Source organism: Pleurodeles waltl, chromosome 4_1 (assembly GCF_031143425.1).
Source record: "Pleurodeles waltl isolate 20211129_DDA chromosome 4_1, aPleWal1.hap1.20221129, whole genome shotgun sequence".
Lineage (NCBI taxonomy): Eukaryota > Metazoa > Chordata > Amphibia > Caudata > Salamandridae > Pleurodeles > Pleurodeles waltl.
In genome coordinates this window covers 933,213,788-933,357,966 of record NC_090442.1, presented here as the reverse complement: position 1 = coordinate 933,357,966, position 144,179 = coordinate 933,213,788, and positions in this window count along the sequence as shown.

Sequence of the window (144,179 nt, the reverse complement as noted above, 5' to 3'; positions counted from 1 at the left end):
CACCATTACACGCGTGCACTACATATAGGTCAAGACCTATATGTAGCTTCAAATGGTAACTCCGAAAATGGCCTTGTAACATGTCTAAGATCATGGAATTGTCCCCCCATGTCAAATTTGGTATTGGGGTGCCAATCCCATGCATCCCCGGGACTCCAGCATGGACCCCGGGTACTGCTAAACAAGCTCTCTGGGGTTTTCTCTGCAGCTACCGCTGCTGCCAACCCTCAGGCAGGGTTCTGCCCTCCTGGAGTCTGGGTAGCCCAGTCCCAGGAAGGCAGAACAAAGGATTTCCTCTGAGAGAGGGTGTTACACCCTCTTCCTTTGGAATTAGGTGTTTAGGGCTCCTCTCTCAGCCTCTGGAAATGCTTTGAAGGGCACAGATGGTGCCCTCCGTGCATAAACCAGTCTACACCAGTTCAGGGAACCCCCAGCCCCTGCTCTGGTGCGAAACTGGACAAAGGAAAGGGGAGTGGCCACTCCCCTGTCCATCACCACCCCAGGGGTGGTGCCCAGAGCTCCTCCAGTGTGTCCTAGATCTCTGCCATCTTGAATCCAGAGTTGTGAGGGCACAATGGAGGCCTCTGAGTGGCCAGTGACAGCAGGTGACGTCAGAGACCCCTCCTGATAGGTGCTTATCACACTAGGTGGCCAATCCTCCTCTGAGGACAAGGAATCCTTTGTGCACAGCCTAGCCCAGGTCCCTAGCACTTCGTCCTGCATTGCTCAACTTACTGAGTTGACCACCGGCTTCGTGGGACCTTCCTTTGTAGTGTTGAGATGACTGCCGTGCTCAGTTTTCTTGAACCCATGTTCAAGTATTTCTGCGGGTGCTGTCTTCTTGTGCATGGGCTCTCTGTATTGCTAAGGGCCTTCTCTGTTTCCTCTTCCAAGTGGCGACCTCCTGGTCCTTCCTGGGCCCAGGAAGCACCCTTTTTCTGCCACCATGATCTTTGCAGCTAGCAAGGCTTGTTTGCGGTCTTTCTCCAAAAAAACAACTCTGCATCCTCTAGCACTCCGTGAGACATCTTCTGTGCAAAGGGGAAGTTCCTGACACCTTCCGTTGTTGCAGAATCTTCAGCTTCTTCCACCCAGAGGCAGCCAGTTTGCACCTTAATCCGGGGTTTAGTGGGCTCCTACCCCCCCGGACACTTTCGTGACTCTTGGACTTGGTCCCCTTCCTTTACAGGTCCCCAGGTCCAGGAATCCATCTTCAGTGCTTTGCAGTCTGTTGTGGTCTTTGCAGAATCTCCTATCATGACTTTAGTGTGTTTCTGGGAAAGTATGGTCACTTTACTCCTACTTTTCAGGGTCTTGGGTGGGGTATCTTAGACACCCTTAGGCCCGTATTTATACTTTTTTTAGCGCCGCATTTGCGCCGCTTTTTGACGCAAAACGGCGCAAACCTACAAAATACAATGGCATTTTGCAAGTTTGCGCCGTTTTTGCGTCAAAAAACGACGCAAATGCGGCGCAAAAAAAGTATAAATACGGGCCCTAGTGTTTTCTTACACTCCCATCAATCCTCTACACGCTACACTAGGCCTGGGGTCCCTAAGTGGTTTGCATTCCACTTTCTTAGTATATGGATTGTGTTGCCCCTTGGCCTATTGCATCCTATTGTATTCTACAGTGTTTGCAATACTTTTCTAACTGTTTACTTACCTGAATTTGGTTTGTGTGTATATTTTGTGTATTTTACTTACCTCCTAAGGGAGTATATCCTCTGAGATTTTTTTGGCACATTGTCACTAAAATAAAGTACCTTTATTTTTTATTAACTCTGAGTATTGTGATTCTTATGATATAGTGCTATGTGACATAAGTGGTATGGTAGGAGCTTTGCATGCTTCCTAGTTCAGCCTAAACTGCTCTGCTATAGCTACCTCTATCAGCCTAAGCTGCTAGAACACTACTAATCTTCTAATAAGGGATAACTGGACCTGGCACAAGGTGTAAGTACCATCAGGTACCCCCTATAAGCCAGGCCAGCCTCCTACACCGCCATGGTGCGCCATATGTTAAATAAAATGCACACATGGTGGTGTTAGGGGGGGATTAGGGGCGCAAGAAAAGTGGCCCTCCCCTTGGTGCAGCACCACTTTTCTTAAATATGCCCCATAATGCTTATAGAAGGATTTTGTTGCTTTCTCGTGCATCAGCTAAACTGAACTGTCTGATACTCAGCTATGTGCAATCACACGTTTATTGCCATAGCTTAAAAAGAAACAGAACATGCCACAGTTTGTAACTACCTGGACATAGGAGCTGTGGGGCAAGTGAATTCACGGACGTTAACACAAGTAGGTGGAGAGGCAGATAACAATTGAAGTATTAATAATGTTTCGAAGATATGGCCTCTGCAAGCTAAGGATGAGGAGTGAGCCATAATTCATTGTTAGTCTTCCATTCAGAGCGTGTTTTGATGCTGGTATAGCTGTTAGAATGCATAAGCAATCTAAATGTGTTGCCCTTTTCAAAACAAAGGTCTTCTCTTTGTTTTGTATAATTGTTGGCTATTGTAAGCTAAAATTGGAGATTTAGGAGACAAAATAAACATATTTTAGTGTGTGAAAAGGCAACCTTGTAAAGTAATGTGACTACCATTATCATAACAAGAGCACAGTGACGAGAGAGCCCCTACTTCAGGAGTTGGCTTGACTTGTTTGTTGAAATAACGCAAAGGCATCTTGCCATACATTAATGATTAGAGACATTTAAAGCCAAATCTTCCTGCTTATAAACAGCAACATATGCCTGTGAAGGGGGTTAATTTAACCAGGAGCCTTTTAGAAATAGAATGGGCATTTTGTTTTAGTATGCCCAAAGATTTACAACATCTTTATAAGTTAATGTGACGACTGAGGCCACTATAGATAGGTGAACACTGAATAACCAAAAGAACCCCAGTTTTTTAACTGGTGTTTGCTGCAAGTATGAGCATCCGATGAAGCAAAGCTTCCCCATCATGATAATGCCCAATAATTTAAATTACTTTATGTTAAGCTGACTAACAGAGGAAGGTTTAGGCAAAGACTTTGATAAGTACAAGATGATAAATGATGTTCACATCTGCTTGTTTTTTATAGTGATGTAACACCACAAGAAATGTGACTCTGTAAATAACATAAGAAGTAGGTGTTTATCTGAATAAGCTAGGTGAAATGAAAGAGAATTGTGTGTGTTGAATGAATAAAGGAGGCCATCTTTGAATTAGAGGGGACTGCCTTTCATACAAAGAGGAATTTTCTCTTTTTATTTTAATTTTTTTTTTTTTGACTATGTAAGTTTTGAATATGTTATATGTGTTATTTGCTCTAGGGTTATACACAAATTAAGGAATGAGTTAACACCTTCAAATTTAAGAAAAGATGTGAAGGTAGTGATAGCAAATAAATTATATTAATTATAAAATGACTTCTAAATATATGTCTTCACTTGAGGAGCATTTGGGCACAACAAGTATGGAGCTTTTGAACTGATCACAGTAGATTGAGAAGTCCTGGAAGGTAAAATCCATATCTGGGCACTTTGGGATCTGTAGGTTCTTTGGTCCTGAAGAAAGCTCATGACCCTTTTGGACAAGATTGGGCTGAAACATGTCGACCTGATGTGATATATGTGAAGGCACGTAATTCGTTCCTATCACATTATATTTGTTTTTAAGCATACCCTGTCCCAGCCATGGTAAAGTTGGATTGTAGCCAAGCAATGGAGGTATTTTTAAAATGACTTTTTGACCTGCACTGCACTTTTTTAGAATTTTGGTTCATAGATCGCCAAGAGTTTCCTGGACTTGTGTGGAAACTATCCCCTTGGTTAGGGTGAGGAGGAGACCCCATGATGATGCTATTATCTATAAGTACAGCAGAGAAATAATATACTTGTGGTAGAAAATAGCTGGTGAGGGTCTCCCAAAAGAAACTAGAGGGTCTCCTTGATGAATTCTGGGATAATTGGTAACACTTCTGTTGATAATAAAGGTTTGCTAGTTGTGAAGCCAGTGGTAACCTGATTCTTCCACCTCTGCTTTTGATGTTGGTGATTTTAAAAGGAAACCTTTAGAAGCTTCTCCCCCACTTGAAAGGCACAACTAGATTTAAATATTGGATCTCAGATATCATCACTTCAGTACACTTCTGAACCTCTGAATATTCTGCCAGTAATAAGGACTGCTGTACTGCTACAAGGACTGTCACTCTGGTGGACTGCTTCTCTGAAGGAACTGCTGCCCCGCGTGCTGACCTGCCATCTCCTGCCCTCCTGCCTGGGTGAGAAAGACTGGACCTACATCGCTTGAAATGAAAACTCAGAATGACTCAGAGGCTAGTCGGACGGCCTCCTGATCTGAAGTCCCAGGAACATTCCAACAACCTTGTCTCTGCACCTGGACTTTGCCATCAGTGGGTCCACCCTGCCAAGTGGTGCCACCCCAATCTGGGACACTTGGAAGTGGACTTAAAGTGCTGTCCCAGCTCTGTGGATCCAGCAGAACTGATGCCTTTCCTCTGCTGCATGACGCAACCCAGAGCAGAACTAATGCATCTCCCCTGCTGTATGGATTGGACCCATCACAAAGGCTTGCATTTCCCCCACAGCCTGCATTGCATTCAAAACAGCCGTTGCACTATGCATCCTTGGCACAGGCCCTCGCATCGCTCATTGATGGCGGCCTCAACAATGACAGTGAACTCTGCTTTGCAGCCTCGCAGCTCCTCGAACTGACATATCGACCCAACTGCGCGATGTGCATCCCGACTCCGGAGTTCACATCGCATGCCCTCATCAACATGGTCTTTGCCGACGATGCAATAGGACCTTGAACTGCAGCCTTGCAGCATCTTAGATCTGATGCATTGCTTCAGCTGCATGATGCATCTTCAACACTGATCCTTAGCAATGCTGTGCAAACCCAGATGGAAGGTACTTTGTTCAGTGGACGCAACTGGGTCCCTGTTGCAAGCCCATTCGCCATTGTGGTCAGCCTGAACTTGTTTCCTTGTCCCAGTCCAACACAACCATATATCCACAGTTGGCCCTTTATTCCTTTTGCCGTTATGTTTACTAAATCCTTTAAAATGTAATATCTCCGGTTCTACTGATTGGACATTTTTTGGGGTTTTATTTTATTTCTTAAAACCTACTCTACTTTTCTCTCTCTATTTTGTACTCCTTTTGTGGTGTTTCCTTTGTGTTATTCTATGACCTGTTGCACAAATACTTTACACATTATCTCTGAATTCAGCCTGACTGCGGTGTGCCAAGCTACCCGGGGGCCGAGTGGAGGTTAATTTAGGGTTTGCTTGTGACTTCACCCTGAGAACAATTGTGGGTGCTGCTTGAGATGTGTCTCACCCCCCCTCAACCTATTTTCTTACAATCACCATTTAAGCAAATTAGAAAAAAAGGGCACACATTATCAATGAAATTTGGGTTGGTTGCATGCATGTTCAGGGGACATGTAGCAACCTGAATTTCACATATGTCATTGAAATGTGTACAACAGTATACTAACCCAGGAAGCTTAACTCTTCCCAATCATCCAATCTACAATTGTTCGAATACTACTACAATCTAGATCAGGACATAACAATAAAAATACCATTCTAAGCAAATTAAGAAAACAGTCTAGACTAAACTTCTATAATGTCACATCGCCACCCACCACAGGCAACTCCATTGGCTCCATGTACGGAAGAGATGCCAGTTCAAGCTGCTGACCCACGCACACAAGGCTCTGCACAACCAAGGACCCGCATACATTAACCACCACCTAAACTTCCACCAACCGCTGAGAAGCCTCCTTTTCAATTGCCCATACTTCCCGCATCAAATGTAGCAGAAGTGGAGGACTCTTCTTCTCTCATATTGCAGCAAAAACCTGGAACAGCCTTTCCACACATCTCTGGGCCATCACCTCACTTCTGGAATTTCAAATGACCCTCAAGACCTGGCTGTTGGTATAAGCCTCAGGGACCTGCAAGCACCAGGATACCCTATTGGGTGATTAAACGTGCTTTATAAAACCTGATTGATTGTCTGATAAATTCTAATTGATTGATTAATATATTCTTTATCATTTTGAGCTAAAACATCTATTAAAACAGGACTCTGAATTAAAAAGCAGAATCTTCAAATTTTTGATAAGCTTGTGCAATGCAAATGTAAGCACATAGGCCCACTTTATGACAATGGCAGTATAAGCCGCCTACCGCTGCGGTGATGGCCGCCAAAATACCATCGCCGGGGCTACCATCCGTCCGCCAGATTATGACCACAGCCGGAACTCCCGGCACAAGAAGGGTGGAAATCTGGCTGTGGCCATACTGGCGGATGGTGGTAAGGTGGCGCTGCTACCACCAGTACTACCACGCATGTAGACCTCCACCAACTGTATCATGACACATGATATGGCCTGGTGGTGTTCTGCTGGTGGGTGCTGCCGGCGGTAGCAGTGCCCTGTCCTGTTCCCAGCCGGAAGACCTCCTGTATGCAGGTAAGTTGGGCTTCCGACAGGGGACGGGGGTCGGGGGGTGTTGTGGGTGTGTGTGGGGTTGTGGGCATGAATAAGTGAGTGTGTGTGTGTGTGTGTGTGTGTGTGCGTATGCGACTGTGCATGTAGTGTTGTTTGCATGGGTGTATGCATGTGTGAGAATACGTGTACAAATGGAAATGTGAATGCATGTGTGCATGTCAGTGTAAATGTGTGTACGGATGTGTGCGAGAATGAATGGATGCATGCATGAATGAATGCGTGTATGCCAGTGTGAGTGAGTGGGTGTATGCCTGGTGCGTGTCTGTGAGTGTGTGCATGTATGGTGGGGTGGGGGATCAGAAGGGGGAGTGTGGATTGAGGGGGGTAGGAGGCATCTGGGGAGTGTTTGGGGGGTGAGCCTCCTATCAGTGACAGGGAAGGAATTCCCTGTCACTGGTAGGGCCTACCGTCATGGTTTTTGTGCATTGTGAACACCACAAAAACCATGGCGGTAGGCAGGCTCAAAATGACGCCAACGGAACAATAGCGTACGCCGGGCCGTAGATTGTTATCTCTGGCCTGGCGGCTGCTACTGCCATAGTGGTAGGAATGGTAAATTTGCTGGTTGACTGTAGCAAACCTGCCAATGTCATAATGTGGTGGCATGTACCTCCCGCGTGTTGGCGGTACTACTGCCACATTATCACCTACCACCGGGGTCATAATGACCCCCATAATATTTTGTAATCTTACCACACATGAATTAATAATCATAATTCCAGCAATTTAAATTCACCCGCATTACTAAAAAACACGACATACAAGCTATATATCTCAGTTGTTACAAGAACTATACTATAGCAACATAGAAAAAAATGCACATTTAAATGATTACCTAAAAAGTATAAAGCTATCTCACCCAAACATGTAATAATATAATTAAAAGGTGCTTACAGTTTAGTAGAAGCCGTCAAAGCAGCAATGTTATGCCGCAGAAGGGAAAGGAAATTAAACCCCCCCCCCAAATTTAAATTCATACAAATTCCCCCAAAGCCAGAAAAATCCATTTAAAAAATAAATGATCCAAGAAAATCAAAATAATAAAAAAAAATGATTGCAAAATTTGAAATCAAAGACACAAACCATTTTCTTCTAACTTAAAAAATTTAACTCAGTACCTGACATTTCATGTAAACAAAAATGTACATTGCCACCCACAAAAAAACATGATCCAAAAAGCAAATCAAAACATAAATACATATCTACATAACATAAATAAAATGCTCTAAATACAGAATTTAAAAAAAGGAAACACAAGGCCCTAATGTTGATAAACATAGCGTAGCAATTTTCTTAAACCACTAACCAAATCACTATATTTACAAAACGAATATACAGCCAACCCCTTCCCATTAGAGTTATATAAAATTGGTAAAAGAAATACCTTTACCTAAAATGCAAAGCTGAATTCCCAGCAATCATCACTGTCAGCCAGTGCAAACTGAAAGAGAAGAAAGACAAGTAAATAGAGTTATTGATAAAAGGAATGATGGCAAAATTGAATGAAAAAAATCTTTGCGCTGAAATTGATTTAACATATATATAAATAATTATTTATTAAAGTAAACATATTTTATACTTTATGCATATTGTTTATAACCATAATTAAACATGTTGAAAATGTAACAAAATGCCATGCAAATATATTAATAAATACTACATATGAAATTAATAAAGATTTATCACAGTATTTATTAATATAAATATATGCATACATATTTTTGAAGACTCATTTTGACAAAGTGACATATTTGTAAAATGAGGAATTGTATTTCTTTTGAGATAGACAAATGTTTGTGATTCAAATAAAATAACAACTATGTTAAAATTATGTTCTAAATTGTTTTACTCAATAAAATGTGTATGAAAAGTAACTTAATGTGACATATATTTTGGTGTATTATGTTTAATTAACATATACCTTTCTAATGGTATTTTATATATATAGACACTTTCACATTTGACTCTCAAGGCAGCGTGGAAATGTCGGTAGAAGAGACTCAAACCTCAGAGTCAAGCAACATGCATAGTAGTTACCAGTCCAGCCTGGTTCTTGTCTTTGAAAAAAGGAAGTGATTTGAATGTCACAGGCAAAGAATATTCTACTTTACCTGTAGATTCTGCACAAGCTTGCCCAAGGATCATCTATATTGTCCAGTCAAAACTTCTCAGGATACAACAGTATCTGGCAAATGTGTATGCCCTAATGGTAGGCTTATCTAACACACAATCTGTCAATCTTTTATCTCAGATCCTCTTTTACCATGGGATCAGTGATGTGGCTTGGTAAGGCATTGTTAGTTATGAACATCTTGCTGTGATGGGTGAGTACCACCATTTACATCTCAAATTTTAGTGGTCATTGTGATAAATTAGTAGATGGCACTGGAGTGTGGTCAGAGTCCAGTGTTGTACACCTATGCACAATAAATGGTGGACCCATGTACACTTTTTCTCCCGAATGAAAACATCTTTCTATGGCGTGCCGAGAAAAAGAAGATTCATTATTGTGCCCTAAATTAAGCAAGTGAAAGTGCATTGCGCATTGAGAACCCAGCCCTGTTTTTCGTTTGTTTGACTGATTAGTGTTGTAGGGAAGTCCAAAGATGTGAGCTTTCCATGGGAGTGTATTAACTATGCAATGAGACTACATCAGACTCTGTCTAGAGAAGCCTCTTACTATGTACACATTTTTAAACCTTATGAAACACTTCAATAAGTTAGAGGTCAAAGGTAAAAAAACTTTACTCATCCAACAATTTAACCAAGTAGAAAGCAAGTACTTGTAATGGTGTTTCCAGTGATGCTTCACTTGCAATAAATGATCTAATAGTAATGGATTAATGATCTTGAAAACACTTTAAAAAAGTGATATTAGAGGTCAAAGGTCAAATGTCACATTGCATTACTCATTCACCAAGTTAACAAAGGAAAATGTGAGTACTAATCATGATGATTCAAATGGTGCAACAGTCAAATTGCATGACCTGCTTCACTAAGTTAACCAAGGAAAATGTAAGTATTAATCATGATGATTCAAATGAGGCAACACTTGTAACAAATGATCTAACAGTCATGGAACAATCAAGTTGAAACAGCTAGAAAAAGACTATTTAGAGGTCAAAGGACAAATCTTTAGACCAATTTGAACTGGGAAAAAGAAAGTGATTCCCATGTCCAATCCAATAATGCTACACCTTCAGAAATTGATCCAAGGAAACAAAATAAAATATTGAAAATACTTTTTAAAAATGTGCATTGAGAGGACAAACAATTTCTGACCTCTCACTCAGTCTGACTAGTTGACTTATGAGTACACACAATGGCCTATCCAATGATACCTCACTTTGCAACAAAAAAATTGGGGGTCATTAAGAGCTTGGAAGTCTTTTGGGAAGACTGCTGTGGTGGCAGCTGTTAAAAGACCGCCATGTTGGCAGGAATCCGATTGCTGTATTAGGAGTCACACTGTGAAGTCTGCCAAAAAACAGACTAATTTCCAAAACCACCGGGACACTGGAGAACAGAAAAGAGATGCTCCTACCACCACCACCGCCATGCTGACAAAATTCCACCCATCAGATTACGATCCACAAATCACAATAGCGTTTCTTCCATGGTGGAAAACCATTTGCAGTACAAACCATAGCAATCTCAACTCACATCACATTGAACACAACACCGCATTTGATAGTACGAATTCCACACACCTAACACACATCCACACACCTCACACACCTACACACTGCACTATATAACACACTCCTTCAAAACCCACAATCTTTTGCAAACAGAACGCCACACACAGACAAGCTAAATTTTTCTCAGATACAGAAAAACCAACACCAGGCATCCATGTACCTTTCACCATGCATACATCACACACCTTTATAACATACAACACATTACTACCACACACAATCCACAACAACCATGCCCCACTCACATCACAGCACCTACACCTCACCATTTACCTTTTCCTGCAGCCTTTTTGTTTGAACTCCACCACACCGCAATCACCTTCTCTACCATGTCCCCACAAAAACACCCACGTTTCATGGATGATGAGTTCAGGGTCATGGTGGACAAAATTGTCAGGGTAGAGTCACACCTGTTCGGAGCACAGGTCCAGCAAACATCAATAGACAGGAAAATGGATCTGTGGCAAGGAATAGTTGACAGGGTCAGTTCTGTAGACAGCTATCCATGCACAAGGGAGGACATCAGGAAGAGGTGGAAAGACCTCAGGGGGGAAGGTACAGTCCAAGGCATCCAAGCACCTGATGCGGTAATGAAGACTGGCAATGGGCCCCTACCTACTCCCCTTACTTTCACATCTTAGGAGTGGAAGGTCTTGGAGATACTGAATCCTGAAGGCTTGACAGGAATACCTGGTGGAGTGAAGTCGGGTAAGTCCCCACAAAATCCATTTCACCCAATTGTTGTGTCCTGCAGGCACCCTCATGACCTTAACCCACCCCAGTTAACATTCCACCCACTATGCTTCTGCCGAAATGTCCTAATACCCGTCTCTGGCACGCCTCATGCCCACTAGACTCAAGTGGCTCCACAAGCCCTTGGAAACTGCATGTGAAGTACTAGCTACTCATAGCACTACTACTCCTAGAATGCAATATCCCACCATTGTGAAAATCTGAACAGTGCACCAAATGTAAGATGTCATGCATGTGAAACTAAGTACCAATCTAACCTGTCTTGAATGTCCAACTGTGAAACAGTTAGTGCCAATTACAGCAATGCAATGGCCCACTCCCACTATCACAAGCAAAACACAGCTATAGCTGAGTGCCCAATCCTAATGCCATTAGAATAAAGATCCCTAACAATGAAATGTACTCACTTGGGGTGGAAATCTAGATGCTAACGTGGATGCACATTCAGTGCATCCAGTTACAGGTCAATGCATATTGCTTACTCTCATACTGTGTCCCTACTCTTACACTATTGTGCATGGTTCAGCTCTTTTGTGTGCCACGTATCATGTTATACACTTAAAAAGCAACAAAGATGAACACCCATGTCAATAATCAGACAACATAAGATGGTATCAGCAGTCCAAACTACCAAAATAGTTTAACAGCTTTAAGCATGGTGTATGGTATTGAAATTTCAGAGTCTCGTGTTGTACTAAGTAAGATTGTGCAGCAGCTGTCATTGTAATTTCTGGGGATCATATTAAGGCACTGTCTGCATCTCACACAACATCAATAATACCCTAAATGTGACAGCAACTCTGTTCCACTTCTCCCACAGGTAGCCTTGCCATTGGCACCATAAACAGGATACCAGAGATTGTCACTACCCCTCTGGGTGAAGGCCCCAGTGAGGACAACACCCCTGGATGTGTGGACACTGAGGACAAAGCTGGACCATCAGGGACACCTGGTCAGTCAACAACTGCCAGCCTCACCATGCGCACATTGACCTCCCTCAGCCCTGTATCAGAGGCAATCATTCGCCCACAAACCTGAGTCCCAAGGACTGTCACATCCATTGTGTGCCCCACAGTACAGGTACCTGAGTCTCCTCTTGTCACCCCTGACAATAATTGTCCTGCCACCACTGCGAGTGGGCACATTGTTCCAGGGGCACAAGCATGTGGGGGTAGGGTACGTGGGAGGGATGCTGTGGGCCAGAGGATGGGGGCTCGAAGGGACAATACTGACCAGGAAACCATCTCCCAAGACTTGGGAGCCTCCCAACATTCCCAAGGCCTGATGGGCCAGGTAATCACCATGATGGGGGAGATCTAAAAGCTGCAGCGGGACAACCTCCAAGAAGTCATGTAGCAGTGGCAGGCACAAAATGCCATCCTGGCTTCCATTTCTGGGGTGCTGAGGGACATCAACACTATCCTGAGTAGGTCTGCCACACAACATCAGGCCTCCTCCACTAGTAATGAGTCATCAGGCCCTTCAACATCTGCAGCTGCTAGCGGAATTGAGGCCCAGCCTGGGGAAGGAAATGCCTCAGACACCCCACCCTCTGTAGCAGAGGAACCCCCCGCAAATGTGGATGTCCACTCAGACATCCAGGATGAACAGATGCCAAGACCAAACCCACTGCCAGGAAGGGAACCTCTACTGACTGGTTCCCCTAGTGTGTCACAGCTACACCCTGTTAACTGTTTTGAAACCTATCTCCATTTTCCTATCATACAATGATACTAGACTTGTGTTTCCGAATGGTGTAGCAGCTGCCCTGATGATTTCAGCAACAATGACTAAACCCTGCACTGTTTACGTTGCATTTTAGTTACTAATAACACATATTGTTTTATTGTCCACAATAAATTACACTTGAACACAGGTCCCGTGTAAGTGTCATTTATCAACCATGTACAACGGTTATGCATGCCAACACTAGTATCAATATGTCCATCTGTATTGTACAACCTTTGTTATAGTTATCACGCATAGACTCTATCAGCAGGAGACTCATTACATTGGGATTCTAATATGGACAGATTCCAAAACAGGTGCACACTACCTATACACACATTTATTGCTAGATATGAAAACAGCTCATACAGTATAAATGAAAGTGACATCAGGATGTTTGCTAAGGTCTCATAGACTACAAAACCAAAGGATACAGAAGTTAGGGACAAGTCTGTATTCTTACAAGCCAGGAGGAATACAGATTAGTCCTTTGTATCACCTAGTAAAGCCTCATCACATCCTCATACATTAGCTTCCTAATTATCATACCCCATGTTATAGACAAGATCAGTACTGATGTCCCAAGTCCAGGGATCTTTCACTTACATTGGTCACATCCCTGTAGGCTTGCCACTCACCTATGTCAGTCCACATAGACATGCACATTGACCTGCAAAGCAGGAACACACTAACAGCTATGTAGAAGGTAGATTACATACAACAGAAATCATTGTGATGGTAGAGGCTATGGTTCTACATTTTTACATGGGTTACATATAGACACACAAATTACATCATTCGACCACCTCCAGTACTCTAAAGGTCATCTTGATGGGAAAACACAATTCTAACCCAATGTCCTGTCAGTCTGGCCATGCCAGTTACAGTCCACATACTCATGGCAATTAGTACTTGGTTTCAGCCATGTTTACTTCTCATGTCTGCATGCAATTCCCATCTGCTTCTCACACTGTCTGTGACTTGCCAAGGATGAAGAGCCAAAATGAAACTCTGCATAACTGTGATTGACAGAGATAAGGGATAGGATATAACAGAAAACATTCATCTATTCAGATAAGTCATGTTCAGAAGTGTAAATTTGCATGTGCATTAACAAATAGTGACACTGTAGACCACTGTGTTCTGCATACAATACCAAATTAAAATTTGCATGCTCAACTCACTCTTTGGCATTGGAGTTATCTAAAACCTCATAGATGATGGTAAAAGAGGAGATGACATGCTACCCATCAATTTGAGGTTACAAAAGGAAATCTCAGCTTTACGAAGATATCACAAACCTTTAGTCAGTTGAAGTACTGATTGATGAGATCTGCCCGGAAGTCTCCAGCTTCATCTGGCTCATCATCACTTGATAAATCTGCATTTCCACCCACAGGTTCTGCTGCTTCCCCCTTATCTGGTATGAATGGTATCTGATATCCCAGGGCAAGGTTGTGGAGCATGCAGCAGGCACAATTATTTGACATTTCTTGTTCGGTGAGTAGAGGAGGGCTCCTCCTGACATGTCCAGGCAGCATAATCTTGCTTTCAGGAGTCCAAAAGTCTGCTCCACGACATGCATTATCCTTCCATGGGCCTCATTGTAGAGGACTTCCCCTGGCGTGGTTGGGTACCTCACTAGTGTTAACAACCAAGGACAGTTTGGATAGCCAGAGTCCCCTGTAAGGACATAGGTAGAACAACACAAACATATATCGAGGACATGCACAATTGTGATAGCAGGAGATAAACTTTGCAAACACACATGTCACATTTGACTTACCAACTAGCCAGGCCCTCTCTGTGTTGAGTCGTGTCATCAGTAGTGGGTTATTGCTGTTTGTCGTGATGGAGGAATCATGGACTGATCCTGGATACTTTTCACTGACTTGTGAAATGTACTGGTCTGCCAAGCAAGCCACTTGAATGTTGATGGAATGGTAGTTTTTCTGTTCTTATATGCCTGTTCATTGGCACTGGGGGAAACCAGGGCTACATGGGTGCCATCTATGGCTCGAACCACATGTGGAATGTGTCCCATAGCATAAAACTCCACCTTCACATAGGCCAAATATGCACATTTAGGAAACCTGATGTAGCTGTCCAGGTGTTTTAACAAGGCACACAGAACATCCTTCAAAATCAGGCTGAACAGGGCTGAGATATCCCTGCAGTTAGGGCCACTGTATACTGAAAGGAGCCAGTGGCCAGGAAGTGTAGCACTGACAAGATTTGGACAACTGGAGGAATGCTAAAGGGATTGCGAATGGAAGGCATCAGATCTATCTCCAACTGATCACAATGATCCATGTTAGTATAACTAAGTATATACACCTCCATGGTGTGCAAGTCTACTAGCGGCCGGTACGCTGGAGGTTGTCTTCCTCACCTCATGCCAGGGTAACTATGTGGAAACATAAAGATTTTGTATGTGACATGAACAATGCACACATATTGAATATGTCCATATACAAGTCACACAAATCTGCAGTCGAGGTCTGTTACAACATTTACAGTGCAGCATATTGCCATGCGTCCTATAAAACACCCCTTGGTACACATTCCCTGAATGATCTAGTGTATTATACATGCATATTTAACTGTGACTGTCATTGTTTGATAACCAACGAGTTTACATGTGGAACAGATTATGTAGCACCAATTTGACATTACTGACGCACATAGGATGTTGAGAATATGTGTATATTTCTATCAATCAATCAACAGATTTGTAAAGCGCAACTAGTTACCCACTAGGGTCCCGTGGTGCTGGGGTGGGCAGCAGGGGAACGGTCATCGATGATTATTTGGGAATCAGTCGAAGAGGCAGGTTTTGAGGTCCTTTCTTAATTGCAATAGGGTGAGAGATCTTCTGAGGTGGATGGGGAGGGAGTTCCTGTTCTTGGCGGTGAGGTGTGAGAAGGATGTTCCTCCAGCTGTGGTCTCCCGGATGCGGGAGATGGTGCAAGGGCAAGGTCGGCAGAGCGGAGCTGTCTGGTGGGCTTGTAGAAATGGAGTCTGCAGTTGAGATGGTCCGACGTTGTGAAGGGCTTTGGAGGTGTGTGTGAGAAGCTTGAATGTTATTCTCTTGTCTATTGGGAGCCCATGCATGACTCTCAACAGGGCGGAGTTGTGGCTTTGTCTGGGGGTGTTCTTGATCAAACGGGCGGAGGTTGTCTGGATGCGTTGCAGTCTTTTCCGTGCCTTGGCGGTGGTTCTGCTGCCTGACCTACTGTACTGGACATGTGGAAGTGACCTAACTATGGGGGTCATTCTAACCCTGGCGGTCGGTGATAAAGCGGCGGCCAACCCGCCAACAGGCAGGCGGTCCAAAAAATGGAATTCTGACCCTGGCGGGAACCGCCAACACAGCCCGCCACATTAACACTCCGACCGTCACGGCGGGACCGACAAACAGCGCGGCGGTCACCGCCAACAGGCAGGCGGCAGACAATGTACCACCCACCCTATCACAACTCACCAATCCGCCACCTTTTCCGGGGCGGGAGCCCCGCCGATAAAAACACGGCGGAAACAGACTACGAACGGGAAAACGCTCACCTATACACACTCCACGAGGAAGGAGGACAGCATGGAGCCCGAATTACACATCCTACCGGCTATTGTCTACCTGCTCATCTACCAGGAGTACGAACGCCGGCGCAGACGACAACGGTGAGTACTGCACCTACGACACAGGGGAGGAGGAAAGCTTACGGGCACACACATACGCGATACACCCACCCCCCCAACCCACCCCCCCAATACCTACACACCAATGCAGAGCAACAAGTCAGAGTGACACCCCGCAAACCCCCCGGAAGAATGCAAAGACATAATTCAAATGAAGTTTAAAATTTATGTATAAAATAGGTTCATTTAAGTCATGGTAAATATGCCATATGAAATATACAAAAGAAATAATGAACATAGTGCAAAGTATGAACATAGTCAATAAGTCCTGCACAGTCCGTTCAATATCCATAGTCCGTGAGCCAATGTGTACAAACACATGGGCAAAGCCCACACAGGAGACCGGATTCCATTGGAGAGAACACTGCAGGGGCATCAGATGATAAAACAACAGGCACCTCAGGGGGAAGGGAAAGGGGGGCACCTCAGCCACATGAGTCCACGACGCCAGATCCACGAGGGGCCTCCATGCCCACTGTACCATCCTGGGGAGTGCAAAGCCACAGTCCATCAGATGGATAACCGACTCCACTGGTATTGGAGGAGGCATGGTGCCCAGAGTGCTTCGTGAACACCTGCTCGACATAGAACCGGCACTGTCAATGGACCAGCGGTGCTTGAGACGGCGGTGCACAGCGGAGCGGTGCATGAGACGGCGGTGCCCAGCGGAGCGGTGCTTGAGAGGAAGGCCCCAGCGGAGCGGTGCTTGAGACGGCGGTGCCCAGCGGAGCGGTGCTTGAGATGAAGGGCCCAGCGGAGCGGTGCTTGAGATGAAGGGCCCAGCGGAGCGATGCTGGACAGGAAGGGCCCAGCGGAGCGGTGCTTGAGATGAAGGGCCCAGCGGAGGGGTGCTTGAGATGAAGGGCCCAGCGGAGCGGTGCTTGACAGGAAGGGCCCAGCGGAGCGGTGCTTGAGATGAAGGGCCTAGCGGAGCGGTGCTTGAGATGAAGGGCCCAGCGGAGCGGTGCTTGAGATGAAGGGCCCAGCCGAGCGGTGCTTGACAGGAAGGGCCCAGAGGAGCGGTGCTTGAGATGAAGGGCCCAGTGGAGCGGTGCTTGAGATGAAGGGCCCAGCGGAGCGGTGCTTGACAGGAAGGCCCCAGCGGAGCGGTGCTTGAGATGAAGGGCCCAGCGGAGCGGTGCTTGACAGGAAGGCCCCAGCGGAGCAGTGCTTGACAGGAAGGCTCCAGCGGAGCGGTGCTTGAGATGAAGGGCCCAGCGGAGCGGTGCTTGAGATGAAGGGCCCAGCGGAGCGGTGCTTGACAGGAAGGGCCCAGCGGAGCGGTGCTTGAGATGAAGGGCCCAGCGGAGCGGTGCTTGAGATGAAGGGCCCAGCGGAGCGGTGCTTGAGATGAAGGGCCCAGCGGAGCGGTGCTTGAAAGGAAGGGCCCAGCGGAGCGGTGCTTGAGATGAAGAGCCCAGCGGAGCTGTGCTTGAGATGAAGGGCCCAGCGGAGCGGTGCTTGAGACGGCGGGGCCCTGTTCAGCGGTGTCTGTCTTGGCGGGGCCCTCTTGAGCGGTGCTCCTCACGGCGGGGCCCTGTTCAGCGGTGCCTGTCTTGGCGGGGCCCTCTTCAGCGGTGCCTGTCTTGGTGGGGCTCTCTTCAGCTGTGCTCTTCACGGCGGGGCCCTGTTCAGCGGTGCCTGTCTTGGCAGGGCCCTGTTCAGCGGTGCCTGTCTTGGCGGGGCCCTCTTCAGCGGTGCTCCTCACGGCGGGGCCCTGTTCAGCGGTGCCTGTCTTGGCGGGGCTCTCTTCAGCGATGCTCTTCACGGCGGGGCCATGTTCAGCGGTGCCTGTCTTGGCGGGGCCCTCTTCAGCGGTGCTCCACACGGCAGGGCCCTGTTCAGGGGTGCCTGTCTTGGCGGGGCCCTCTTCAGGGGTGCTCCTCACGGCGGGGCCCTGTTCAGCGGTGCCTGTCTTGGCGGGGCCCTCTTCAGCGGTGCTCTTCACGGCGGGGCCCTGTTCAGCGGTGCCTGTCTTGGCGGGGCCCTCTTCAGCGGTGCCTGTCTTGGCGGGGCCCTCTTCAGCGGTGCTCCTCACGGCGGGGCCCTGTTCAGCGGTGCCTGTCTTGGCGGGGTACTCTTCAGCGGTGCTCTTCACGGCGGGGCCCTGTTCAGCGGTGCCTGTCTTGGCGGGGCCCTCTTCAGCGGTGCTCCTCACGGCGGGGCCCTGTTCAGCGGTGCTCTTCACGGCGGGGCCCTCTTCAGCGGTGCCCGTCTTGGCGGGGCCCTCTTCAGCGGTGCTCTTCACGGCGGGGCCCTGTTCAGCGGTGCCTGTCTTGGCGGGGCCCTGTTCAGCGGTGCCTGTCTTGGCGGGGCCCTCTTCAGCGGTGCTCCTCACGGCGGGGCCCTGTTCAGCGGTGCCTGTCTTGGCGGGGCCCTCTTCAGCAGTGCTCTTCACGGCGGGGCCCTGTTCAGCGGTGCCTGTCTTGGCGGGGCCCTCTTCAGCGGTGCTCTTCACGGCGGGGCCCTGTTCAGCGGTGCCTGTCTTGGCGGGGCCCTGTTCAGCGGTGCCTGTCTTGGCGGGGCCCTCTTCAGCGGTGCTCCTCACGGCGGTGCCCTGTTCAGCGGTGCCTGTCTTGGCGGGGCCCTCTTCAGCGGTGCTCTTCACGGCGGGGCCCTGTTCAGCGGTGCCTGTCTTGGCGGGGCCCTCTTCAGCGGTGCTCCTCACGGCGGGGCCCTGTTCAGCGGTGCCTGTCTTGGCGGGGCCCTCTTCAGCGGTGCTCCTCACGGCGGGGCCCTGTTCAGCGGTGCCTGTCTTGGCGGGGCTCTCTTCAGCGATGCTCTTGACGGCGGGGCCATGTTCAGCGGTGCCTGTCTTGGCGGGGCCCTCTTCAGCGGTGCTCCACACGGCAGGGCCCTGTTCAGGGGTGCCTGTCTTGGCGGGGCCCTCTTCAGGGGTGCTCCTCACGGCGGGGCCCTGTTCAGCGGTGCCTGTCTTGGCGGGGCCCTCTTCAGCGGTGCTCTTCACGGCGGGGCCCTGTTCAGCGGTGCCTGTCTTGGCGGGGCCCTCTTCAGCGGTGCCTGTCTTGGCGGGGCCCTCTTCAGCGGTGCTCCTCACGGCGGGGCCCTGTTCAGCGGTGCCTGTCTTGGCGGGGTACTCTTCAGCGGTGCTCTTCACGGCAGGGCCCTGTTCAGCGGTGCCTGTCTTGGCGGGGCCCTCTTCAGCGGTGCTCTTCACGGCGGGGCCCTGTTCAGCGGTGCCTGTCTTGGCGGGGCCCTCTTCAGCGGTGCTCCTCACGGCGGGGCCCTGTTCAGCGGTGCCTGTCTTGGCGGGGCCCTCTTCAGCGGTGCTCCTCACGGCGGGGCCCTGTTCAGCGGTGCCTGTCTTGGCGGGGCCCTCTTCAGCGGTGCTCTTCACGGCGGGGCCCTGTTCAGCGGTGCCTGTCTTGGCGGGGCCCTCTTCAGCGGTGCTCCTCATGGCGGGGCCCTGTTCAGCAGTGCTCTTCACGGCGGGCCCTGTTCAGCGGTGCCTGTCTTGGCGGGGCCTTCTTCAGCAGTGCTTGTCCTGTCTTTCAAGGGAGCCAGACCTGGCCAAGACTCCCCGCTTAGTCGCCCTCCGACCTTGCGGTAGCGGGGCCCTCCTGTGATGGAGTCTTGTGCCCGGGGGTGTCGTCCGTCACACCCGGTATGGGGCTGGTGGGGCCCTCCTGGTGCGCTCGGCTGCTGCATGTCTTCTCCGCCCTGCTGCCCTTGCCCTCCTTTGCTGCAGCTCTCTGGCCCTTGCCTCCCTTAGATGATGTGGCAGGTGACGTGGCAAGGCCACTCTCCTTGGTGGCAGCCGTCGCAGGCTTTTCGCGCCGGCCCTTAATTTTTCTTGTCCTCTTCCCAGGGGGTGGGCTGGCTGTCCCCTTGCTGCTGGCCGATGTTCCTTCCATAGGAGCTGGTGGACTCCAAAAGCCCTGCACTATGGTGATACTAGATGCAGGGCTGGTGGTGGCTGAGGTGCTCTTTGGACTCTTACCAGATGGAGGGGGTGGGTCAGGTGATGCAAAGAGGTTAATTTTGGAGAGGAAAAGTTTTTTAGGAGCAATGGGAAGGGTAGGTGCAGTGGGTATGGGAGTGGAGGAAGAGGATGTGGTTGTAGGAGAGTCAAGTGTGCTGTCTTTGGGTGCAGGTGCTTGGGCTGGAGGCTGTTGGGAGGTGGATAGCTGTTGGGTGGGTGGCTGCCTGCGTTTGTGTGGTTTGGAAGAGGGGGTGACAGACACAGTGGGAGAGGACACAGGGGATGTGTAAATGGCAGTGGGGGTGGTGACTGCACGTGTGCTGACTGTAATGGAGGGTGTGCTGGTGATGGAAGTACTGGCTGATGGTGGTGTGCATGCAGGTGTGAGTGGAGACGTCACAGGGAGGGAGGAGGGAGACGAGGAGGAGGGGGACACTGAGGTGGTAGTGACTGTTGGCATGTCTGCATCTGGATGTTGTTTGGGTGAATGCTTGTGGGATCTGTGGTGCTTATGTCTGGATGAGCTGCCCTTGGGTGTTGAGGTGTGTGCAGGCTGGTCTGATGGTGTGGATGGGATAGGCTGAGGAACAGGAGACTGGGACTGGGTGGAGGGAGTTAGAAGAGGGAGGCTGGAGACAGGGACAATGGCTGCCGTCAGTGCTGAGGCCAGAGCGTTGAACGATCGCTGATGGGCAGCCTGACCCGAATGAATGCCCTCCAGGTATGCATTGCTCCAATGCACCTCCCTTTCCACCCCCTGGATGGCTTTCAAAAGGGTAGACTGCCCAACAATGAGCGTCCGGAGGAGGTCAATGACCTCCTCACTGAGGGCAGCAGGGGTAACTGGGGAAGGGCCTGAGGTGCCTGGGGCGAAGGAGATGCCCGCCTTGGTGTGCGAGCAGGCACAGGGCGAACGCTGAGGGGCTGCTTGGAGGGCGGAGCTGGTGCGCTGGGTGGCGGCTGTACCTGTAGTTGCGGTGGGCACGGATGTTGCCGCCACCGCAAGGGAGCTCCCTTCCGAGGACGTGTCGGTGTCGCTGACGTCTCCACGGGTCCCCGTTGTGGAGCTCCCCTCGCCCTCCGTCTCACTGCTGAACTCGGAGTCGGTTGCATGGCCCTCCCTCGTGCAGCTCCCTCGTGCGCCGATGCCACTTCTCCTCCGCCTGATGATGCTAATGCACACATGCACAGGAAGAAAAAGAAAATGGGTGGGGGGAGAAATGAAGACAGGTTGAGTGCATGCATTGGCAACACCGTTGGCGGAGAGGACAGACACAGAAGCCCCCTGCACTACGCTGCGCAATCGGGGTACACTAGTCAGTTCTTGTGACTAGGCCTACAGGTCTATGGACGACAAATGCACACATGGGTGATGCAGGACCATGGATAGCTGTACTTGGCACCCTACAGAGGTGGGGGGCGGAGGCACAGGGCCATGGCTAACAGAGGGGACTAGCCTACAGAAAGCGCCCTGGCCTTGAGTTACCCGCAGCCCTCCTCCCCAACCCAGACACCTCCACTGCGCGCAAAGATAGCAGAATGTGCTGATACTCACCCCCTTGTGTCTGCTGTGATGTCCTCACACGCCCATCCAAATCGGGGTAGGCCACCGCCAGGATCCGGGACATCAGGGGGGTCAATTGGCGGCTGGCACCCCTCCTACGTTGGGAGGCCATCCCCAGCAGAGAATCGGCGGTCTTTCTGGTCCCGCGGCGGATGTCCTCCCACCTCTTTCGGCAGTGGGTGCCCCGTCTGTTGTGAACCCCCAGGGCCTGGACGTCCTTGGCGATGGCACGCCAAATGTCGATCTTCTGATGGGCACTGACCTATTTGACATGTACAGGGTGTGAAAGGAAATATCATCACTTTTCAGCATGGTAGATGTGAGTGGCCCCCCCTCCACAACCTTGCCATGTGGCACATGCTCTCATCTGTCGTGCGTTGCACTCCTCATTCGTTCCCCTCCCCACCATCTTACATCCACCCCACTCAACACAGGCATAGCCCATACTACGTGCACCCTGTGTACTAACCTGTTGGTCTGGAGGACCGTAGAGTAGCGCATACTGGGGGAGGACCCCATCAACAAGTTTCTCCAATTCTTCGGAAGTGAAGGCAGGGGCCCTTTCCCCAGTCGCAGCAGCCATTGTATCTCCCAGACCGAGGTCACAGCAGCACTTGCAGTATAGGTCCTCTCCTGTGGATGATCAGGTCTCGAGTGATTAATTAGATAGAAAATGGCGGTCACGCCCGCGGCGGTGCGTACCGTGGCAGTGCGTACCGCGACCGCCGGCGCACATCGTCATTGGCTCCTGGGACCCATAGGGTTCAATGTTAACCAATGCTGCTTTGCGCCGCGGTCTTAGACCGCCTACCGCCACGGTGTGCCACGCCAGCGCAGTGACCTCACATCCCACTGTCACACTTCACAGGTCAGGCAGCCGCCATTTCAAGGGCCCACATGGCATGATTTCTACTGCGTCACACAGGCCTAGGCCTTGCATTGCCACTCATACAAGCCGTTCCATGCATAGCGATTCGTGTACTGTGCAAGCTGTGTGAACGAACCTGTGGGTTGCTTGACTCTGTGCTCCATGTTGTCCTTCCTAGGCACCGTCCGCTGGGACTTGCGAGGAGAAGGATGAATCCTCCCGTGTACCGACCGCTGGTGGACCTGTCGACAATGGAAGAACGACATATCATACTTACATACCGGCTTGACAGAGCAACTATACATGAACTATGTGCCCAGCTGGAGCCAGACCTGATGTCCCCCATCCGCCAACCCACAGGGATTCCCCCTCTGGGGCAGGTTCTGTCAGTACTCCATTTTTTGGCAAATGGGTCGTTTCAGACAACAGTGGCCATATCATCTGGGATGTCTCAGCCTATGTTTTCTAAGGTTTTGTCCAGAGTGTTGTCTGCCCTGATGAAATACATGCGGAGCTACATTATTTTCCCTGAGGTGGGCGAATTGGCTACAGTGAAGGGTGATTTCTATGTCCTTGGACATATCCCCAACATCATTGGGGCCATTGATGGGACCCATGTGGCTTTGGTTCCCCCCAAAGACAGTGAGCAGGTGTACCAAAACAGAAAAAGTTATCATTCAATGAATGTCCAGGTGGTCTGTTTGTCTGACCAGTACATCTCCCATGTAAATGCCAAGTTCCCTGGGTCAGTGCATGACGCGTATGTCATGCGAAATAGCAGCATCCCTTATGTGATGGAACAGCTACAGAGACACCGTGTGTGGCTAATTGGTGACTCTGGTTACCCCAACCTGTCGTGGCTACTGACCCCAGTGAGGAATCCCAGGACAAGGGCAGAGGAACGCTACAATGAGGCCCATGGATGAACTAGGAGGATCATAGAAAGGACCTTCGGGGTCCTGAAGGCCAGGTTTAGGTGCCTGCATATGACAGGGGGATCCCTCATGTACTCACCAAAGAAGGTGTGCCAGATCATCGTGGCCTGCTGTATGCCTCACAATCTTGCATTGCGACGCCAGGTGCCTTTTCTGCAGGAGGATGGTCCAGATGGTGGTGTTGTTGCAGCTGTGAAGCCTGTGGAGAGTGAAGAAGAGGAAGACGACGGGGACGACACGGACAACAGGGATACAGTCATACAACAATACTTTCAGTAGCACACAGGTAAGAAACAGCCACCCCAATATACATATACTTAAGGCCTCATTGGTCTCCACTGTCTGTGTTTCCCCCCAGTTCCTGTTAACTGATTTGTGACTTTCCCTTCCCTTTTCAGAGCTGTATGACCCACTGCCTGACTTTAGCTTTGTTTGCCCATGGACTAAAGCTTATTGAAATTGGTATGTTGTCATCACAAAGTAACTGGACATTATTGAACAGTTATGTGTAATACATTTGTTAAGAATACAAGCAGACTCCTGTTTATTTAAGTGGAATAAGTGATTTATTTAAAGTGCTAGATATAGGTAAATGATTGGAAAGCAGGGATGGGTGGGGGTGGAGTAATGTCCATGGCAGAGTCCAGTTCTCAGTCGCACAGGTGCATTGTCCATATGCCTGTGGAAGGATGGAGCAGGGGCAGTTCAAGGTTGGACAGGGTGACAATGTGGGACAGTGGGTTGACATCAGGGGGTATCTTAGGCTGGCGGGGGTCTTGCAATCCTACTCTGTCTTCTTGTGAGATCTCAGGTTCCGCTTGCGGGGTGGTTCTTCTTCTGCAGGAGGTGGGGTTCTGGTGGCCTGTCGTTGTGTTGGGGCCTCCTGTCCACTGGCGCCGGCGGAGGTGGTAGGCTGTTCCTGGCCTGGGCTAGTGACAGGGGCCCTTTGGGGTGCCACATGGTCCCGCAATGTGGTGACGATCTGGGTAAGGGCCAGGACGTTCCTCAGTTCTTACCTGAACCTCATGTACTGTTCCTCCTGCAGTTCCTGGATCTCCTGGAACCGGGCCAGTACCGTCGCCATCGTCTCCTGGGAGCAGTGGTGTGCTCCAATGATGGTGGAGAGGGCCTCTTGGAGAGTCGGTTCCCTGGGCCTGTCCCCCCCTGTCGCACAGCAGCCCTCCCAGTTCCCCTGTGTTCCTGGGCCTCTGTCCCCTGGCCGGTGTGCCCACTACCACTGCCCCCAGGTCCCTGTTGTTGTTGGGGTGGTGGGTCAACCTGGGTGCCCTGTAGTGGTGGACACACCGCTGATTTACGTGCCCTGGAGACAGAGGCATGGGCCCGCTGGGTGGGAGCTGTGCTGGTGTTCCCAGAGGGGGTTGGGTCTGGTGTAGCCTGTGGCTGTCTGTGGGGATCCGACTGTCCAGCGGTCCCCGATGGGCCGGGCTGGTCGTCTGGCTCCAGGGAGACAGAGCTGCTGTCATCGCTGGGGCCCTCTTCTGGGGGTGGGATGGACATCTCTGGACCCTCCGTGCCGGTGTGGTGGCGTTCGGGTCCTGCAGGGGTATAAAGGTATGGTTATTGCTTCTGTGTGTGGGATTTCGTGTGATGGGTGGGTGTCCGTGTACCCAGGTGCTGGCATTTCCTCGTGGGGGCTTTTGTGAGGGTGGCTTGTGGGGGTGATGTGTGTGTGCAGTGGGCATGCTTTGGTGATGGGTGTCCATGCTTTGGGGTCGCATGCAGGGCTTGGTGTTGGGATGGGTGGGTTGTGATGGTGAGGCTTTTGCTAGGGGTTGGTGTGATGGGGGAGGTGGTGAGGGTGGGGGAATGATTTGGCATTCAGGTGGGGTGGGGGTGGGAAGCAGTAGTGAAGATTTGCCTTACCAGAGTCCATTCCTCCGCCTACTCCAGCGAGGCCCTCAGAATGCAGGATGTGCAAGACTTCCTCCTCCCACGCGGTAAATTCTGGGGGAGTAGGTGGAGGTCCGCCGCCAGTCTTCTAAACCGCTATGTTGTGCCTTGATACCATGGAACGCACCTTCCCCCGTAGGTCGTTCCATCTCTTCCTGATGTCCTCCCGATTGCGTGGATGCTGTCCCACCGCGTTGACCCTGTCCACTATCCTTTGCCATAGCTCCATCTTCCTGGCAATTGTGGTGTGCTGCACCTGTGCCCCGAAGAGCTGGGGCTCTACACGGACTATTTCCTCCACCATGACCCTGAGTTCGGCGTCACTGAACCTGGGGTGTCTTTGGGGTGCCATGGGGTGGTGTGGTTGAGGTGTGGGGTGGCGTTTGTGGTGATGAGTGTGGTGCGTGTGGTGGTGTGTGGTGTTTGGTGCGTGGATTCTGTGTGGGTGATGGTGTTGTGTGCCTCTGTGTTGTGGGAGTCTCTATTCTGTGCTCTGTCTCTAGCCTTCGTCAATGATTTCTGGTCGTAGGGGCTTGTGGGTGATGTGGGTGTGTGTTTTATATTGTGTTGGGTGTGTGGGAGTGGTGTTAGTATGTGTATCAGGTGTGTGTATTTCGAACTGACCAATGTGGCTGAGTTTTCTATGTGTGTGTGTATTTTGACCGCGGCGGTGTGTACCGCCAATGGAATACCGCGTTTGAAAGACCGACGCATGGATTTGTGGGTCGGAATGGTATGTGCGTATTTCTGTTTTTCGGCGGTTTGGCAGTTGCGGGTCAGAATGACCGTGGCGGTTTACCACGGCCGCGGCGGTGTTATGGCGGTCTTCTGACCGGCGGTAAGCGCCTTTTACCGCCGAGGTCAGAATGACCCCCTATATCTGCCTGCAGATGCTAAATTGTGCAAGAGTGTGAATTGAGAAGATGGGAATGTTTGCCTACTCGCTGCAACTGAAGTTTTCTGTCCACTTGTGTTGGTATGGTGCATGTGGAGATAACTTTTTCCTTTAGTCGGTGTCATCCATGCAGGTCAATGCCTATTTAAAAAAAGGGAATCTGGCATACCATCGCCAAGCAAGTGCGGACCCTGGGGATCCACAGCCAATGGACCACCCACTGTAGGAAGTGGTGGGAGGGCCTGAGAAATTAGGCCTGTAAGACCACAGAGGTCCAGCTGGGGATTACCTCCCACTGAGGGAGGGGTGCCTGTCGGACCTTGACCCCCTAACGGCCCGCATTTTGGCGATGGCCTATGCTGAGATGAATGGGCATTTGAGGGAAGCACAGCAGCCACAAAGGGGTAAGTACTGACTAAACACATGTACATGCCTCTGCCAGTTAAGTGTATGATGTCTAAGTATCTCAGTGACAATATGGTAAGTGCTACAAGTAAAGGGTCTCATAGGAAGACATAGTACTACAGTTGCCAACATTGATACACAGATGTGGATGTTGTATTGTATATAGGGTCATATTACTTTCTTATGTTAACCAAAGTGTATAACAGCATGTGATGATGCATATGTGCCTATGTCATTTGTGTACTCCTACACTGCTATACATATGTGTAACCTGCTGGGTCATCCTTCCCACCTACTTATTCACAGTCCATATACCCAATTGGTGAGTTGTTGAGCTATTTGGTCTCTGACCATTCCTATTTCACTAAATCCAGCTCTATGTGCAATATATGGTCTGACAGATGAGTAACAGGGCCAAATATTCCTGTGTTCTGAAATAGATGGTAGCTTCATGTGAAGGTGTAATCCCAATCAGGAATTTGACATGACATACTTGCTACTCTCCCTCTGAGGTGTGAGGATGTGTCCCCATTAGTATGTCTACACTATACATTGACAAATGTGATGTTTGATCAAGGTGGACATATTACATGATGGAAAGCTTGGTGGTAATGATACATTAACAGTACAGGACACATCATTGACATGTGTGTTCAGGCAATTTGTACAATGTACATGGTATTGAGATGGTGAATGGCTGGCCTGCTGATCCCTTAGGCCATGTATTTTGCCAATGCTACATAGGGCAGGACCATACCTACGTGGGTGCATTATACACTGTTTTCTGCCTACATTATGTGTCAATTGATACTTTGTGGCTTTTTTATGTTGAGGGCTATACTTTTGTTAGCGCGTCAGTCCTTAATAAGTAAACTTACAATGTGACACGTATAGGTTGATGAACCTTTTGATTAGTTTAATGTGTTCTTACCATAGTTCCAGTACAGAAACAATATTCAACACATAATAATCAATAATCATTAGTCAAATCAATAATCAATGGAGTCAGTCATTTTCACACACAATGGCCCTCATTACAATCCGGCTGTTTTGGAGTTTGTACCGCCAACAGGCTGGCGGTACAAACTCGGGCATTACGACCGCGGCAGAAGCCACTTTTGTCCCGGCGGTTTCCCGCCACTTTTGTCCCAGCGGTTGTAATCCCCCAGGGCAGCACTGCTTGCAGTACTGCCCAGGGGATTACGTGTCCCCCTCCCACCAACCTTTTCATGGCAGTATGAACCGCCATGAAAATGCTGGCAGAAAGGGGAGTCGCGGGCCCCTGGGGGCCCCTGCATTGCTCATGCACTGGCAGGGGCAGTACAGGGGCCATCTGCCACGGCCCCATTGAGCTTTTCACTGTCTGCATAGCAGACAGTGAAAAGCACGAAGGGTGCAACTGCACCCGTCGCACCGCTGGCTCCATTTGGAGCCGGCTCCCGTGTTGCGCCGAGATCCCCGCTGGGCCGGCGGGGATCTCCAAATAGACCCTGCGGGAGTGCGGCCGCAGTGGCAGCAGCCCGGCGGTTTTGATGTGATGAGGGCCAATGACTTTACAGCCATGAATAACCACACCTTTAGTAAAAGTTTGTAAGTTTATTTCCCTCATATTAACAATACTAAATGTAACTTAGTCACCAAATCAAATCAGACCAAATGAGTAATGCTTGTTAATCAACAAGACGCAAGAAACAGGATCTAATCAAAGCTTGAATAAAAAAAAAAATCCAAAGCATCAGCACAAATCATTAGTAAAACCAATTTCAGCAAAGTTACAATATCCATAAAGTTCAGTAAAATAATCCATCAACCATTTGTCTCTGCAATTCGTCAGTCGTCATGTGAATAACCACAATTAACCCAGATTAGCATCAGCATGTGCGGCTTCATGCAAAACAATTTAGAACACAAAGTTGGAAAACATCTACCTAAAGAAAGTATTAACAAAGAAAAGGCATAGAAATGCAATTCAGACATTGTTATATCTACCTATCCCTAGTATGGGTCAGCAAGCAGAATCAGTCTTCGTCCTAAGGTCATCCATTGATCAGCAAAACATTAGGCTCTAATTCAGAGAGTTTGAGCCCAATGTCAGAATCTCAAATCTATTCTTCTCCCACCATCACTCTAGATCTCTATTCTCGCAATCTGTCTAAGTTCCCTCTGTCACGTTGTAACATCAAAGTCACCCAAACTATCCCCTAATTTCCGATTGGTCAATTAATCGTACATTATTACTCTGTCCAATAGTGTCCATATACCAAATCTATGAAGTCTAATATTTCACACTCCACATGTTGTTGAGTGGTCCGCTTTACGATGTTCTCATCATCTGGCTCGTCAGGTATCGAATTTGTTGCATCTTCCTCTCCAGTCAGTGTCTTCATTGTTCACGTCCTGGGGAAGAACCCTTTGCACATTTTACACACGATTTGTTACTTCGCGAGAGACCTCATCTCCTGTCCGTTGGTTCCCACAGAAAGCTTCTGCTAAGCATTTTATTAAAACAATGAGCATTTCACAGTTAGTTCATTCTGTCAGCACTTTTCATTAAACCCAAAAAAATACAGCATCTGCATGAGGCTTGGTAAACTGGGCCAAGACACTCGCTAAGTTAAGGCCTACAATTAATAAGCAATGAGCAAATTTCATAACACTTAATATGACATATTAATAATTAATCTAATACATTTTCAATATTTCATACATATTAATAATTATTTAGTACAATTCGTGAACACTGGTGGCCATTCTCCGAGGTCACAATTCCAAACAAGCACAATATTTTTCTACGTTATTCAGTTTTCTACATAAGCAATTATTCAAACTACGTAAACATTCATTAATAATTTCTAATTAAGACACCTGCTTCAGCACTTTGCTATACTTACCTTTGCTAATCTGAGGTTGTTTCGACACATTTTGTAATGGATCAGCTCATTTCAGCCTAGGTTAATACTGTAGCAGGAATGGAACATTTTGTCAGTCAATTTGCTGAACCCCAGATGTATGTATCCAACATGGTTACATTAGAAGTGGCTTATGTCAGTGTTGCTTTAGTCCTAAAATGTTAAGTTACACATGTCTTGACAGTTGGTAGTGATGTAGGTATTCTGATGTTGTAATGTTGAGTTTTCTACTCACCATGAATTGTGGAATAGTATGTGGCCTGTAGGCACATGATTAGTGTTCATTGTTTTGAAGGAGTTGGTATGCTAACTGTGGTTGTATTTGGGTATATCCTGTGAACTAAGTAGTCTTCTATTTCTGGACATAACTTTGCTGTCCATGTGTCAATGAATAAGATAAATGGGTCCTGAAATCCTGTCTAAACCTTTACTTTACTTCACCTTTACTAAACACTTTTGATAGATGGTTTGCTGACATGGTATGTATTTTTATGAGCCTCACAATTTGGATATGCCATATGTTGTGATTTCATCTGAGGTATTTGGCATTGTGAATGTTATGGGCAGTCACATGTTGGGTATGTGATTGCAAAGCAACAAGCTGTGTTGTTATTGAAGTGAAATGAGTTTACTTTCATGAACATAACCACTAGTGATGGACTGGGCAAGTGTGGATTAGGGGTAGGCGGAATAATATTATGATGTCAGTTGACAGCATTTGCTAAGGATGATTTGTTGATAAACAGTGATGATCTTTGTAGGGAGAGACTTTTGATGTTGCCAAATCATCTTGTGCATGAATAGTTTGTGTTACAGCTGAATTGATGGGATGGAGATGTATCCGACAGATGATTGGCTTATATTGTTGTTGGGACTGTTTTTATATAGGATTGCCTGAAGCATGTAGTTGTGACATGATGTAGGCTCTTAATGGTTTCTACCTGGGGTTTTCTTAAACATAGATTGGATGTTACTGTTTTTTATAGTTTATTGTATGTGTTTGTTAAAAATGTAATGACTCAACCTCTCTCTCTGTTTCTCTGCATTGGCAGGTGCAGGAAATGGGGCACAGCTGAATGGGGAAGCTGCTGGCCATGGGACCCAGTGTGCTGATACCAGCGACACCTAGGAACCCAGTGGCCTGGAGGGTGAGGGGAGTGCCATCTAGGAAACAGGATCCACGTCTTCATCTTCCGAATTCTCCTCCAGTGGACATTCCCTGGTGGTGGTGGATACATCTGGGACCACCCCAACATGCTCTTTGACTGCCACCCCCCTTTCTATCACCACCCTCCCTGTTGCTCCCCATCCAGAGGGTAGGCATCTCCTTTGCCGCAGACATCTCTGCTTCTGCCCCTGTTAGCCCTGCTGCCCCAGTGAGGAGGCTATTGACCTTCTGAGGTTCATCTATGTTGGTCAGTCAACCATCGTCAATGCCATCCAGGGACTTGCAACTAAGATCCAACAGAGTAATGTGTTCCTGGAGGGCATTCACGGTGCACTTGCTGGCCTACAGAGATCCTTTCGAGCTCTTGGCTCCACATTGATGACAGCCAGTCATCCTTTGTCTCTCGTCGAACCTTCTACCTTTCTTTTCCCAATCCAAAACTCCTCTTCCCCAACCTGGATGTTGAGGTGGATGCATGCTTGTCTGTCTGTGTGCTTTGGCTGGCACACAGACAGACAAGCATGCATCCACCTCAACATCCAAGGGTAGCTCAGGCAAACATTAGCACCACAAGACACACCACCGGCATGCACACAAGGAACATACACCAGATCCAGCCACTATACCTATCCTATCCAAAGACCACACCTCAGCAGACCCTTAGACATCCACCTCAGTCACCACATCTGCAGACCCCACAATCACAGACACACCTACATGCAGCACATCCACTATACCAGCAGTCACCACCACAACAGAAACTCACCCACCCACCAGAGCATCCCCAGCACCTCCATCCCCTTCCATAAAACATAAACACCCTCACTCACCCACCCAACAGACACCCACCACTTCCAAGCATACCTTGCACAAAGATGCACCCAAGACATCCACACCAACATCTCAACCCCTGTCTCTACCTCCACATCTAAACCCTTTTTCAATGACCATCCCTGTGTTTCTAAAAAAGCTTTCCTTTTGCAGTTTGACCTTTTCCCTGCTCCGCTCCCACCCCATGATACCCCTGAATGGCCTGTGTCCCTCCCCAACTCCCACCCTTCCTCAACCAAGACCTCCCTGCCCCCCCTGTAAGTACCCATACCTCTCCCCCTCCCCCTACCAACAAGTCAACCCCTCCACCAAAAAGCCATCCCTTCAGTAAACCTAAGACCAAGCCCAACCCCCCCAACCCAGATCACAGAGGCTCCCCTCCAAAACCTAAACCCAAACACCCCCTCCAACCTCCCCACACCAGATAAGCCCTAAGGGGCTTGCCTGCCCCATAGATGTCCCTAGATGTGGAGGTTACATGGCAGTCAGGAGTCAAGTTCGGGGCACACATCTGTGCACTGTGATTCAATGGACTTTTCATTTATGGACTGGCCTATGGTGTTTGTTGTTGATTATAATTTTTCAGGAAATAATAATTTCAATCAACATATAGTTGGTTTCCTGGATAAATCTTTGTCATGCATTTCTTTCCCTAGTATGGAGGTATTCCTGGCTGACATTAGGTGTGTGTCTCAATGAGTGTGTGTGTTCTGCTTGGGCTGCATGTGTTGTTTAGGCAGTATGTAAGGTTGTGTGCAGTGTTTTTGTTTGAAAGTGGTAAGGTGTATGTTGTGTGATGGGCATTTGTATGTTCAAGAGTTTTTGTTGTGCTGGTATTGTTTGTTGTTTGTGTTGAGATGCGTTTGTTGGTGCATTGTGTGGCTTTGTGTGCTTTGACTGTTTGCATACTAAGTGCATTAAATGTTAGATACGATGTTCTGTGTAAGTCGATTGGTAAGTAGTATGATTGTGTAGTTGTATGAATTATTTTCCTGTTGGTCTTATGTTGTGATGAATGTGTGATGTGTACCTGGGTAGTGTCCCCTATGGGTCCCTGCCAAGAGATTGGAGGTGGTGTGGTTGTGTCGTGGTTGTGACGTGTTGTGGTATTGTGTGGTACTGTATGAGTGTGGGCCTGTGCAGTGTTTCCGGGCATACCTGTGTGTGTTTGTGATGTGTGTATATGTGTGTGTTATCCTTGCCTTGTTTGTTGTGTATATGCAAGTGTGTGTGTGGCTGTACATGAGTGTGTGTGCATGTACGTGTGCTATTACATTTGAGTTTCACACTTGTACCCCCTTCCCAAATGTATGTTGTGTGAGTGTACAAAATTTGACATTATACAACAGTACCAGGTAAGAGTGTGTACTTACAGTTGCTGTCCCCGTTGCAGAAACCAAAGTCTTTGGGTGAGCAGGTGCTTTGGGAGCATCTAGTTCTGGTTCCATGGTTGCTCCAGACAAGTATGGCTTCATGAAGGTGAGTGTCTCCTTTTCTGAAGTTGGTTTTCGCCTTGGTTTCTGTGGTGGTACAACCACAGAGGAAATCTTGGCGGTGTGCACCTCATAATCTGTCTAGTGGCTACCGTCGTCCATGGTGGCCAGACCGCTCCGGCGGTGCCGGAGGTGATTTGGCTGTATTCTGATGGGAATACCGCCCTGGTCATAATTTGGCAGTCTTCTTTGCCACCCTGTTGGCTGTACGACCATACCACCAAAATGGCGGTCCTGAGACTGCCAAAGTCGTAATGAGACCCTTTGTCTATTACAAAGATACATCCTTTGCACAATTAAAGGAGCTACTATTTAGGGTCAAAGGTGAAAAACTATGACCTTGACAAGACAACTCATGAAATCATACCACACCTATACACAAAATATGCACTACTATTGCATGAGATGAGCATGTGAAAGACAACAGAAAAAATAGCAGGCCAGCCAGTTTGTAAAATATAAAGGGGTATCAAAAGCCACAGCAATGTGTATTTTCTGTTTTAAATAACAGTACTCTTTAAAACATTTATTTTGCTGTTGTGAAAGAATTCTATCGGACATATCATTTTAGATTTTTGAATCACATGGAAAAGTATATACCTTATATGTATGTCATGCTATGACAACTAGCCATAACACAAAATAAGCAAAAAGAAAATCACAATCTGTTAACTGCAAAGCAAACAAAATAATACATATTTCAGTGCATCTACTTTCAGAAAACACTATTAATTTTGTTACCTTAGCTGTACGATCATTTACACTTACTGTTTTCACAGCCACCTGATGGCCATCTTAAATTGTGTCATGTGACTTTGGGTTGTTTTATAAATATATGTTTCATACAATATGATAGTACAAGAAGTACTAAAACCCACAATATATAGTTTACCAACATTATAATCACAATTATATAAACTACAGCACGTAAAAACAAAGCACACCAAAAAATCAATAAATGGATTGTCTCCAAATGAATTTTAATAGCCACTAAACCACAAAACATAATACTGTTATCTAAATTACTTTAGACACATACAAAACTAAATGTATACGTTTATATCTTTAAAATACATAGTTAATATTATAAATATGCCACTCTAACATCAAAAGGCATACCTATTAACAGTAATATAGATGTACATTTTATTCCCAACTTATTACATAAATTATTTAATTTTTCCATACACATGTAATATTCAATTCAGATTTACTATTCTTACTCTAGCACAACTATGATTGGGAAAAGTGTTTCAAGTTGCAGAGTTCAGATTTAATATTCTTATTCCAAATGCCAAGCCATTAGATAAAGTATTTGATTTTGGGAACCTCAGAATTACTATTCCAACTCCAATCCCCACAGGGAAAGTGTTTAATCTGGGGAGTTAACATTCAGTACTCTAACTCCAAACACACCTGCAGCCAGGGAAAGTGGTTCATTTTCAGGAGTGAACATTTACTACATTAACTCAACTACCATTGAGGAAAGAGTTATTTTTTGGGGAGTGCGGATTTACTGGTCTAACTCTAATCACTGAACCATTAGAGATAGCTTTAACTCTTGTAATTCAGATCAACCTACCATTGAGGAAAGTTTTTACATTTTGGGAGTTCTCTTCTATTGTTGAATTACAAACCCAGAGCCATTGTGGAAAGTGTATGACTTTTAGGAGTTCACATTTACTGTTCTAACCACAACTCTACTACCAAATATTCAAAATTACATTTGACATTTAAAAAAAAGTAATTAAAAGATATACATGATTTTAAAGAAAAACCCTGTAAACTTCTCTCCACTTTAAAAAAATGTACATCTTCATATTATAAATATAAATTAATTATTAAACTACTTCAATGCAAAAATAAGCCACTATATCATCCCTAATGGAGATTATTATAGGAAAAATGCGAATTAGTTATTCCAAAATGTTAAGGGCCTGATTACGATCTTGGCAGATGGGATACTCTGTCACAAACGTGACTGATATCCCATCCGCTGTGTTACAAGCTCTATAGTATATAATGCAACTGGTAACTCAGTGGATTGGATAACCATCATGTTTGAGACGGAGTATCACATCCACCAAGATGATAATCAGGCCCTAAATCAATTTAGAAATTAGTCTACATTATTCATATGTATCATTAAATAATAACTTAGAAACAGCGCTTTCCCTGTTCCACAAAAAAACAAAAGCATCCATATCAAATCAATAAAAAATAATGCATCACATAATTAATTTATAAAATACACCAACCATTGAATTAATTTTAAGATAATAATAACAAATTTATATCAATAATGATTTATATGTTTTGCACCTTATTTCTCAACAAACCCATCAGCCCATTACAAATCAATAAAATGTAAAACCAAAATATGTACTATGTCTGATTATTAAAATAGTTAATTAACTCATATATCATTGATAGAATAAACATGTAACAAATTTATATTTCAAAACACATCCCATCCTATATTACTATAAACTCCCCAAACCATGAAATATAAATTACATATCAATCAATACAATAAAAATTATTACTCAATAAATAGATTTATTTTACCATAAATAATTACAATTTATGATTAAAACCTTAACACCTTAACAAAACGATATAATACTTAAAATATATAAAAATAATAAAATAAACTACGTATGTATAATAAACTTAAAAAAGACAGTAATTATTTTGATACTTGAGTAAACATTATTAGATAAGTTAATATTTTAAAAAAAAGTTAAATAATGATATTCTCAGCTTCAATAGTACACCCTATGATAAACTCATATTGTAGAGAATGTATTATTGTCCAAAGATACTCTTGAGTTGATATATGAGCAGTGTTTAGACTTCTGATTTAAACTGAGTTTGCTACACCTGGTAATTTCTAGGCGCAGTACTGTTCTCACCCTGATTACATTTAAGCAGGTAAACCTTGCTGGAATTTAACAGGGGAAACGTGTGTGCAATTTACCTTGAAATGAGGATTTTGGTGCTGCATATACCAAAATCTGCATGCTATTCCAAAAAAACTCAGAAAGGTAGACCTTATTACACCGACAAATTTTCAGCTATGGGGAGTTGGATTTTATTGGATCTGATGAATAGTAGGCCGGGGCAGAATTTTCAATTCCGCTTTTGGAATTGGAGGAATTTGGTGACTCTGTGTTACTCTTTTAATGTGGAGTTCTGACGAATTTTGCCAATTGCTGTAAGGCAGGAAAGTTTTCCTTTACAAGCAATGTGATGACAAAAGGAACAACACAAGGGTCCAGCAAGCCAGCTGGTGAGCTTGAGTGAGATTGCACATCCTCTAGTGCAATATCCAGTTGCTGGTTGTTACGAAGCTTTCTGGTATGATTTTCTAAGAAAGGGCTGCTTCTCAAATAGATTTTCTACTTCAGCAGCATCAAAATCAGCTTGCATGGCGGCACAATCCTGTGCACCGTATGTTGCTGTTTGCACTGTTTTTTCAGTGTGGAACGTGCTGCTGCAGCTAAATCGCAATGTGAGCAGCACAACATGCATTTTTTCACTCGTTGATGAAACTCCGTGAAACTTCAAGAAGTTTTTGTGTAATTTGGTGGAATTCCTCAGAGTGAAATTATGTGAGTTCTGCCTACCCCTAATAAATACCATCTAATGCTTCAGGGTACTCATAATCAGAGCCTTAGAAGGAGTGCTGCATTTTAGATAAATGGAGAAAATAAATGTGACTAGCTGGAAGCTTTTTGGCCAGTGAAGATGTTTCATATCATTTTAATACAAAACATTTATTGTGCTTTGCCTTTTTCAGGCAAAATACAATTATAGTTCTATTTTGGGCCACACGTTCAAGTGGAGCACACTTACCACACCAGAAAGGTAATCAAACAGATGTGGCGCAGCAGTAAAGATGGACAATAACTCAGTGGACCTTAACTAAAGTGAAAAATGTTATTGTAGCAAACGGTTTTAAAATGGTTCAATCAATCAATCACTCATATTTATAGAATGCAACTACTCACCCATAAGTGTCTCAAGGTCCTGAAGGTGTCGGTGCTCTGTGCTTCAGTTGAAGAGCCAGGTCTTAACGTTCTTCTTGAATTGAGGCAATGATGGTGACTCCTGAGGTGAAGAGGCAAGGTGTTCCATCTCTTTCCCCCGAGGTAGGCGAACAATCTTCCTCCAGCTGAGGTCTTCCATATGCAGGGTACAGTGGCTAGTGCCTGTTGAGTGGAGTCAAGAGGTCTGGCGGGGGAGTAAAAGGTGATGCAGTGGTTGAGGTAGGTGGGACCTAGGTTGTGGAGTGCCTTGTATGTGTGGTTGAGGAGTTTGAAGGTGATGCTCTTCTCAATGGTTCATCTTTCATCTGGTAATTAGCATAATTAGGCCTCAAATTGGGTGATACTTGAGCTTGAATAGTAAAAGCACTGTATTAAAAGGCAAAATAGTGAAAATATAGCACCAAAATATGCCCTGTACTGCTGCAGAATTGAACTTTTCTTGCCTCAAAAATATAATTAACCCTGCTGCAAAATCCGGTGCTCAATTGCCACATAATTCCAGTAGCTCTGATCATAAATCAGAATAATTGTTTATCTTGGTGGCGGAAACAAAGAATTTTTAGACAAGAATTTGTTTGTCTTACAGTTCTAGGAAGATGGTGTTTGTTTACCATGAGGAGTGGTGTCACGTATGGTGTGCAATGTTTGTGCTATGCAAGAGTATGTGGTGAAAGAAAAAATGACACATATTAGCTGTTCGTATTGAATGTAGCTCATCCGATTTCCTTGGCATTTGCATGTGGGACAAAAATTCCTTTCCATATTGTGCTCCAGAAGAAACCTGGGTGGGACACCATGGAGGAGAAATGGAGCAATGAAGGCTACTGTGCTGTGCTCCCCTGCAATCACTAGTAGAGGGAAGCTACAGAAGTTGAGATAAGGTGGCTGGGATGGGCTTATGGCTTTACTGCACCCTGAGTTATTGGGTGCGCTGAAAGTGTAGGGTCCATTGGAAATACCATGTGGGTTTTGTGCTGGTTAGGTGACCATGAACTTCAGGTACCATAATTTCTGTCTGGCAGTACCAGAATTCCAACAAACCATCGGGTGGGCAGATGCCAAGCCACCTCAGCTTCTCCCCAAGGTGCCTTTAATGGTCCAAGCTTTTCAAAGTAGGTAGGTATATAGCTTAGTGCGTAGCTGTTGGACATGCTCATGATCAGTGTTCTCTTTTCAGTTTTGAATACTCCCACGGGAAGCGCCTGATGTTAAGAGGCCTTCTGTATTTCTAAGATTTCTGATTTTTGCATTTGTCGTGGGAGACTGCAGTTTTTGCTATGATGGAAAGGTTATGCTGTTAGCGATCAATATTGGGAATCAGCTGCCTCTGTTCATGTCCCTTGGCTGCCAAGAAGATTCCTTCAATTACATCCTCATAAGTGTGGAGCACTGGGAGGGGGTGTAATGTTGGACATGTCCAATGCCTCCAGCCTCTTTTCAGTTGTAGGATGAACCTGTCAATGAGAGGCCTTCCTTCTTATTGCATTGAGGGTGCTCTTACAGGATGCACTAGCAAATAACTTACCTACAGCATCCATCCTGGTTGGTGTGGGTCTCAGCCAGTCCCTATGGTAGTTTGAGAATCAGGGGGAGACCAGTGACAGAAATGATGGGGCCATAGTGGGGCGTGTCCCCCAAGTCATTGACTCAGTTTATTACGATCACTGTCTCAATTGATTCTTGTGGAATATTCCCTAACCAATATGGAAGAAGTGCTTCCTTTGGGTCTATTTCTATTTCCTGGTCATGTTTTACTATATAATCCTGCAAGAGTCTTTGTGTTGTGCATCACAACACTCTTGGATTCTGACCTGGTTATTATTTGAGCAGAATTAAAAACAAAGTGAATAGGATGCATCACAGGAGAATACATTTAATATACATTAAACAATCAATCCCTCTTGCTGCATTATACAATTTAATCAACATTGAATTAAAGTTCCTTCAACACAAATAATTCACAATAAAAGATAAGCACAACATTGAAGTGCAAAGAAAAGCAAAGTGTAAATTGATGCAAATTGAAATGCATTTGGCATTACAAATAACAGTCTTTAACATTTGACAAAGCTGAAAGACACATTGAACTGTGGTAATCCTAGCCAGTAAAGTGCCATAAAATACTGTTAAGTACAAATTTACAAAAAAGTGTGAATTAAGAACTTAATAAAGTGCATTACCAGTTCAAGCAACCATGTTCAACCATGAGAACATTTAGGGCCTAATTATGAGTTTGGTGGTCCTGAAAATTTGCAGTAGCAGTCGAACCACCGCAATCCTGGTGATCTGACCACCAGGTTATGACCATGCCATTCGGACTGCCAGGAGACTACCGCTTGCACTGGGATCAGGGATCCCAATGGACTGGCAGCGGTCAAAGTTGTGGTCAGCTACAGTGGTGCAGAATTCGGCATTACCATGCTGATCATGACTTTGGTGTCTGCCAGTCTTTTCATGGAAGATCCTCTTCATGAAAAGGCTGGTGGAAAGGCAGTGCTGCCCTGCACTGCCAACAACCATGTAATGGGCAGTGCAGCTTGCAATAATGGAATGCCTCAGGCTCACGTAGATTAATGAATAGGCCCATTTAAAGATGTTCATTAATGGGACGTTAACCTGGAAAAACACACCCAAATAGCCTTAAATCTCTGGAGAGCCAATATTCATTAAAGTAAACCTCTTGAAAACTTGTGTATGTGCCATTTGGTCATGCCATTCTTGATACAATGGAACCATCCCCATGTTTCAGCACTGTGGGATCAGTGAACGCGCCTCCTCAATAGCTCTTGATATAAAATATTGCTGGCAGACCTCGCATGACGAACTAAATAGGACTAGCATTGGTGACGGGGAAATCATAGCTTGAACAGAGTGGCTGATTGCATGAAAAACCTCATGCCAAAATTGCTGTGGCTGGGACAATCGAAAAGGTATGTACCCAGCCATCCATGCCACTGACCTTGCATCTAAAGCAAAGGTCTGGGGAAGAGGGCAACATATTATGTAACCTATATGGCGTTTAGTAACATAGCCATCTTCATAAAAATGCCATTGCTTTGACATTGAGGCTCTTAATGATCTACGACCTAATTCACGAACAAACTGCCATTCATTGGCATTGAATCCACAACCAGTTTCCTGAAAAATGATTTGGAGCAATTCTGGTAAAAATTCCTGATTAGAATGTTGATGAAACAAGTAATACCACTTACCCACTCCTGATAGCTTGGTGTCAATAATACAACAAACTAAGCCACGGGTGTCCTCTTCCATTAAAAAGTAGCTATTCTTAAGAAAGCTAGCAATCTGACTAAGCTAACCCTAACTGCCAAACTCTGAGAACCAAACTGTTAGCTTATAGAGCCCCATGAGATTAAAATAGCACCACTAGAGAAATCACCCATTTTCTAGAATTCAAGGATTTTCCACAACTGTAAAGTTCCTTTAGATATTGTCAAACCCTAGATTTTGCAGGTTTGTAATAGGGTATAAGTGAGGCACCCTGGGACACTCCGAGTTGAGAAAAACACCTCGATGCGTGCTGCCAAGATAAGTACCGTGTTTTTGTAGAATGTTTAGCAGTACGCAGGAAAACTTGTACTGCAATTCAACATACTGTGTCATCATATGAACCAGTAAAAAAATATCATAAACTGGGGATGCTACTGATGATGAAACCACAATGTGAAATAATGTGGCCTGATAATATGTCTGCCAATGTGGTACTGCTAATCCCCCCTGAGCTATCTCAAGCTGTAAAATGGACACCTTCACTCTGTGCTGTTTATTAGTCCAAACTAAACTTCTAATAGTTGTATCTAACTCCTTTCAAAACACACTAGGGGCCTAATTTACAAGAAACTGATGCAACGCCATCAATGCATCAGATTTCTTGCACTTGCCACACATCCCCTAACGACACCATGGATGCACTGTATTTACACTGCAGCGCTCCATGGTACACATTTTCACAGATACGTCAGAAAATCTGATGTATTTGTTGGTGCTAAAGTGACACATTGCTGGAGTTGCATAGTTAAACTGAAGCAACTCCAGTAATGCTAGCAAAGTCCCATTGGAAAAAGCCCTATGTCAATTTTACGCCTGGTCTGAACAGACAGTAAAACTTTGATACAGTGAAGTCATATAGTGACAGAGTGAAAAGTTGTAAGTTTCACTGTGTCAGTTCTACATGGCTTTTTTCATGGGAACGCCTACTCTGCCTACATTATACCTGGTGCAGGTATAATGTGACGCAGGGCTTTACAAGCTGAGGAATTGGGCCCAATGTGTCAGCTTGTAAATATGAAGCATTGTAATGCACTGCTAAGGCCGCCGCTGAGACAAAAACAAATGAAGCAGTGGTGCTCAAGGCGCTTAGAAATTAGGCCCAGAATGTGCAGCGGGAGAATTACAAAAATAAATAAAAATAGGGAAAGAATGAACATTTTGATTAGGGCAACCTGGCCAATTAAAGGCGGCAGCAAATGGTCCATCGCTCAAGCTGCTTTTTTACCTTACTGAGCATAGCCTCATAATCTGAAATAATTTGGACAATTGTTTGTGACCTAATTTACCAAATATCTGATAGGACGTTGTGGGACATCCAGCAAACAAGTCATGAGTTCAGCATAAGCAGTGTTGAACAAAAGAAGCTCAGTTTTGGTATGGTTGACTTTATAGCCCAAAACCATGTGAAGCCATCGATTTCGTCAATGGAATTTGGATGTTTAAACTCTCAGGCCACTGCCAGCCAAAGGCGTCCACCAAACTCTTTAGGTCAGAAAATCCCCACTCCATTTTTCCAACTGCCGGCCCTATTATGAGTTTTCCACTGGTCCAGTGGGCGGTAACAGCAATGGGCAGCGAAAAGCGTGACAGGGCTGTCCATGGGGGGCACTGCACTGCCCATGCCATGTGCATGGGCAGTGCAGGGGCCCCCATGGGGCTCCCCATCTCCGCCAGCCTTTTCATGGCGGTGGGACTGCCATGCAAAAGCCTGCAGAGAGGGGGCTCGTTATCCCCAGGGCAGCACTGCTTGAAGTGCTGCCCTGGCAGATTAAGACCGCTGGCACCGCCAGGCTGTCGAATGGCAGCAACCTGGTGGTTCCGGCAGTCGGACCGTGGCGGCTCCACCAGAGTCTTAGGGGGTCATTCCGACGGGCCGGGGTTGGAGGATGCACCGCCAACAGGCTGGCGGTGCATCAAGGGCAATTCTGACCGCGGCGGTAAAGCCGCGGTCAGAAAAGGGAAACCAGTGGTTTCCCGCCGGTTTTCCCCTGCCCCTGTGAATCCTCCATGGCGGCGCTGCTTGACCCCCTCCCCGCCAGCCTGGTTCTGGCGGTTTTCACCGCCAGAACCAGGCTGGCGGGAACGGGTGTCGAGGGGCCTCTGGGGGCCCCTGCAGTGCCCATGCCAATGGCATGGGCACTGCAGGGGCCCCCTAACAGGGCCCCACATTGATTTTCAGTGTCTGCCTAGCAGACACTGAAAATCGCGACGGGTGCAACTGCACCCGTCTCACACAAGCAACTCCGCCGGCTCCAGTCGGAGCCGGCTTCCTCGTTGCTGGTGCTTTCCCGCTGGGCGGGCGGGCGGCCTTTTGGCGGTCGCCCGCCAGCCCAGCGGGAAAGTCAGAATGACCGCCGCGGTCTTTTGACCGCGGTACGGTCTTCTGACGGATCCCGCCAGGCGGGCGGCTTCCGCTGCCAGCGGGGGTCAGAATGACCCCCTGTGAGAAAACAGGGCTGATTGCAGAGGCCCCATAACTTTTTGCCCCCATTTTCCTCTTTTTGCTGGTGTTTTCCTGACTTTGATGGTGCCCTGGGTACTGCTAACCAGTCCCAGGGCCTGTGCTCTGAGTAAAATGGATATGCAAATTAGGCTAATTATAATTGGCTAAGTTAACCTACCTATAAGTCCCTAGTATATGGTAGGGCATGTAGGTTTAGGGACCACAGCATAGGTGGTGCACACCTAGGTGCACTGCTGAGGAGCCCAGTGTCATTTTAAAAGCAAGCCTGCCTTGCTGGCTGCTTTTAAATTAAAGTTATATGCAAATTCGACTTTGGAATTAAAGGTACTTCCAAAGTCTTAAACTACCTTATTTTTACATATAAGTCACCCCTAAGGTGTGCCCTATGTGCCCCTATGGCTGGGTGCCATGTAACTATAAGCAGGGACTTTATAAAAATAGATTTATAAGCCCTGGTGAGGTAAAAACAGCCAAATTTGTTTTTCCCTCATTGAAGTAAATGGCCTTCATAGGCTAGAATGGGCAGACTTTATTTTAAATTTTAAAGTCTCCTTAAATGTTACATACCAAGAATTTGGTATCAAATTGATTGTTGTAATAAATCCCACAACTTCCAGTTGTTGGATTTAATATAACTAGTTCAGGTAAAAAGTTTAGACTTTACCTAAAAAGTTGCCAATTTCAGCTCTGCATTGTTTTTGCTGCTGCTGATTGGCCAGCCTGCAGCAGCTTCTGCCAGGCTACCTTGATGAGGTGTGAAGTGGCCTGACTTCACACAAAGGAATGTGCTTGGGGGAGAGAATCTCCCCTCAGCATATGGTGAGGCAGGAAGGGGGAGGGCTGCCAAACTGGTCTTCAAAGGCAGAGAAGGACATTTGCAGCACCCAGCAACACCCCCACATGCTGCAACCCCAGACAATTAGGTGCCCCCTTGATTAGATTAGGAGAGGGCAGGAGAGGGGTGTGTTTATGATTTTTAGCCACACCAGTGGGTGGGCTCAGCCAGATGTAACCTCCAAAAATCAGATTCATCCATGTTGGATTTTTAGAGACTGTTGCTTTCTGGGATGGATTTTTGCCACACTTCCCAGGAAGTGGTCATCACAGGGGGACGACCCTGTCCCTGATTGGAGAACCAGGGCCCCCTTGCTTTTCACCCAGGAGCAAGGATAAAACTGGCAGACCTGCACCCACGCCTCAGATCCCTACCAGATTTCAACAAGAAAAGAACGTAAGGAGAAGAAGGACTGCCCTGCTGGACCCCTGGCCTGCACCTGGAACCTGCACTCAGAAGGACTGCACCAGCTGCACACTTGGGCTTCACCACAAGAAGGACTTTGCCTGGCTTCAACTGGTTCAAGGAGGGACTCCCTGTTTGCTACAGGTGAAAAATTGCTAAACCAGAGTCCCCTGCACCAACTCCTGAAGACAGCGACCAGCTGACCACTGCCCAGTGGCCAAAAAGGAGTTTGCGCCAGGTGCATTCTGGGAGTTGAAGTCCGCACCCCCCAAGGACCATCACAGAACTTCTGGACCCTTGGGGTGAGCTGTGGCCCCCAAAAGAACCTTAAAAGAACATCTGGGTGAAGCCCCAGAAGTTTGGAAAAGATTTGAGAATTTTTGGAAAAAAGCTCCAGAGAGGGACCGACCCGCCGCGGAAATTCTAGCCGGCTTGCCTCAACCGCGACCCGGCCTGACTTCGTGGTTCGTCCCGGTAAAGAAAAACATCTGAAAAAGAGACTAAGTCCGAACGTAAAAAGTTGACCGGGACCTCCCAGCCATCGTATCCGAGAAGGGCTCCATGGACGTCGGATCAAGATCCAGGTTTACCCCGGTCGAAGGGTTTTCATCTCGAAAAAACAACTAAGTCCGAAGGTAAAAGTCTCCACCGAGGAAACCCACATCGCGTATCTGGACAAGGGCTCCAGGAGGTTGGATTCAACTGGCAGGTTCGTCCCGGTGAAGAAAAACTTCAAAATAAAGACCAAGTCAGAAGGTAACTTTTTAACCGAGGCCTCCCGCGACCTGTAGCCGAGCAGGGCTCCATCGCGGTCGGCCTGAAAGTTTGACTTTGCCCCTGTCGAGGTGCAACCAGATGACCCGATTGGCGCTTTTTGTTTCTAAGCGCTAGAAAAGTAATAATTCTTTAAAAATTCATATCTCCGGTTCCCCTGAACCGATTTTAATCGTTTTTGTGTCATTTTAAAGATAAAAATATAAACTATTTTTATAAATTGGTTTTGGATTTTTAAACTGTTTCCTGTGTTTTATTTAATTACTGTTTTGTGATATTTGAATGCTTTACACTTTGTCTCCTAAGTTAAGCCTTGACGCTCGTTGCCAAGCTACCAAGGGTTGAGCTGGGATTAATTTACTGAGACCTAACTGTACCTATGTGGAGGTTAGTGGCTTGTTGCTAGGTGTAGGTACCTACCTGCCCTACCAATAACCCATTTTCCAACACCCCCTTAATGTGGAGGCCGGATTGCTGCCATGTGGGTGGTCTGACCTCCACCACATGTCTGGAGGTCCCAGGACCACCAGACTCAAAATGAGGTGCTCAGTCTGTAAATATAAAATCACATCAGCCGCAAACAATTGAATTTTCGCCATCACCACTATAGGTGGCTGAATTGATGGATTAGAGCAAATCCTAACCACTAAGGGTTTAATGAAGAGGATAAACAGAAGTGGGGACAACGGACAACCCTGACAGGTGACACACTTTATCCTTATTACCCACACCTCCTTGGTGTTCACAATGATCTTAGCTTCTGCCCTGTTATAAAGCTCATTGAGCATATTTATGGTTGAAGATGGGAACTCAAACTTCGCAGGATAAAAAACATCACATTCCATTTAATCAAGTCAAAGGTCATTTCAGAATCAATCGTTAATACTGCACCCTTCTCCTCATTAACTGGAAAAAGTTGATGGCTTGATTCAAAAAATAGGTGTTGACTGGTATCGATCTTTTAGGCAAAATCCCATTCTGATCATGATGGATCATCTGTTTAGCACATGGTGCAATCTGACCCACCCATACTTTCATGAATAACTTATAATCAAGAAGGTTTTGGGGTCTGAATGGTCTTTGTCTTTTTTGACAAAGCTGACCATCATGGATTGTTTTAACTTTTTTGAGACTGGAATCCCATCCTTAAATTGATTACATGGATTTGCTAAAAAAGGGAGCAATTCTGCCTCCAAAGCCTTGTAGATTTCGGGGGGATGCCATTGCTTCCACTGACTTTGACATTAGCCATATTCCTGAGGATGTCGGCCACTTCAGAGGGCTCAATCTTTTTGATCACAGTATATTTTTGTGTAAGATAAAGATTAAGTAGCTGTACTTGGAGCAAAGTGCTACTTGAGCTCAAATGTCAATACCATCTGGGTCTCCTCATAGACCTGTTTATAATGGCAAAACAACACCTTGGCTATGCTCTCACTATTATCTTCTATCACTTCGGTAGTAGGATCCCGCACTTGAGTAATGAACTGTCTACTCTTTTGATTTTTAGTTGACCATGCCAAATATTTCCCCACGTGTTGGCTCTCCTCATAGAGTTTCTGCTGAAATGCTTTACTGCCTATGATCTTTGTATTTGTGACAAAGCTATAGAAGGGTCTCGTGGTAATCTTATGAGTTCACTCAGGGCATCATCTAGAGCCGCTTGGAGGTTCTGAATTTTATATGAACAGGTCTTAGCTAGTTTAGTTTTGTAAGATATCACTTGCCCTGTCAATGTGGCCTTGAACGCTTCCCAAACCATAAAAATTGAGGCAGTATTAAAATTTAGCTAAAGAAAATCCTAAATGAATCCCCTCATATTGCTTAACCATATTTGGTCTACAAGCAAGGATTTATCAAATTGCCATCTTGGTCTCTTACTCTGCGTTGTGTCAAGATTTACCTCCATGCAAATAATAGAGTGGTCTGAGAAGGGGTTAGCCATCATCCCCACCCTCTCCCCCTCTTTTCAAGAGTTTTATTCCCAAAAGTAAATTTAAATGTAACGCTGACCCAGATCTAGGGGAAAAGCAAGTAAATTGTGTGAAAGCAGAATACTAATGGTGCCAGGGATCCACCAGATCCTGTTTAATTACATTGAACAGTTTGGCAGTTTTAGGCCCTTGCTGCCTCTTGGCCTGATTTGATGTTTCCAGAGCAAGATTTTACATAAAATTACCCACCATACATATACAACTAGAGGCCCCACCAACAGAATTGCATGACTGTAGACTTGTTCCAAAGCCTCAACTTCGCATGGAAGAGGGCCATAATAATTCAGATGATTTATGAGATTGCAGGCCATCTTGGCCTTTCACCAGATCCATCTACCCTTGTTATCTTGTAGTACTTCTTGAATCTTCCAATCCAACCTATTCAGGAATAAGATGGCCACCCTCACCAAGCAGCTCGTGCTGAGGCAAAATACGTCTGTGAATACCTTGCTGGCATACTTATTTTGGATGTGTTGGACTTAAGATGAGTTTCCTGGAGGAACTTCACCTCCGTGTCAAATGAGGTTAGCCATTTCAGGAAGGTGCCACACTTTTTATCATTCCTCAGGCCGTTTACTTTACAAGTAATACATTTAAAATATTAAAGCATTGTCTACCCACTAGAGTAAACTTCTTTTACTGTCAGGCTGACATTGCCTCCCAGCAGTAACTTGTCGCCAGTATCAAAAGACGCTTCTCCTTGATCCATTAAGCTCTTTGCACTTCTTTTCCTTTGAACACCAATTTTTAACAGACATAGGCCCTCATTACAACCCTGGTGGTCGGTGTTAAAGCGGCATTAATACCGCCAACAGGCCGGCAGTAAAAAAAAATGGGATTTTGTCCCTGGCGGTAACTGCCATCATAGACCGTCAGGGTGGTAACGGCCACTGGGCTGGAGACTTCGGTCTTATAACCTGGCCTACCACCATGCTTTTCGTGCTAATCTTACCACCATGAAAACCATGGCGGTAGGCACTATCAGTCCCTTCCCTAGCACTGATAGGAGTCTCCCCCTCCCCAGAGTTCTTCCCCAACCTCCCCCTTCCTCTCCTGCCCCCGAACATATACACACCCACACATGCACCCATTTACACACAATCACACATGCATACCCACCACCCACGCATGCACACATACATACCCACACACCGCAACACACAGCAACATACCTTGTCACAAAGATGCATTCCCAACACAGAACACTCACAATCACTCATTCACGCACACATTCAACGTGACTCATACACGCATGCACGCATTCCAAAACATACACACCCCCCATACACACAACACCCCCCACATGCCTCTCCTGTCGGAGAACCCGACTTACCTGCTTGCAGGGGTTCCTCTGTCTGGAGACTGTCCACGGCGCTGCTGTCAGCAGCAACGTACACCAGCAAAACACCACCAGGTCATATCATTGCTCATGATACGGTCGGTGGTGTTTTGCTGGCATGGCGGTGCTGCTGTCAGCAGCACCGCCTTACCACCGTCCGCCGCTAAGACCATCGGCGTTGTTCCACCAGCATTCTGGCGGTATACTGTCGGTGGTCATGATACGTGTAGATGGTTGGTAGCCACGGAGGCGGTATGTTGGTGGCCGTCACCGTGGCGGTAGGCGGTAGTTACCACCAATGTTGTAATGAGGGCCATAGACCTTTCTCTCAACCTGCTCTTTTTTACTGCAACCACCTTCTCGTTGTGCCCCTCCAGACCCACCCGGGGTCCTACCCCAAACCTGAGATGAGGGATTGCCTATTTTCACACTCAGCACAACCCCTGAAGGTTGCAGTGGTTTAGCACCTGGTGTCCTATGCATGACTAAGCCCCCTCCTGACACATACCTAAATACTGCCCAAAAAAAAAGAACTGAAATGCGGGTCTTAATAGAAGCTGTTTCCCCCACAACGACCAAGTTATGGAACCCAGGGCCCTCTCTTTATGCTTTTGTCATCCTTGACAGCACTCCTTCTACTGCTGAAAAAAGGTGGAATTTACAATCTACGATTGCTGCTCCAAAGAGGCCTACCCCTGAGGAGTTTAAACTCTCTTATCAACTTTTGAAAGTCCTTTGTTGATGTGCTGTTGCATCAGATAGGCCTGAAAACACTCTATCATGTACATTGTGTGCAATCACAATAGATGTTTTACCAATTGCTGCAGCTAAGACCTGTTTCTTGAAACGGAAGTCAGAGAAGTTCACCAAAATCGTCGCAGGTATTTTGCTTCCGGAGGCCTATGGGCTGGAACTCTATGAACCCTCATAATAGTGAAGTAGGGGATGAACCTGGTAGGATAAACGTCTTAATTAATGAATACATTAGTTGTGAGACGCTCTGTATATCGCCTTGATACTCACTGCCCTCTGGAATGCCAATAAATCAAGGGTAAAGTGTCTTCAGTGGTGTTCCATTTCCTCCACCTTATTCTTGAGCTGACAAATCTTTTTTTGTGACATCGACATGTCATTATGGTATAGCTCCAAATCAACTATTCTTTACTCGGCCACCTGGATTCTTTTAGGTAGGTGATTGAAGCTCTTCTCAATTTTCGCCAGTCGTTGATGAAGCAATTCAATTTCTATAAATTGTTTTGCCTTTATATCTCGAATCTCAGCCAGGATGGTCTCCAGAAGCGGTTTTAGTGCCTCTGATTGCTGAGTGGCAGACTGATAGGCAATAAGGATGTCATTACTAATTTGAAAGTCCTGAGTGCCACAGGTGTCTTATTGAAAGGTCCCCCAGCCAAATGCATAACCCCTGGTCTCCACTCTGAGCTTGAGTGGACGCAGGGGCTTGCCTATGCCGCTTGAAAATGCCAGCTCTGAATTAGTACTATGCAACCTCTGATATTCTCCAGGAAGTAGTGAATGTCATTTAGTTAGCCCCTGCTCATCCCCCCCAGGGCCTATATTAGCATCCTCATTGGAGTTCTGTGCCTGTTTCCCTTTGGAGAGCAACTTGGGAAATCAAGGATAGTACTTAGGTCTGGTAGCTGTTATCGCTGGGCTTGATGCCAACTCAGCTGGTTCAACCTCTGCCTGCTGTTGTACCCAAGTTTGTATGCTTCCTGGCTGGGGTTGTTCTTGAGCTGAAAAGCATTAAAGTGGGCTCCCCCCTGAATGGACTATGGGATTGAAAGGGCACACTCTTGCATGGATGACTTGGCGAGTCTTTCATGCTGATACTACTTTCTCTCCAGGGGCCGCACGGGTTTGGAAAGCCTTTCACCTTGGTTTCGCTGTGGAAGTACTTAGTACTGATAGTTTAGCACAATGCTGCTGCATAGTACTGGGAGAAGCAGGTGACCCTCCAGGTCCCTCGAGCAGAGCTCTCTCTGTGATTATTTGTGGTTGGTACCAACTACCTCAGAACTTTGTCAGGTTGCTCACTCCCCCAGTTCCCATATTCTATGGTCTCCAGCATGCTTCCCCAGTTCTTTGGATTACAGTGTTTCTTCCTGCTTCTCCAAGCCTGGTCTGGACCACCAGACTGCAATACGAGGTTCTACAAGTTATCAGACTTCAATGCGGGAATCACAGCCTAAATTGTAAAAATTGCCCCTCGGATCACCTGAGGAGCAGGAGCCAGAGAAGTGACCCTCTGTTGAGCCATGGATTGGTTGCATCTGACATAGTCGCAGGGTGGAGTAACATCAGGTGAGCACTAACTACAAGCCAAGAACTTACAGGCTAAAAGGACTCCTTGAGTGCTCAGCTATTGAAAGATTGTGATGCCAATGCTTCTTGTCAGCAGTGGATTCTTCTTAACTGTAGTATGACTGTAGTATCAATTTATTTTTCAGTTAATTAAAACCTTTACAAAAAAGTACAGTTGATAATATGTTCATTAAAATTTGGTCTCATTAAATAACATTAAGAATAATGAGAAAAAAACTGTTAAGAAGGAGTTAGTGTTTGTCTCCATTTTCAGCAAGAGGCGCTTAGATTTCCATTGGCCCTATGCGCACAATTCTTTCCACCCCCACTGAGTGGGCTAGCAGCCGCCTGAGAATTGTCACGTATTTTGCACATCTAGCCAAGGTCCAAGTGGCCAAGTGTGAAAAGCAGAGATCGGATGTCTCCATGCAAGTCCGTGCCCCCCAGAGCCAAAGCTACAGGAATTATTAACTGTCTCCTATCTGCTGCTAATATGGGACAGCAGCTCAGAAGGTGTAGCCAACTTTTGATAGAGCAGAGCCGGCAGGCTCTTATGTCCCTATGCAGGCCAGGAAGGATTAAAGTCCTTGAATGGCAGGACTAATGTTCCCATATACAAAATCTGGTGTTGAATTCCTGCGTTTATTGCTTCTGGGAGGCATGGTTGTGGGGCGTCGATCAAATAAGAATCGTTTAACGCTGGCACTGTTGATGGAGATTTGGCTGACAGTAAATCATGCTCCCTTGAGATTTCTTTGCTCTTCTGTTGATTGATTTTTTCCAAGCACTGAATGTCACAGTATCTGCCAGCTGAATGGAGTCACCCATTTCAAAGGTCTTCAGTGCTTTATTTAGCTGCCTGAACCACAGGTTGCCAGGAGCTTCAAAAATAGTTCTCAAGTGATGTTTTAATGTGAGCGTATTGGCCTTCCTGAGCCTGATGTAATATTTCTGGATGACAGCTTGACAATCTATCTGCTGTGTAACTAGGCCCATTTCCAACCTGAGCCTGGAGCGAAGGGTGTACTTCTGTTGTTGGAAGATTTTTAAGTATGCTCTACAGTGAACTTGATCTGCGGTGGGTTCTAATGACCCAGGAAATGCCAGGTAACCTTATTGCAGAACAGAAAGTAGGGTCGCCTTTGTTACCCTCAGTATTGGGGCTGCCGAAGTGCTTCTTAGTTGGTTACTCAGTTGGGAGATTCCATATGAGATGGCTGCAGCTTTTTGTCTGATCGCGCATTTCTGTTTCCCTGCCACGTTATTTTCTGTGAGGCACACCCAAGCTAATTATATTCCTGGGCTGTGCTAATGGTCTGGCTTCCCAGCTGCCAGGTTATGATCTTTTTGTTCTTATACCTTCCAAATATAAGGACTTTTGTTTTTTCCTGGTTTACTTGAAGCTGATTAGCCATGTTGTTCAGGGCATTTTAGAGCTTGCTGTAGGCCAGATTTTGTAGAGTCCATTATCGCAATGTCATCAGCGTATTGGATGATTTGGAGTTTTGTGGGGCCAGTCTTTGGTAGAACTAGGCTGCTGGCCTTCAGGTGTTTATCTAAATCTGCGGTATGCAAATTAAACAGTAGTGGGGCCAAAACTCAGCCCTGCTTTAGGCCTCTATTACTTTCTATTTTCTGTGATAATGTACCTGGACCTGTTCAAACACTGACCCACGTGTGGATGAACAGTGAGATGATGGCTCTAGGAGTTGTGTTGGAATGCCCCATGCTGACAGCTTCCTCCATACGTCTACTCTGTCAAAGGCTGCACTGTAGTCAACGAAGCAGCAGAATAGCAGCCGGTTATTGGTGTTAGCTGCTTGATGCTGCAGGTATGAAAACGCCACAATGTTGTCCAGTGTTAATGCCCCAGGTCTGAAGCCAGATTGGAAAAATGGCTGGATTTGACAGTCCTGGGCCCAGGCTTCCAGTTGGCCCAACAACAGTCAAGCATACATTTTTGCCTCCACATCCAGGAGAGCTATTAGTGGATAGTTTGAAGCTACTGAGCGGTTCCCCTTTTTGTAGTATGGACCCTCTCCAGGTGTCCGGGATGGTGGCAAGGTGATATGCGCTGCTAAAGAGCTCAGACAATCTCTCTGCCCAGTCCGACGGAGAGCATTTGAACAGAGAAGCTGGTAGGCCATTTGGCACTTGGGTGCCGTCTTGCCTAGTACTCTTTATAGCGTTCTCTATCATACTAATGGAGAAATGTTTCAGCTCGCTAGCTGTTCTTCAACCGTTGAGCGGGGCCTTACACTGTGAGGGGGGGATGGTTGCTGAGTCTTGTCAAGCCTATTACTGGTCGAGTGCGGGTCTAGTTCAGAGGTCGTGTACATAAGTGTAACGTGAGAGACCCATGCAGTCTCTGCTACACCATTCTCCCTTGACTTATGGCTGTTCCTTAGCTTGTATGCATGGTCCCAGAAACGGGCGTGATTTGGGTCCTTTAGCAGCTGGAATATGGTTTCCCATTCATCCCGTCTTTTGCCACCTTGTGTTCCAATATTGGTTTCTTGAGGGATTTTCTGATTTTTATAATCCGAACCGCTGTGTCCTGTGTGGGCTGTTGTTTATTCTTGCATAGGACTCTACAAAGTTCCCTCCTTGCCTTGAGAACATTTTTGTCCTGTTGAAATATTGTATTTCCCCGGGTGGGGCGAGATGACTAAGCATCTGTTGGCCTGCCATGCAGAGAAGTGATTAGGTCATCCACCGACTTCACCCACCATTCGAGATTCAGGTTAGGATTCCAAGGCTGAGTTTTAACCATGAGGCTATTTTAGATGAATGCTCTGGCCTCCATTTAATTCCTTTTGCCAGGTGTACCTTCTCTGTGACTGTTAAGGCCCCTAACAAGGTGTATTGCTCTGCTGCCTGAGCTTGTAGGACAATGATGCATTTCTGAGGATTATGATTGCTCTCCACCCTCTCCATGACTTAAAAGTGGCTTAAGTCTCTGCGTGAGTTTTTCTGAGAGGTACACGTAATCAATAGTTGAGCCTCCCTTGAAGGATGGGGGAGAGGGGAAGCCTTTCAGATTGTTCATGTGCTCCTGGCGGGTTAAAGATAATCTGAAAGTTGTAAGAAAATGTTTTAGTAGTTGGTGGCCTCTGTCCTAGGGGGCGTCCTCTAGTTGTGTATCTAGCCCGCTTACATTGAAGTCTCCCAGCATAATTATTTAATGACAGGGATGATTCAAGATGAAAGTTTCCTGGTTGTCCAGGAGTTCAAGGATTGTTACTACTTTTAATTTCCTTGGGGTATTTATGTAGCAGTTGATCAGTATCAGATCTACCTTTTTTCGATCAATGTTCACACCGCTAATGGTGATTACCTGGGCTATTTTGCTGTTGATGGTCAGCTCAGTGGCTGCCAAACAGACTGCGTGCTTGATGAAGGTAGATAAGCCACCAGAGGGCCTTCCAAAAATACTTGGGTGAAGTGCTGGCTGGAAGATCTCATGAAAGTCTGGAAAGTGAGATGGAGCGCAATCCCAAGTTTCTTGCATACAAATTATGTCGTTAGTGTTTAAATACAACATTGCCTCGTTAGATCTGGTGATACTCCTGAGGCCTGCCATATTCCATGACAAGATTAACAGGGATTTTGGTGCGCACAAGGGGTTGTGCTCTATGCTCCACTTAGTGCTAGGACCTATACCTTAGTTCTACGCAGTCACTCTGCTTGCTTTGTGGGAGTGAATGTGTGACCATGTGGACCTCTCATGTTTTGTGCGCAGACTATGGTTATCATCTGGGGGGCCTCTGTTGTAAGGTCCAGTGATTCCTTCACCCACTTGAAGCTCTTAAAACAGTTTTGGGCCTATCTCTAGGGACAGTGTTTAAAAGGATAAATGGGTATTTGTCAGGCTGAGGGATGTAGAGTTCAATGCTCCAGTCTGCAAAGTTCTCTCTTGTGTCCCGAACTGCAGCCCTCTGCACTGCATTTTTCCAGGTTGTTTTTTTAACTTCTCTGCTTGCCTTCGGGAAGGGTGGCTCAAACCTGACCCAATGTCTTCCGAGGTGATGGCACCTGAGAGAATAGCTGCAGTAGGTTCCTTCTGTTTAAAATGTCCATAGGTCCTTTTGAGGTGTAGTGAGGGATGAAAATGAATTCCATAGAGTCCTGCTCTACTGGTTCTGGTGAGTCGTATCCAACAGGCTCAATGAGAGGTATCCATGTCAGAAGGGGCGTGATGAGTTATGTTTGCCACTAAGTAGTGGGCCAGCTCTCTGCTGCTCGTGTACCTGGTTGTGCTGGCTGACTCTATGAGCTCTGGTTGTTGTGCACTCCTTGTGCTATTTTGCAGATCAGGATTTTTTTCCTGTTTGATGTGTGGGCTTGAGTACTCCCTTGTGCCCTCCTTGCCGGAGCAGGCTGTTGTCATCCTTACTGGGATTGTTTTTGGACAAGTCCTTAGATCTTGGATTCTGTGATACAGAGAGGCTTTCTGAGCCCCTGGACTCCCTGGTATATCTGCAGGACCTCTTTTTCCTTTTTGTGGTGATATACTAGGCCCAGAGGCTTTTGCTGCGTCCTGCTCCCTGGGGGAAATCTTTGTCGCTGCTATATGATCTTGTAGTTGAGCCTGTTGTGATGACGTAAGTGTGCCAAAAACTGACGTTTGTGCTTTGAATGTGGCTTCCCCTTCCCTCCAGAAGGGGGTTGGCAGCAATTCTGCCACTTGTTCTTGTTGCTGGCCTTTTTGTGTTGTGCAGGTCTGAGAAATTGGGAACAGCTTTGCTGTGCCACTGGCTTCCAGTACTTCGGGGGTGATATTTGTTTTGTGCCTTTTGTCCAATCTCATTTGGTTCTTTGTTTCCAGGCTTGCATTTGTAGTTTCTTCTTTGCTCTCCTTGTAAGACAAATGGTTAAAACTTGAGTGGGCTTTGAGGGGGAGTTGCTTGATTGTGTTGTGTTCCGCTTTTTCATACTTACTGGGCTTTATGTCCCTATTTGGGGAGGGGCGGGTATCTAAAATTGAGAACTTTGCCCCAAGAGAAATTTGGGAAAGGCTGCCTGGAGTTGCCGATGATTCCGCTGTATCTGGACCTTTTCCTTGGACTGGTTGTCACATTTGGGGGGAGATGCTTGTTGATAATTGGGGAGCAGGAACACTGAGCTCCCTTCTTTGTGACTCTCCATGTATGTTACCTTTGCTCGGATTTTGAGTCGGTGTGTAGCCAGGGACTGAATCAAGTCAAGGTGCAGCTCCATCTTGTTTGACTGCCAGAGAATTGCCCTTGCCATGGTGTCCTGCGAGGCCCTGATCGCCGCCAGCTCTTGTGTATCTGTGATGCACCCAGGAGTTCATCCGCCCCCACCCTCTCTCAAGTGCATCATTGCTGTTGTAGTGCAGCTGAATGTTTTGTCAATCTGTTCCTCAATGTTGTTGAGGAACTATTCGGACAGTGCCCCGAGCTCCTGGTCTGTGAGACTCGTCCTCTGGTGGGCAAGGTTTTTGTTTCTTCCTTAAGTATGTAAGATGTCTCTAAGGAGTTAGATGCTGCCACTGACTACTCTTGAAGCAGAGACCAATCAAGTTTGCAGACTACTTGGGCGATGGTCGTCATCCTGTGCATTTGATATCCAACCCACAAATGGGGGGAGCAGGCCACGGGAGGGTTTAATCGCTGGGCAGCTTTGTCTTCAATTGTAGTGAACTCTCTGTTCAGAGGTGGTGATGGTGCAGTCCCTGCTTTAGAAGGGGAAACATGAAAGGTGTGGGGCTTGTGATGACTAACTGTTAACAAGGGGCATGAGAGTGATCTTTGCAATTTACAACCCTCTATGAGTGTCTCCGCTGAGGCAGAGCAGGATGCTGGACTTAGCCCCAAGTTGTTGGGTTGAATGACTGATGCCTCTGTTACGTATGGCCCTGTGAGAGCTTGCCCCCACTCTGGACCCTCTGCTGCTGATGTGCAGGTGAATCAGACTATGGAGTCCTTTCGGACCTGCATTACTAAATGGTCTAGGGTGTCTGCTACTTCTATCAAGCACCTTGGCAGCCCGTAGTAAGTGCTTTCCCCCATGCATTTCGGTTGTGGGGTTGAGCTGTCTCCCTTCCCTTGCCAGCATGTGTTATGTTTCCTTTCCTGCGAGGGCCAGCGAGGGAGCTTGGTGCCTCTCACACTTTGAGCATCTAGGTGTGACGATATCCCACTGCATCTGTTGCTCCTGTTGTTCTTGTCTGGTCTGTAGTTTGTGATCTGGACGTTGGGCTTTAGGCTCTCTCTCCTGCCAGTTCAAAGTGCTGCCACACCTCCAGGCCAGCCGATCTACAGCTTTCGCTGATAGAATGGTGGAGGGGCATGAGCACGTGGCCTATCAAGGGCTGCAGCATGGATGGTTTTCTTTGTTGAAATTCTGGGCGTCCAGAGGTCTGGCAGGCTAGAGGTGTAAAAAAGTCCTTAGGAGTGTGTAAGTATTGAGGACTGGTTTGTGGACTCAAGTGCCTCTTGCATATGCACGTGTTCTTGCTGAGGCTGCACTGCTTTACCTGCCCCTGATGTCCCCTGGGCCAGGAGGGGCACGCAACTTGCATGCAACTTGTGCTGAGTTCTGATGGGGCTGTGCCACCTCATCTCCCTAGATGTCCCCTTGTGGTGAGGAAGGGCACAAGCATGCATTTTGTGCTGAGTTCAGCTGAGTTCTGATGGGAGTACACCGCCTCACCTCCTTTGATGACCCCTGTTTGCCAGGTAAGGCCTGAGCACTCAGTTTGTGCTGAGTTCTAATGGATGATGTGAGGTCAATGGGTGGTCGGTGGATGGCAGCCTGGGAGCCTGCAATTTCAGGGTTTTGGGATTAATGTGGCTTATCTGCGTTTGGGTGAGATCTTGGGAGGGTCTTGGTCATTTGGTCAACTTAGTGCAGCAGAGGATGGAGGGTGTGTGAGAGGAGCAAGTGAAGGGCCTCAGACCACTGACTGCAGACCACAGACTGGGGTGGTCAGTGTGACTACTTTGCTCTCCGGTCCACCCCCTCCTTCTTCCCTGCTGCACCCTTTTCTTCCAATGCTCTGTGAGCCATTGTGTGTAACCGCTTGCCCCTGGTGGCCCGAGATCACCCTTTCAGTCTCTCTCCTGCAACCCCCCCTGCAACCTCCTCTGCCCACCTGCCCCACTCACCACTCACCACTCACTGGGCCACTCACTGGGTCTATGTCTGTGGCTCCCATCTCCTGGTGCCTCTGTTGGCTCAGTGGAGCGGAGCGGCGCAGAGCAGCTGGGATAGCATCCCCTAACGTCCAGTGGCTCAGCAACTGTCACAGCTTTCTTGCGGAGGCTGCTCCAGAGGCTGTGTGGAGCACGTGGCAAGGGCAGCAGCGGAATGTTGGGCAGGGGGAGAGGGATAGAGGGAATCGCCAGAGTGGGATGTTAAATAGAGTCTGGGGGGGCACGAAACAGTGCCTGTGGCCCGTTTTCTGACACGTAGCTCAGCCAGGGTGGACGGGCCGAGTTGAGTCCCAGCTTCTCCAAAGCTCCGGAGCTCATTCAGCGTCCTCAGCATTCAGTCGTCCTCAGCGTGTACCCCAGCGTGCCATTCGGCATTCGTGTTCAGCGTTCGACGTATCATTCTACTTACACTAACGGGATATTATGCACCAGCAAGCTGTTGAATTGAATTCTCTTTCAGTTTAAAATACAATCTTGTGTCATGCCTTGTCAGCCAGGGTGCCCTCTGAGTTACCGCCAGTTCCTGCTGGGGCCCAATGTTTTGATAAGAACCACAGTAAGCTAAATAAGTTGTTGGATTCTTTAACGGTCCATTTCATCTTATGACATACTCAATTTTACAAGGACTGTATTTAGGTGGGCTATCTTATTAGCTCATAACTGGAGCCGCCGTGGCATGGGCTACACCTTTTTTTCATGGCTCACCCTAGCCCAAAGGTTGTTTTGCCTTCCTATTAGTTTTCCGTCAAATGTTGGACAGGCCAGATTTGGAGAGTTCTTCACAAGAAGTGCTGTGTGAGGTTTATCCCTTAGATCCTTAAGTGAACCTGTGAATGCTCATCTATTTTTGTTACTTACCTCCGTTGGAACTGGGTCATCCTGTGCATCATTCTTGGCTTTATTGTACTTTGGGCAACAGGCATGTTTAGGAACAACAACTGGGCCTTGAAGAATAATCTTCCAATTCAAGCAAAGGCTAAAGTGGATATTGTGCAGACTGTAGGCAGTACTCCATTAGTATCAGGGCCAGTTGCTCAGTACACTGAACCCCTTTACGTTAAAAATCGTTATCATTTAATCATCGTTAAAATGTGAAATTTGATTTAATAACCACCAAATCAGAGTATTGTCATTTAGCTCTAGTTTTTGTGCTCAACATTGTCTATGTTCAAAGCAAAAAAAAGTTCAGGAAACCTTGTTCTTTCCTGATAAGCCAGAATTTCTAATTGCTACTTTGCCCCTCATTCCGAACAATAACATGACTTTAGTGATATATATCTGAAAAATCCAAGACTAAGATGCTGCCTCTGCATCTAAGTTGTGACTGTGGAGCCAGGATCCCAACTGCCTACTGGAATGTACCTACTCTCTGAGTCAGAAAAGAAGGTGCTATGAGAATATCTCAATGAAAATTTGGAGAACAGACTTACTGCTCCATCAGCATCTCCTGCAGGGACTCCTTTTTTCCTTGTATCCAAGAAATCAAGGCCCATATTTAAGAAAAAGTGATGCATCAGAGCTGATGAGCTACTTTTTCTGCACCCCCTACCGGCACTTAACAACACCATGGTTGCAGACATCTATGAAATGGTTCACCATGGTGGTCATTAGCACAATAGTGCCAACATATTTGATGCTATTGTGATGCTTTGCTACACTAGCATCCAAAATGTTGATGCTAGTGTATCAAAGTGCAAGGAAGCCCATAGGTTTCTATGGGAACGTAATATTAAGACCTGCTCTGAGCAGGTGCTAAAAATGAGGCCAAAAATGGCACAGTGAAATCTGTTAAATTTCACTGCAACATTTGTGCTGGTGTTCTCATGCTGGAATGCCTCCCTTGCATACATTATGCCTGGGGCAGGTATAATGTGGTGCAAGGGTGTACAAAGTGGTGCAATGCATGCATTGCTCCACTTTGTAAATATAGCGCATGGAAAAAGACACTTTACCACCGCCTTAGCATAAACAAAAATGATGCGATGGCAGCACTAAGGTAGCGCTAGGGGCTCTTAAACACGCCCCAAATGTGTTAGGGCATTGTATTAATTATGGAGACATGAATAGGATTACAGTAAAGGTTTATTATGCTCTGCCATTAATTAAAGATATCTTGCAATCTATAGGAGGTGCTTCGATCTATTCAAACCTCAACCTTAGAGGACTCTACCTTTTGTTAAGGATACAAGCAGGAAGTGAATGAAAAACAGCTTTTTGAACACCATTTTGACATTTTGAATACAGTGCAATGCCTTTCAGCTTACATAATGCTTTCTTTATTTTCCAGTGGTTCTTGTATAATAATTTTTCTGATCTTCTGAATCAAAATGTAATAATTTATCTGGATGATTTTTTTTTCCCATGTCACTTGAAGTACATTGTCAACATGCCTGGGAAAGTCTTCAACAATTATAGTATTATTCCTAAAAGTGTAAATATGTGTTTGAGCAGACAAGGATAGGGTTATTTTAGGTTTATAATTCCTACCAGTGGTCTGTAGGTGGTTTCACGTAAGATACAGGTTGTATTAAATTGGCCATTTCCTTCTTCAACCACATAATCCCAAAATTGTTTAGGGTTTACCAGCTCATCCATACTTTCTCTGGTAGTCAGGTAACATTTCTTGATTATTAAAGAAGGAAAGCTTTAACTCTGTGGGCCACATTTACAATGTTTTCATGGAACGCAATGCAGCAAGATGACTTGCTTTGCTGCATGAAAGGGAGAGGGCAGGAATGCACCATCTGTATCAAGATATGGTTCATTCCTGTCATCTTCCTGTGGTGGGTCACAATCTGCAGCCTAGCACCAATACAGGCACCATTGCATCATGGAGCAAGGAGGTCTGCTTTCGAGAAACAATGTTTTGTGTAGGAAGGGGCACATTCCTGCAGGAAAACAGTAATTAGAGTCATTTTTCTCTTTCTAAGAGTACCACAAAATGCAGCACACTTAGAAAGAAGGAAAAAGAGAAGAAATAAAGATATTTCTCTTTGTTGCACTTCTGGCGGGAATGTGTACAATTCTGACCATTCCCAGGTGTACGAGTGTTGGTAAACCTGGAAATGCTTCAGAACACATGGATAGATACGGGGAACACCTGCACTCTACCCATGGAACTCCCCCACCAAACTGACTAATGCCAGGCAGCGACTTGCAATGCCTTGCGTTATTCCAGATTTACCTCACTATGGAGGGCCACACAAGCTGACTATGGGGGTCATTCTGATCTCGGCGGTAAAAGGAGCTTACCGCCGGTCAGAAGACCGCCATAACACCGCCGCGGTAAACCGCCACGGTCATTCTGACCCGCAACTGGCAAACCGCAAAAAACCCGACATCAACAAAAGTCCGCCACTCCAAAGGTCAGCCGGAAACTGGCGATGACCAAACCTCCACCGTCACGCCAACAGAAATACGCCCATACCATTCCGACCCACAAATCCCCGCAGCGGTCTTTCAACCGCGGTATTCCATTGGCGGTACACACCACTGCGGTCAAAATACACACACCTTTACAAAACACATCCACATTGGATAATTCAAAATACACACACCTGAGACACATACACACACCACTCCCACACACCCAATTAAATATAAAACACACACCCACATCACCCACAAACCCCTACGACCACAATTGCGACTGAAGGACAGAGAGAGACAGCACAGAATAGAGTACACCATCACACAGAGGCAAATCACAACATCACCTACACAATATCCATGCACAAAACACCACACACCACCGCACTCACCACACTCTACAACACATACACCACCCCTCACCTCATCCACACCACCCCATGGCACCCCAAAGACACCCCAGGTTCTCTGACGCAGAACTCAGGGTCATGGTGGAGGAAATAGTTCGGGTAGAGCCCCAGCTCTTCGGGACACAGGTGCAGCACACCACCATTGCCAGGAAGATGGAGCTATGGCAAAGAATAGTGGACAGGGTCAACGCTGTGGGACAGCATCCACGAAATCGGGACAACATCAGGAAGCGGTGGAACGACCTACGGGGGAAGGTGCGTTCCATGGTATCAAGGCACAACATCGCGGTGCAGAAGACTGGCGGCGGACCCCCACCTACTCCCCCAGAATTCACAGCATGGGAAGAGGAAGTCTTGCACATCCTGCATCCTGAGGGCCTCGCAGGAGTAGGCGGAAGAATGGACTCTGGTAAGTCAAATCTTCACTACTTCATTCCCCCCACCTGCATGCCAAATCATACCCCCACCCTCACCCCCACCCCCATCACACCAACTCCTTGCTAATGGCTCACCATCACAACCCACCCATCCCAAAACCTAGCCCTGCATGCGTCCCCAAAGCATGGACACCCATCACCAAAGCATGCCCACTGCACACACCTATCACCCCCACAAGCCACCGTCACAAAAGCCCCCACAAGGGAATGTCAGCACTGGGGGACACGGCCACCCACCCATTACACAAAATGGCACACACAGAAGCAATAACCATACTCTTATACCCCTGCAGGACCCGAACGCCACCACACCGCCACGGAGGGTCCAGAGATGTCCATCCCACCCCCAGACAGCAGCTCTGTCTCCCTGGACCCAGATGACCAGCCCGGCCCATCGGGGACCTCAGGACACTCGGTTCCCCACAGACAGCCAAAGGCTACAGCAGACCTAACCCCCTCTGGGAACACCAGCACAGCTCCCACCCAGCGGGCCCATGCCTCTGTCCCCAGGACACGTCAATCAGCGGTGTGTCCACCACTACAGGGCACCCAGGTTGACCCACCACCCCAACAACAACAGGGACCTGGGGGCAGTGGTAGTGGGCACACGGTCCAGGGGACAGAGGCCCAGGGAAACAGGGGAACTGGGAGGGCTGCTGTGCGACAGGGGGGGGACAGGCCCAGGGAACCCACTCTCCAAGAGGCCCTCTCCTCCATCATGGGAGCATACCTCCGCTCCCAGGAGACGATGGCTACGGTACTGGCCAGGTTCCAGGAGATCCAGGTACTGCAGGAGGAACAGTGCATGGGGTTCAGAGAGGAACTGAGAAACATTAGTTCCGCGATGGGGACCATCGTCGTGGCCCTTAAACAGATAGTCACCACATTGCGGGACCATGTGGCACCACAAAGGGCCCCTGTCACTAGCATGGACCAGGAACAGCCTACCACCTCCGCCGGCGCTAGTGGACAGGAGGCCCCCACACAACGACAGGCCACCAGAACCCCACCTCCTGCAGAAGAAGAACCACCCCGCAAGCGGTACCTGAGATCTCAGAAGAAGACAGAGTAGGAGACCCCCGCCAGCAAAGGATACCCCCTGATGTCATCCCACTGTCCCGCATTGTCACCCTGTCCAAACTTAAACTGCCTCTGCTCCATCCTTCCACAGGCATATGGACAATGCACCTGTGAGACTGAAAACTGGACTCTGCCATGGACATTACTCCACCATCACCCATCACCATTTTACAATCATGTTCCTAAATTTAGCACTTTAATAAAATCACTTATTGCACTTAAAAAATCTGGAGTCTGCCTGTATTTTGAACAAATGTATTAGACATAACGGTGCCAAAATGTTCAGTTACATTGTGATGACAACATACCACTGTCACACAGCTGTAGTCCATGGGCAAACAAAGCAGAGGTCACGCAGTGGGGCCCACAGCTCTGAAAACGGAAGGGAAAGTCACAACTCAGTTAACAGGAACTGGGGGGAAACACAGACAGTAGAGAGGCAGGAGACTTTAAGTAAATGTAAAATGGCGGGGTTGATTCGTACCTGTGTGCTACTGAAAATACTGTTGTATCACTGTGTCCCTGTTGTCTGTGTCGTCCCCGTCGTCTTCCTCCTCTTCACTCTCCACAGGCTCCACAGCTGCTACAACACCACCATCTGGACCATCCTCCTGCAGGAAAGGCACCTGGCGTCGCAAAGCCAGGTTGTGAAGCATACAGCAGGCCACGATGATATGGCACACCTTCTTTGTTGAGTACATTAGGGATCCACCTGTCATATGCAGGCACCTAAACCTGGCCTTCAGGAGGCCGAAGGTTCTTTCTATAATCCTCCTAGTTCGCTCATGGGCCTCATTGTAGCGTTCCTCTGCCCTTGTCCTGGGATTCCTCACTGGGGTAAGTAGCCACGACAGGTTGGGGTAACCAGAGTCACCTATTAGCCACACACGGTGTCTCTGTAGCTGTTCCATCACATAAGGGATGCTGCTATTTTGCATGATGTACGCGTCATGCACTGACCCAGGGAACTTGGCATTTACATGGGAGATGTACTGGTCAGCCAAACAGACCACCTGGACATTCATCGAATGATAACTTTTTCTGTTCCTGTACACCTGCTCACTTCCACTGGGGGGAACCAAAGCCACATGAGTCCCATCAATGGCACCAATGATGTTGGGGATATGTCCAAGGGCATAGAAATCACCCTTCACTGTAGCCAAATCGCCCACCTCAGGGAAAACAATGTAGCTCCGCATGTATTTCATCAGGGCAGACAACACTCTGGACAAAACCTTAGAAAACATAGGCTGAGACATCCCTGATGATATGGCCACTGTTGTTTGGAATGATCCACTTGCTAAAAAATGGGGTACTGACAGAACCTGCACCAGAGGGGGAATCCCTGTGGGTTGGCGAATGGGGGACATCAGGTCTGGCTCCAGCTGGGCACACAGTTCCTGTATAGTGGCTCGGTCAAGTCTGTATGTCAGTATGACATGTCTTTCTTCCATTATCGACAGGTCCACCAGCGGTCTGTACACGGGAGGATTCCTCCATCTCCTCGCAAGTCCCAGCGGACGGTGCCTAGGAAGAACAACATGGAGCACAGAGTCAAGCAACCCACAGGTACGTAACCACAGCTTGCACAGTACACGATTCGCTATGCATTGAATGGCTTGTATGATTGGCAATGCAAGGCCTAGGCCTGTGTGACGCAGTAGAAATTAAGCCATGTGGGCCCTTGAAATGGCGGCTGCCTGACCTGTGAAGTGTGACAATGGGATGTGAGGTCAATGCGCTGGCGTGGCACACCGTGGCGGTAGGCGGTCGAAGACCGCGGCGCAAAGCAGCATTGCTTAAAAGTGAACCCTATGGGTCTCAGGAGCCAATGACGATGTGCGCCGGCGGTCGCGGTACGTACCGCCGCGGTACGCACCGCCGCGGGCGTGACCGCCATTTTCTATCTGCTTAATCACTCGAGACCTGATCATCCACAGGAGAGGACCTATACTGCAAGTGCTGCTGTGACCTCGGTCTGGAAGAGACAATGGCTGCTGCGACTGGGGAAAGGGCCCCTGCCTTCACATCTGAGGAATTGGAGAAACTTGTTGATGGGGTCCTCCCCCAGTATGAGCTACTCTACGGTCCTCCAGACCAACAGGTAAGTACACAGGGAGCACGTTGTATGGGCTATGCCTGTGTTGAGTGGGGTGGATGTAAGAAGGTGGGGAGGGGAGCGAATGAGGAATGCAACGCACGACAGATGAGAGCATGTGCAACATGGCAAGGTAGGGGAGGGAGGGCCACTCTTATCGACCATGCAGAAAAGTGATGATATTTCTTTTCCCACCCTGTACATGTCACACAGGTCAGCGCCCATCAGAAGATTGACATTTGGCGTGCCATCGCCAAGGACGTCCGGGCCCTGGGGGTCCACAGCAGACGGGGCACCCACTGCCGCAAGAGGTGGGAGGACATCCGCCGCGGGAGCAGAAAGACCGCCGAGGCTCTGCTGGAGATGGCCTCCCAACCTAGGAGGGGTGCCACACGGCAATTGACCCCCCTGATGTCCCGGATCCTGGCGGTGGCCTACCCCGATTTGGATGGGCGCGTGAGGACATCACAGCAGACACAAGGGGGTGAGTATCAGCAAATTCTGCTATATTAGCGCACAGTGGAGGTGTCTGGGTGGGAGAGGAGGGCTGTGGCTATCTCTAGGCCAGGGCGGTTTCGGTAGGCTAGGCCCCTCCGTAAGGCATGGCCCTGTGCCCCCGCCCCCACCTCTGTAGGGTGCTAAGTACAGCTATCCATGGCCCGGGCTCACCTATGTGTGCATTTGTCGTCCATAGACTTGTAGGCCAAGTTACAATAATTGAGTAGTGTACCCCGAGTGCGCGGCGTAGTGCAGGGGTCTTCTGTGTCTGTCCTCTCCGCCAACGGTGTCGCCAATGCATGCACTCAACATGTCTTTCTTTCTTCTCCCCCCCCTTTTTTTTGGTATTCCTGTTCATGTGTGCCTTAGCATCATCAGGCGGAGGAGAAGTGGCATCGGTGCACGAGGGAGCTGCATCTCACATGGTCCCGGAGGGCCATGCAACCGACTCCGAGTACACCAGTGAGACGGAGGGCGAGGGGAGCTCCACAACGGGGACCCGTGGAGACGTCAGCGACACCGACACGTCCTCGGAAGGGAGCTCCCTTGTGGTGGCGGCAACATCCGTGCCCACCGCAACAACAGGTACAGCCGCCACCCAGCGCACCAGCTCCGCCCTCCCAGCAGCCCCTCAGCGTTGGCCCCGTGCCCGCTCGGCCAGGAAGCCGGGCATCTCCTTCGCCCCAGGCATCTCAGGCCCTGCCCCAGTTACCCCTGCTGCCCTCAGTGCGGAGATCATTGACCTCCTCCAGACGCTCATTGTTGGGCAGTCTACCCTTTTGAATGCCATCCAGGGGGTAGAAAGGGAGGTGCATCGGAGCAATGCATACCTGGAGGGCATTCATTCGGGTCAGGATGCCCATCAGCGATCGTTCAATGCTCTGGCCTCAGCACTGACGGCAGCCATTGTCCCTGTCTCCAGCCTCCCTCCTCCAACTCCCTCCACCCAGTCCCACTCCCCTGTTCCTCTGCCTATCCCAGACACACCTACAGACCAGCCTGCACACACATCAACACCCAAGTGCAGCTCATCCAGACAAAAGCACCACAGATCACACAAGCATTCACCCAAGCAACATCCACATGCAGACATGCCAACAGCCACTGCCTCCTCTGTGTCCCCCTCCTCCTCGTCTCCCTCCTCCCTCCCTGTGACGTCTCCACTCACACCTGCATGCACACCACCATCAGCCAGTACGTCCATCACCACCACACCCACCAGAACAGTCCGCACACGTGCAGTCACCACCCCCACTGCCATTTACACGTCCCCTGTGTCCTCTCCCAGTGTGTCTGTCACCCCCTCTTCCAAACCACACAAACGCAGGCAGCCACCCACCCAACAGCCATCCACCTCACGACAGCCTCCGTCACAAGCACCTGCACCCAAAGACAGCACACTTGACTCTTCTACAACCACATCCTCTTCCTCCACTCCCATACCCACTGCACCTACCCTTCCCATTGCTCCTAAAAAGTTGTTCCTCTCCAAAATTAACCTCTTTGCATCACCTGACCCACCCCCTCCATCTCGTAAGAGTCCAAACAGCACCTCAGCCACCACAAGCCCTGCACCTACTAGGACCATCGTTCAGGGCTATTGGAGTCCACCAGCTCCTAGGGCAGGAACATCGGCCAGCAGCAAGGGGACAGCCAGCCCACCCCCTGGGAAAAGAACCAAAAAAGGGAAGGGCTGGCGCGACAGGCCTGAGACGGCTGCCCCCAAGGACACCACCCTTGCACCGTCACCTGGCACATCCACAAAGGGAGGCGAGGGCCCCAGAGATTCGGCGAAGGAGGGCAAGGGCAGCAGGGCGGACAAGTCCGGCAGCAGGCGAGCTGCCCAGGAGGGCCCCACCAGCCCCATTTGGGGTGTGACGGAGGACACCCACGGGCCCAGGACTCCAGCACAGGAGGGCCCGCAAGCGAAAGGTCGGATGGCGACTGAGCGGGAATTATTGGCCAGATCTGGTTCCCTAGGAACACAAGACAAGCACCGCTGAACAGGGCCCCGCCGTGACAAGCACTCGCTGAACAGGGCCCCGCCTAGGCAAGCACCGCTGAACAGGGCCCCGCCGTGAGATGCACCGCTAAACAGGGCCCTTCCTGTCAAGCACCGCTCCGTTGGGCCCCGCCGTCTCTGAACTGCTCCGCTGGGTCCTTCCTGTCAAGCACCGCTCCGCTGGGCCCTTCATCTCAAGCACCGCTCCGCTGGGCCCTTCATCTCAAGCACCGCTCCGCTGGGCACCGCCGTCTCTGAACTGGTCCGCTGGGCCCTTCCTGTCAAGCACCGCTCCGCTGGGCCCTTCCTGTCAAGCACCGCTCCGCTGGGCACCGCCGTCTCTGAACTGGTCCGCTGGGCCCTTCCTGTCAAGCACCACTCCGCTGGGCCCTTCCTGTCAAGCACCGCTCCGCTGGGCACCGCCATCTCTGAACTGGTCCGCTGGGCCCTTCCTGTCAAGCACCGCTCCGCTGGGCCCTTCATCTCAAGCACCGCTCCGCTGGGCCCTTCATCTCAAGCACCGCCCCGCTGGGCCCTTCCTGTCAAGCACCACTCCGCTGGGCCCTTCATCTCAAGCACCGCTCCGCTGGGCCCTTCATCTCAAGCACCGCTCCGCTGGGCACCGCCGTCTCTGAACTGGTCCTCTGGGCCCTTCCTGTCAAGCACCGCTCCGCTGGGCACCGCCGTCTCTGAACTGGTCCGCTGGACCCTTCCTGTCAAGCACTGCTCCGCTGGGCCCTTCCTGTCAAGCACCGCTCCGCTGGGCCCTTCATCTCAAGCACCGCTCCGCTGGGCCCTTCCTGTCAAGCACCGCTCCGCTGGGCCCTTCCTGTCAAGCACCGCTCCGCTGGGCCCTTCATCTCAAGCACCGCTCCGCTGGGCCCTTCATCTCAAGCACCGCTCCGCTGGGCCCTTCCTGTCAAGCACCGCTCCGCTGGGCACCGCCGTCTCTGAACTGCTCCGCTGGGCCCTTCCTGTCAAGCACTGCTCCGCTGGGCCCCGCCGTCTCTGAACTGCTCCGCTGGGCCCTTCCTGTCAAGCACCGCTCCGCTGGGCACCGCCGTCTCTGAACTGCTCCGCTGGGCCCTTCATCTCAAGCACCGCTGGCCCATTGGCAGGGCCGGATCTGTGTCGGGCAGGGCTTCACGAAGCACTCTGGCCAACATGCCTCCTCCATAACCAGTGGAGTCTGTAATCCACCTGATGGACTGTGGCTTTGCACTCCCCAGGATGGTACAGTGGGCAATCCACCCACTGTAGAGACTTGAGAGACTGTGGCTTTGCACTCCCCAGGATGGTACAGTGGGCATGGAGGCCCCTCGTGGATCTGGCGTCGTGGACTCATATGGCTGAGGTGCCCCCCCTTCCCTTCCCCCTGAGGTGCCTGTGGTTTTATTATCTGATGCCCCAGCAGTGTTCTCTCCAATGGAATCAGGTCTTGTGTGTGGGCTTTGCCCATGTGTTTATGCACATTCGCCCACGAACAATGGAATGTAGCCAATATGTGCCGGAGTTTTGGACTATGTATATATTGTTCATGTTGTAATATATTTATTTTATATATTTCATATTTCACTTAACTTCAAATATGCTATAATATACTTCAATTTTAATGATCATTTTATTTTGTCTTTGCATTATTCAGGGGGGTTTGGGGGGTGTCACTCTGACTTGTTGCTCTGCATTGGTGTGTAGGGATTTGGGGGGGGTGGGTGTGTCGCGTATGTGTGTGCCCGTAACCTTTTCTCCTCCCCCCTCCCCTGTGTCGTAGGTGCAGTACTCACCGTTGTCTTCTGCGCCGGCGTTCGTGCTCCTGGTAGAGGAGCAGGAAGACAATGGCTGGTAGGATGTTTAATTCGGGTTCCATGCTGTCCAGATTCCTCGTGGAGTGTGTATAGGTGAGCGTTTTCCCGTTCATAGGCTGTTTCCGCCGTGTTTTTATCGGCGGAGCTCCCGCCCCGGAAAAGGTGGCGGATTGGTGGGTCGTGATAGTGTGGACGGTACATTGTCTGCCGCCTGTCTGTTGGCGGTGACCGCCGCGCTGTTTGTTTGTCCCGCCGTGGCGGTCGGAGTGTTAAAGTGGCGGCCTGTGTTGGCGGTTCCCGCCAGGGTCAGAATTCCATTTTTTTTACCGCCTGCCTGTTGGCGGGTTGGCCGCCGCTTTAACACCGACCGCCAGGGTTGGAATGACCCCCTATGTGTGCTTTGTAAATCTTACTCTAGGATTTGTATCACACTGCATCCCTTTGCGTGTCACAAGGGGGACGATGCAAAAACTTGATAACTATAGGATTGAGTTTTTATGGGATGCTCAGCTAAAGCAGTGGTTCAAGCCCTAAAAAAGGTTTTCACTATAGCCCCTATACTTAGACAACCGGATCCTTTGAAGAAATTTGTAGTGGAGACAGATACCGCTGACAAAGCCTCTAGAGCTCTATTGCTCCAGCAGCAAGAGGATGATGGATTTGAATATCTTATTTGTTATCACTCAGGAAACTTGTCACCCTCAGAACAGAATTATCGAGTGAATGAGAGGGAGTTGTTGCTGATGAAAGAGGTCTGCATAGAGTGGTGATACCTTCTTCAAGGGTCTTGTCATTCATTATAATCTGTGTTACAATAACTTCAGTGACAGAATAGGAGACCTGCCGTTAGGCAAATTTTTTCTCTCAGTTTGACTTTGTAATCACGTTTATTCCTAGGTCTACTAATGCCCTTGCAGATGCAAAATCCCACCAAAAATGTTCCCATTCAAAGGTACGACCTCAAACTATGGTGGCTTCTGGGTGAGTTTTATTTTTAACTACACTCCAGTGTACCAGTGTTACAAAAGACAGATTTGAACCTGTGCCCTGACTTCTTCATGGCAAGAAGAATACTTTGCAGTCTTGCTGGTGGCCCACAGTGGTGAAGGATGTGGAACTTTGTGTGTTCTCTTGTGTCACTTGTGCTCGGTTTAAAGCTTCTCAATTGAAAATCTGTGGTCTTCTTCATTGTCTACCTACAGTTTCTGAACCATGGACAAAAATGTCAACAGATTATATTGTGGGCTTGCCTTTATCTAGTTTTTGCACATTTAAAGGAGTTCCTCTAGCACAGGCTATGGCTTGACAATTTATTGAGGATATTTTTATGTTAGTTTGCAAGTCATTCATTCTGTGATTGTTTCTGATCGAGTACCACAGTTTATCTTGAAGTTTTGGAAAACTTTCTTCAGCGTTTAGAATCTCCAGAGCATTGTTTTCAGGGTTCCACCCCTAGATCATTGGCCTCAATGCCAACCTGGGGTAAAAATCCAATATTCAGTATCCATCTTTTAATTATTTTCATATATTTTGTATGGACCTGTCAGAGTCCGTTTTTGTCCACAATTGGCATGTATATAGAGGCTTTACATTAGTCATTAGTAACTGCACCGTTTTGCCAATTTAATGGTGGCAGTCCTAGGATCAAATCCAGATTATTCATGGATTATTGAACTATTCAAGTATCACTACATCGGGAGATGCTGGAAGGATTAGAGAATATTCATTGTTCAAGGTAGGTTGATATGTTAACAGTTGTTCGCCTGTAGTCTATATTCTGAGCTTGATCCCATTACCTGTGGTAGGTTATGAATTTAATCTGATTGTGGTAGGCTACTGACGGTACAGAGGACTCGGAGTTGGAGATAAGGTAAGTGATTTTTATTTATATAAGTAGATGGTGTAGTTCCAGTGGGAAAAAAGGGGGGGGGGAGATTGTTGTGGCCGTAGGTCTGATAGGCTCTTCTTTGTCCGCTATTAACCGTCTCTGCTTCTCTCTTCCTTTTAAGTTTGGGTGGACATCAGCTCATCTTGTCTCCCGTGGATACCGGAAAAAGAACATATGGTAGGACAAAGGTAAGTCGGTGGTGGGGTGTTTGGGATTCTTTCCTATTTGCATGCAAGGACAAGGGTACTCTGGGTTGGAGGGAGAAGGGTAGAAGGGAAGTGTCCAGTCGTCAGGGTGTGGGTCACACGTGCTGTTGGTAGGCTCTATTACTCTCTTTCTCTGAGCCCTGACCAATAGTGCTTTCAAGTGCTAACCCAGTGCCCTTTTCCCCCAGTCCCAACCCCAAACCTCCCCTCGTGTGCCCGGTTCCCTTTCCTTGCTCCCCTTTAGTTATGCTAGGAGTTCGGTGTCCTAAATAGGACCGTACCTTGTTGAGCCACGACCCTCCAGGGTCGTGGCTGGACTCGTAGGCCTTTATCTCTGGGTTCCTTGGGGAATCTCTGTCGCGGTCCTCGGTTGCCTCTTCCAGAGGGTACTGCTTGTTTTCGGCATCCGGCGTTTCTTTTTGGTGTAGTCGCTCCTGCTCGGTGTTCGGCGTCCTGTTTTCGTTCGTCTTCCTCCCTGTCTCGCGAAACTCCTCCTCCTTCTCTCCCTCTTGGGAGTCCGTCCTCTCTTTTCTGTCAAAACCCCAGAAATCCGGGTTTGGCGAGTCTGTTAGTGTTCCCATGTTGTCATGGGAACGCAGGCGTGTTTCCAGCGAGGCGTGTGACTGGCACCAGCTCCAGGAGTTACTAGACTCGGTCGAGGAGACCCGTCTACAATGATCTATATTGCTTTTTCAGCATTTGGTATTTAAAAATTGGACCTCATGGTTTTACGACTTACATTGTGTTTTTCTATGATTTTTCATCTGTATACAAATTATATCGGTGTTGAGGTAATATTTTGCATGTATTTCTTTCTTTTTCTTCAGCCCTAATTTGCACTGGTTCTTTTCTGTCCTGGAGCTTTGGTTCTCTGTTTCTGTTCCCAAAGATGGGGTGTAATCAAGTAAATGGAATGCATACATTTTATTCTCAAACTCTTGAGGTGATTCAAAATACTATCTGTGTCTTCATTGTTTTCTTTATGATTCTTCTGTTTGTTCTCACATTTGGACATACTATGGGCCTGATTACAACTTTGGAGGAGGTGTTAATCCGTCCCAAAAGTGACGGTAAAGTGACGGATATACCACCAGCCGTATTACGAGTCCATTATATCCTATGGAACTCGTAATACTGCTGGTGGTATATCCGTCACTTTACTGTCACTTTTGGGACGGATTAACACCTCCTCCAAAGTTGTAATCAGGCCCTATGTGTTTCGGTGTAGCGATGGATATGCTTTAGTTTTTCACTTTCACAATGGTGTGGTTACTAGAGGGTAACATAGAGGTTAGTTAACCACTTTATTTCCTCAGGAATATTAATTTTAAATTACGTTTGGCAATAAAGAAGTTCTTACATTTTTTCTGGTTATAATCTAGCTAGTTGGTCATATAGGTTTTAATATTCTGTTTGTGTCAGCCTTGAAGAAGTCACGGGGGCGGGGGAAGTGGCATACAAATTAGATCCGTGTTGAGCATAGAAGAAATCCCTGGGGGGATGAAACTTGTATCGGCTGAATCATTCAAGCGATCAAAACCATCAATTAATTTGGAACTTTGTTCCTATTTTTAAGAATTATGTTTTTTTATGCATACATGATTAAATAGGACTGAGTAATGAATTATTTTCTGTGTACAAGTATGGGATTTTTCTAATTGTTGTGACAATAATGTATACTAAAACTACTCAAAAAAGGTTTCATGGATATTCAATCTACTAACTATGAGTGCTAAGCTACTTGATATAATGGGGCCCCTTTTGAAAATTCTCGATATGGCAGGGGATGCCAAGCAGTCAGGGGCCCTCATTTTCCCAGGTGTGTTATCTGGGGAGGCCAACAAGCTGTCATATCCCTTAGTAATGCAAATATGCCATGTCAACCGAGAGGCGATGTTCTCTTCTTATCAAGGTGGACCCCAAGCTATGGGATTTTCTACTTCAGAGGTGGGAGCAGTGGCTCCAGGATGGCTGTTTGGGGACCCCTTTATTAAGCACAGGCTTCTATAAAAAAGTTCTTCCACCCTAAGATTTATGCTTGGGTCAGCCATGGTAAAGGGTTCTCAACCAGCCGCACCTTCTACGAAGGCCCGCAAAGGGGCCAGGGCTTCTGCCATGGACAATAGTAGGATCAGTCCTTATGTGGGGGTTTCTTCCCATCAAGAGGCTCTGAGAAGACTTGTGGTGTAAGAGGTGGTTCCTGAGGACAGAGGTGGGGGGGTTACCTAGCATGCTTTATACACAATTGGATGTCCCTGACCTCAGACAAATGGGTTTTACTGATGGATCAGGGTTTCCATATCCAGTTTTATGGCACTCAGATCCAAGATCACTGTGCACATCCTCATGGTTTTTTTCTGAGCAGGACTGTACTCTTAAAGATCAAGAAGTGCTGGATCATCTAAGGAAAGATGCAATATCCCCTTTTTGCCTCCATCCCACAGGGAGTTTCAGTCATATTCTCCTGGTGGAAAAGATAGACAGAGGCCAAAGGAAAGCTATCAACACTTGGGAACAAAACGGGTGGTTGGTCTGCCATCACTTCAAGAAAGAAAGGCATGCATCTACTCAGGGACCTTCTGCTTCCAAACAACCGAGTGGCACATCTGGACCTCATGAATGTGCATCTCACAATTCCCATTTATGCGTCATGTTACAGGTGTCTCCAATTTCAGTGGTGGGACGAGGTGTTTGAGTAAATAATTCTCCATTTCGGACTGTTGTTGGCACCCTGGTCCTTCATAAAGGTGCTGAAGCCAGTGGTGGAATTCTTCCATATGCAGGGCTTTTGCCTAGTATAGTAGGACTTCTGTCATCCTCTATAAAGGCAATATGTATGGGTTTGCTTCATTACAGACCTCTTCAGAGACTCAAGGCTTTGCCAGGGACTGTGGTAGTCCAAGACAGTTTCTCTCACAGAGGAAGTGAAGGCTGAGATGGAATGGTGGCTTACCCACATGGAAGCAGGGAATTAGAGATCAATCTTCAGTTCTGATTGGGATATTATTATCCAGTCAGATGCCAGCAAACTAGGCTGAGGAGCACGATGTGGTGATTCCTTTAAAGGGAGGAAAATGTCCCGTTGAAGAACAGGAACTCCACATAAATTGCTCGGAATTCATGGCCAGTTTGTTCGATATTCAGTTTCAGAGTTGGACCAAAGATAAAGTAGTGTTGTGTCCTTCTGAAGATGGAAATCATCTTGGCGGTACAGTACATCACTCACCTTTGGGGGGATCCAGGTCAAAAGCCCTTGCAGTCCTAGCCAAAGATCTTTGGATGTTCTGTCTTGAGAACAACATATCGGTTATGGAGGATTGTGTTGGGAATGGCAGGATATGAGTCTGTGGAAACTGGACCGTACAGAATTCTCACCACCAGAGAACAGATGGGGACCATTCTCAGTGGCTCTCTTTGCAGCCAGGCTGGACCATCAACTGACAGTATTTCAGTTGAAAAACAGATCTGTTGGCAATGGCGATGGATTGGTCACATGAACGGGGCTATGCGTTTTCCTCATTTGCAATAATCATGAGGCTATTGACTCAGGTGAGAAGACAACAGGTGAGCTTAGTGCTGATCATGTTGATATGAAAGTTACATGTCTGGTTACCGGTACTTCTGGTACTTTTTGGGGATGTTCCAATCCATCTACCCCATTCCCAGTTTATTCTCCGAGATTCACTTAGCAACCCTCACCAAATAGTCCTACAAGATTGAATTGAATGCCATTCGTGGCATGGTACATTTCAGGGAGAGATGGAGAATCCCAGGCCTTTCAGAAGAGACTGAATGATTCTTCATTACAACAAGGGAAGATAGCACGGTCAAGCGATACAGGTCATCATGGTTGCAATGGGCTCCTTGGTGCCTGCAACAAGGTGAACATCCCGTTGGGTCTGATATTGCTCACAACATGAACTTATTCTTTCCAACAGAGGGTCTGGCCTGTAGGACAATAGCTTTAGGTCGGCTATTTCTGACAGACTCATTCCCTGGCAAGGTTATCCAGTGCGGGACACTCAATGGTGAGTAAATTAATGTAGTATATTAGGTTGTCCCTTCCCGTGGATTCTAGATAGTCCATATTAGGGGAAGTTACCAGGGTTTTAAATGTATTCTTGTCATGGCAAAGTAACCAGTACTTTTCACACAAAGAACTCTCAGATAAGATGACAATGCTATTATGCCTGGTTTCCTGTTGCAGAGTCTCCGACATCTGGGCATTGGACATCTCAAAAAGAGTGTCTACCCCAGGGGGGGTTACTTTCCATATTTCCATATAAATGAAATGTAATTCAAACCTAGTTTCATATCTAGCATTTGACAAATACCCCAAATTGTGTATGGTACGTTGTTTGAAGGCATGTGAAAATATGACTGAAGAACTACGATCTCCTGTGAAGAGACAACTCCTCAGATCACTTAGGAATATTTCAAGGTTGTATCCTCCTCCACTATTGCTAGATGGGTAAGATAGACAATATAGGAGGCTGGCATTAATGTGTTGCAATTTGGAGGCCTCCCTGCAAGAGAGGCCATGGCATCTAAAGTCTTCTCTTTTGGGGGTAATGCTGAAGGACATCATTAATGTGTCACACTGGTCTTCAGACTCTATGCTTAAGAGATCCTATTTTAAACCAGTATTAAACAGGGCATCTTTGGTGGTGGATAAGCTTTGAAGAAGCATAATTCTTGCCTCCAGTCCTGACATAGAGTGCTACATTTCCCAGCTTTCCAGACAGAAAATTTCAATTATTTTAAGAACACAGAAGCAAGAATTATTCTCACTGGAGGTTTCCAAAAAAACATTCCTTCCCAGAGGATTATACTCTTCATGGGATTTTATTTCCCAATGATCTTTGTAAGATTGAAGAATGATCTTCCTCTTCTCTACTATAAGTATTGAACTGAATTTAAAATGTTGACATGGATGTTGTTTTTCCTTAATATCCTGAGTATTGGTTTGAGCAAAGATGGTGACCATTGTCTTGTTCCATATTCCAGGTCAGGAGAGTTTGAAAGTGGAATAAAGAGGCTGCATTGTGGGATGTGTGTTGCATTAAGAAAGAGGGAGCCGAGAGAGAGAGAGAAAATAAATTCTATTTTGGTTATCAGGGGTTGTGATTGGTTGATGCTGGTTTTCTTTTATCTATCTCCTTTCCTGGTGATTCATAAGAAAGGTAGTTTGTTAATGTTGAAGCTGCTGGAATGTTAATAAAGGAAGAAAGTTGAGTATAATCCTCAACTCCGTGTCAACAAACACCGCGGCGGTCACTGCCAACAGACAGGTGGAGGACAATGTACCACCCACAGTATTATGAGAGGCCAATCCACCAGCTTTTCTGGGGTGGTACCAATGACATCTAAAGCGCGGCGAAAACACTACACTGAAGGGGAAACACTCACCTTCCGACACTCCATGAAGAACCAGGATGCCATGGAGCCCGGACTGCAGGTCCTCCCCATGTTAGTGTACTTACTAATACACCAGGAAGTAGAAAGAATGCGGTGGCGATGACGACTGTGAGTAGTGCACCTAGCACACAGGGGAGGGGTGGAGGTAAAAGTGAGTTACACACGGCACGCAACATCCCCACCCTCACCCACAATAAATCAGTATATACAAATATTTACATTATGTACAGAAGGCCATACACTGTCTCTTGTAAATGTCCGTGGACCAGTGGTCCCAAAAAGCATGGGCGAAGCCCACACATGACACCTGCCTCAAAACGGAGAGAACACTGCAGGGGCATCAGGTTGAAAAAACACAGGCACCTCAGGGGGTAGGGGAGGGGGCACCTCAGCCGGAAGATGGTAATACGCCACTGCTCCTCGAGGGGGCTCCAAGCCTACTGCTTGGTCCTGGAGAGTGCAAAGCCACAGTCTCTCTAGTGGGTGGTTTGCCCACTGCTTGGTCCTGGGGAGTGCAAAGCCACAGTCTCGCTAGTGGGTGGGTTGCCCACTGCTTGGTTCTGGGGAGTGCAAAGCCACCTGCTTGGTTCTGAGGAGTGCAAAGCCACAGTCTCTCAAGTGGGTGGTTTGCCCACTGCTTGGTCCTGGGGAGTGCAAAGCCACAGTCTCTCTAGTAGGTGGTTTGCCCACTGCTTGGTTCTAGGGAGTGCAAAGCCACAGTCTCTCAAGTGGGTGGTTTGCCCACTTCTTGCTCCTGGGGAGTGCAAAGCCACAGTCTCTCAAGTGGGTGGTTTGCCCACTGCTTGTTCCTGGGGAGTGCAAAGCCACAGTCTCTCAAGTGGGTGGTTTGCCCACTGCTTGCTCCTGGGGAGTGCAAAGACACAGTCTCTCAAGTGGGTGCCTTCTTCCACTGGTTCTGGAGGGGGCTTTGTGCCCAGTGTGCTTCATCCTGCCAAGGATAGGGTGAGTGGATGCATCTCTCCACTGTTTCTGGAGGGGGCTTTGTGCCCAGTGTGCTTCATCCTGCCAAGGAGGGGGTGAGTGGATGCATATCTCCATTGGTTCTTGAGGGGGCTTTGTGCCCAGTGTGATTCATCCTGCCAAGGACAGGGTGAGTGGATGCTTATCTCCACTGGTTCTGGAGGGGGCTTTGTGCCCAGTGTGCTTCATCCTGCCAAGGATAGGGTGAATGGATGCATCTCTCCACTGGTTCTGGAGGAGGCCTTGTGCCCAGTGATGCTGCACCTGGGGTGTGGCAGTTCCCATACCCTCACCAGGGTGTCTGAGCTACGAGATGTGCATGGAACAGGTAGCATGATACTCCATAGAGGCAGAGCCACACTCCGTCCTGCGGCGACTTAGGCTGCAAACTGCTGGTAGTGCCAGTCCTGGTGCCTCATGTGGTGTGTGCAGGGTCCAGGACGACAGCTGCAGCCTCAGGCAGCTGTCCACTGGGGATGCTGGTGATGTCCGATGTAGTGGCACCGGCTGGGCATGTGGCGGCTCAGATGGCGGTGCAGGTGGCGGTGGCTGCGGTGGAGATGCTGCTGGTGCTGCCCGTGGTGCTGGTGTCTGTAGTAGTGGAGGGAGACACCACACCATCTCCGGCAGCCTCGGACGGCTGATCACTGTGGAGGATGCTGGTGACTGATGTTGTGGCAGCGGCGGTGCAGGGGTATGTGCTGATGGCGGGGCAGGTGGCGGTGCAGGTGATGGTCGGTGCGGCAGTGCTGACCGTGGTACAGGTTGCTGGCCTGTCTGGGAAAATGGTGGTCACCAGCTCATCACCAGGAGGCTTTGTGCCCTGAGGTGACTTACCCTTGCTTTTGTGGCCTTTCCCCACCTTGGAAGTCACTGCTGGGACCTTGGCACTGTCCTCTTTGTGTTTGGATGAGGCCTTGCTGGGTGGGTGGTGCGACTTTTCCCTGCTGCATGCCGGCCCTTTCTTCACCTTGGCAGGTGGCGGAATCGGGTGACCCTTACCATCTGTAGGTTGCACACTGGCAGACTTGATGGGTGCCCCCTTCGATCCTCCCGGACTTGCAGGGACCACAGCAGACGCCAATTTGGTGGCTGAGGTGCTGGCCTGGGATCTAGACATCCTGGCCCTAGGGGAAGGACGGGGCGGAGGTGTAGGGAAGAGGTCAATGTTAGCTAGGAAAAGTTTTTGGGACAAACTGGGATGGGAAAATGGAGGGTGTGTGGGAGTGGAGGAAGAGGTAGTGGTTGTAGGAGGTGTACGTTTGCTGAGTTTTGGTGAAGGTGCATGGGCTGGAGGCTGTTATGAGGAGGATGACTGTTGAGTGGGTGTGTGCCTGTGTTTGTGTACTTTGGGAGGAGGGCTCACAGACACACTGGGAGAGGACACTGGGGACGTGTGAATGGTTGTAGGGGTGGTGATTGCTCGTGAGGGGTGTGTTGTGATGGGCTTGCTGGTGATGGAGGCAGTGGCTGATGATGTAGTGCATGCAGGTGTGAGTGTAGACGATACTGGGAGGGAGGTGGAGGAAGAGGAGGAGGGGGACACAGTGGAGGTAGTGGATGTTGGTATGTGTGCATGGGTATGGTGCTTGTGTGAGTGCCTGTGTGATGATGTGTGGTGATTATGTTTCCTGAGCCACTTTTGTGTGTTGATGTGTGTGCATGCTGGTCTGAAGGTGTCCTTGGGATAGGGTGAGGTAGAGGGGATTGGGTCTGGGTAGTGGAAGTTGGAGGGGGGAGGCTGGACACAGGGACAATGACTGCCATCAGTGCTGAGGCCAAAGCCTGAAATGCTCTCTGTTGGGACGCCACACCAGAATGAATGCCCTCCAGGTATGCATTTGTTTGTTGCAAATGCCTCTCAACACCCTGGATGGCATTCAGATTGGTTGACAGCCCAACAGTGAGGGATCTCAGGAGGTCAATAGCCTCCTCACTGAGGGCAGCAGGGCTGACTGGGGCAGGGCCTGAGGTGCCCACCCTCCTGGGTGAGTTGGCACGGGAAACACACTGAGGGGCTACTGGGAGGGCAGTGCTGGTTGGCGGGGTGGTGGCTGTACCTGTTGTTGGGGTGGGCACAGAGGTGTCCGCCACCGCCAGGGAGCTTCCATCAGAGGAGGTGTCACTATCACTGGTCTCCCCTCCTGTCCCTGTTGTGGAGCTCCCCTCAACCTCCGTCCCACTGGTGGCTTCACCGTCCGTGGATTCACCCTCATGGGCCATGTGGGATGCAGCGTCCTCCGTCGCCGGTGCCTCTGCTGCTCTGCCAGATTATGCTAATGCACACAAGGACAGGGTGACAAAACAAGAGGGTGGGATTGACAGAGGACACACATGGTCAATGCCAGCAACACCACTACCGTTGGCGTACACAACACACACTGAGCTGCCCTATGCACTAGGCCATGCCCAACCACCCACTAAGGTAGTCACCAGCCCATGGGGTACAATGCCTAATGCCAGCCCCTGTACACCTGACACCCACAGGAGCCAGCACACTAGTAGTTGGTCAATTGTACCATTGGTGTAGGGGTGCTTCAGAGCCTGCAAATAAGGGACCCACCATGGCATGATCGCCCTGGCCTAGGGACACCCACAGCCCACATCCCCCAGCCATCTAGTTTCTAAAGCAAGCAAAGTCCGCTTTCTGATACTATACTCACCCCCTTATGGCTGCTGTGATGCCCTCAAGCGCCCGACCAACTCTGGATAGGCCACCGCCAGGATGCGGAACATCAGGGGGGTCATGGTGCGACGGGCACCTCTTTCACGTTGGGAGGCCAGCCTCAGCTGGGCCTCCGCCGTATTCTTGCTCCAGCGGCGCAGGTCCTCCCATCTTTTGTGGCAGTGGGTGCTCTGCCTGTGATAGACCCCCAGGGTCCACACCTCCTTGGCGATGGCATGCCAAATCCCCTTCTTCAGGTGGGAGCAGACCTAGAGGGAAAAAGTCAGCAGAAAATGTGATTACTCACCCGTCTGGACCGTCATACTCATTGCCCACCAGTTCCCACCCATGCCCAGACGCACATACAGTGACCACTTCTCAAGCAGAAGTCAGGCCAGGATGCCTTAGCACCTGCTAGCATGTGGCTTCCATCCACACCACTCCAAACAGGCATTGCCCACGCATCATACTCACAGTGTACTCACCTGTTTGTCTGGAGGGCCGTAGAGTAGCGTGTACTGGGGGAGGGCCCCATCCACCACTTTCTCCAACTCCTCCGCAGTGAAGGCAGGAGCCCTTTCCCCAGACACATGAGCCATTGTTGCTTCCAGACTCAGGTCACAGCAGCACATGCAGTGTAGCTCCTCTCCTGTTGATGGTCAGGTACCAGGTGAGTGAATGGGTAGAAAATGGCGGTGACGTCCGTGGCGGTGCGTACTGCCACCACCGGCGTACATCGTCATTGGCTCCTGGAACCCATAGGGCCCAATGATAACAAATGCGGAGTTGCGCGACGGTCTTTGACCGCCTACCGCGACACTGCACAACGCCAGCGCAGTACTAATTTCCCCTTGTCCCTCCTCACAGGTCAGGCAGCTGCCATTTCAGGGGGGCACATGGCATGGCACCTAACTGTGTCACAAAACATATTGGCACATATACTGACTCTCGATTTCACACATTGCTTCTGTAACATTAATTCAGACACAGTTGTGCTATCTATGTGGTAAATGACCTTCTGCTTACCGTTCTCCTCCATAGGGTACAACTGCTCAGGCAGCATATGAGATGGTGGCATCCTCCGGTGTACAGACCCCTGGTGGACCTGTTGACAATGGAGGACAGACACATTATAATCACATACAGACTTGATCGTGCCACAATCCAAGAACTGTGTGCCCAATTGGAGCCAGACCTGATCTCAGCTATCCGGCAGCCCACAGGAATCCCCTCTCTAGTGCAGGTCCTGTCAGTGCTCCATTTCCTGGCAAGTGGCTCCTTCCAAACTACAGTGGCCATGGCATCAGGGATGTCTCAGCCAATGTTCTCAAACGTGTTGAGCAGGGTGTTGTCTGCCCTGCTGAAACATATGTGCAGCTACATCGTGTTCCCCCAGGTGGAGGATTTGGCCACAGTGAAAGCTGACTACATATCCCCAACATCATTGGTGCCATTGATGGTACACATGTGGCATTTGTCGTCCCCCCCGCAGAAATAAACAGGTGTACAGGAATAGAAAAAGCTATCATTCGATGAATGTGCAAATGGTGTGTTTGGCGGACCAGTACATCTCCCATGTGAATGCCAAATATCCTGGCTCTGTGCATGACGCCTATATCTTGCGAAATAGCAGCATCTCTTATGTGATGTGCCACCTCCACAGGCACCGGGTGTGGCTAATAGGTGAGCCCAAGGTCCCCACACACTATGAGTAGGTGACTGGGTATTGGGTTGTGTGTGTCTCACAATTGTCCCTCGATATTTGCAGGTGACTCTGGTTACCCCAACCTGTCCTGGCTACTGACCCCAGTGAGGAATCCCAGGACAAGGGCAGAGGAACGTTACAATGAGGCACATGGGTGAACTAGGAGCATTATTGAGAGGGCATTCGGCCTCCTGAAAGCCTTCTTCCGGTGCTTCCATCTGACAGGTGGCTCCCTGTACTACTCACTGAAGAAGGTGTGCCAGATCATCGTAGCATGCTGTATGTTGCACAACCTGGCATTGAGACGACAGGTGCCTTTTCTGCAGGAGGATGAGCCTGGTGATGGTCTTGTGGCAGCGGTGGAGACTGTGGACAGTGAGGAAGAGGAGGCAGGGGAAGAAGATGTTGACAACAGAACAAACATTATCCTGCAGTACTTCCAGTGACCTGCATGTAAGAGACTGTAACTCCTCTTCACATTTCAGTATACTTTAGGACATTGTACATGGCAGCCTCTTACCCTCTGTTTATGGACACGAACTGTTCCCTTTGGTTTTCCTTTTTTCAGATATGTGTACCCCACTCTGCTATGTGTACTACTGCCCAACATATGTCATACATTGGTATGAGTTAATGAACATATACCTTGCAATGCTTTGCTAATGTTGTAGTAATAGATTTGTGAATCATAAGACTGAATCCAGATTGGTATTTGTTTCATGGGTGTTTATTTAAGGTGCTAATAAGTACAGGGATATGTGCAGGGGGCTGGGGTGATGGTGGAGGAAGGTCCATGGTGGGGTCCAGTCTTATGGCATTACAGGTGCATTGTCCCAGGGGGCATAGGAAGGGGAGCAATGGCAGTTCAAGGGGGACAGTGTAACAGAGTGGGACAGAAGGGTGACAATCAGGAGGGTCCTGTTTCCTGGTGGGGGTCTTGGCAATGTTCTCTGTCTTCTGCCTGGATCGCAGGGACCATTTGTGGGATGGTTCTCCATCTGCAGGGGATGGGGTACTGGCAGCCTGTTGGTCCTGTGGCTGGGCCTCCTCTACAGTAGCGCCGGCAGAGATAGAAGGCTATTCATCGGTTTGGCTAGTGTCAGGGGCCCCTTGTTGTGCCACTGCCTCCCTCATGGTCTTGCCCATATCAGCCGGCACCCCTGCTATGGTGACCAGGATGGTGTAGTTTTTGTGAGGTCAACACTGATCCCCATGTACTGTCCCTCCTGCAGCCGCTGGGTCTCCTGAAACTTGGCCAGTACCATGCCCATGGTCTCCTGGGAATGGTGGTATGCTCCCATGATATTTGGGAGTGCCTCATGGAGGGTCGGTTCCCTGGGCCTGTCCGCCCCCTATTGCACAGCAGTCCTCCCAGCTTCCCTGTTGTCCTGTGCCTCTGTCCCCTGAACCATGTGCCCACTGCCACTGATCCCAGGACCCTGATCGTCCTGGGTTAGTGGGGTTGCCTGGGGTCCCTGTAGTGGTGGACACACTGCTGATTGACATGTCCTGGGGACAGTGGCATGGGCCCGCTGGGTGGGTGCTGTGCTGGTGTTTCCAGAGGGGGGAGGCTCTGTGGTGGTTTGGGACAGTGGCAGGCTAACCGATTGTCCAGAGGTCCCAGATAGGCCAGGTTGGTCATCGTGATCCAGGCATGCAGAGCTGCTGTCATCACTGTGGGCTTATTCTGGGGTGGACTGGATGTAGCTGGCACCTCCTCTCCGGTGACATTGGGTAGGGGTCCTGTTTGGATGCAAATGCATTGTTATTGTATCGGTGTGTGCCATCTTGTGCAATGGGTGTGTTTCCCTTATAGAATTGTGCTTTCCCTGTCGCCTTGGCCTTGTGTGCCTGCTGATTGTGTAGGCTGGGTGGGTCTCTCTACTGGGAATGCTGTGGTGATGTGTGTCCATGCAGGTCTGTGATGGGGGTCCATGCATTGGTGTTGCATGCAGGGGTTGGTATTGGTATGTGTGGGTTGTGATGGTGGGGTGGATGTGTGGTGATGAAGTGATGGGAGTGAGGGTACGGGTGGGGGTATGTGATAGCATGCAGGTAGGGTGGGGGGGATAAAGTAGTAAAGATTTGCCTTACCAGAGTCCAGTCCTCCTGCTACTCCTGCGAGGCCCTCAGGATGCATGATCGCCAATATTTGCTCCTCCCATGTTGTTAGTTGTGGGGGAGGAGGTAGGGGTCCACCACCAGTCCTCTGTACTGCTATCTGGTGTCTTGATACCTTCCCCCGTAGGTTGTTCCAGCTCTTCCTGATGTCATCCCTGGTTCTTGGATGCTGTCCCACGGCGTTGACCCTGTCCACGACTCTCCGCCATAGCTCCATCTTCCTTGCAATGCACGTCTGCTGCACCTGTGATCCGAATAGCTGTGGCTCTACCCGGATGATTGCCTCCACCATGACCCTTAGCTCCCCCTCAGAAAACCTGGGGTGTCTTTGAGGTGCCATGATGTGGTGTGAGTGATATGTGTGTGGTGATCTGTGGGATGATGTGTTGGGATGTATTATGTGATGTGCATGGATGTTGTATGAGTGATGGTGTTCTGTACCGCTGAGTGATTGTGTGCTCTTTGATTGTCTCTCTGTGCTTGGTCTCTTTTTTTGGTAGTAAGGGGTTGTGGGTATTGTGGGTGTGTGTTTTATAGTGATGTGTGTCAGGTGTGTGTAGTTTGAATTGTCCAATGTGGTGGAGTTTTGTTTGAGTGTGTGTATTTTGAGCACGGCGGTGTGCACCGCCAATGGTTTTCCGCAGTTGAAAGAGCGCTGCGTTGATTCGTGGGTCGTGATACTGTGGGTGTATTCCTGTTGGCGTGACGCTGTGGGTTGTGGTACCGTCAGTTTATCACTGACCTTTGGTTTGGCGGACTTGTATGGGTGTCTGTATTGTGGCGATATTCTCTGTGTGGGTCATGATACTGGTGGCGGATTACAGCCGTGGTTACGGTATGTTGGCGGGCGTCAGCACGGTGGTAGGTGCCATTTACCGCCAGGGTTGTAATGAGGGCCTTTATGTTGTGAGTGGGAATGTGGGCAATTCACGCAAATACATAAAGCTGTCCACTGAGTGTTGAGATTTGTCTTTTTATTTGTGTTTAGGTCTTTAATCATCCAACAGGCTTTTTTTTCATTTTGGTGTGTTTTAAAGTTATTTTAGGCATTGTCTTGTGAAAGGCTACAGTAATTTAGTCATATAGCTTATTTACAGGCTTTATTGTCCTAAGATGTGTGCTTGTAATTAGATGGGTTTTTGAGTCCTCCATATTCAGCTTGTTCCAGAGTTTATAGGTTGTCACTGAATCAAATGAGTTAGATGAGAGTTTTGAAGGGATTTTATGCTAGGAGGAGATGAGGTGGCGAGCTGATGGGAGAGATTGCAAGGATTGCTTTTATGTCCCAACTGCAGACAATGATGCTGATGGATGACCTGCTTTGAGGGTCAGCACTTTACAATCTGAGTTATGTTGTGATTGACCAAGTCTTATAGCATGGCCTTTGGTTGAGGAATTTTTGATTCACTGAGCCAGATTTTTAGGGAAACAAGGATGCATAGATTAGAGTTAGTGCTATACAAGTCTGAGGTGCCATGCAAAAAAATCATCAGTAAAAAGTTCAGTTATTGCGTGGAGCCCAGTATAGCAGGGGAGATTATAAAGATGGAGTCTAACGTATGGCCTGCTATATGGAGCAGTCAGGTGACAATCTGAGTTAGGTTATGAGTGATCAAACCTGATAGAATGGCCTTGGCTTGAAGCCTTTTTTGGTTTGTTAAACTAGATGGTTAGGTCATAAAGAATGCTTGAGGCACAGTGTGTGTCGGACAGGACTGATACTGCATCCTAAGACATCAAAAAAATCTCTATTATTCAACAGAGGTCTGAACAGCTGGTGGACATTTCAGGTGAATGTACGACTGAAGTTGCATCCAATAAGAGGTATTGACACCCTCTCATTACAATATCCTTTTTGGTGGATTTTATGTTTTTATTCGAAAATAGTTGTCAGGCTTCATCTTTTCTTTCCCACTTGATTGTGCACATAGCATTATTATTCTGGTTGGATTATTTGATGATACATTATCGCCATCTCATCTCCTAACCATGTGTCTGGGACAAATAGATGGCCTGATTTTGAGTCAGGCGGTAGGTCAAGTATATTGTTTTTGTCATTGGCCGCACTTTGCTCAGTAAGCAATTCTCCTGGTTTTGTGTGATTAAGGACAGAATGGGATGGAGCCAGGATAATGTTTGTATATTACTTTGCGATGTGGTCTTGGTCAATGTGTTGTAATTCGTCAGTGGACGTCGTTCTTTTTGGGAATTGGAGGGTAATGAAACTGAAAAGGTGGATGACATGTTTATGGGCCAATTGTTTGTGGCATTATTGCTTGCTGGGCTGTAACAGTCTACCTCAAAGTCAGTTAATAAGGATATAGCAGGAACATCATGACAGCATAAGTGAGGGTTCACAAACTGTAGTTTGTAGTTCCTTAATAGTACTGTGACAGTACCACTAAATCACTGCAAAAAGTACAATTGTAGTACTACAAAGGGCTATTCAGAAGCCTAACAGAGCTATTCATAAAGGTCAATAACAATTGCAAATGATTTACCTGTGCAATTTACTGTCACACTTTTGAGTAACTTAACCACTTTGGCTATTCACAAAAACTGAGTATAAAGTAACTCAAAAGTGCAGACCTACAGTTTTCACACCTGAAAAAGAAGCTAAAGCAAACATCAAAGTGTAAGTTACTACTGTCAAAAAAGAAACAGTAGTAATCCAGCACCACACATGGCCAACTAGTCATACTGCAACACCCACCCCATAGAAAATAATGGAGGAAATGACTTAAAATACATGTTGTAGAAAATAATGTTAAATTGCATTAAATTATTAAAAATAATAAAAAATAAATGTAATTTCATTTTAAAAATATGTAAAAACAAACCTGTTTTTTATTTAATTATAACACATTTTAACAAGCTTTTTAAATGTATAAATAATGTAACATTACTTTTTAATAAGTATAATCCAATTACTTTTAATTACTGTTATGTAACATGTTTAATAGTTAAGTCTGTGAATTAGCTCACATAGATCTCCTTGTTAAGTGCTTTTTCTCGAGCTGCTGACCAACAATTGAAGAAGAAAAGAAGATGATCCCAAAAGAAGAAGGCTCCTGCCAAGAAAGCAGCCAGTGAGGAGAAGAAGTCTGTTACCACAACTGGGATTCTAGCATTGCCAGATATAGCTTGGTTCCATTATAGCCTTAGAACCCGCCGTAGCGGGCTCTACCGGCTATTAAAGGCCCGCTCCCCGCGCTAAATGTCCGAGCCGAAGGCGAGGGCATTTAACAAGGGAGAGGGACTTTAGTAGCCGGTAGAGCCCGCTACGGCGGGTTCTAAGGCTATTAGAACATTCTGCCACACAGGGCAGAATGTTCTATTAAAAAACAAAATGTTCACGGAGCCAGAGGGGCTTTGTTCACATTTCCTTCAGCCACACCTCCGAACTCCACTGGACTGACCATCACTGTGTCCATTTCACCTATAAGAAAACCACAGAGCAACACCGCATCCAGCTACCTCCCCACCGCCGCTGGGGCAAAATCACCCAAGAACAACTGACCAACACCCTCGTCAACAACCTTCCACCCGACGCAATCGACCCGAGCACAGCCGCCATCAACCTCCATCAATGGATCCTCGACTGCGCCAACACCCTTGCCCCTCTCAAGAAACCCACCACCACCCAAGGAAAGAGAAAACCAGCCTGGTTCACAGACGATCTCACCACCTCCAAAAGCAACTGCCAGAAACTCAAAAAGAAATGGATCCAAGAACGCACACCCGACAACCTCGCCGCCCTCAAAAACGCCAACCGCGAACACCACCAACGGATCCGCACCGCCAAGCGCGCCCACTTCACCGAACGCATCAACAACAACGCCCACGACTGCAAAGAACTATTCGGCATCGTGAAGGAACTCTCCAATCCGAAAGCCAACTCCAACGACATCCCGCCCTCCCAGAAACTCTGCGACGACCTCTCCACCTTCTTCCACCAGAAAATCACCACCATCCACGACAGCTTCATCACCGGTCCACCGCCAGACCCCACCCCCGACGTCTCCTCCCGCGACTGCCGCCTCACCGCCTGGACCCACGTGGACGAGGCAGTAACCATAGCAACCATGAACACCATCCACTCAGGCTCCCCCACGGACCCCTGCCCCCACCATGTTTTCAACTCAGCAAACGCCACCATCGCCCCCGAACTCCGCAAGATCATCAACCTCTCCTTCACTTCTGCCACCTTCCCGGACAGCTGGAAACACGCAGAAATCCAACCCCTCCTCAAAAAACCCAAGGCTGACCCCAACGACCTCAAAAACTTCCGTCCGATCTCTCTCCTCCCTTTTCCAGCGAAAGTCATCGAGAAGATCGTCAACACTCAGCTCACCCACTTCCTCGAAGACAATTCCATCCTGGACCCCTCACAATCCGGATTCAGACGAAACCACAGCACTGAGACCGCCCTCCTCGCCGCCACAGATGACATCAGACATCAAATGGACAACGGCGAAACCTCAGCCCTCATCCTCCTCGACCTATCAGCCGCTTTTGACACCGTCTGCCACCGCACCCTACTGACCCGCCTCCAGGAAGCCGGCATCCAAGATAAAGCCCTCCACTGGATCTCATCCTTCCTCTCCGACAGAACGCAGAGAGTCCGTCTCTCCCCTTTCCGCTCCAAAGCCACCAACCTCATCTGCGGCGTCCCCCAAGGATCCTCCCTCAGCCCCACGTTGTTCAACGTCTACATGGCCCCCCTCGCTCAACTGGCCCGCCAACATCATCTCAGCATCATCTCCTACGCCGACGATACCCAGCTCGTCCTCTCCCTGACCAAAGACCCGCTCACCGCCAAAACAAACCTCCACGAGGGACTAAAATCTATCGCCGATTGGATGAACAACAGTCGCCTGAAACTCAACTCCGACAAGACGGAAGTCCTCATCCTCGGACGCACTCCCTCGGCCTGGAACGACTCATGGTGGCCCTCCGTCCTCGGACCCCCACCCACCCCTGCCAGCCACGCAAGAAACCTCGGCTTCATCCTGGACTCCGCCCTCACCATGTCCAAACAGGTCAGCGCCGTCTCCTCCTCCTGTTTCAACACCCTCCGAATGCTCCGCAGAATTTTCAAGTGGATTCCAACAGAAACCAGAAAGACGGTGACCCAGGCCCTCATCAGCAGCAGACTTGACTACGGCAACGCACTCTACACAGGCATCCCAACCAAAGACATCAAACGCCTCCAACATATCCAAAATGCCTCCGCCCGACTGATCCTCAACATACCCCGCCGAAGTCACATCTCCCCTCACCTAAAGGAACTCCACTGGCTCCCGGTAGACAAGAGGATCACCTTCAAACTCCTGACCCACGCTCACAAGGCACTTCACAACACCGGACCCTCCTACCTCAACACCAGACTTCACTTCTACACCCCAACACGTCAACTCCGATCCGCCAACCTCGCCCTCGCCATCGTACCCCGAATCCAGCTCAAGACATCCGGCGGCAGATCCTTCTCCTTCCTCGCCGCCAAGACCTGGAACTCTCTCCCCACATCCCTTCGCCAGACCCAGGACCTCCTCGCATTCAGAAGGCTCCTCAAGACCTGGCTCTTCGACCGATAAACCAGCAGCGCTCCCCTCCCCCCCCCCCCCTCAGCGCCTCGAAACCCTGACGGGTACATAGCGCGCTTTATAAATACTATGATTGATTGATTGATTAATTGATTGATTGATTGCTGTGAACAAAGCGAATATTGGAATGTTGGCACTGCGGGCTTTTACCGGCCAGTAAAAGCCCGCAGCACTCCATTGTTTTCAATGGAGCCCCCAGCATTCCAATGTTCTAATAAGCAGTTAGTTCTCATCCTTTTCCAGGCAACAAGGCATGCCTGCTTCATCCTTTTCTGAGCAGAAAGATGATGGGAGGAGGATCATCACCACACAAACCAAAGTAGATGACTCCCAGCTTTACAGTGACTGCTGTCATAGCTAAAGCAGTGAAACAGAAATTGAATTATTCCAGCAGTAAACCAAATATTATTGACAGAAAACTCAGGGACAACTAGAGTCTGCAACACCTTATCATCCAGACGTAGGAGCAGAGCTGGAAGATGAGCTTGCTACAGAAGACCAAGATGTTGTGACTGCTCCCCAATTAGACACATCCTCCTCACAAACTCTTCTGGGGAAGTGAATGAGATCTCCCCCATTTGCTCCAAGGTCCCCGTCAGATGCCTGTACCATGGATTGGGCTGTCAACCTCTGCCATGGAAGCCAAGGGAAAAGGAACATTTGCAAATGAAGAACATGAACCCGTGATTGTTTATGTTGAGAGTAGCATAGAGGGAGTTTGGATCACTTTTATTCAACCTGCTCTGATTCATGTAGTAGCACCCACTCCATCTGCTTCCATCTGTTCAAGAACCCTCAAAACCTGCAGCAACCACCCCTACTGTAGCCGCAGCCTGCTCTATGCAAATTAAAACACAACCATCTAGCTCTACCACAAAATGTTCTTCTAGCTTTGGCTCTATTTGAAGGTCTCCTCCAGGTGTTCGACTTCTTTATACATTGGCCATATGAAGACAACATCACAGAGTGCACAATTTCCCAAAAAACACTGTGTTGTGGGAAGCCAGGTTGGCAATACGGGAACGGGGGCCAACTGGCCATCTGAAAAACCAACATGCAATTGTGTGGGAACAGCATCAGGATTGCTGATGCAGAGAGATAAGAAGTTGTTAATCATATAGAAGGTGGTAGTTGTGTGGAAGAAGATGTCATCATCCTGTGAAGCTTCCCTGTCTCTCTTCATATAAAGACACCACTGGCAACAACCACAACAACCACAACATGGTACAAAAAAAATAGAGATAGAGTAGCCACAGCAAAGTGTCAAAGTGTCCAAGTAACCCACCTGCTACCTGTAAGGCACTCACAAAGAAAACAAGTGCCACAACAACCCATTAGCAAATCTTTTTTCAGCAGAGTCGGCATACAAATAAACCACAAGTTTGATCATTTATGCAATAGGAGGCTGGCCATAATTTAAGAGCTTGACCTCTTTCTTTTTTTGTTTGTGGAAGGAGAATGGGTTCTTGAATTTGTGGAGACCGCAGTCTCCACAAACTCAAGTAATCCTTGCCAGACATATGTTTCTACTGTTGTTGTGTCAGCGCTGCAGCATCAAGTGCTGCAATTGGATAGGGATGCAATAAAGGAGAATGCTGTTGAGCCTATTTGTCTCATGACAGACATGTGCATGAGTTAGACATGGCAGACAACATCTATCTCTTCACACTGGGTCTCAATCAAGGTAAAGTTGAGCAAAGGCTAGCCACTGGTCTCAATGTTGGTGATGCTTTTCAAGGTATTTATCATCGTGCAACATTCTCCATGGCAAAATCACATACAGCTGGCAACATTGTAGAAGAAATAAATACCAAAGGCAACAAATGGCTTCATCCCAGAGGTCTCAGCATTGAATTTGTTTCCACTGACAATGGCAGTAATATTGTCAAAGACATAGATGATGGAGAATACTTAAGAGTTGTATGTTTAACTCAATGCATCAAACTAGTTGTGCAGAACTTCCTCACAAAATGTACTAGTCACCTGTTGCAGGATTTGCACTCACTTCATTCATTCCTATAAAGCTAGTAAGTAGCTGAGGATCATTCAGCATTCAGCCATTCATTCATTCATTCCTTTAAAGTCAGGAAGTAACTCAGGATCATTCACCTTGCTAATATAGTCCTGGTAAAAGGCACAATACTATAGGTCCAAACCCATTGGAACTCCACATTCAATATGTTGCAATGTCTGTTGAGTAGTACAGGCTTATCATTTATTACATAATGCAGGGGAAAGGGGATGCACGTGTCACAGTCATGACAATGGGGGCTAGTGGACTGCGTGACCCAAATTCTTCTAACTGTTGAGATTTTGATACAGGAATTCAACAGGGAGGATTGCACACTGAACAATACTATTTATTCCACATGCTGCTGGACCATTTGCAAAAAGTGGAACAAATACACAAATGTCAGTGAAAAGCAGCTGCATTGGTCAACAGCTTAATTCTTCAATTGAACACATATCAAAGGCTGTAAAAAGTGATCCATTGTGTCCAATGAGCACATGTGTGCCAGGGTCATCAGTGTATGTCCTTAGTTACAAGAAATAGACCATCAGGAACGTGAGTGACCTAGAAGATAAACAATTGCAACTCCAAGGCCAAAGTGGAACTGAAGTGCTGCCTTAAACAGATGGAGAGCTCCCACCAATGATAACACAGTAGCCTGCTACTAATCATGTAGCACCAACAGCAGCACTCTCACTTCCAACATTTACAATCAATTGGTTTATGGATATTCCAAGATTTAAATCAAGCCCACAGGTGCAAGCAACTCCAAAACAGATAATGTTCACAACTATGGCATTGGAGAAGTTGATGCAAGCCTACTTGGATGTCCAAGAAGAAGTCTTCTTGTATCAAAAAGTATTGACCTACTGTGGTGGGGTAGAGAAACTGGCCAGAACACAGTAGGCTGCCACTAATGTAGCTTCCATGTTCTGTAGCCATTGTATGATCTGATCAGATGTTCAGTTCACCTAGAGCAGTTTTCATAGTAAGAAGGACCAGTCATTCTCACCAAAAGATGGAGAGACTGTCAATGATTAAAATGAATAAGCATTCGATACCCAATAAAAATAGGGCTCCACACAAGAGTGGATGAGGGCATTTTCTCAGACATCACTAATGTGGTGAGTGATCATCTTCCAGATGACTTACCTGAATTTGAGAATGATCTCTACTTTCCAGGTTGCAAAAAAAACAATAACACAACAGAACTGTTTTCTGTAAAAAATAAAACAAAAAAAGTTATTTTGATAGTTGGTGTGCAGCTAATGCAAATACATTAAAATGACATAGAAAGAAAACTAATTTAAACTCTGAGCCAACCTTAGACCTTGCATTGAGCAATCAATTGTATCTAAGTCATCACTGGAGTCTTTCAGATCAATTCCCCCAAAAACAAGATGCCTGTCTCCCATGCCTAACTTTTCATTCTCATGCTTACCTGTCAGGGAAGAGGCAAAGGGGTTTGCAGCTATATTATGGGGCAGATTTATGGAAAGTGGCGCTGCACCGAGTTCAGTGCCACTTTCCCTGCACCTCTTAGCACCCCCATACCACCACGATGTGTGCGTCGTATTTAAAATACAGCTCACCATGGTGCAGGGAAGGGGACAATAGTGTTATTTTTCATGAAGCTATTGATGTACTCTGCAGGAGTAGCGCTACTCCTGCAGAGTACATAGGGGCCGATTCTAAATAATGGAAGCCCCCTTTTAATGCCTGTTCTGAGCCTCCTCATAGATTTCCTTGTGCCATTTTTGTGCACCCCCAATGGGGGAACTCACCCTTTGCATACATTATGCCTGGCGCAGGCATAATGTACTGCAAAGGGTTACAGAGTGGCACAATGCATGCATTGTGCCACGCTGTAAATATGGCACTCGGATTGACAGAATATGGCTACTGGTGCTCGTATCCTTCCCTTGTTATTCATATCACTATTAAACTAGTGTATCTCATTGTCCTGATCCTTACCACGAATAGTCATATGCTTGGCCCCTAAACAGCTAACATCCTGCAAATACTTCCTCTGTCTAAACTACTTTAACCCTATCTGCAATAATTGCTTCATTGGTAGAGTCCCAGACCATCTCTCAGCAAAACTCTGTTAGATCAGCTGCACTAAGAATCTGTAATCTTGGTAGACTGAAGGCAGTATAATCTATACATAATTTAAGGCTCTCAAATTCCATGCCTCATGAATATATGTTGCGACAGACAACACAATGGGGGTCATTCTGACATTGGCGGTCCATGACCGCCATGGCGGAGTGCGGCGGAAGCACCGCCAACAGGCTGGTGGTGCTTCCTGGGCGATTCTGACTGCGGCGGTAAAGCCGCGGTTGGAAAAGGGGAGCTGGCGGTTTCCCGCCGGTTTCCCGCTGGCCCAGGGAACCCGCCATGGCGGCGCTGCTTGCAGCACCGCCATGGGGATTCCGACCCCCTTCCCGCCAGCCTGTTTCTGGCGGTGTCCACCGCCAGAACCAGGATGGTGGGAACGGGTGCCGTGGGGCCCATGGGGGCCCCTGCACTGCCCATGCCACTGGCATGGGCAGTGCAGGAGCCCCCTAACAGGGCCCCACAGAGATTTTCACTGTCTGCTTAGCAGACAGTGAAAATCGCGACGGGTGCCACTGCACCCGTCGCACCCCTTCAACTCCGCCGGCTCCATTCCGAGCCGGCTTCATTGTTGAAGGGGCTGTTCCGCTGGGCCGGCCGGCGGTCTTTCGGCGGGAACCGCTTGGCGGGCGGCGACCGCCGACCGCCGCGGTCAGAATGACCGCCAATGTCTTTATCATCGATACGCATACACAGGTTTTCAGTTTCCACACAATTCCTGACACCGTACTTTTTAAAAAGTGGACGTAAAATCAGACCGCGTGGTGAAATTGTACAGTAGCATATTAGAAGAAAGTGGACAAGGGTTTCTTGGCCACCCAAGTGACAGGGACAGCGAGCTAACCTCTCATCCTCAGCAATGTGCCACTTGTTAGTCACTGAGGTCACTGGTAGCGTTCCCATACGAAATTTACAATAGAGGGATCTTTTTTCCTCCGGATACATAGTGTCAATAAAAGTAACCGGTTTACATTCTGGGTTAAAGGATAAGTAAAGTCTTAACAAAGGGCCAGGTGAGTTGAGGAGCCTCTGTGTTTTATAGACCCAATGTGCCCTCATTACTGCAGACAGACTGTCTGTCCTGATTTTTTCCGGGTGTAACCAGAAATCTTCTAAATCCAAGGCCGACAGACATGATTAAACCAAGGTAACTTTTGGTAGTTTTGTAGCTTCATGATGTCTATCAGCACCTCTTTGTATGGTGTTAGATCCTTCTTGGACCAGACACGGAACCAGTATATTATTGGTGCTAGTGGTGCCTGGTCTGCAATTTTCTCCATTTGTAGGTCTATTCTTATGGCATCCGTAGGAGTACCATGGTCTTGGCAAAGTAGGCGACGAATGAAGCGATTTTCAGTTATTTGTTTCTCTGGGATCTTTTTAAATCCTCAGATCTCAGCACCATACAATGCTTTGGCTCTTGCTTTCCTTTTATATGCTAATATTGCAGATTTTACAGAATGGTTCCATACTGCTTTAGCAAATCTTGATACAACTCAGCTTGTTGTTGCTTTTGTGCATCTGAGGGATCCAGTTCATTTTATCATCAACCCGACAGCCCAAATAATCGTAGGTCGTAACACGATCCAGAGGCCTATTCCTAACCTCAAAAGTTGTTAGCAGTTTCCGTTTTGATTAAGAATCATGTATTTCGTTTTACATGCATTTATCATCAGATTATTTGATGCATAGAAGTCCTCTAGACCCTTTATTAAATGATGCATTACTACCTCCGCAAAAAGCAGTATTGGTGTACTTTCATTGGCAAATATCGCCACATCAAGGTTTAGGTTCTGCGGTTTTTGGTGCCACCTCATTTATATAGCAGTTGAGTAAGAGTGGGGCGAGGACACAACCTTGTTTGACTTCTCGTTGGATTGGCATCTCCACTGTGAGCTCATTTTGCATACTATATCTAACCCGTGTGGAGTTTCCAATGTGTAATAAAATTAGCAACCTTAAGATTTTTCCTGAGATACCCAACTCTGACAAAAGGTGCCATAATTTGGGGTGGTTCACACTGTCAGAAAGCGGTCTGAAGGTCGACAAATACCAAGTACAATGATGTATTCTTTAGAGAGACATATTTGGAACAAATCAAAGTCCTTATAAATAGTTGGTCCACTGTGCTGTGGCCTCTCCTGAACCCCACTTGGTATGGTAATAATAAATCTCCTTCTTCTAGCCACAGCACTATACATGATTGCAACAGCTTGCCAAAGATTTTTCGTGCACTGTTGAGCTGAGAGATTGGCCTAACATTATCTCGTGGACTCTTTTTGTGTATTGGGACTATTACGATTTTGTCCATGACGGCGGGATTTCCTTAAGACATCGGACAGTATTGTATAGACGAGTTAAAACTGGTAGCCATGGGGCTAGATGTCTAAGATAAGTGTCTGGAGGTATTCTGTCTGGCCCAGCTGCCATACGTGGTCTTTGTGAGAGGATGGCTTGCTCGACTTCTTTTTCGTTGAATTCATGCACTAGCATGTTGACACAAGGCGTAGCATAAGTCAAATGAGAGTTATTAGTACAAACTGACTGATCAAATAATTGACTTATGGAAGCTTGGGACCATCGGGCCGTTGTCTCATGATTCTTTGGAAGTATCATTGTCTCATTTGTGCTGATTCTGCTTTCTACCAGCCTTTATTTATGCCCTTTTGGGTCCATAATGAGTTCCGATGTTAACTTATCATCTCCTTGGTATTGGGCTGTGAAGGGGTCTTTTGGATCCATAAAGAATTCCATTGGTATTTTGTCATCACCTTGATACAAGGCAGTAAAGTGATCAACCCATTGTTGTGGGCTGATATTAAGTTCCAGGTTTTTTGGCGGCCCATCACATTCCCACCTGATTATTTTCCAAAATGTTTTCGAGTTTCCTGCAGAGATTGTGTCCAAAAAGTTCTCCCCAGCGCTTGTGTGATCTTTTTATATTTTAATAATTTCTTGTTTCGGTACGTACATTCTAAAAATAGTTACTCGTTTATCCTGCTCATGTGCCGGTTCTGCAGAGCCTGTGATTGTGATAGGGACATTTTTAATTTCAACCACCCTTGATTGGCCACCAGGGTGTTTCTAACAATCTTAGCTCTTTCCTTTGACGTTTGATCCAAAAGATCATTAAATTTTAGCAGCCAGAGAGATGCATCATTACCAGGCATATCTAAGATTGTAGTATACAATGCATACCAGGTTTCACTTGGGGAGAATTTGTAAAGGTCACACTTGTCTACTGATTGAATATTTGTACTATTTGGCCTCAGAGTGATCTATGGTCAATTTCCATTGTACGCTGATACAGGTTTCGGGTGGCCTATACCTGAGTGCATCATCTCCAATAGTAATGGATCATGGTCACTTTCAATCCTGTCCTCAACTTTCATGTCCATGATATGGTGCCAGGCTTTGATGTTAACTGCTATTTAATCAATGGTACTTTGCCTCCCACCAGATCGAAACGTAAGTTTCAGTACTTTGTCTGAATTAGTTCTTCCGTTTAAAGTGTGCATTCTGCATTCATTTAAGGCTTCAAAAATTAGCTCTCCCGTTTTTTAGACTAAGCGTAACTCTGTGGGGGGATATGGAATATTCCAAGCATTGTCTTCTTCTATTACCAGCTCATCCCCTATTATGGGATGCAGATTGGTGTTAAGGTCACGGCATATTAACAGAACATTACTGCAAGCCTGGAGTGAGCACCCACCTCTAGCTCCAAGGGATCTTTTCACCCGGTCTTCTGCTCTTCTACTTAAAATCTGCTCTTTTAACAGTTGCACTCCTGGCTTGACTTGAACCCATCTGGTGGGAGGAAAGTAGGCATTTACTATTTCAAGTGACCCTATCTCGTTTTTCACTTTTAGTGCATTCATCTTGTTGCTTAAAGCGGTATGGGTTACTATGACATTTTCAAGTAATGATGTTCTAGCCCAGATTGTCAGGCCCACTACTGGCCCGCCTTTGCATTGTTTCAAAGCCGGTATATGGTAAGAGCAATAACCATCTATGTCAATTACATTTACGGACCATGGGCCAGATATAAAAAGCATTTTGCATGGCGCAAACTGTGAAATTCGCAGTTTGTGCCATGCAAAACGCGCATCGCGATGCACATTCCCATTTTCCGAGTCAATACCGACTTGCAAAATGGGAATGCGACTCGCAAATAGGAAGGGGTGTTCCCTTCCTATTTGCGGCCGCAAAGCAATTCGCAGTTAGCACCCATGTCAAGTGGGTGCTAACTCATTCGCAAAAGGGAAGGGGTCCCCATGGGACCCCTTCCCCTTTGTGATTGTCGCCATAAATATTTTTTCAGAGCAGGCAGTGGTCCAATGGACCACTGCCTACTCTGAAAAAAAGGAAACCAAATGGTTTCATTTTTTCTTTTGTATTGCAACTCGTTTTCCTTTAAGGAAAACGGCCTGCAATACAAAAAAAAACTGCTTTATTAAAAAAGCAGTCACATACATGGAGGTCTGCTGTCTCCAGCAGGCCACCATCCCTGTGAGTGCAGGGATTCGCAAAGGGGGTCGCAAATTGCGACCCAACTCATTAATATTAATGAGGCGGGTTTTTGCAACCCCCTGGCGATTCGCAGAAGGTGTCTGAGACACCATTCTGCACATGATTTTGCGACTCGGAATTTGCGAGTCGCACCGACTTGCAATTTCCGAGTCGCAAAATCATATCTTGCTACATCTGGCCCCAAGTTTCCTAGAAACAATTAACGTCTTGCAATTTGAAATCCTGTCCAATCCTTGTCCTCGGTCTTAGGTATTAAAGTAATATTCCAATTTAAGATTTTGAATCGCTGTTTTGTGTTTTCACTCAATTGCGCAGGATCCATTGTTTGCTACCCACTACACTGCTGTTGTAGTGCCAGTGAATTTTGGGCTTGCGGCTCGACTGTTTGGTGGGAATTCTTTCTTGGCGTAGTTGCTAAGAGACAAAACCTCATCTTGCTCAAATCTGACTGTTGGGGGAGTTGTCGAATAGAGCTAAGTGCCCCCTGCAGTACCGAACCAAGTGGTTCCTTGGTCTCGTAGTTGCTGTGTAAGTTTTGTATTTGTGTATTTGTTTAGAAATATAGAATGATACATTACATTTTGCGGGGTACATATTGTGAATCCCCATGTCTTCCTCATGATGGAGTGACTTAGAATCTCATTTGCTATCCTTGCAGAGCTCCTGACTGTTTCAGTAGATTCTCCATTAATCTGCCCTTTCCTTTGAATAAATCTAACAGAGAGCAGGTTGTTAGTTGATACAGGGGGTCATTCTGACCCTGGCGGTCGGTCACCGCCAGGGTCACCGACCACGGGAGCACCGCCAACAGGCTGGCGGTGCTCCGTCGAGCATTCTGACCGCGGCGGTTCAGTCGCGGTCAGAAACGGAAAGTCGGCGGTCTCCCGCCGTCTTTCCGCTGCTCGGGAGAATCCTCCATGGCGGCGGAGCGTGCTCCGCCGCCATGGGGATTCTGACACCCCCTACCGCCATCCTGTTCCTGGCGGGTCTCCCGCCAGGAACAGGATGGCGGTAGGGGGTGCCGCGGGGCCCCTGGGGGCCCCTGCAGTGCCCATGCCCATGGCATGGGCACTGGCGGGGCCCCCGCAAGAGGGCCCCACTGTGTATTTCAGTGTCTGCAATGCAGACACTGAAATACGCGACAGGTGCAAACTGCACCCGTCGCACATACCCACTCCGCCGGCTCCATTCGGAGCCGGCTTCCTCGTGGGGAGGGGTTTCCCGCTGGGCTGGCGGGCGGCCTCCAGGCGGTCGCCCGCCAGCCCAGCGGGAAAGCCTGAATGGCCTCCGCGGTCTTTCGACCGCGGAGCGGCCATATGGCGGTTCCCGCCAGGCGGGCGGCGACCGCCGCCCGCCGGCCTTGGAATCAGGCCCACATTGTGCAAACCTGCCAGTGAGTTTATAAGGTGTATGATGTTACCCCTACTAATTAGGATATTGTGGATCCCTCTCAAAGAGTACTCCAGGCAGAACATAATCATTGCTTCCTGTTCTTTCCTTCTTCCAGTGTTCATCACTATACTCTTGCACCTCTCTTGTGTCCGACTTCTTTGGGGATGAGGTTCGTCTTGAAATTGGTTTTTGGTGTCAAGTGCAGACCTTAATGATATAGGCCATGCCTTCTCATACGCCTGCTGGGGATATCTTGCCTGGCTGGTCTGTTCATTGAACAAGTCCTCGTAGTGATGGTTTTTCAAGGCAGAAGCCATGGATGTAGGATCATCAATGTTGTTGTCCCCATAAGAGGATATTTTTGTACTTGGATCTCTGTCCACGGCTTCAATGTATTTTGATTCTGTCAATTTAGTTTTAGTGTTACCAAGCGATATGCACTCAAAGCTGGTAAGCACTTTTTGCCATTGCAATTCGCTGCCCTTCCCCCTTTCGCAGGCAACATGTACTTGGGCTAGGTGTTCTATTTTAGTGTTGGTCTTGTCTTCGAGAGATATAGCTCTTGGGTGGCATAGTGTCAGATTTCGCATTTATAATTTCTGTTTTGTTCTCCTGTTTCCATTTGATGGTTCCTCACTTACCCTATTTGCCACTGAATTCGTAGTAAGTCAAATTTCCATCCTCTTCCTTGTTGAGTTCTTAGGATTAGATTCTGTACTTGTCCTGCATCCTGTAGGAACATGGTTAATATGGGTGTGAAGGGAGCAGCCTTTGTCATACAATAAACCAGGATTTTTGTTCAGGAATTCACCATTCTTGTCAGGAGTTGCTCCTGGGGAATCTACCAGTATGCTATGCCACTCGTTCTCTTGGCAGGTGACATTTTTCTTTCGGAGTTGCATGTTTTTTTGAAAGTGCATTTTAATCTGCCCAGTTAAAGAATTTTGACCTCCAATTTCCAGGCAGTCTACAGGTTCCATGAATTATAGGGCTGGACTGTCTGTTGATCTACTCAGTCATTTTTTGGGCTCAGGGCCTGAAATGGGAAAACTTTTAGGACTATTTATGCAGTCCTCAGTGATATCATTGATGACCTTTGGAACTTCCATTAGTTTCTCTACCAATGGACCACATGTTTGCATTTCTTCAGGTTCAACAGTGGTCTGTAATCTTAAATGTTCCCTTACGGCACCTTCTACCAGGACCATTCTGTGATCTATGGCCTTATTGGTGCTGTAAACTGCCTGGTCAATTCGAGCTGCACAGCAAGTTTATTGGACTGGATCATGAGCACAGTTGCGATTGAATCTAATGTTATACACATGGTCTTCATTATACTGAGTATTGGTTGATACAGGGAGATATTTTTCTAGGTCCTTTGGGCTTTGGGTCTTCAGGAACTGCATATCTTGCCCATAGTTTAAATAGCCTTTGGGTTCTCTCCCCCCCTTTGTCCTTGTCACCCTTTTGTATGTTTACGTCCAGGACGTTCAGTTCATCAGATGTTATGCTGTCCAGTTGGGGGTCGATATTAAAGATGGAATTATCAATGGAAAAGTTATCAAGTGGGGAGAAGTCCTGCCTAGGTGATCCAGAATCCTATCTGAATTATCTATTCCACTCCTGTATGTGGGAGAGGAATCAGTCTGTATTAGTCTTGTATGTTGTGTATTTAGAGAGAGGGTGGACTGACTTAGATCCCTTCTTGTTTACATTGTAGGATGTTGCCATCTCTAAGTGGATACTTTCTGGTTTTGTTTGAGCCATTTGAACTGTCTGAGTTGAGTTGTTAGGTCCTTGGGATCCTTGTAGGTCTTGTGGCCCCATGAAATCATAAGAAGGCTCACGAGTATGACCCTGGCTCTTCATTTCTTCTCCTAGCAGTTTCACCCCAAAGGGTTGCTCTTCCTGTGATTGCAGGGAAGGACACTCTCTCTCTGGGAGTTGGCCTTTACTTAAGTATTTGCACAATGGTTTGAGTGATGGAGGTCATTCTGGCTGCCGGGGTACTGTTTCGTCCTTCTCTGATTTAACAACTCAACTATCCCCCTACACTTGCTCCGGATCGACATGTAACATGGGATACAGCTTCTGTTTCTGTTTGGCACTCACATTAAGATAATTGTAGTAATTTGTTATGGAATTTACCGGTGTGTCAGTTTATCAATTGGAGGTGAAAAGGCCTTTGGGCCCTGATTATGCAGTACTTGATTGAGTTTCCTGAAGCCCTTGATTCTTTCCTGTTCCGTCCGTACCTTTAGTTCCCATAATTGGCTCTTTGTTGCACTTATAGGGTCGCCCTGGCTTGTATCTCTTCCCTCCGTATCTCTCCTCTGTGCTTTTATGATCCCAGTGCTGCTTGCTTTACCCTGCTCGTCCTCTGTTATCAGGGTGTCACCATCCCCCCTGACACCAATGGTAGGAAGGCCTGGGAGGTAGGACGTCAGACTAGGCTCCCCGGTCTCACCCTTATCCTCTTTGCACAGGCTTCTAAGTGTGGAACCCCTCGCGCTGAGCTCTATTTGCTCTTCAAGCCTGAGATTATTTGTGCGTTTCCACAATCCACCTCCGACCCCTCCTCCTCAGGATCTCTTGAATCCTGGTCAGTTCACAGCTGGCTTTTTGCTAGTTCCTGTGCCTACACCTCCTTATCCCTCCTTGATCCCTCCCTTGTCCATACATCCTGGGAGATCAGGTTTTTTTTTCTGAATAACCCCTGAAATTTTCTCTTCAGCAGATAAGCAGCAGACAGACCGACAAGATACAGCAAGCTGCACCAACATATCACCGGCCGCTTCTGCCATGCACTGCAGCCTGAGTCTCTGAACCTGCCTACCTGCAATCGGCCCTTGACTTCAACCGGTTCCGAACCCGGCTCCCAACCTTGCTCTGAACCCGGCTCCCAACCTGGCTCCGAAGTTATGCTCTCCAAACCTCACTAGCCGTCCCCAGTGAATTCTCAATGTTCAGATTGATTGATTAGTTGATCCTGGGGGCCAGCCCCGCTTGCTCATACTTGCCTCCACGGGCAACCACGCGTTGTTCCACACTCCAGCTGTTCTCCTCTGACCCTCTGACCCTGCTGACCCCCAGTCCTAAATGCCAGTCCTTCACCCTCCTGTTGGGGATCTCAACAGGTTCCATGCCGAGCTACCAGCGCTACCAGCCACAGAAGAGGGCAAGGTGCTATCGAGCAGGGCGAATGGCGGGGGGGCAGGGCAGGGGGCAGAGCAGCTTACCCGCTTACCTGCTGTCACTCTCAACATTTCCCCCTCAGATGGCATCAGATGGCATCTCACTTGGCAACTCTACGACCTCTCCTATCCTCCTCCTCCTCAGCGGGTTGTGAGCTGCACTGGGTCGGGCTGGGGCACCCAGACACCAGGAGCCGACACCAATGCTAATGCTGACACCGGTGAGGTAACGTGCCGGTGAGGTGCCATGGTCTTGTGCCCTGCTCCTCCCCTTCCTCTTCCTGCCTGCCTACATCATCTGCAGCATTGTAGTGGCACGGTACATAGAAACTACAGAAAGAGTGCTTAGCCAGATTGTGTTACCCACAGAAGTTGCCTTTCAAACCTGTCTAAGGCCTGGCACTGTAAGGCCTGCATGCTCTTTACTGCCACATTGACTTGGCAAGTCAAACTGCTTGCCAGTGCCTAAAATCCCTTTTTACTACACCTAAGTCACCCCTAAGGTAGCCCTAGATACCCCTGTGGGCAGGGTGCTGTGTATGCAAATAGTATGACATATATTGTTACGTGCTACATGTCCTAGTAATGACAGACTATTTTGCTTTTCACTGCTGTGAGTGTTGCTCCTCTCATAGGTTTGCATTGGGAATTCACTTATATATGTCTAGGTGGTCATTTCTGATCTATAAGAAATAGCGTGGGCATGTTTGGTATGTTTGGAAGGGTAGTGAGCAATCCTCCTTACTGGTGTAGGTAGATTTTACATTACTATTTTAGAAATACCACTTTTCAAAAGTGGGCGTTTCTCTTTGCTTTTAACAGCATGACTCCAATCCACATCTAGGGTAGGGTTACATTCCTACTTTGTGCACATTCCCCAGACAGCCATCCATCTGGAAGGGTTAGATGTGACAGGGTTATTTCTGCATACTGATCGTCTTCCTGCTCTGGGTGAGAGTGTGGTGGGGCGCACTTTACACCTGTATCGGCTGTGTCCTGATCTCACACAAAGGGCTCATTTATCCCCTACTGATGTCTTGAGCAAGGGTAGAGGAGAAGGGAAATTCTTAGAACTGGTCAGATCGGGCTAAAATTTTCTCCCTCCTCCTAGAAGCTGGGTATTTTGAGTATAAGTAGAGGGGCTGTAACCACATGTTTTTAGAGCACTTTTGGGGCTGGGCTGCACAAAGGACTCATCTGGACTGCTCTTCTGCTTGTTGCTCTGCTACCTGCTGTTGCTGGGTGGCATAAAGGACTAATCAGGATTACTTTTCTGCTTGTTGCCCCGCTGCCAGCTGCTCCCTGACGTTTGGGAGGACCCAGGTATCACAAGGACTATCAGGAGGAGCCTTCCTACCTACTTGTGCCACCTTCGTGAGGCAGGCCTTCACCGAGGCCCTACTGCCCTCAGAAAGTGTTTGGGCTCCTGTAGAAAGTTACCGCAATTCCTTTAGAGGGTGCACAGGAGTTCCTGTGGCCTTCCAGGGACACTCCGCCTTAGCTCTTGGGGTTCATAATTATCATGCCCACCACACAACATATAACTTGAGCACAGGGTGCCTACAGCAATGTTCTGGTGAGAGCACCCAAAGTGTGGCGTCATGGTAGAACTCATGTGTCTACACCAATTTATGTGCTTGCCTTAATGTCGTGCACATTGCAAATGCCTGTCTTTTGGGTCTCCTAGGACCCACACCAGTGAGTACTCTGCAATCTCTACATAGTGTGCACCAGTACCAGGCCTCATGTGATTATGCTGATGTTTGGTGGCCTACATATTTTTCTACCATATAATTTTATACCCTGATTTATAAACTATGGAGGTTTTGCCTTACATTGATAGGTTATTAGGTCTACCATGACAATTGCATACAATGCACAGTAATGTTTTTGTTCCTGATGTTTGGCAACCAAATAGTAGTTTGCGTACTGCACTCATAGTTATGTTTGTGACAATTGCTTAGTGACAAGGAAATCACTGAGTCATTACCCTATGATTTGTGCACAACATACTTTATATTTTTGTATACATTATTATGTTGGGTCTTTTTTGCTGTGTATTTATTGAGTCACTGATGTGTGCGTGTTGCCCAGACACTTTGCACATTGCCTCTAGGGATAAGCCTGACTATTCTGTGCCAAGCTAACGAAAGTAAGCACAGGTTATCTTTGGTGTGCAACTTACTTGCCCTAGAGTGGTGTTTTTTGCCTGGCTGTGGTGCCTGCCATAGCCAACCAGGACCCGCATGTGTAACTGAGAGCAACTCCAGTGGACCAGAAAAAGAAAAGGTGAAGTATTTATAATAGTGCCGACAAGTGGCAAATCATAGTGGTTCGGGTGGAAGTGTTAATGTTCATAGCTAAACTTCAAGGTACCTGCAGTTAGTGTTTAGGGATTGGTGGTATTAGATTGGCCCTTATTTATGCTAGATTATGATCCATACTTGCATCTCCTCATACACCATGTTTAACTTGACACTCAAATACTGACATTTTCTTTTCTCTTTCTACAGATCTTCTCTTGAGCGAAGAAGTGGGACATCCATTGATCCCCTGCTCTGTGGTTCATCCTTGCACCCAAGAAAGACAATGGCAGAAGCATTCAGTTGCACCTTTTGTATACAATGCGTATTTTCTTGACTTTTATTCTAAATATTATTTAACTGTGTGTATCATTGTCAGTGTGGACTCCAAATAAGAAAATGTAGGTAACTTGAGAGTATGGTGGCTGTTAAAGTCTGAGTTGGTTAACATAACTGTCATCTTCCGTCCACACTAGTTGGCTTGCTGAATGCTGTTGTTTCTCAAGTGTTTCCTTTAATAACCCCTACCTATTTAGTCATCGATTCTCTAACCCTGCACCCAATGTTGTGAAATCCATTGCGCTGTGCACTAATTTTACCATCAACAGATCCATATATGGCAGGTGGATGTGACTTAAGCAACATTAAACTGTTTCAGTGTGAGGTTAAAAAGTTGCACATTTGCCCATATCATCATCCCCTTATTCAACCCTGAAAGGCATCATAATGCAAACAATAAGTTACGACAATGGTAGATCATGAAGAGTCATTGCATCTGTGTATTCTTCTGTTCCGAAGTATCTTCCTTTCGAGACGTGATTGCACACTTAGGCCCAGATGTAGGCGGGCCTAGGGTCATTCAAACACCACAGTAGAGTACTTTTTTTTCGGTAATGTGGGATTGGAAGGCAAAAAACGCCACTTCATATTTACCACTTTGTAATATCTTGTGCCACATTATGCCTGCACCAGGCATAATGCAAGCAAGTGGGGGAGTTTTGGTGCTCCGGGGAGCATATAAATAGCGCAAAGGAATCTTTGAGATTCCTTTGCAGCATTTTTATCAGGATTTTTTAACACCTGCTAAGTGCAGGCGTTAAAAGGAGGCTCCCATTGTGTTCAATGGGCTGTGGGTGCTTTGCAGGATTATCGGCATCATTTTTTATGCTAGTCCTGCAAAGCACCGGACTAGCGTAAAAAATGATGATGCTAGTCCACCTGACTACTGCTGTGGTGCGCCTTATTATAAATACAGCGTACACATGGTGGCATTAGGGGGGTGCTAAGCAATGCAAGACAAGTGGTGCTGTACTAGGTGCTGCACCACTTTTCATTCATTTGCCACTTATTTTATTAAATCACTTCTGAAATGTATTGACTCGATTTATCATGGACTTTGCCTTGGATTTTTCTCTTTCTCTGTTATTTCTTTTAGTTTCATATTGCAGAAAGAGAATCCTTCTTTGCTTGCTCACCATTAGAAGCACATTTTTGTCCTGTGACATCTTTCTAATTTGTGCCTGTTAGGACAACCAGCAATTATTCCCTTTGGAAAAAAACAATATTTCAACAACAGGACGTAGCAACAATACATTTCTGCTCAGATAAGAACTTGAAGGAGGGACTTGATGGATTTGGGACTGGACAAGGGGTGGGCGGTAAGCTCCACTTTGCTGGCGGAGTTTACAGAGTTTTGACACTCCATGCCAAGTTCAGCAAAAAAAACTCCACCAGCTGGCGGCGGAGCAAAGTTCACTGGCACACTGCTCACCAACCACTAGTCTACTAAGATATTACAAAGATATCTTGTTACATCTTTTTAGAACCTTTGTAGACCTAATGGAACATAAACTAGAGGAAAATAATAAAAATACAAGGTTTAAAAAGTAGGGTCTTTGTTGCTGAAACATTGGTATGTGCCTCTGTGTCTGTTCCTTAAATCCACATGTATGCAGTGTCTGCAAGGCCACTTTCGCCCAAGCTTTGAAACATTTACTTCATCATGGAAGGCTCTATTTGCATACTGAGCAGCAGCTGAGGCAGTGGGATGGACTCAAAACTGGAGTCCGATTGGCCGCCAACTTCCAAAAAAGGGGGTTGTCCTTCTGCATCAGCCTCCTCCTTGACTGAAACATTATTTCACTCCATGCTTTAGCGTGTCAACCGACTTTTCTTGCAAACGTACAGGCGTCCCTTGAGAATATGTATCTCCTGCAGGGCTCAGGCCATAAATCAGCGGCTTGAATAAAAACAGCTGCACATCTGATGGTCTGCCAGGGAGAGAATCTCTAGAGCAGCACGGAACGAAAAGCTCGTCACATGAGCTATAAAAAGGAGTTGTGCATTTCGGTCAATGGAGCAAGTCATCTACTCATTTCACTCACAGTAAGTGGGGCTCGTCCATAGCTCAATTACATAGCTAACTCGATAATTTCACTTTAAATTTTCTATTTCTTTCACTCTTTTTTCCTTACTGACAAAATATATTACAAAAAACAGCAATGACATCAAAATATATGGGGCCCATACCTTTCCAAAGGAAAACTGAAAACTGGGCTGTACTTTACACACAGCCCAAAGCAAAGACACCATTTGCCCTATGACAGCCAAGGGACTCCTACCTAAGGCTTTTCTTTCTGCCAGTTGGCATCCAGCTGCTGCAACAAGCTGCTGCTGCTGCTGCTGCTGAGTGGCTGCACTGTTGGCAGCTCTGTTTCCAGGCCTCCCTCCTTTCACTGTCCTCAGCAGCCTGGGTGCTGGAGGGATGCAGGGAGCCAGCCAGCTGGCAGTGGGGACCCTGGACCTAGGCAGCATTAAGACCCTATCTCTGTTTCTCTTCTATGGGCTCGGGTTGCGGGGCACTGGACCTGGACAATAGTTGCATATGGGGCGTCTGTGCTCTGAAAAAAGGAAACTTGCAGTCAGAGCTCCACAGAGAAAAAAACCTGTCTCCCCAGACTCTCTGTAAAAGGAAGTGGTGTCATAGGGTGCAGTGCTGAGGCCAGCAGTGAGAGCAAGAGACCACGTGAGCATCAGCTGCTGAGTATTAGTCGTTCTGCCCACTCCAGATAGAGATGTGTTTGGCCTGAGAGAGAGCCTTTGAGGCTGAGCCCAGCGGGAAGCAAGGCTTGGCACTTTGTGAAAACGTCAGGCTGCCGGCATTGAGGTCGCTTGCTGCTAGTGCTGGGCCCTAAAGAAAGGGTGGTCTGAGGTTGTGGGCAACTGCAAAAGAAGCAAGTGCAAGATAGAGGGTGCGCTTGGTCATCCTTAGCATGTTTGTGAAGGAGGGCAGTTCATGAAGGAGTAGGTCTGGGCAGCATTCTGCCGCATGCAGAACTCTGTGGAATTTCACAGAGTTTTTAGATAACTCCCCAGAATTCTGTGGAGTAGAACTCTGTGAGATCCACCTACCCTTAGACTGGATAAGACTTTGAAATATCCATAATATAAACACACCTCCTGTATATCATGGGTTGTTGTAAGTAGTATTCCTCCTTAGTGGTGAGTGGTGAGTGGTGATGACTAGGTGCAGAGGGTAGGGCAGGGCAGAACACTCCACACATAAAAAGAGAAGCCTGTTTTATATGCAAAATTCCCTGCCCCGACTGTGGAGTTTCCGCACTTGTAAACTTACTATAACATGCAGTTTTATTAAATGATAGGGGGCTGTGGTACACTCTTACCTGGAGAGAAGAGCAGCACCAAAATGTTGCTGGGACAATAGGGATCCACCACCCAAGACCCTATATATTGCCTTGGGATAGTTTGCTAATTCTGAGTAAATAGGTAAGATTCTGGGAGGAGGTACTTTGAGGAAGCTGTCCTCTCAGCTCCTTTCCGATAGTCGACCTTTAAAAAAAAGGAAACTATTTATCCATGTATCTTCCTAAGGGTTCCACACCTTCTACACCACCCTCCAGCTCTCTTCACTTTAATCTCCTTTTGGAACCCCTAGTGTGGTTGTATGTACCTGCAAATGACTGGAAGGCCTCTGTGTAGACTATTCACAGTTAGTTCTCAGCGGGCATAAGTCAGTCTTGAGGGAATTGCACTGGATCATCGAGTAGTTGAGTTATATCTAAAAATAATACACATATATAACACTTCAGATGTCATTTTACATATTACACATCATACTGTGTGGCCACAAACTTTGAAGTAAAACACATGAAACCATAAACATATACAAATACAGCATCCTGAGTGCTTTTTATATTGAATTGTGAAGTTGAGCTCACTTTCGCTATAATTCTTTTTCTTACATTTTTTATTAATGGCACCCAAGCAATAAGGAGACTGGTCATTGGTTTTCTAAATAATGTCAATTAAGCAATAAGGAATCTGTTTGTTGTCTCCTACATAAATCAACAGTGTGATAGGTTCAATTGACTGCTTTTTCTTTGGCTATTGTACTCTGAACAACCTTTGTTCTGTATAATTCTCCTTTCTGCCTTGGTCTCTCAAGCTCTATTGTACTTTTTCGCTTTTGTTCCAAGACTCTAATGTGCCTTGTTAAAACATAGAGTTCTAGGGCCAGATGTAGGAAGCATTTTGCATGGCGCAAACTGCGAAAATCGCAGTTTGCGCCATGCAAAATGCTCATTGCGTTGCTCATTCACATTTTGCAAGTCGGTACTGACTCGCAAAATGTGAATGCGACTCGCAAATAGGAAGGGGTGTCCCCTTCCTATTTGCGACTCGCGCCGCAATGCCAAATTGTTTTGTGACCGCGAACGCGGTCGCAAAACAATTTGCAGTTACCACCAGTGTCACACTGGTGGTAACCCATTGGCAAAAGGGAAGGGGTCCCCATGGGACCCCTTCCCCTTTGTGAATGTTGCCAAAAGGTTTTTTCAGAGCAGGCAGTGGTCCAATGGACCACTGCCTACTCTGAAAAAACGAAACCAAATGGTTTCGTAATATTTTTTGTTTTTCAACTCGTTTTCCTTTATGGAAAACGGGCTGCAAAATAATTTTAAAAACTGCTTTATTTAAAAGCAGTCACATATATGGAGGTCTGCTGTCTTCAGCAGGCCACCATCCCTGTGAGTGCAGGGACTACCTATGGGGTCGCAAAATGCGACCCACCTCATTTATATTAATGAGGTGGGTCTTTGCGACCCCATAGCAAATCACAGACGGTGTCTGAGACACTGTTCTGCATCCACATTTGCGATTCGGAAAATTGCGAGTCGCATCGACACGCAATTTCCGAATCGCAAATGAGGAAATTGCTACATCTGGCCCCTACTTCCTTAGGCCTTTTAAACTATCGCTGTGCAGGGCTGCCTTCTTGTTTTTCCTTGTAATCTTCTTTTCTTTTTACATGTACTTTGTGATCCGAAGGACCGATGACTGGCTGAAGATCTGGACAGCTCTGTCCGGTAAGTAAAATTCTCCCTAGCTCTGAGGGTTTACAGGATTCTCTGATGCTCTGAGGACTCGAGTGAACACAGGGAACTTGACACAAAGCAAGGTTTTCCAGTTGGGGTGGGTTGAAATAGTCTTTTCTTCCCCAGTGCGATGAGTCATACACATGGCTCATTGGCAAGGCATTTTGAAATGAGTCATGATGAGAAAGAGTTACTAAGCACATTTCTGTAAACATGTGCCACAAAACTTCTGAATCTATAAAATGTGTTCCACATTAAATACCCACAATGTCTGTGAATAATAAGTATGCTCCTTTGTGAATTTTCGATGCAAGCAACAATAACACAAGGTTAAACACACAGAACACCCCCGGAACAACTAAGCACATCTGTGCCCAGCATAAAATGGTAACATTATCCAACATTACAGTCTAAGTATTCAAGTGCTAACAATATTCAAGTGCTATTGGTCTTATTGTCTATGTATCCAAGCATGGTTCTTGACACAAAATCCCAAACAAACGTAAACTTGCACAAACATGTACGTTTATCTTTGTGAATCAGACCTGTGGTTTAAAGAGGTGACACTTTCTTTCACCATACATTAATGTATGTTTGGAAAAAATGACTACACTCTAAGGTTATACACATTGGCATCAAAAACTTTAGTGTATCACATTTTTGCTGCATAATTTACATTACTACACCATGGCAGGGAAACATGATTTTGGTCAACTATTGTCACATAATATCAATAATTCCAGTGGCCCTCTTCTTTGTGTACTCCCAGGTTCTGCCCTGAGCCCAAGTCCCTACAATCTCAGCTTCACCCCTAATTTATTACCAACACAACAAATATATTCCTGGGTAAGAGAGCAAACTACGCAGTAGGTAAGGTTGACGTTTTCAGGCCAGAGCTTGGACTATGTTTAGGATGAGTCATGGACAGGTTGGGTTGTTAATGGACGGTGGAAGATAGACCAATGAAAGAGATGCCACACAAGGAAGAAACTTAGGAAGAAATTGAGAGAGAATTTGTGGTTTGTGTTGGGAATGGGATGGGATTGGATGGAAAATGGTAGGTGAGGGTGGCCACTGGTTACTCGGAAAAACCAACATGAGCACACCTCTTCTTCCCTAAATTTAAATGACTGAGTGGCAGAAACAGAAACACAGACAAGTGAATAACTTAATAAGGACTGAGGATCAGGCTTAGGAAACATCACACACATATCACTCACATATCTCAAACACACACACAAAATGCATAAACTTACCTGTGATTCCTTCAACAAAATAGCAAATTAATAAATATACAATTTTGAATTTTTAAAAATCACTTACTTTCCTCTGCCATCTTAGTGACAAGCAGGTCCTGCGATGAGTGCATGACTTGTCAATGGATGTGGGAGAGCTGGGTGTGGTGGTGCATCGTATGCCAATCTCTTTCCTGTGCAGTCTGCACCAATAGGCTGTAGTACTTGCTGGGTCAGTTACTTGCTCCAAACATGAGGGGGAAGTGGTACTATGCGCAAAAAACTGCGACAGGCACTTCCTCCTCTGAGAAAATGCTCTGTGGAGCAACGCAATTGCACCAATGTCTGGTGGTTTCCTGAGCTTGCTGTGGCCCAGTGCCTGCCCCTGTCATAACTGGGGTGGGGCTCTGAGTGACAAAAAGCAAAGGAGACAGACTTGGGAAAAATTGAAAAACAGACAAAAGGGCAGAGAAAAGTAGGCTAAAAGTAAAACTAAACTTTAAAATTGGTAAAGGTACAGAAAATAATGGAATGAAACTGGACGGAATGGTAAACACAAGGGAACATAGCTACACAAAAGCAGGCACTTTTTCAAAGAATCACAATTACAATTGGAACACCAGACCATTGCTCTCTGCATCCTTCAGCGAGGTCAAGGATAGAAAGTATCTGTGTTGAACCTCTTTATCACCCACTGATAGGCCCTGCGAGAAATTTGCACTGCCTTGGACTCCACAGCTTTCAATTGTGGATCCTTATAAACACCCTTCCACAATATGAACTGGCATAGATACATAGAGATCACTCTTTTCACAGTACGCACGATACATGGGAAAAACTATGCATGGAACAAAATACAGAACCACAACATCCTGGAAACAGCAAATACTCTTAAAGAATGCGAAAGTAAGCAAAATATAAAATGCAAACAGTAACAAAATAGCTGTTCCCAGCCTGAGATGGAAGTGTCTGTTTTTTCTACCTGCAGCTGTCACCGGGTGGTGGGGCACAAGAGGGGGCCAAGACAGTTTCAGAGGGGACACTGGCCACACCTGGCACCTCCCTTCCCCGGTGACTTCACAAGGCCCTAGTATAAAAAAATCCAAACTCACACAGCGTTTATTACAGAGCTTGTGATACTTAGAAAACTGTAGGGTGCCACCGAAAGTACTCATTGGTCAACTGTAAGCCAGGTACCAAGTATCCTAGGTATAGTGTGTGTACACCTTTAGTGAGCTCTGTGATCTACATACATATGCACTAGCTCTTAGGATATATAACAATGATACTGGTCCACACTTGTATTGTGTACTGCAGGTGTGGCTACATAATCCATTTCTAAGCCATTGCTCAAACACAGAGCACACGTACAATCAACCAAGTACATGAATTCCCAACAAATTACTTCACATCCACATTTGACCTGGCGTTTGGTATGAATTGAGCACAGGAGGCAAGCTCTAGTCCGAACTACAGGCATTGTATCAGATCATAACTACTGGCTTCATGCTCCATAGATTAGAAATCACTGGCAAATACTGATGGCACCCGAGAAGCCGCCTTGTGATAGTGATGAAGAAGAAGGGGTAGAATCCAAGGGATTGCACAGACACAGGGAAATGTAGAATTGTACTCAAGAGTAAGATGCCCATGGCATTGCAGCAAACAAGCACTCAATACACACACACACACACATGCACACAAATATATATTTTTTAAATCAAAATAGATTATTACATATTTTATAATTAAATAATACATATGAATATTTTTTTTATTTTTGTATATGAATTTATATTTATATTTTTAACTACTGTACATAATTTAATGTAAAATTATTTACTATGGTGTTTTTTTTAAGGCCCTACCTCCATTATTAACTATGAGAGGGTGCTGCAGTACCAGTTTTTGGCCATGTGAAGTGATGGACAACAAAAGTGCGAGTTGCTACTAAAGTGCAGTATGTGAATACTGAAAATTAGTTAACTTACTCAAAGGTGTAAACGCAGTCAAAAGGGCAGTTTGTGAATCAGGCCCTCAGTATACAAAGGCATCCTGCACATATAGTGAAAAGACAGAGCCTTTACTGACATCACCAGTTCATCCACAACAGGCAGCCACTAACATTTGTTTGAAAATGCCAAAAACAACAGGTGCTACTAAAATGTTCATGAGAGACCTTCAAAAACGTAAGGACAGAAGCATATTTGGACTCCAGACTACATGAGATGAATAGATTCACAACATGAGTGTCCATAGGTATAAAGGCCCTAAATGCAGCACACTAGTGTCTTTTCGAAGTCTTGGACTTCAGTGTACAGTGCAAGCTAATAAATAGGAATTGGACAAGTATTGGGTTTTGTTGTAAATAGCTACTTTAACAGAAGTTGAATCGTTGACTAGGATAGGAGACCTAGTCTTGATAAATACATTTCCTCGCCAACAGTGCTTACATTATAGCAATGCAGAATGCCAATATGGGTCCATAGATTGACCTCTTTAGGTACCATAAGCTGAGCAGGCAAACCACACAACTTTTTCATTCAATGATAGCAAAGCTGTCATTTTTTTAAGTCACAAGTTTGTATCATGCAATAATTAGCAATGTTTCTTTGTGAGCACACAAGGAGCTTTAACACGGTGAAAATCCCCCCAGAGTTTTTGATTCCTATATAAACGTGGAGCTGTGAACCCATTCTGATGGTCATCAGAGTCTGATGGGTAGTACTGATAGTGCTTAGATACCAACAAACTCAGATTCCAGCAATGTGAGTGACTATTTTCCATTGTAATCTATTGCGTTTGATACCCTTTGGGATGCTAAGAAAGTGGTTGCATCATTATTTTCAAAGCAGTCGAACCTCTGCTGGGTGAATCTCCATTTTTAGTCGAGCACTGGTGCTCTTAGTGTACATAAGAGTATCTTGCATTTAATGCACCAATGTAGAATTTCCTAAGTGGGAGTCAGAGAATATTTGGAAGTGGTGAACATGTTGTACCTAACCTCAAAGAATTTTGGTGAGGGGGGCCACAGAACCTTTTGGCTACCAGTCATAGTACAAGCTGTTGGTAGGTGTTGCCTGCTGCTCAGCAAGACATCTCATGTGGGCCTCACACCAGTGTTTCAATGATACTTGTTGCCCATTAGAGAATGGCACACTTTGAGCCTTGACCTAACCTTACTGGTACCTCCAAGCCCACCTTCACCTCAACATTGGCAGAGACACCTGAATAACTTGAATAATAGGTGACTGTGCCTGTCACTGATTGACAACAAATGCTCATGACCCTTTCGTGAACATTCTAATCCATTCCAAAATATGTGCAGTTTCCCAAAACAAGGGGCATATTTTGTGTAACGGCACACTTTGTGTTTGTGTGTATCATGCTTGTGTAAATATTTACTGTGCCTGCTGTACCCTAATACATGACACGTTGGTTAATATGGAACAGAACTGCTTGTAAGCTGGGAAGACACTGTGGGCCTCATTACCAGTTTGGTGGTCCTTTTGCAAGACTGCCGTGTTGGCGGGCGCCTAAAGACCGCCACGTTTGTGGTAATCCGACCACAGTATTAAGAGTCACACTATGAAGACTGCCAAAATACAGCCACAAATTCGACACCACCAGGACTCAGGAGGGTGACAATGAGGCGGTTCCAGCACCGCCATGCCGACATCCTTCAATCCACCAGATTACGACCCTCAAATCACCACACCACGGTTCCATGGAAGAAAACCATTGGAAGAGCAAACCGCTGAGCTCAGAACTCAATCCTGCCACATTGGACAGTTTGAATATCCCACACCTGACACACATCCATCCCACAGGCAGACCTACTCACTGCACTGCATAACAACCCCCCAAACACAACCCACAATCCTTTGCTACCAAAATAACAATCACAGACAGTGTGGACCCACAAATCAACGGTTTGGCACTTGAACACCATAGGCACATTTACATCTTTGCACTCACCACACACCACACAACTGCATAAACAACACTAGACACACAACACAACCACACACAAACACCACAACCTAACATCACTCACAACCAAACACCCCCACCCCACCAAGCACCCCACACTGCACCCTACACACACAATACCCACCCCCACCCACAACACGACCACCATGTTACGTCAAAAGCACACAACGATGAATTGAGGGTTATGGTCAATGAAATCATCTGGGTAGAACCACAACACTTCGAATCACAGGTACCTCAAACCTCCATAGCCATGAAAATAGAGTTATGGCAGAGAATAGTCAACAGGGTCAACTCAGTGGGCAACCATCCAAGCACAAGGGAGGACATCAGGAAGAGGTGGAACTGCCTTAGGGGGAAGTTGCGTTTCAAGGCCTCACAATACCAGATAGCCATGCAGAAGACTGGTAGTGGACCCCCACCTCCTCCCCAGAGCTCACATCATGGGAGGAGAGGGTCATGGACATCCTACATCCTGAGGGCCTGACTGGAAAACACAGAGGACTGGACCCTGCTGAGTAACCACCTCTCACTGCTAATTACTATAACTACAGCTCCCACATTGCACTAGCCCATCAACATCAAAACCTGCAATGTGCACTTCACATCACATCTCTTGCATGTATGACTATTGCACTAGCTACAACAACTGGATGCTTGGACTGAGGACCACTACATTGCAATGGCAGCAATGGCACCACACACAACACAAATGTCACCAAACCTAAGGCCACATCTCTGGATCAACAACCCTGAAATGGACTAATCATTGACATAAAACTAAGAAGGTACACTCCATGCACAGCATGCACAGACAGGAGGAGCTACCTTGCATGCACATACCCACTTGGACACCATGCTGCAATGTGTAACCATTTCCAGTCACATCTAGCAAGCCAGAATGGCCACTAGCTAACAGCCCACAACTGTCATGTGAACCATCACCCTGAAACAGAGCCCACCCACCTAGCTAACGTTACAAGCCTGATACACAACACCCCAATGGAACAGGGTACACCTCTCACAATCCACTATCCACAAACGGTGTTAGTACTGCTGCACCAGTCATTGCCATTGCTGGGAATCAAGTCAAGCCACTGTATACATCAGCCAAACAGACAACCAATCACACTTCCACTATTTAACCCTCTCCCCCTCCATCCACAGGTACCCCTGCGACTGCCACCATGGAGAGGATACCAGAGACAGCCATCCCTCCTCAGGATGAAAACCCCAGTGAGAACAACACCGCTGGATGTCTGGACACTGTTGGCCAACCTGGCCCATTTAGGACCCCTGGTCAGTCTACCACACCCTGCCCACATCAAACACCCCCTCCATCCGTGGCACCACCATTTCAGCCAACCCTTCATCCCCAGACCTGTGCCCCAAGGACAGTTCAATCAATTGTGTGTCCCATAGTACAGGGACCTGAGTCACGCCCTCACACCCAAGACAATGATGGTCCTGCTTACACTGGTAGTGGGCACACCGTGCCAGGAGCATAGGCACATGGGGACAGGGGGCATGGGAGGGGACCTGTGGGCGAGGGGACTGAGCAGCCAAGAGAATCACCTGACCAGGAAGCCATCTCCCAAGTCCTGGGTGCATATCAACAATCCCAGGACAGGATGGGCCCGACCATAACAATGTTGGGGGAAAACCAGAGGCTGTAGAGAGCAAACCACCAGGAGGTCATGCAGCAGTGGTAGATACACAATGCCACCAGGGCCTCCATAGAATAGATGTGCAGGGACCTTACCACCACCCTGCATGCTTCCTCCATCCACCATCAGGCTTCTTCCACTAGCCACAACACATCTGAGTCTTCAACATATGCACCTGCTAGTGGAATGGAGGCCTTGCCAGGGGAACCACAGGCCTCAGGCACCCCTCCCTCTGGAGCTGAAGAGCACCCAGCAAATGTGGAGATCCATCCAGACATCCGGCTGGTGCAGATGCCAAGACCAAACCCACTGCCAGGAAGTGACTTTCTCCTGATTACTATCCATTGTGTGCCACTAAGAAACCCTGTTGTCTGTTCAATGATATTACTCAATTTTCCAATGGACACTGGGCCTGTGTTACCTTCAGCTGTGCCACCTACTCCGAGGATTCCTTCTACCATGACCCCACTCATCACCTGTTTGCCAATGTATGCACAATAAACACTATAGATCACAGCTACTACATTTGTATCTTTATTTGTACAGATACAAACGCACAAGAATAGGCAGGAGAGCCAAAGATAAATAGTACACAGTCACTCGCTGGAATGACATGAGAACAGGGGAATGCAGAAGACATAGCACAATACAGGACTGTCCATAGGATATGTGAATCATGCAACCTGCAGAGAATACACATGGTAGATAGGATACATTTCCAGTCAGCACCTAACATGAATTCTGTGACCTCCCACAACACACACATAGGGATAGAATACATTACACCGCCAATGATAATCAGAATCAGAAGCACCATTGACAGCAAATCATGTTGACTTTGTACACATGCAAATACACACACAGCATACCTGATTGTCACTGGAAGTACTGATTGATGAGCTCCGCCCTGGAGTCAGCTGCACCTTCCTCATCTGCCGCGTCATCACTTTCCACTTCTGCATCACCAGCCACCGGTCCAGCTGCCTCATCGCATCAGCTAGTAAGGGTATCTGATGGCTCAGGGCCAGATTGTGGAGCATGCAGCAGGCAACTATGATCTGGCTTACCTTTTGGGGACTGTAGAGGAGGGCACCTCCAGAAACGTACAGGAACCCGAATCTTCCCTTCAGGAGGCCAAATGTTCTTTCTATTACATTCTTCATCTTGCCATGGGCCTTATTGAAACATAATTCCCTCTTAGTGGCAGGGTACCTCACTTGTGTTAACAGCCAGGGAAGGTAAGGATAGCTGGAGTCACCTGTGTGCATAGAGGTAGGATATGTTGAATTACAGGTACAGCCACAGGGAATAATGTGATGACAGGTGCCATAACAGAGACACACATCCAATGGCATACATACCAATGAGTCAAGGCCTCTCTTTCTATAGTAATGCCATCATGTGGGGGATATTGCTGTTCCTCATAATGTAGGAATCATGCATAGATCCAGGAAACTTGGTTGTCACTTGGGAAATGTATTGGTCTGCCACACACCCCACCTGAACATTGATGGAGCGGTAGTTTTTCCTGTTGCTCTACACCTTTTCAGTGGCACTGGGAGGGACCAAGGCTACATGGGTGCCATCTATGGCCCCTATCAAATGAGGGATGTGTCCTACATCATAGACATCTGCCTTCATATAGGCCAGATCCCCTTAATGGGGGAGCCTGATGTAGCTGTCCGTGTGTTTCAATAAAGCACACATTACATCCTTCAACACAAGACTGAGCATGGGCTGTGAAATCCCTGCCGCCAAGCCCACTGCAATCTGAAAGGAGTCTGTGGCAAGAAAATGTAGCACTGACAGAACTTGAACTGTGGGAGGGATGGCATAGGGATTATGTATGGCAAGCAAGAGATCTGGCTCTATCTGGGTACATAGATCCATAATGGTCTGACAATTCAGATGATAGGCCTGAATTATATGCCTCTCCCCCAGAGCTGCCAGGTCCACGTGCAGACGGTACGCTGGTGCATGTCTCAATATCCTCATGATAGGGTATCTAGGATAGAGAGGAGAGAAAGTACAATGTGATATGCACTCCACACATGTTAGCAGAATATCTCATAATCACACACACCTAACACTGTAGACATGCCGCACACTGCTGACACACACTATATTGGTGATGCTGAAGCCACATAGCTTCCATCCTTACTGCACATTGCTGCCCCTGATCAATAGTTTCTGACGTACATCACATGTGTCGGGTTTCCTACATGGTACACTGACCTGTCCTGCACTGAGCATGTATGTGGTAGTGCCATATACCTACATGGTTACACCGCCAACCAGCCAACAAGTATCTGGACATGCAGTTCATATGACAATCAGCCATATTATGTTAACTGTGTCATGCATGTCACATGTATGAGCCAAACCTTGATGGCACAACATAGGCCTACTTGGAATTTAGCTGAAAAAGTGTATGACACACTTATTTTGCTTCATAAATGCATGATATGTGCATAAAATGGCTGCCACCTGTTCTGCAGCACTGGACAGATGTAAGTGACCTAAGTCTGCCAGCGTATGCCGTCATGGCGGTAGGCGGTCGCAACTGCCATGCAACTTCTCATTGGTTGACATTTCTGCCTATGGGGGACTGGGGCCAATGGCTATCACCATTGGTGGTGACGGTCCTGCACGCGGAAGCCATGACTGCCATTTTCTGCAGACTTGCTCACTGGACTCCTGACACTATAGCAAGCCAGACCTCTCCGAGCTGAGCTGCTGTGTACTGTCTCTGACAGCCATCATAACATATCCTGCAGGTAATAGGGCTCCACCCTTCACCCAAGAAGAGCTTGAGAAGCTGGTGGAAGAGGTCCTACCCGTGGCAGAGTGGCATTGTAGTTCATGCTACATGTATATAAACATTTGAAAATGGTAAATAGGCACCCTGGCAGAGTATATTTTGTAGATGTGTCTCATGCTTTACAGTCAGTGGATGTACATCTCCCTGTTCCATGCCTCTCCATCTCTGTGATGTGAGATGCAATAATGACATAGGCACTTGTGTGACTCCATCCTGGCCATGCAATGGATGTGAGTGTCAGTATCACCTAAGCATTGTGTATGACCAGCTCCTGCCATCTGCATTAGTGACTCTGAGGTGTCAGTCCACTGCCAGCTCTGTAGCCTACCTGTATATGCAACTGTGTGACTCTCCTTTATCACTGGGACTAAAGAAATCACATACTGTTTTGTGAGCCTGGCATTACAGTTCCACCACAGAACTGGCCTTCATGGGACAGAGGTATTGGCCTGATGGCTGACTGGGCATTTATAGGTGATCTGCTGACTGCAGGGTATGTGTATGTAGGCAACATGAGATACATGAGATACTGAAACATGTAGAATTGATGAGGTCTGTTTGCGTCGTAAAAGCATTCCTAGGAGCATTCCTAGGAGCAATACTTGTGGGGATGTTGCCTTCTAAACTATGGTTTGGTTTTGGAGATGGTAACTGCCCTGGGAGATCCCGTATGTGTCACCATGGTATGGATATGGCATGTATGACAAAGGCCTAGCTAGTCCTATGCTGCATTGCTGCCTGACTGCCTACTTCATGTCAACGAGGATAGTTGGGGGCACGTCTGATGGCCTGTGACTCATACAGCTTGCCTTGGCTATTAGCTAGTGGCAGATTAGTAGTGGTTTGGGTATTGCATAACACATGGCATGTTGAGGTCAAGGAAACCTTGTATTCTGTCTCCTCAAGCTGCTTATGTGGTAGTGGGATGTGTATTAGGTGTACTGGTAGTGGTGTTTGTCCATGTATGCCTAATGGCTGCAAATAATTACCCCATGAGATGTGCGTTGTTGGGCTCAGTGACAGGTCTTGCCATTTGTAGAATGGTGTCTTTGAGAGTGGAATTGTCATGATGCCTATTTCAACTGGTGTACCTGCATGTGTGCTGGCATGGGTATGTTTGTTCCAGAGATACATCTGTTGCCACACTGCACCCAGTGGATGTGTTAGGATGTGTAACATGTGGTACATGGCCCATTGTAGATGCACTTAGCAGTATGCTTACAACTGATATATGTGTTTTGGGTCAGCAGCTCTGGCTCAGTGATAGGGTCTGACTACTCACAAGGCTATACCCCAGATTCACATAGTACACATCTGATGTGAACACTTTGGTTCCTGACTGGCACTGGCTAAATCTGAGTTGTCCTCCATAATGGCATCACTATACTGAGTGGCAAGACATGTCTATGGACAGGTAGGTGGTATGTAGTCTGTGAGTGGAGTTGCCTTCACTGTAACGGACAAGTTGCAGAGGACATGAACTAATCAGGTGTTGTCACAGTAGAGGCCTGCTGTGTTTTCTTGTGTCAGCCTCACATCCAATGGGTTATAGGGGTATGGAGAAGTAAGATGTGTATTCAGGCATAGTATTGATACTGCATCCAGGGCACACTGTGCTTGCTCTAAAGGGCATAAGTTGACACCAAGGGGATGAGTCTAGTAGTGCTGTCCTACTTAGGTATTGCTGTATGTGTGAGGGTTGGCATACAGGTGTGTGTAGTGGTGACATGTCATCACATGATGTAGGTAATATGTATTGGCTAATGCGATTGCCTAGCCATGATATGTATTGTGACAGATGTAAATGTTTAGCTGTGTCAATGGAAGGTATATGTTAACCTTTGTCTCTCTCCTACTCTCTCTCTCTCTCTCTGTCTACCTCCCTCTCTCTCTCTCTCTCTCTCTCTCATTTTATTCATCAGCATCGTCTGGCAGAGAATAAGGGGCACATACGAGTGGGGAAGCAGCAGCCCATGGGACCCACGAAGCTGGCACCAGTGACACTGAGGGACCCATTGGGACGTAGGGCGAGGGGAGTGCCACAGGGAGACCGGATATGCCACCTCTTCATCAGAATCCTCCTCCAGTGGACACTCCCTGGCAGACCCATCTGGACCACCCTAGCACCATCTTTGTCCACCACCGCCCTTACTAGAACCGCCCTCACTGTAGCTCCCCATCTAGTTGCCCGTGCCCACTCACCTAGGAGGTTGGGCATTTCCTTCACCGCAGGCACCTCTGCCCCTCCCCCTGTCAGCCTGATGCCCTCAGTGAGGAGGCAATTGAGCTCCTGAGTTCCATCTCTGTGGGTTAGTCCACCATTGTGAATGCCATTCAGGGATTGGCAGCTGAAGTCCAACAGAGCAATGCATTTATGGAGGGCATTGATGGTGCCATGATTGTCCTACAGAGATCCTTTCAGACTCTGGCCTCCACTCTGACGGCAGCCAGTGTTCCTTTGTCTACCGTCTCCCCTCCAACTTCCTCTTTCCAAACCACTCTCCCTATACCCATCCAAAGCATGGGTACACACAGGCATGCATCCACCTCAACAGACAAGGGTTACACAGACAAACATAGGCACCACAAGACCCACCACCGGCATGCACACAAGCAACAGCCACCTACAGACTCACCAACATTCACTCCCTACACTTACTCCCCACCACCCTCTCCCTCACAGACACTACACCAGACACACCTGCATCCACCACACCATCATCAATGGATCCAGCCACCAGTCCCATCTTACCCACAGTTAGCAAATTATCAGGTCGCAGACATCCAAGCCAGTCACCACATCCGCACCTACCACAACTACCGACACCACCCATATGTAGCAAATGCACCATACTTGCAGACACCACCCTAACAGACTGTCACCCCTCCACCATGGCATCTCTCAACACATCTTCCCTGTTAGAAATGGGGTCTTTGGTTGGCAGTCAGGTGACCCCATGTCCAAGCAAGGACTCGCACTGTGGTCAGGGTAAAAGAATCACCCTCAGCTAACCGCTGCTTATCCCCTTTGTAGCTTGGCACTGGCAGTAGGCTTAACTTCAGAGTGCTAGGTGTAAAGTATTTGTACCAAAACACACAGCAACTTAATTAAATCACTACAAAATGACACAACACAGGTTTAGAAAAATAGGAAATATTTATCTAAGCAAAACAAGACCAAAATGACAAAAATGCACAATACAAGTCAAGTTATCAATTAAAAGTCAAAAAGACTCTTTATGTAGCTTAAAACACACACTAACCCTGTTTGCGTGAAAATGAACCTTGGGTGCATCAAAAATAACCCTGCACGGGTGAGTATGCGTCAAAAAAAGGCTTGCGATGCGTCAATGTTAATCATGAGCGAGACCTTGCGTCGTTTCTCCTTTCGTCGGGTTAGGGCGTGTAGTTTCTTCTCTTCGCAGGAAAGCGATGTGTCGATCCAGTAAGCACTCTCGGGTCCGGGCAGGCCTTGCATTGTTTTTACATGCCCAGCAGTGTTTGCGTCAGAAATTCAGCCGCACGGTGATCCGAAAACCACGCAGCGTGGGTTGCGATCTCACCACCCTCCGTCAGGGATGCTGCACATCGTTTCTCCAGCTCTGTGCGGCGATTCTTTGGTCGCTTTGCAGGCAAGCGTCGATTTTGAGCCACAAAGCTGGCGGTGCATTGGTTTTTCAGCCGCAGATCGGAGTCGTGTCGATCTTTTACCCGCACAGCGTACTGTGCATGGATTTCCTCGTCTTAGACTGCTAGCTTCTCCTTCCAGGGTCCCAGGAACTGGATGGGCACCACATGGCAGAGTAGGAGCCTCTCCAGAGACTCCAAGTGCTGGCAGAGAGAAGTCTTTGCCGTCCCTGAGACTTCAAACAACAGGAGGCAAGCTCCAAATCAAGCCCTTGGAGATCTTCAAAAGATCGAAGGCTCACAAAGTCCAGTCTTTGCCCTCTTACTCTCGCAGAAGCAGCAACTGCAGGAAAGCTCCACAAAGCACAGTCACAGGCAGGGTAGCTCTTCTTCCTCAGCTCTTCAGCTCTTCTCCAGGCAGAGGTTCCTCTTGATTTCCAGAAGTTTTCTAAAGTCTGTGGATTTGGGTGCCCTTCTTATACCCAATGTCTCCATTGAAGTAGGCCTATTTCAAAGAAAATTCTCTCTTGAATGTGAAATCCTGCCTTGCCCAGGCCAGGCCCCAGACACTCACTAGGGGGTTGGAGACTACATTGTGTGAGGGCAGGTATAGCCCTTTCAGGTGTAAGTGACCACTTCCCCCCTCCCTCCTAGCACAGATGGCTCATCAGGAAATGCAGACTACAACCCAGCTCCCTTTGTATCACTGTCTAGTGTGAGGAGCAACCAGCCCAACTGTCAAACTGACCGAGATTGGTATAAGCACGAAGATGCACACTCTCTAAAAGTGGCATTTTCAAACACACAATCTTAAAATCAACTTTACAAAAAGATGTATTTTTAAGACCCCAAACTCCACATTTCCATCCGCTCCCAAAGAGAATCTACACTTTAATCATATTTAAAGCTAGCCCCCATGTTAACCTGTGAGAGGGACAAGCCTTACAACAGTAAAAAACTAATTTAGTAATATTTCACTGTTAGGGCATATAAAACACATTACTAAATGTCATACCTTAACCATACACTGCACCCTGCCCTTGGGGCTACCTAGGGCCTACCTTAGGGGTGTCTTACATGTACGAAAAGGGAAGGTTTAGGCCTGGCAAGTGGGTACACTTGCCAAGTCGAATTTACAGTTACAACTGCACACACAGACACTGCAGTGGCAGGTCTGAGACATGATTACAGAGCTACTTATGTGGGTGGCACAACCAGTGCTGCGGGTCCACTAGTAGCATTTGATTTACAGGCCCTGGGCACCTCTAGTGCACTCTACTAGGGACTTACTAATACATCAAAAATGCCAATCATGGATAAACCAATTACATACACATTTTTTAAAGGAGCACTTGCACTTTATCACTGGTTAGCAGTAACAAAAACAGCAAAATCAGAGTCCAGCCCACATCAACAACATGGGGAACAGAAGCAAAAAGTCAAGGGAGACCACGCCAAGGATGAAAAGTCTAACACTCACAATCCTCCCAAAACACCTGCACCCAAAAAAATCAACCAAGACACATCTCACAACCACTCCCTCTCCCTCCACTCCCAGACTTTTTTGCCATGACTGCCACCATGTATCTAAGAAACATTTCCTCTCAGAGTTTTCCCTGTCCCCTGCCCCTCTCCCACCCAGTGAAACCCTCAAGTGGTCTGTGTCCCTCCCCAAGTCCAGCCCTTCCACCTCCAAGCCTTCCCCTGCCCCCCTGGTAGTAACCATGCCCCCCACCCTGACAAGAAGTCTGCCCCTCCCATGCCCAAAGCCAAGGACCCCTCTCCCCTGCCCAGTTCCAAGCCCAAGGACGACCCCAGCGCAGACCCAAGCCCTAGGACCCCCCTGCCAAGCCCAAACCCAAGCCCAAGGACCCCCGTCCCAAGCCCAGGCCCCCTCCTCCACACTCCACCTAATCCCTGAGGTGCCTGCCTGTCCCCTTGATGCCCCTACCCTGTGGAGGTCACCTTGCAGTCAGTAGTCAAGTAGGGGCACATTGGACTGGCTTTCAAATTGTATGTAGTTTTCATATTTTTATCACAGGACATATTTAATACATATGGGCCAACTGCTGTTGGATTCAATGGTAACATGCTTGTCCTACCTTTCTTTCTACATGGCTGTTTAGTGTATGTGGGTTTGGTTTGTGTGTGTGACGTGTGTGTGTGCATTGGTTGTGCTAGCTGTTGTGCCTAGGCTGCATGTGTGTGTGTGTGTGTCGCTCTGCCATTGGTCCCACTGTCATTGCTGTGTTTTGTGTGTTGGATATGTTTGTGTTTGTTCCACGCATGTGTGTAGCCAAATTGTGTTTAGTTAGTGTTGGTATATGTAATGGTGGTGTTGTGTGTCTTTGTATGGTTGTTGTGTGTGCATATGTGTGTGTGGTGTTGGCTATGTCCCATTCATTGTGTCTGGTATAGGCGTGGTGTGTCAAATCTTTGTTGTATGGCTGTGTGATATTGTAGATTGGTTTTGTGGTGTTGTCACGTGTTGTTGTATGTATGTGTTTTCATGTGGAGGTATGCAGTGAGAGTGCTTGGCGAAGCGTTAGTGTAGTTGCAGTTGTGATGTGGTTGTGTGAGTCGGTGATGTTGTGTATGTTTGTGTTTGACAGTGGCAGTGCTGTGTGTGTGTGTGGGTTGGTGTGTATATGGCATGTGCGTGTTGGCTGTGGTGGGTGTAGTTTAGGTGTGCATGTGTGTAGTATGTTTGTTTGTGTATATAGGTGTGTGTGTGTTCATATGGGTGTGTGGTCACATGTATGTGTGTCTTTCGCAAGCCGTCCCGATGTGTGTGTTGTGTTTGCATGTGTGCTAATGCCTTTCCCACCAGTGCGTCCTAGGTGTGTGTACTTACGGTTGTTGTCTTTGTCGCTGGTTATGGAGTCATTGTGCGAGCAGGAGCAGTGGGAGGATCTCAAGTTCTGGTCCCATGGCAGCTCTGGGTAGGTCTGTGTTTCTGGAGGTTTCTGGAGGTCCTTTAATAGAGTTGGTTCCCACCACGGTTTTGGTGATGGTGTGACCACGGCAGAAACCTTGGCAGTGTGCAGCCTCATAATGTGTCTGGTGGAAAATTGGTCCCTGCCGGTCCACAGGTGCCTACAATCATCTGTGGTGGCCTGACCGCACTAGCGGTAGTTTGCCTGTGTTCTGTCCGGAGGACCAACATGTTCATAATTTGGAAGTCTTCACTGCTGGGCCAACAGCGGTACGACCGCTGCCGCCAACATGGCGGTCCTGAGACCACCAAACTCATAATGAGGGTCTGTGTCACAATTGTGCCACCTTATTTCTTAACCATATGTAGTTAAACATTGTATCTTTTTATGTAAGCTGCTGTTCATGTACATTGAGAAAAAATGGGATGCTACAGCTCTGAGCTAGCCTGACTGGGCATAGAGCTGCATCTCCACGAATCCCCTGAGGTGGGAAGGGCAGGGACCACCATTCTACTGAGCTGAAAAGAGCTACCCATACTCCACAGTGCAGGATGCTACAGCACATGGCAGGGCCTCGATGGGCCAAGAACTGCATATCCCCCAAAGTCCCTGAGGTTGGAAGGGTAGGTGTCCACCATTCTACTGCATAGAAATGTGCTTCCTGGACTGCGCAGCGAAGGACACGTGCAAGTGCCCAGGCATTGCACAGGTGAAGACTAGGCCATCAATAGGTCCGTCGGTGCCCGGTATGAGACTGGAAAAGGCTGGCTTGGGCCACCCCACCTAGTCCTGGTTCCTCAGCCTCTTGGACAACTTTCTTCACACAGGTAGGTGAGTATTTTATCTAATCTCCTATCTGGGCAAAAGAATAATGACAGCTACAAAAGGAGGGACACGTCACACTTTGGAATCAACTCCTATTAATAATTACTTGTCATCAGTCATATGTGTGATTACAACTGAACTCAGTATAGTTGATGCAGCTCAAAGGGAGTCACAAAACTTAACTTTAGAAGACAACACTAAAGGAGGGAAGAAAAATGATGAGCACCCCATTGAAATAAACCCAGCAGATTACCAGCCAAAGGGGTGCCAAAAGGATGACTTAAATACCAAGCAACTAGGGGCAAATTGGTGCGTAGCTGTTGGCTTCCTGTTTGAAGGCATTGATTCAATTGAAGGGGGCACAACAGCCCAATTCTGCCACCCTCAAAATTGAAAAGAAAAGAATTTAGAAAACAACCCATGCACCATACTTGACCAACACAGAAAACTGAACATATACCTTTGGACTTAAACAGCCCATGCCTACACCCTGGAATTCCATAAGCAACACCTTAGTTCAGGATTTAAGGGCATTACAAGCTACAGTCCAAGGTTTACACTGGTTTGTTCAAGACTATTGAGGACCTTATCTTCAACATTCAGGCTTCTATGGAGGGCAGACTCAAAGCAATAGACAACATTATTAGCTCTCCAAGCTCAGATCACATACCAGAATCTTTATCCCGCCCCTGCCATACAACAGAGTCAGTCTGTTGCCTATAGAGGCCAAATGTAAGCCATAACTATCCCAAAAATATGCAAAACATGCCATCAGCTTGTTCAGCAGTTCTATATGTACAAATCTCATATCAGCATTCATTATTGCACCGATTAGCTAGAATACCTTGTGCCAAACAAAAAAAGCCACTAGCTCATCCTCAAATCTCCCCTATATGTACATCATATGTCATCATTCTCGAGGCTGTGCCCTTACTGGTCATGGGGAAAAATGAGAATTGGTGGGAGTTAAAGATAAGGGAATACACTAGCTGAGGATGAACACAAGTTGGAATGAGGATCTTTCAAACACAATCCTGCAGTAGGATGGGTTGATTGGGTGGGAGAGGTGTCAGAGGGTGGTTTTATTGCTATGAAAGTAAGAAATTCATGATTTGTAAGATCACTTTTATCATATATATTAGACACCATCCCCAAAGTCAAAGATGTATGCAGGTACATCCACTAGGCTATGTCTATAGAGCCTGCTTTGTTTTTCTAGTTTTAAACTGTGATCTGGCACTTCAGCCATTTCCACCAAGAAAAGAGACCATCTTACATCATTTACTGTTCCTACTGAAAACGATTTTGCCACTGTCATAAAAATTACAGACTTCAATGTATCCACAGTCACTATTAGTCCTAGAAGTGTGGCAAGTGATAAAATTATAAACAAAAACAATTCCAAAAAACAGAGCCTATATTGTCCACTGTAAGCACTGCAACTTAGGTTGTATGAGAAAAGAACCCAAAGATGCATCTCTTAGGGGCTTAAACCTGCTATCACTGAACATTGCAAGGGCACATTCAAAACTAAAAAATGTAAACTGGTAATCTTCCATGACAAATTTAGATTTATTATGTTTTTAGGAAATGGTGACAACCCAAAAATGTACCATTGATAAGTACAGCGTGTCTGTCAACTTCGCCAAAGAAAAGGGGGATTTGACTGTTTTCCTTTCTTGTCACCTCTCCTCAGTCAAGGCAGTCTCCTATTCAAGTGCCCTGTGGTTTCAGTTTATACTATTGTCTACAAAAGATTAATTTGATATTTTGTTCATAAATGTTTATACAAATGTGTTCAACTATAAATCAACTGAGGTTGTAGACACACTACAGGAGGCCCTTTCTCATTTTTGTTTTTTTAAATGTTGATCGACATATGTAAATGGACAAATATTGGGTGCACCTTCTATCTGCTAGTAAATTAGGAAATGTGAAGGAATTCTGACCTATGGTAAATAGAAAGCAACCTAGGATGTCTTGTGGCAAGCAATGCACACATTGTAGCACACCAATGGGTTGACTATGTTACTGAGTCCCAAAGGGTTCATGAATTGGAACTAATGGTACCCAAAGTGGTGAGTAAGAGGGAAGCAGGCCCCTTAATGGAAGAAAGAAAGCGTGACAAAGGTCAAATAACTTAATGTATCTCAGAACCCAATTCTACAACAAGTATGGTGATTTTAAGCTCCTCTAACAAGCAGGTTTTGAGGTGATAAGTAGTGATCAACAAGATGGGGCCATGGGCCAGCTACTATTTAAAGACAACCCTAAATTCTGTGCACAAATTCTAACTACAGTATCCAACCACTGCATCAGATTCTGAACACATTGAATCCATCCCACATACAAAGGAGGCAAAACTGTGGACCCTGGCGATTATCATCAAATCCCTCTGTAAGACAAGGAAAAATACTATGCTGGCCTACTTTTAAAATACCTGGAGTCACAGGCAAATGAGCATTGGATCTGTTCCCACATCAAACTGGGTTTAGAGAGGAGATTGAAACTACTGCAAATCTTCTGGCCCTGACTATATTAATCAACAGAGCAATCGAAATCAAATATTTGGTGTATATTTCCTTTGTAGACTTCAAAGCAGCATTAGACTCAGTCTCCCAAAACATCTTATTGCAGAAACTAGTGGCAAGAAACACCCCGTCTTCCCTCTTGAAGTGTATTGTTACGCTGAACTCTAACACTTGGCTTCAAGTTAGAATCAGAGATGGCAAAATGGACAGGACTAAAACAAGGTTGTGAATTAGCACCATTACTTTTCAGCATCTTCTTGCCAGACCTTCTAACGGACCTTGCAGAACTGAATGCATGTGCCCAAAGCTCGGAGGTAAACAGATTAGCTGCCTTCTCTAAGCAGAGGACACTCTTTAAATATCAAAAACCAGGGTGGGGCTACAACACCCTATGACAAATTGCATCACTGAAACAATTCAATGGGCTAAGCTTCAAATTGGTGAAAATAGGCATAATGATAATGGGCAGAAAAATTAAAAAGCTTGGCAAATGGCATTGGAATTTTGCATCACATTAAAATAGAATCTGAGTACAAGTACCTGGGAGAGGTGGATAATTGTGGAGCTTTTCTTCCACACAAGATGTTAATAAAAATTAAGGTTGCCTCCTTACTCTATATATTCCTGAAGCTCTCAAAAAAACTTTTGGGCCCAACCCTTGACCCCTCCACTAAGGAAAATCACACAAGCCAAATTACTTCCAAATTTAGCTTACTGATCAAAGGCTATGTGGGGAATTTATCAAGAAGCAGGACTTCAGGTAAATTGTAACAAGTGTATTCTTCAACAGCAGGACATACAACGGCTGCCTCTCCACCTCCACCACCTGGCTAACTGTCATTCCCATCCCTTCTCTTTCTATAACTTTATTTTTCACACATACCTCAGTGCACTCATGATGACTGCATATAACATAACACTACATTACTTCCCAACACATCTTCCTCCTTTATAACAAAAACAATAGAAAGGTCACAAAAATAAGGTTCAACAGAGATTGACTTGGCATACTAACAAATACGTCATAATATTTACAAATGTGAAATTGCCTATCTTTTATGAATCTAACATATCGTAAATATGAAAAACAATGCTTAAGCATCATGCATTCTATAAAGTCTAAATGCATCAAAAGTCCATACGAGAATGCTTTGAAAACATATTACACATTAATATTTCAAAATAAAATCAGTGAACTTATTAGGTAATCTAGTTACCCTTAATGAAGGATTGCACCTTACGCCTTCCTTCACATCACACATGCCATTGATTATCTCTTGCTGTCACCATCACTCTGAAAATGGAAAACAGCTATTTTAAACTTGTTCCACCATTTGCTATCCTCCGACATCACTGCACTCTTTCTTACTTCCACCACTATTTTTTGGTTCAGAAATTTATTATTCACCCTTGAGTATAATTCTTGAGCACTTCTCTCTCACATAGTCACCAACCATTATTTTCAGCTCCGACTCCATGCTTATTCTACCTGAAAATATATATTTTTCGCTTCTGTCCTTTTCTTCACTACATCCTCCATTTTAACTCTCAGTATATCAAATTGACCCGTTCCTTCTCTCAACATTTTGGATGTTGGCGCACATCCTTTCAATAATATGAAGGGGGAAAGTTCAGTGTCTACATTCGCTGTGGTGCATACTGCCCACAATAATTTGATCAAATCCAATTTACAATTCAACACATTGGCCTTAGCCAGTTGCACATTCTCCTTGATCATTCTATTGAATCTCTCAATGAGACCATTACTCCTTGGGTGATATAGTGATACTCTAGTATGTCTTATGACCATGAACTTCAAGAATTCCTCAACTTTTGCAGATGTAAATTGGCACACATTATCCATCAGAACCTCATCAGGGATCTTTTCCTTGGCAAAGATAGATTCAAAAAACGTAATTACACATATAGGCCCTCATTATGACATTGGCGGTAAATCCTGTTTACAGCTGTGGTGACGGCCGCCAACATACTGTTGCAGAGGCGAACATCTGTTCACCATATTATATAACACACTCACCAAACTGACAGAATACTGCCACAAACACATATCCGCCAGACCAAAGGTTATTGGTAAACTGTTGATACGAACACCAATGATGTTACGCCAACAAAATAACGCCCACCACATTATGACCCACAAATCACCACGGCGGACATTCAACGGCGGTAAACCATTGGTGGTACACACCACTGCGGCCAAAATAGCCACCCAAAAATTTACCAACACACCATTCGTCAAAACTAGAATCACACACCTGACACTGATACACACACCACACCCACCCACAACACTACAAAACACACACCCACATTACCCACAACCCTTTATGAGCACGTAAAACTGGCAAGAGATAGCCACATAAATCAGAGCCACAACTACACACACACCGATTCACCCATCAAGCACCCCACAACATTACTCAACACCCACTACACAACACACACCACACAACACCCAGTCCCCAATCAGAAGATGCCCCCAGTGATGACAGTAACTCTGGACTTCTGGATCTGGATGAACTCCCTGGCCCATCAGGGACCACTGGTCAGTCGGCTACCCCAGCCACACCCAGTCTACCAGAGAGCCTCCCCCTCAGTATCCAACACAACAGCAGCCACCCAACATCCCCATACCTCTGTCCCCAGGACACATCAATTAGCAGTGTGCTCACACGTACAGGGACCCCAGTCCACACCTCACAGCCAAGACAATCAGGGTCCTGGGGTCAGAGGCAGGGAGCACACCGTCTACGGGACACAAGCACAGGGGGACAGGGATACACGGAGGACAGCTGTGCACCAGGGGGAGGACAGGCCCAGGGAAATGGCTGTCCGGAAGGCACTCACCAATGTCCAATGTCTTGGGTTTACCAACAGTCCCAGGACAAGATGGATCAGATGTTAAACATCATGCAGGAGAACCAGTGGCTCAGAAGGAACACCACTCCTGCAGTGATATGGCCAACATCACGAGGGACTACACAGCACACCAACAGGCCCCTTCCACTAGTCAGTCAACTGAACAGCCCTCCACATCTCCTGCAGCTAGTAGACAGGTGGCCCTGCCACAGAACCCACTGGTCACCAGCACCCTTCCCCCTGAAGAAGGTGAACCACCCCACAAACGTTCCCTGCGACCCAGACAGACACAAGAGACACTTGCAAAGACCAAGACCACCACCAGGAAATGAGACCCTCCTGACTGCCCCCCTGTGTTACACTCTGTCACCTTGTCCACTTTGAACTGCCTATGGCCCCTTGGACACTGGACCTGTGCTACAAATAGACTGGACCAATACCCTGGACTTATCCCTACCAACACCCCATTCAATTGCACTGTTCCTTCTATATCTTTCACTACAATAGACACCCTTGAACACAACTTGAGTGATAGTGCTTTATGTGACGAAAAAGTGCAATAATATTAACAGTTTCATCTTGTGCAATTCTCCTGAACTTTGTGATTGCATACAAATAATGGGTTGTAGCTGTCTGTAGTCATCACATCAGTACACAGTTGTAACCACACCAACATCTGCAACATGAGAAGGCATATGTGACAGTCAGTTGAGATGGTAAGGTAGTGACTGCCATCATGCTACAGCCATAGTGAAAAGAAAATCAGAGGAATGATCAGTTCCACTGTCTTACCTGTGTGTTATTGGAAGTACTGACGTATGACTGATGCCTTGTTGTCCACATCCTCATCTTTTGCCTCATCATCCTCAGGAGCTATGGTCCACTGCTGCCATGGGAGCATTTTCACCCTCCTCCTCTTGCAGATAGCGCACACGTTGTCTGATGGTTAGGTTGTGTAACATGCAGCATACAACAACTATCTGGCTGACCTTCAAAGGGGAGTAGCAGAGAGATCCACCTGTCAGATGGACACATCTGAACCTGGCCTTCAGGAGGCTGAAGGTCAATTCAATTATTCTTCAGGTTCGTCCATGAGCATCATTATACCCATTCTCAGCTCCTGTCCTAGCATTCCTTACAGGGGTCAAGAGCCACAACAGGTTTGGGTAGCTAGCGTCATCTGCAAGAATTGAGGAAAAAACATTAGCCTTTCACAATGCTATAGAGGAAGACTCCTGAAGGTATACACTGACATGCATTGGGTGGGGACTCAGGCTCACCTTTTAGCCATACTCTGTACCTCTGTAGTTGTGCAATCACATTTGAGATGCTGCTATTCCTCAAAACGAAGGCCTCATGCACCAACCCAGGATACTTGTCAGTGACATGGGAGATGTACTGGTCAGCCAGGAACATCATTTGCACATTGAGTGGAAACTCTTCCAATTCCTGAACACCTCTTCATTGTACTGGGGGGGGGGGCAAATGCTATATGTGTTCGGTTCATAGCCCCAATAATGTTTGGAATATGTCCCATTGCATAGAATCCAGTCTTCACAGTGGCCAAATCTTCCACTTGGGGGAAAGCGATGTAGCTGCACATCTGTTTGAGCAAGGCAGACAAAACCATTGCAGTACTATTGAGAACATTGGCTGTGACATTCCAGCTGCCAAGCCCACTGTCACTTGGAAAGAGCCAGTTGCCAGGAAATGGAGTACAACTAGAACCTGCACCAGAGGGGGGATCCCAATGGGATGACGGATAGCACATTACAGATCAGGCTGATATTGAGCACAATGCACTGTGATTGTGGCTCTGTCCAGTCTATAGGTGAGTATTATGTGCCTGTCCTCCAGTGTAGCCAAGTCCACAAGGGGTCTGTACACAGGGGCTTGCCTCCTCCTCTTATTCCTCCACAGTGGTAGGTACCTAAGGGACACAAGATTGAGAAGGGGTGATAAACTGAACAATGGAACCACTACCTCAGTGTACATTAAGCGTGTATGTAATTGGACTGTATAAATGGCAATGTATGTACAATTGACAGCAATGAAGCAGTTTTCAATTTCAGAATGTTGACCTGCACCATAAAATGACGACCGCCTGTCCTGTATGTAGGGACAGGTGGAAGTGATGTAACTCCGCCAGTGTAGGGCATCATAGTGGAAGGCGGTCTTGCACCGCCATGCTTGCTCATTGCCTAAATGGGGCTCTACGGAGTACAGTGTCCAATGATGATCACCGGCAGCGGTTATGGCGTACACCGCCACAGACGTGACGCCATTTTCTGTCTATGGCCTCACTTGATTCTTGACTTTCCACAGGACAACACATCCACTGCATTTGCTACTGTGACCTGAGTCTGGAACCTGCTATTGCCCATGTGACGGGGCAAGGGCCCCTGCCTTCACTTCGGAGGAGTTGGAGAGCCTGGTGGATAGGGTCCTACCCCTGTATGAACAGCGGTATGTGCCTCCAGACCAACAGGTGAGTACACCATGGGAACGATGCATGCAACAATGTTGCATTGAGGTGTGGGCTGGCAGTGTCATTTGGGTGAGGGGTATGGCTGGGGTAGTGTACATGCAGGGCTCCTGGTGATGTGTATGCCATTTGAGGGGAAATGGTATTTGTGGGCTATATGTGTGACAGGCTTGATTGTATGGTTAATGGTGTCCTCCTGTCTGTTTTTCCTCTTTAGGTCAGCACCCATCAGAAGAAGGGATTGTGACGTGCCATCGCCAAGGACGTACGGACACTGGGGATTTATATCAGCCAGAGCACCCACTGCAGGAAACGGTGGGAGGACCTGAAATGCTGGGCCCGGAAGAACGCGGAGGCCCAGCTGGTGATGGCCTCCCAACGAGGGAGGGGTGCCCATCGGAACCTGACACCCATGATGGCCCACATACTGGTGGTGGCCTACCCAGAGCTATATGGGCACTTCAGGGCAGCACAGCAGCCACAAGGTTGTGAGTACAGCGTGTGTAACAACCATCTTTGTTGCCTGGCATGGGATCCTGGTGGTGGGTTTCAGCCAGTGGATGCCCCTTAATGCCAACTCAGACGTTGCTGCCTGATCCAGCTCAGGGTAAATGGGTGGATGGCAAAATCTTGTTAACTAGCTAGGTAGCATTCCATGTCAGAAGGGCTTAGAAGGTCCCAGGAGGGGTGCGGATGGTGGTGGTTGGCTCTCATCTTGCTGTGGTACGTAGCCAATGGAATGCCAGTTCAGTGCATAGTACTCTATCTTGATCTCTGTGTGGGATGGTAATGTGTATGCCTTCTGTGGTGTTGGTGCTGTAATTGACCCAGTGCTCCCTTTCTCTCTCTCCCCCTATTTTCTTCTGTCATCCTGTCCATGTGTGCATTAGGATCATCTGGCGGAGGAGCTGGGGCATCAGCTACTGAGGGAGCTGCAGCCTATGGGAGTCCACCGATGCCGAGGGGACCAGTGGGACAGAGGGCTGGGGAGCACCATGGCAGGGTCAGGAGGTGACGACAGTGACTCTGATTCTTCCTCCGATGGAAGCTCCCTGGTGGTGGTGGACACCTCTCTAACCACCCCAGCTACAGGTACAGCCGCCACCCCTATACCAGCACAGCCCTCCCAGTAGCCCCCACCAAGTTGACCTTGCCCGCTCACCCTGGAGGGTGGGTGTTAGACTTTCCATTCTTGGCGTGGTCTCCCTTAACTTTTTGCCTCTGTTCCCTAGGTTTTTGATGTGTGCTGGACTCTGATTTTACTGTTTTTGTTACTCTGGGCACTTTACCACTGCTAACCAGTGCTAAAGTGTAAGTGCTCCTTTACAAAATGTGTATGTAATTGGTTTATCCATGATTGGCATATTTGGTTTACTAGCAAGTCCCTAGTAAAGTGCACTAGAGGTGTACCCACTTGCTAGTCCTAAACCTTCCCTTTTCTTACATGTCAGACACCCCTAAGGTAGGCCCTGGGTAGCCCCAAAGGCAGGGTGCAGTGTATGGTTAATATAGGACATATAGTAATGTGTGTTTTATAAGTCCTGGCAGTAAAATATTGCTAAATTCGTTTTTCACTGTTGCAAGGCCTGTCCATCTCCTAGGTTAACATGGGGGCTACCTTTAAATCTGATTAAAGGGTAGATTCCCTTTGGGAGCAGATGGACATATGGAGTTTGGGTCTCTGAGCTCACAATTTAACAATACATCTTTTAGTAAAGTTGATTTTAAGATTGTGGCCCTCATTCCAACCCTGGCGGTCATAGACCGCCAGGGTGGCTGTCCACGGAAGCACCAGCAACAGGCTGGCGGTGCTTCATGTGGTATTCCGACCGCGGCTGTAAAGCCGCGGTCGCCCAGCCGGGTCCGGCGGTTTCCCGCCGGATTAGCCCCGGCTGGGAGAATCCTCCATGGCGGCGCTTCAAGCAGCGCCGCCATGGGGATTCCGACCCCCTTCCCGCCAGCCTGTTTCTGGCGGTTTTCACCGCCAGAAACAGGATGGCAGGAACGGGTGTCCTGGGGCCCCTGGAGGCCCCTGCACTGCCCATGCACCGGCATGGGCAGTGCAGGGGCCCCCTAACAGGGCCCCAGCATGATTTTCACTGTCTGCACAGCAGACAGTGAAAATCGCGACGGGTGCAACTGCACCCGTCGCACCCCAGCCACACCGCCGGCTCCATTCGGAGCCAGCTTCTGTGTTGCAGGGCCTTTCCCGCTGGGCCGGCGGGCGCTCTCTTGGCGGGCGCCCGCCGGCCCAGCGGGAAAGTCTGAATGGCCCCCGGACCCGAGAGTGCTGAATGGATCGATGCATTGCTCTCCTGCAGAAAGAAGAAATTACGTGCCCTGACCAGGCGAAAGGAGAAACGACGCACGGTCCTGCTCGTGAGTGGAATCAACGCATTGAAAGCCCTTTTTTGACGCACACTCACCCACACGGGGTTATTTTTGACTCGCGCAAGGTACTTTTCACGCTTACAGCATTAGTGTGTGTTTGAAACTAATTAAAGACTCTTTTTGCATTTTTATTGATAACTTGACTTGTGTATTGTGGATTTTTGTCGTTTTGGTCTTGTTTTGTTTAGATAAATGTTTCCTATTTTTCTAAACTGGTGTTGTGTCATTTTGTAGTGTTTTCATTAAGTTACTGTGTGTGCTTTGGTACAAATACTTTACACCTAGCACTCTGAAGTTAAGCCTACTGCTCTGCCAAGCTACCAAGGGGATAAGCAGGGGTTAGCTGATGGTGATTCTCTTTTTCCCTGACTAGAGTGAGGGTCCTTGCTTGAACAGGGGGTAACCTGACTGTCAACCGAAGACCCCATTTCTAACAGTGGGCATCTCCTTTGCCCCAGGCACCTCAGGCCCTGTCCCAGTCAGCCCTGCTGCCCTCAGTGAGGAGGCTATTGACCTCCAGAGATCCATCTCTGTAGGGCAGTCAACCATAGTGAATGCCATCCAGGGGCTGGCATCCAAGATGCTGCTATGCAATGTCTACTTGGAGGGCAGCCACAGTGGGTTGGAGGCTCTGCAGAGATGGTTTGAAGCTCTGGCCTCCTCTCTGATGGCAGCCAATATCTCTCGTCCTACTACCCCCTCCAACTACCACTTCCAAGTCCCAGTCTCCTAAACCCCAACCCATCCCATGCACATATACAGACAAGCATGCACACAAAATATCACACAAGAGTGGCACAGACAAACACAGCCAGCACACATAAAGCCACATCCACCCACATAAACAACAGACAGTTGCACACACAACAACATCCACTGCCTACACTGTCTCCCCCTCCTCCTCCTACCTCCCTCCTCCTCCCTCACAGTCACTCACACCTGCATGCACTGCATCAACGGCCACCACCACCATCACCACATCATGCAGCACACAACCTCACTTGCAGGCACCTCTACAACATCCATCCACATGTCCTGTTTGTCCTCACCCATCCTGTCTGCCCCCTCCTAAGAGACACAAACGCTCCCACTCAGACACCCAACAGCCATCCCCTTCACACACCCACACTATCCATGCACCTGCACCCAAGTTCAGCAGACGTACACCTCCTACAGCCACTCTCTCTACATCCACTCAAATCCAGCCTCTAACATCCCACCGCAATGTCCCTAAGAGGTTTTTCCTTGCCCAACTTGACCTCTTCCCTCCCCCTCTACCCCACGTCCTGCCCGTAAGAGCAGGGACCCAACGACCCAGCCCAGCCCAGAACCTCAGCCAAACAGTCTGCCACTGCTCCCACCAAAAAATCAGCTGCTGGCACAAAGAGGCCCCTGACGGCAGACACTCCTAGTCAGTGGACACCTCTACCTCAGAAAAGGAGGACTAGGGTGGCGAATCCCAAGGGACAGAAGATGGGGTCAGTGGAGGCACTTCCTAGACCTGGAGGCAAGTACACTGTCACATGTCAAAGGCGAAGTGGGGCCCTCACAAGAGGAAACACATGGATCCCTCTCCACCACCAAAGAAAGCCAAGGATCCTCCTCCACCACCAAAGAAATCCTGGCTGTTTGCTATGTCTTAATATGGGTGGGTGGTACCTTGACTTCAGCCAGGCTGTTTTATGTCTACCTCTGTGGTCAGTGGTGTTTACGCCCTGGCGGTTGGTGTGGTACATTTGCTATCTATGGGAGGTATCACCGCCATGGTCATAATTTGGTGATAATTACCGCCAGGCTGTGGGTGGTATTACTGCCACTTTAACAGTCACCACCAATGTCATAATGAGGGCCATGGTATTCAGAACTCATACAAACTTAACTTCCGCCCAATGATTGCATTAATCAATGACCACTGTGCCTTTTTCAGAAATTGCACCAGAGAGCACAACTCATACAGTCCCTCAAAAATGCTCCACATTTCTGTCTAAACCTGTCCACCATAAAATCTTTCTAATTCTTCTCTTCATGGCTTGCAGTCCAATATGAACTTCATGAGTTAGGGTGAGCACCTTATTTCTCAAACCTTCAGTTTCTCTACGCAAATTGGAACTGAATAAAAGATGATTGACAGTTAATAACTCTTCAAAAACATGGTTGTACTCCATTCCAGATCCACCCTTGGATCTCCGTCTTGACCACCTTTGACTTATCACATTTATGACTTCCTTGACTTCTTGATCTCACTCACATGCATCCATTCACTCTTCCTCTGATATAGAACCTTGGTACTCAACAGCGCACACAAATTCTGTGTCTTCCTCCTTTAATTCATCATTTACTTCATCATTCTCACTGCCCAGTAATCCAGATAAACAACCTAATAACAAGTTATCTTTCCCTGGCACATACTCAACCTTAAATTTGTGCTCTTGAAGTCTGTATTCCCATTTGTCAATTCTCGGTGTGGCCAGCAAACAACTGCACCAAAGGTTTATGATCCACCTGCACAATGAATCCTGAATCCCTCAAAAATGGTTTAAAATGGTTTATGGCCCACCAACAAGCCAGAGCTTCCCATTCTATCACAGAATAGGTTGCTTCAGCTCCCCTCAGACTCCTAGAAGCAAAAGCAACCACTTCATCCTTCCCATCTCCACGCTCGATAAGCACTGCTCCTAATACTCTTTGACTTGCATGTGTCATAATTATGGTTACATCCCTGATATCAAAAGGCTTCAGCGGAATGGCGTGTGCAATTTCCCTTTGATTTGATTGAAATCCGTTTCACATTCTCTTCTCCATATGAATTTTAAATTCTTTTTTTAAAGACCACTCATGTTGAACATCTTTTCTTCACAATTGGGCACAAATCTTGTGCAAACCTCAACTAAACCAATGAACGATCTCAACTGGTCTTTATTTTCTGGTGAACAAAATTCTTTAATGGCCTTCACTAAGCTGACTTTTGCTTCTACTTGTTTAGCAGGTCATTTGTACTCCAAATATTCTAAAGTGAGAGTGTTCATCTTCCACTTTTCAAGACTAAGTGTTACACCCTTGCTCATTAACAAAGATAAGAATAAATATGGGCCTAAATATCACAACGAAAACAATTTTTGTTTTCCTTACTTCCCGCATACCAGGAGTATCCGCCACTGTGATGAGTCACAGGTCTTTGTCCAGGTCTCCCTAACCAATTGGGGTCTTTTCTATCCAGTAGAGGAAGCCTCACACATCTAATAGTGTCATGCTTCATCATCGGCTGCCTCACCCCACCCTGTTAGGACAGTGCCATCAGGGCAGACTCAAACTGCGGATGGATTCAAAACAGGAAGGATTTCTTGGATAACTAAACTGCTGGATAAGACTAAGATCTAGATAAACAAGTTTAAATATACCTTGTAGTTCCCCTCAAGTGATATTAAAAACAGCAATAAAAAGGAGGGTTATTTGAGGACTTTAGCTCAAACCACCTAGTGCAAGGCCAGCATGTTCTGCCCTCAATTCTAACGGGTATGATGCATTCTTCAGGGCCATGGAGCTTTATCCGCCCTTGCTGGCTATTGTGCCCTATACTGTCTTCTTGTGCATGGGATAGAAAATATGTGCAGGTCAATCCTATCTGAGTAAGTTCAAGAGAGTTATTCAACCACCTAAAGGGACATAAAACCACAAATCTAAAAACTTCTCTGATAGTGTATACCTCACCTAGACCATCATTGTGTGATCAAAACGCGAAACAACACACATCACTGCAAACACTTGTGACATGTGACCCAACACATGTTCATGGTTGTTTCTCTACTAACTACTATCACACTACTAATGTTAGAGCAGTACTGTCTCTAGAATTTGTGGATATTTTATCTTTGAATTCACACTACAATTGAGGGACACGAGACAAAACAAACAACCTTGACAAACACAAAAACACATAATATATGTCATTCTTTTCTCTTGCTATGTCGCTGGTACCAGAGGTTACCTTGTGTGTCTCATAATGTAAGGTCCATATAATCAGGCTAATATGCTTAGGTCCACTCACTACTACTTTTAAAGGAGAGCAACCAGAGCGGTGTCTCCCACCGACACCCTTTGGTATCAAAAGACAAATTGTACCATCGTACTTCACATTGTTCATCTAACCATTTGAGGCATCTCCCATAGGGTCTTCACCTCACCGACGGTTTACTGTACAATGGGCCAGATGTATGAAACTTTTCTGCACTCGCAAACGGTGTGAATCGCAAAAATCTGCCGTTTGCGAGTGCAAAAAAGTGGTCTGCGATGCATGAAAGGCATTCGCAGACCAAAAATAAGAAATCGCAAAAATTTTGATTTCTTGCATTGCAACCTGGTTTTGCGAGACGCAATTTGCAATTCGCAAAATCCAAATCACAAGGAGATGCAGCAAAAAATCGCAAATTGCTGTTTTTCGCAGAATGGCATTTTGCACATGCAAAATACCATTAAAAGAAACCAGGTGGTAACCAGGTGCAAAATTAAAAAATGCATTTAAAATGCATTTTTTAATTGTACATGTGAAGCACACATGCCCTTTTGGCATGTGTGCACCTTACATTTCCCCCAAAAAAAATTTGGGATGCGGCAGAGGGGGCCTTAGGGCCCCAGCACCCTGGGGTTTTGCATTTCGCAATTTTGGAAATGCAAAAAAATCGCAGATATGGGCCAACAGGCCCATAGCTGCGAATGGGGCTGTGTTCTGCTTTCCCTATTATCTCATAACCGAGCTTACAGAACCTCTCTGGAATGCACTTCTGAGTGTAAAGAAGACATTTATTGTTATTAATTCCCCACCCACAAGTTCCTGAGAGACGAAATTAGTAGATTGGAAGCACATGTTCAAAAGTAGTCGAAGCAATGAAAGCAAAATATATCAAAGTACTTCTCAGTTGCAAGGTACACAGCAAATATAGGTGAAGACATTTATTATAGCATAAATTCAAAGCAAAGCATAAAAGTCAAAATTAATCACCGTATGGGCAAGGCGGTAGGGCCTATACTCAGCTTCATCTTTCTGGGGTCTGCAAGTTGATGACTCTGGTCAACTGCGAGAAAGAGATTCTCTACTCAAAAAGGAGGCAGGCAACTGACGTCTAGTTCCTGTCTGAAGTCAAGCAGATTTTAATCTACCTCACCGTAGCCCAGAGTCATCCTTAAAAGCAAACTCAGTGTGAGAGCCAAAGAACCTTGGAGAGAGGCCAATTCTCCTGAGCTCCCCATTTTCAGACTGGATTGCGAGGTAAACACAAAATCTACGTGTTCTTATCAGCTAAGGTCTGGTGTGAAGAAAACAGCTTGGTCCATCTTGTGGAAAAACATAGCTTGGAAAAACACAGCTCATCTGCAATGTCTAAGCCCATGTTAAAGCCAATAGGCAGCTAACCTAAATAGCAAATGTAATGTCTAATGTCATGTCAAAGCCAATAGGCAGCTAAACTGAATATCCAATGTAATGTCTAATGCCATGTCAAAGCCAATAGGCAGCTAAACTAAATACAGAATGTAATGGCTAATGCCATGTCAAAGCCAATAGGCAGCTAAA